The sequence below is a fragment of the Meles meles genome, chromosome 3, assembly GCF_922984935.1.
Source record: "Meles meles chromosome 3, mMelMel3.1 paternal haplotype, whole genome shotgun sequence".
Lineage (NCBI taxonomy): Eukaryota > Metazoa > Chordata > Mammalia > Carnivora > Mustelidae > Meles > Meles meles.
This window is the reverse complement of record NC_060068.1, coordinates 138,392,090-138,536,268: the sequence shown is the minus strand read 5'-3', so window position 1 is coordinate 138,536,268 and position 144,179 is coordinate 138,392,090. Positions and strand designations below refer to the sequence as shown.

Sequence of the window (144,179 nt, the reverse complement as noted above, 5' to 3'; positions counted from 1 at the left end):
CTTCTTCATTCCCTGGGTCCTCCTAGGCACCTCACTCATCAGAATGTTTCAGCCTAAGCAACATTCCAAAAGTCAGCCTCTCCAGAGTGAAGGAGGGAGGCCCTGGCTGCCCCCTTCACCGCAGGCATCACACTCGCTCCCCGAGGCTGTAGGGCTGCATTCTTCCTGAACGGCACACAGCTCTCCCCTCCTGCCCCACAGGAGCACCCCTGGCTGAACCACGCTTGGCCCTCCCACCTCTTGGCTGTCCCAGTGGGATTCTCAGGGTTGCTGTTATTCCTTCTATCTGGAACTTAGAAGTAAAATCCTCTCCACCCTAAAAACCTAGGATTCTGGGAACAGAAAGCAGTGCCACGGAATCATTAAAAACATGGGCTCATGTCTGTGTTTCCTGCAGTTGCTGTAACAATGTACCATGAATTGGGGTGGGGGGGCGGGGAGGCAGTGGGTAAGCAACAGCAGTTCTCGGTCTCCCGGGCCTGGAAGCCAGAATCCCAAATCAAGGTGTTGCCGGACCTGTTCTTGCAGCTTCTGGCGGTTTGCTGGCCATCTTCGGTGTTCCTGGGCTTGTAGAAGCATCACCTCAGTCTCTGGGTTTCTCTTCACATGATGTCCTCTCCCTGCGTGCACGTCTGTGTCCAGATTTCCCTTTTACGAAGACACCCATCATACTGGATCACGGTTCTCTCTATCCAGTACGACCTCGTTTTAATTCAAAGAATGACATCAGCAATGACCCTGTCTGCAGGTAAGGTCACATTTTAAGGCACCGTGGCTAGGACTTAAATGTACATTTGGGGGGACACCATTCAATCCCTAATGGCCTGGCTCGCACACCTGGTTTGTCTCACCGTTCTCTCACCTGCCAGCTAGGAGATCCAGAGCAAGTCGGAACACTTGGAACCTCACTTTCCCCAGCACAGAGGATTAATTAAGGAACACACAGACAGTCACAAAACAGCAGTCACGGGGCATCTGGGTGGCTCAGCGGGTTAAGCCTCTGCCTTCGGCTCAGGTCATGATCTCGGGGTCCTGGGATCGAGCCCCGCATTGGGCTCTCTGCTCAGCAGGAAGCCTGCTTCCCCTTCTCTCTCTGCCTGACTCTCTGCCTCCTTGTGATCTCTCTCTCTCTCTCTCTCTGTCAAATAAATAAATAAAATCTTAAAAAAATAAAAAAATAAAAACAGCAGTCACTATCCCAAACTGGCAAATCGGGGTGGGAGGGGAGGGGAGGGGGTGCAAGCCCAGCCAGAGCCCCAGCTCCACTGCCTGCTAGTTCTGTGGTTGCGGGGGTTTTAACCTAGCTGAGTGTGTGTGTGTGTGTGTGTGTGTGTGTGTGTGTGTGTGTGCGTGTGCGCACGCACGTGCATGTGTGTTATCAGATTTGCTCCTTTTTCTTATTTTATTTTTTCAGTGTTCCAAGATTAACCTAGCATTAACAACAGATTTCACTTGTTCTCATTGCAAAAATGGGGTCACGGTGATATGAATTCCACAGAGGACAACAGGAGACATTTCCTGAGAAAAGCACTTTGCATACGATCAGGTGGGGCCCCTGGTCCTGGCGGCAGCTACGGACAGTGCTGTAGGAGCAACACAGTGAAGGGTGAGTCTGCACCATCAGGAGGGCCAAGCCACTTGCGGGCAATGATGAAGGACAAATGTGCAACTGCCAATCAGCAGCCCCCAAGGCTTGCAAGCAGCAGGAAGCCGAGTGCTCCGTGGGCTTTGGGCCCAGGAACTCTGGCAGAGACACGCTGTGGCAGAGGTGAATTCACCCCCGATCCTGAGGGCTAGAAGTGGGACCCCAATGGTCACCGCCTCTGAGGCTGGGGAAAGAGGAGTGAGCAGCCGGTGCTCAGCCCACCTCCCTGCCTGCCACAGAGCTCAGCAGCCTCGGGCTGGCCTATCAGCCAGTGAAGGCAAAAGAGGGGCTGGGGAGAGGTCAAGAGGCAAACAGACCCAGGTTAGAATCCTGCCATTGCCATTGCTGACTATGTGACCTTGGAAGAGTTTCCTCCCTCTCCAAGCCTCCGCTTCTCAGCTGCAAAATATGGAGGACTGCAGTACCTGCCTCATTCATGGAGTGTTATTAAGGCCCGCAGAAAGTACATTTTTTTGTTGTTTATTTCAAATTTTTATTTACATTCTAACTAGTTAACATACAGTGCCATATTGGTTTCTGGAGTAGAACTCAGTGACTCATTACTTACATACACACCCAGTGCCCATCACAATAAGTACCCTCATTAGTACCCATCTCCCATCTCACCCATCCCCCACCCACATCCTTCCATCTTAAAAGTCTCTTATGATTTGCTTCCCTCTTTCTTTCCTTCCCATGTGTTGATCTGTTTTGTTTCTTAAATTCCACATGAGCGATATCATAGGGAATTTGTCTTTCTCTGACTGATTTACTTGGCTTCCAGCCTAGTTCCATCCATGTGATTGCAAATGGCAAGTGTGCATTCTTTTTGACGGCTAAGTAATATTCCTGTGTGTGTGTGTGTGTGTGTGTGTGTGTGTGTGTGTGTGTGTATACACGCACCACATCTTCTTTATCCATTCATCTGTTGAAGGACTCTTTCCATAGTTTGGCTGTTATAGATAATGCTGCTGTAAAGATTAGGTTGCATGTACCCCTTTGAATCCATATTTTTGTGTCATTTGGTAAATGCCTAGTGGTACAATTGCTGGGTGGTAAGATAGTTCTGTTTTTAACTCTAAGGAAACTCCATACTGTCTTCCAGAATGAAAGTACTTTTTTTAAAGAAATGAAAAGAGAAAGGGGTGCCTGGGTGGCTCAGTCAGTTAAGCATCTACCTTCGGCTGAGGTCATGATCTCAGGATCCTGGGATTGAGCCCCACATCGGGCTCCCTGCTCAGTAGGGAGTCTGCTTCTCCCTCTGCCCTTTCCCCCCTGCTCCTGTTCTCTCTATCTCTCAAATAAATATATAAAATCTTAAAAAAAAAAAAGAAGAAATGAAAAGAGAAAGAAAAGAAAAAGTTCCAAAAGTAGAAAGAGCTCTGGTCCAAGAATTATGACTCTGCCACCAACTTCCTATGTGATTTTGGACAAGTCACCCAACCCCTCTGGGCCTCGATCTTCTGTAAAGTGGAAGGGTGTGCCTGAATGGCTTTATAGGCCAGACATCACATCTGTTATGGGAGACTGACTTGGTCATGGCAGAAGCGTGTCAGAGACCCAGAGGAGGGAGGGCCCCAAGAAGGCAAAGGCAGTGGGGGGTGGGGCGTGGGGGAGCAGCAGTTCTAAGGGTCAGGGATAGCCAGGCTCCACCTAGCACTCCCCTGGCCATGGACTTCATGGATGTAGGTAGGGCCTTTCCCCTGCCTTCCCACCTGCTTCATCTTAGTCCACTCTGCTCCATCCAGAATGACCTCTTTCTGCTTCTCAGACACCTAAGGCAGTCCCCACCTCACAGACTTTGCACATACAGCTGCTCTGTCTGCACACGTGCTATGTGAACATATGTGTGCTTACACACACACCACTCTCTCTGCCTTTGGCAGTCCCACTCCCTGTGGGAAAAAGCTGCCAACAGCTGCCTGCAGGGAAAATCCCCCAGAAGACAGTCAGCCCCTGCCCTCGTTCCAACGTTGCCACACCAAGGAAACTGTCACTGACAGCTGCTGACAGCGGATGGGGATAGCTATGGGGAGGCAGAGAAGGATGCCACAGCTTCCTGGAGGGCCAATCCCAGCCATGTGGGAATAAACCCTGTATCACCCAGGATGAGTCAAATGTGGTGCCCGGGCTGGGGCAGGACTTCATGCTTTGGAAAACCCATTAGGAACCTGGACTTCAGAGAAAGTCAGGTGAGAGTTCAAGTCCAAACCCAGCTAGTAACTTAGAGTTTAGAGCTGGGGCTCTGGGGTCAGATGCAACAAACATTCACTGAGAGCCTCACGTAAACCGGGAGTCTTTCAGACTCTCGGGACCCAGCAGGGAAAAATCAACAGACCTGGGATTACTGCCTTCCTGAAACTGACCTTCTAGCAAGAGATGATAGACAATAAATATAATAAGAATATGGCATGTTTCAAAATTGAAACAGTGATTGGGGAAAAGATGCAGAGCAAACTAAGGGAAAGCTAAGAACATGGGCAGCAGAGGGAGGCTGGCCAGGGGAGGCCTCACAGAGCAGGAGGACTTGAAAGAAGCTTTGAGGGAGGTGATGAAGTCATCCAAAGAAGAATCTGGGTCACAGGAAAGAGCAGATGAAAGATCTAAGGGGTTGCCCAAGTTGAAATCCTGGCATCACCACCTACCAGCTATGTGGCCTTAGGAAGTTACTGAATCTTTCTGAACCAAGCTTTTCTCATCTACCAAGAGGGGATACTGCCAGTACCCACACCAAAGGTTAAAAATTAAAAGTAAACAAGGGCCAGAATGGGAGGATCTCAGTGAACTCCATCTCCCTCTAAACAATGAAAAGGTGGGTTCAACAACTAAAATCAACCAGAAGTTTAGAACTTGGCAGTTAACCAAAGCCACAAAACTATCTGAAAATCATCTATCCAAGAGAAACAACTGACCATCAGCAAGAGAGCAAAGCCTGTGACATTTTAACTATCCCCAATCCCTCCTTCCCCAGAGCAGTGTCCGGGTAGCCAAGAGCCAGCAGCATGGCGGACAACTAAGAAATTTGTGTTGGGGGCTCCATTAAAAACACAGCATATCATAAATAAAATCTTTTAAAAAAAAAGGGTGGGGGGAGCCTGGGTGGCTCAGTGGGTTAAAGCCTCTGCCTTCGGCTCAGGTCATGATCCCAGGGTTCTGGGATCAAGCCCCGCATCAGGTTCTCTGCTCTGCAGACAGCCTGCTTCCTCCTCTCTCTCTCTGCCTGCCTCTCTGCCTACTTGTGATCTCTGTCTGTCAAATAAATAAATAAAATCTTTAAAAGAAAAAACACAGCATATCAAAATGTATAGCGTGCAGCAAAAGCAGTGGTTAACAGGAAATGCAAAGATGTAAATGTCTATGTTGAAAAAGAAGATCCCAAATCCATGCCCTAAATTTCCACCTAAAGTAGAAAGAGAGCAAACCAAACCCAAAGCAAGTGGAAAGATGGAAAACATAAAGATCAGAGCTGAAATAAATCAAATAGAGAATAGAAAAACAAGGTAAAATTAACGGAAACAAAGTTGGCAAATCTTTGGATAGACTGGCTAAGAAGAAAAAGAGAAGAGACTCAAATTATTTAAATCAAGAATGAAAGAGATGGTATTACTAACAACTTCATAGAAATAAGGAAATACTCTGAAACTTATGTGCTAACTTTAATGCAATGGACAAATTCCTAGAAAGATAAAAATTGTTTAAACTGACCAAAAAGACAGATAATCTGAATAGAACCATAATAAGCAAAGAGATTGACTTAGTTTTTGAACTTTCAACAACAACAACAAAGCCAAGATACGGAGCACATGTGTGGCTCAGTCAGTTAGCGTCTGACTCTTGGCTTGACTCAGGTCATGATCTCAAGGTCATGAAATAGAGCCCCATGTTGGGCTCCATGCTCAGCAAAGAGTATGCTTCTCTCCTTCACTCTCTGCTCTTCCCCTGACTCATCTCTCTCTAAATTTAAATTTTTTTAAATTTAAAAATAAAATTTATAAAAAGCCAGGACACAGCTTGACTGGTGAATTCTAAAAAACAATTAAAGAATTAATTAATACCAATTCTGCACAATTTTCCAAAAACAGAAAGGGAAAGCATACCTCCTAACTCATTTTACAAGGCCCCTGAGGTCAAATCAGGCAAAGACATCATAAGAAAACTAGAGGCTAGAATCCCTTACGAATGTAGATGTTAAAATCCTCAGCAAAATACCAGCAAACTGAATCCAGTGGCATATAAAAAAAGTAGTATTCACCGTAACCAAGTGGGATTTATCTCCAGAATAATCCAAGGTTAGTTTAGCATCTGAAAGTCAATCAATGTAACACACCATATAAATAGAATAAAGGCTCAACATTACTCATCATCAGGGAAATGCAAATCAAAACCACTGTGAGATGTCACCGTACACCGGTTTGGATGGCTCTTACTAAAAAAAAAAAAAAAAAAGTTAACAAACATTGGTGAGGATGTGGAGAAATCAGAACCCTTGTGCACTGCCGGCAGGAAGGTAAAATGTGGTAACCACTCTGGAAAAGAGTACGGATTTTTCTAAAAAATTTAAAAAGAGAACTACCATACAATCCAGCAATCCCACTTCTGGATATAAATATCCAAAGGAAATGGAAACAGGATCTCAAAAGGTCCCTGCGCTCCCACGTTCAGTGCCCCAGTACCCACTATAACCACCACATGACAGCCACCTCAGTGTCCATCAACACATGAATACATAAAAGGGAATGGTATACACACAACAGAGTATTATTCAGCCATGAGAAATACGGAAATCTTACTATTTACAACAGCTTGGAGAGACCCTGATGGCATTATGCTAAGTGAAAGAAGTCGGAGAAAGACAAATACTGTATCGTAACACTTGTAAGTCGGATCTTAAAAAGCTGAAACAGAATAGAATGAAGGATACCAGGGGCTGGGAATGGGCAAATTGGAGAGACAGGCCAACGTACACAAACTTGCAGTTAAAAGAGTCCGCTCTGGGGATCCAATGTAGAGCATGGTGACTGTACTTAATATTGTATTATACACTTCAAAGTTGCTAGGAGACTAGATCTTAAAAGTCTACCATGAAAAGGAAATAATGTGACATGATACAGGTATTAGCTGAAGCTACTGGGATAATCATATTGTCATATATAAATATATCAAACCAACACCTTAAACTTACACAATATTTTATGCCCATTGTATCTCCATTAAAAAAAAGAAAAAACACCTGATACAATATATTTCCCCAATATTTCTAATACACTCAGTTCTGGAAGTGCCCGCAGAAGGGCTGAAAAATCACAAGGACAATGGACACTGTTTAAATCAGAGCAGGGCTTGTCCCGGTTCTGTCACTAACCAGCCCTGGAGCCCTGGGAAAGTGACCTCTGAGTTCTAAAGCACCCTCCAACCGCAATGTTCAAAGACTAAGTAGAACTATAAATCAGATCATGTCATCCAGCTGGTTGCTCTGGCCTTTAGGTCCTCAATTATTTGGCTTCTGCCTCTCTCAGCCTCATCTTGACCACTGTCCTCTGTGACTTTCTGCTGTTCCTTCAATAGACCAAGCCAGTTCCTCCCTCAGAGTCTCTGCATTCACAGCTCTCTCTGCCTGGAGGATGGGCCCCCAGCCCTTACCACAGCTGGCCCCCTCTCATAATCTAGGTCTCCCCTCTCAATCACCTTCTCAGAACTCACCCCCCACTCACCCAAACAAAACAGGACCCCATAGTATTCTTGCCACTTACCAGTCTCTGAAATCCGATTTTTGTTGTTGTTGTTGGTTTTTTTTTTTTTTTGGCTTTCTACAAAATTTCTCTACTAAAACACAGATTCAATGAGAGCATGGACGTTCTCATACAGTGCCTGACACTCACAGATTTTCAGTAATTATTTGAATGAATTTTCAGTAATTATTTGAATGAATGTTCTTAACTGAGCAGGAACCTTAATCACTAAGGAAGACCTCATTTGTCTAATGAATGTATTGACATTAAGCAGGAAGCTGAATCCTGAGGTCACAGGCTGGGTAAGACTTGATCAGGAAGAAGGTGGGAAGGTCACCCTAGCATCCAGGTCTCAGGAAGTAGCAGAAATCATGTTGCTACAAGGGCAAAGAGATGGTAAGGTCCAGTCCCAGACTCTGTCCCTTATCCCAGCAACACACACTCCAACACATTCATGTTTGCTCTAAACTATGCCTCCCCCCCAAAAAAAGCTTAGCTGCTGAGCTCCCCAAATTACACCATAAGATCCCAGAGAGGGGGGAAGATCATTCTTTATAATTACTGAGTAGGAGCTTCCATGCGGCACCCTGCTGAGAGCAGGGAAGCAAGACGGATCCAAACAGACGGCTTATTAAATTAGCCACTGCATCAACTCAATGAGCACTTCCAAATGGCTTTATTTCTTTTCCCTCGTTTTTTTTCCTACCCATGGGTTTTTCACATTTGCTTTCTTCTGTCCACTGTTTAGGATTCCCCCTAGGTGTTCAGATCACTGCTTTCCTCCTGCCAGCTGCTATCTTTTATTATTTACCTCCCTAAACTGTCCATACACTTTCAGGGGTGGGGGGAGGTATAGCAAGAGTCATGTAGCAGACTGGACCAGCTTTTGACGTCAGAAGACCCACATTAAGTCTTGGTTCTTTTGTGTGGTCCTGGGCAAGCTATGAATGTCTCTGAGCTGTGCTTTCCTCGTGGGCAGGGTAGGGGGGATGGCACAACTACCTTGCCACCCAGGATGGGGCACAACTTAGAGGGAAGGACATAATTCAGCCTGTTTTCCAAGCTGCCAAAAAGGGAAACAATTGCAATCTGTCTGGACCATGTCAGCCCTTCATCTGGGACACGAAATGATCTGAACAAGTGCTAAAACAAGTTCCTCTGCCTCCAGAGTGCTCTGGAGAAATGCTCTCCAGAAGACCTCTTCATTTATGTGGATGGGCATCCACTTTGTAAACAGATTGGTGGAAAAATGCACTGGTCTACCTACCAGTCATCCCCACTTCTTTATGAGTCTGGTTAAAGGTATCATTTTCCTAGATGAGCCCCGCCTGAACGAGGGAATGACCCTTCTGTTAGAGCAGGTAGAAAGAAAAGGAAGGAAAAGCAGGTAGGAAGGAAAGGTTAGAACTTGGGAATACTACCAAAGGGGTGCTCTCTGCCCCCCCTGGAAGCTATTTGTGTGACCTTAGAGTAAACTCCAGGCCTCAGATTCCTCATCTATAAAATGAGGGTAACAGTATCCACCTCAGTGAATTATTCTTAGAATTCAGTGAGGTGGGGGCGCCTGGGTGGCTCAGTGGGTTAAAGCCTCTGCCTTCAGCTCAGGTCATGATCTCAGGGTCCTGGGATCGAGACCCTCATCGGGCTCTCTGCTCAGCGGAGAGCCTGTTTCCCCCTCTCTCTCTCTGCCTGCCTCTCTGCCTACTTGTGACCTCTGTCAAATAAACAAATAAAATATATAAAAAAAAGAATTCAGTGAGGTGAAGTGTAGAGCACTTAGTATGAGCCTAGCACAGGAAAAAACAATGAAACTTAGCTAATGCAACCATTACTTATTTTTACACCGACCCCAACCACCACCATCACCAGCTGCCAATAATCAGCACAGGGCCCTCCTAACCTTGTCTAGAAACATTTCCATCTTTCAAAGCTTCTTTTATATCATTTATCTATTGCTGTTTAACAAACCACTTTAGTGGCCTAAAGCAACAATAGTTATTAATTTTGTTCATGAATCCATAATTTCAACAGGACCCAGGGGAACGGCTCACCCTACTTCACGGGGCATCATCTGGAACAGCTCCGGTGGGGACTGAAGGACTTAATTTCAAGATGACTCACTCCCACCAGAACCGGCCTGTGGCAGGGAGCTCAGCCAGGGCTGTGGGGCTCCGTTTGTCTCGGTGAGATGAATTGATGAATTGGCTGCCTGGCAGCATGGTGACCAGGTCACAAGAATGAGCATCCCGAGAGACACAACGGCATGGCATTTTTATGACCGAGCCCCAGAGATCACATAGCATCACGACCTCTGTGGTTGGTCCAGGCAGTCACAAAGACCCACTCAGGTTCAAGGCGAGGGGATATGGACTCTACCCCCTGATGTGAGATTATTAAGATTCAGAAAATCGTATGGGATAGAAAGATCACTGCAGCTTTCTTTGAAAAATACAATCTACCACAGCTCCCAGGGGCCACTTCTGCAGAGTCTTCCCTCACTCTCCACCTCAACCCGACATATCCCCTCCCTTCATGTCCAGTATTCTTGCGGGGGCATTCGCAGTACCCTGAACTCTCCCCCCCAGCCTTGTTTTCTTTTTTTTTTTTTTTTTAAGATTTTATTTATTCATTTGACAGACAGGGACCACAAGTAGGCAGAGAGGCAGGCAGAGAGAGAGAAAGGGAAGCAGACTCCCTGCTGAGCAGAGAGCCCGATGTGGGGCTCGATCCCAGGACCCTGAGATCATGACCTGAGCTGAAGGCAGAGGCTTTAACCCACTGAGCCAACCAGGTGCACCCATCCTTGTTTTCTTAATATGGAAAATAAATGGCACAGAGATGGCGGTACAAAGGAGAATTCTGATGCCTCACAGTTTGGCTTTGCTGTTACTATTTGGTCACCAAACAAGTCTGAAATATAACCTCATTCATTTGGAACATCTTGAACCCTCAATTTCTTCATCTATAAAACGTAGTAATAATAATTCCACCTCAATGAACTTTCTGAGATTAAACAAGTCAAACTTCATGAGGCACTTACATATGAGTAAGCCTGGCTTCTAATAGACACATTCGCTATTATTCGGATGACACAAAGTTGGAATTTGCCACAGTTCATACAGAAAGGGGATTTATCTTAACCTAAAACCACCCTTGTTTTATAACCAGTGAAAGAGAGACTATCAAAGGTAGAGTAGAAAAGGAAAGATATTTTAAATATTTACAGTGCAACAGTCTTCAGCCTTTCACATGGAGGTGATGGGGTTTGTATGGCACCTTCAAAGTGGAATCAGTCTGGACGGGGTGTGGGGACAGGGTTCCCACGGATGGCGGAGGAGGCATGAGGGAGTCTAGAGAAATGGGCCAGTCTGAAGGGCATGGAGGAGGATCCTCACAGGGCAGGGAGAGCTCTGCTAAGCCCAGCAGGACCGCACAGGGAGACAGATGACGTTCCAGCCATCTCTAGCTCTTAAAGTCTCTACTCCTCCATTAGCAGAGGTTCCTTTGATTACCAGGAACGAAGTCTGAGTTTCGCTGTCTGAAATCACGGCAGGAACAGAATGGAAAGTTACGGGAATATTAAGAAGGGCAGGAGGCAGTCTGGCTCCAGGGGCCTGGGCAACAGGGAGGGGGCGGTGAGGGCTTCTTACCTGAGTGCGGCTCCAGGGACCGGCAGATCAGGGATCTTCCCCTTCCAAACTTTGGACTCTCGGTGCTCTGCCCTGGATTAATCAACTCCAGCCAGGGGAACGGGTCCCACGGCCTGGGAGTGGCTGCTGTTGGCGCCTCTACGGGAAGGTACAGCTGTGTCAAGTCCAGAGCTAATCACCTATCGATCTATTCAATTCCCCCTGGGGCCCCACCTGACCTCAGCGGAGACCTGATCCACAAAGCCTTGTGAATGCGGAGCCTTAGCAGCTTTAGCATTTGAATAGAAAACGTAGACGCAAAAAGCTGCGTGAACAACTTGGGGTGTTCTACGAGCACAGCTACAGAAAGGCCCTCACCAGCTTCTTTCTCCCCCTCCATTGTCACCAAAACCACCCTGCCCTGGGGGGGAGAGGAATTCACCCACCAAAATACATTTTTTATTCATCTATCAAAGATGTGTGTCTGGTGCTGCAGATAACAGAATAGACACGGTTTCATGTCAGACAATAAAATTGGTGGTTAAGGCCCCAACGGGAAATGACAAAGACTAGTTCAAATTTTTTTTACCTCTTCTGTACTGTGTCACTTTGGCCCTGCCTCCTCAAGCTGCAGTGAAATTCAGCTAATAATTGAGCCCACCTTATAGATAATGACAGGTAATCGCAAGGCTCACACAAGAGCCCTCTTATATAGAGCCCGCACAAAGTGCCTTATGCCCAGCGAGCCCACTGTCTACGTGACGCTTACTATAACAAAAAAGGACTCCCTGTCACTTTCACCTGCTACTGCCAGTGTCCCTGTGATCCAGGACCATAAACATCAGAATCATCTGGGAAAACCTGTTGACAACGCAGCTCCTGGTCTTACCCCCAGATCATCTGATTCAGAAGATCCAGAGAAAGGGCTGAAATCTACATTTTGAGCTGGTCCTCATAATCTAGGTGATTTTGATGCACAATTAGTATAACCAGTGCTCTATACTAGAAAATGCTCTTCCTTCGATGCAAGGAAATTGGCAACTATGAAAAGAGAATGATTCAACTTGAGCTCTCACGGTGAGAGTTATTGGGCATATTAGTCTTACAGTGTGCCAAGCAGATTACCACTAACTTAGCGGCTTCAAACAACGAAAATGTATTCTCTCACAGTTTCCGCAGGTGAAATGTCGGGGCACATCATGCCTGAGCTCTGCGCTCATGTTTCACTGGACTGAGACTGACGAGTTGGCTGGGCTGCCCTCCTTTCCATAGCTCTGGCTCCTCTTTCAGGCTCACAGGGTTGGAGGGGAGAAAAAGCAGTTTCTTGCAGCTGTAGGACAAAGGTCCTCATTTCTTGCTGCTATTGGCCAGGGATCACTCTCCCCTCCTAGAGGCAGTCCCCTGTCCCCACCATGTGGCCCCCTCCATCTCTGAAGCCAGCGATGGGAGCTTCTTCTTCACATTCAGTCTTCCTCGTGCTTTGAGTATCTTACTCCATCTCTGACTTCTGGACCTGGATTTAAAGGTCTTGTGTGGTTAATGAGACCCATTCTTTTGATTAGCTCAAAGTCAACTGATAGGTAACCTTAACCACATCTGCAAAGTCCCTTTGCAAGATTACATAACATAATCATGAGTGGGATAGCCAGTCACAGTCACAGATCATCCACACTCAAGACACAAGTGTAGTGTCAAGGGGGGTCATTTTAGCATTCTTCCCCCCACACTGGGACCATAATCCAAGACTCTGACAAAACACAACTTCATCAGTCATGCTGATGTCACCAACCCTTCAGATTACAGCAATAGTTTCCTAACTCCTCTCCCTAAACCAGGTGTGTCCCTCTAAACCAAATAATGTAGGAAAAGCTCATCAGTGTAAGATGTGTTTATAACTGTGAATTCCAGGGCTTCTAAGCATGTAGGTTGTAGATTCCTAGGGAATCTACAGTGAACAGACACTTCTGTTGGCGAATCTGTGTGAAAAAATCGGCGGTCCACTTTTACTCGCCAAAGAGAGCCTGAGTGCAGCAAATACACCTAAGCGGGATCTTACACGGACCATCCCAGCCAAGCACTTGCAAAGTCAAGCCCTCAAACAGAATCAGTAGGAGGGACAAAGGAATTCAACCCACTTCACCCTGGCCCTCTATGTACATTATGCCATTAAGAATCAAATGCCTGGGTGGCTCAGTGGGTTAAGCCTCTGCCTTCAGCTCAGGTTGTGATCCCGGGGTCCTGGGATCGAGCCCCACATCAGGCTCTCTGCTCCGCAGGGAGTCTGCTTCCCTCTCTGCCTACTTGTGATCTCTGTCAAATAAATAAAATCTTAAAAAAAGAAAAAAAAAGAATCAAAGCGACCTTATGAAATATTCTTATTACCATTTTATAGATAACAAAACTGAAATTTTGGTTATGTAACATGCTCAAGAAAAACACAAGTAGCGAGAGGTAGCATGGATTCAAACCTAGGTAACGTAATTTCAATTTTATACCACATGGTCTATCCACAGACCCAGTATCAATAAATGCTGGGGGGTGCCTGGGTGGCTCAGTGATTTAAGCATCTGACTCTTGATTGCAGCTTGGTCACGATGTCAGGGTTGTGAGATTAAGCCCCACATCAGACACTAGGCATGAAGCCTGCTTAAGATTCTCTCTCTCCCTCTGTCCCTCCCCCACCCCCCCCCCCCACACACACACACTTGTTCTCTCTTTCTCTAAGAAAAAAAACAAATATATAAAATAAATGTTGATTCTTTCCCTGTGACTTCGGCCATACAGCGTATTTTAAAAAAAGAAAAAAAACTCAGCCAGCAAAACAGGGCAGTATCCCTCATGCAGTCTTAAGAAATAATAAAGTGCTATATTTTGTTCTTGCCCTAAGTAAAACTAAATCTCTCCAACAGTGTCAGATGTATTACTAATTACACAATTACATTATGCAGTCATGCTGGTAATAAAATTCTTGGAGTGCTTTCAGCAAATTCAAGTTTGGGGAAAATAATGGCTTGCTTTAAAATTATTTACTAAATTAAGCAATTCTTTACTCAACATTGTTTTTAATAATTCAAGTACAGGATGTTTTATTATGAACATTTCCCAAAAACAAGTTAAAAAAAAAAATCTTATTAGCATGCATGTGGTTGCTCCAGTAAAGTACTTTTTAAGAAATATTTAATATTTCTGCTTGGCCGGGGAGTGGAGAGTTTTTCACCCCGTTCATGATTCTTTCAAATGGGATTCAGTCGCCTCTCCTTCCTGCCCCTAAAACTGGCAGAGCCCAGGGGCAAAGGCCACAGTTTCATTTACTTCCCTCAGCATGTGAACACAGATGTTTGCAAATCTTGGGAGGAAGGGGGGAAATTGCCATGGTAGAATTTTTACCCCTTTCCAAAGATAACTGTAACATTCCTCATCCCACACTCTGTTTTGCAATATGACTTTGGCACCCCCTCAACAAGAAATAGAACCTACTTGATCTCCTAGACTAGAAGAATATGGCAGAAGTGAAGTGGGCCCAATTCTAAGCTGGCCTGGCAGCTTCTGCTTCCTTCCTCTTGAAACACCCACTCTTGAGATGATCCCTCCCAGAACCTCACCACCATGCTGTGAGACATCCAAGGCCCACGGAGAGACCAGGTACAGAACAGCCAGCCCAGACCATCAGCCATGTGAGGAGTCCTCTTGGTTCTCCAGTCCACTCAAGCCTTCTGATGCCTACAGCCCCAGCCACCACCTGACCACAACTATAGGAGCAGCCCCATGTAAGAAAGACCCAGTTGAGCCCCTTCAACAAAAACATGAGAGAGGATCAGTTTCTGTTTTAAGCCACTGAACTTTGGGGAGGATTTTTTATGCAGCAATAGATAACCAGATACCCTCTTGCCGAATTCATCCTATGTATAAACCAAGACAAGGCTTGGCCAACTGAGTGAGTGACTATGTCCCCATGAAGGAACAATTAGAAGTTTGTTTCTGTTCTTTGGGCATCTGATTTCCCATCAATGAAAAGGAAACACAGAGGTAGGACTAGGTCAAGGGCCATAACCTAGAAGTCATCATGGGTAATCACTGGCAAGAGACAACACTTCTAAAAATCTGGGGAAACTACACACTTACATGTAATGAGGTCACACTGGCTAACTAAAAACCAAGCTTCCTTGTTTGGGGCTGTAATTACATGTCAACACTGTTTCATTCTGCTAGTAAGAAGCTGGTTAGCACTCATAGATGGCTTTGATAGCTAAAAATGAAATAAAGAGTTAAATGTTGCTGAATTCATTTACTCTGTTCAGCACAAAATATTTATTTTTTTGTTTGTTTTATAATTGAGCTACCAGGGCGCCTGGGTGGCTCAGTGGGTTAAAGCCTCTGCCTTCAGCTCAGGTCATGATCTCAGGGTCCTGGGATCGAGCCCCACATCAGGCTCTCTGCTCAGCGGAGAGCCTGCTTCCCCCCCCCCACCCCCCACCCCGGCTCTCTCAGCCTGCCTCTCTGCCTACTTGTGATCTCTGTCTGTCAAATAAATAAAATACTAAAAAAAAAAAAATGTGAGCTACCTGGGGTGCCTGGGTAGCTCATCAGTTAAGCATCCAAGTCTTTATTTCAACTCAGGTCATGATCTCAGGATTATGAGATCAAGCCCTGCGTTGGGCTCCATGCTGCATGCGAAACCTGCTTAGGATTCTCTCTCTCCCTCTCCCTCTGCCCTTGCCCCTGCTTGACCTCTTTCTCTCTCTTTCTTAAAAAAAAAAAAAAAAAAAAAAAAAATATATATATATATATATATATATATATAAAATAATATTAATAAAATGTGAGCTTCCTGGCTGAGAAAGGAGTCTTCAAGGATGAAAAAAACAATGACTAAGCACTGTGACCAGTAATGATGCTAATAGCTATCATGCATTGACCATTTACCATGGACCAGTCCACAAACAATACAAGTGTTACAAGTATTAGTTCATCGATCCATCAAATAACCCATGAAGTCAGTACTATTACCATCCCCCTTTGAGAGAGGAAAAAACTGAGACAAGAGAGAGCAACTATGTGTGTAAAGATAAACAATTAGTAAATGGCAGTGCCAGGATGCAAATCCATCAAATTTCAAAGTCTATACTGGCTCCCAAAAAATACATATTTGTGTCAACTCAATTAAAAATTCCCAAAGACTATTCCTTTCACCTCCCTTTCTCTTAGACCATCCATGTCAAGAGGACAGTTGGTGTTTGCATACGTGTGCAGGTCTTTGCCGTGGCATAAAAATGGGACTGACTAGCATTTCATGGGACTGGTTGACATCACCCAGGACTGAGTTGTCTCATACTGCTTGGGGGAGGGGGTGGAAGGGTGCAAATTGGTACCAAGCCTTTGGAGACTTGTGTCAACATTTAATAATGCTGGAGATGTGACTATACCATGTCCCAGAAATCCTGTTCCTAGGCATATGCCCCAGAAAAATTCACACATGTGTAACAAGGTATTTACATGGAGGTTCATCACAGAGTGTTGGTTATAGCAAAAACACAGAAGCAGCTTAAACATCCATCAACAAGAAAATGAAAAAGTAGAATGCATATTATTGTCATTCAAGGGATGACTATACAGCATTTAAAGTGAATCAACTAGAACTACACATTTCAATATGTATAAACATCAAAACAATATGAAAGGGAAAAGGCACACTGCAGAATGACACATATTATATGATCTATTTTTTTTTATTTTTTTATAAACATATAATGTATTATTAGCCCCGGGGAGTATAGGTCTGTGAATCGCCAGGTTTATTTTTTATTTTTTTATAAACATATAATGTATTATTAGCCTATATGGTCTATTTCTATAAAGTTCATCAACAAGTAAACCTTTACATATTGCTTGTACATACATACCTATATACATAGAATACAAAAAGCATTATGAGAATATTAAACTGTAGTCATGATCATGGTTGCTCTGGGAATGGAAGATAAGGGGGAAAGGACAACATAAGAAGCTTACAGTTTATTTGAAATATTTTATTTCCAAAACTTGGTGGTAAATATATGGATGCTCATTATATTGTCAGTTCATTTTGGATGCTTGAAAGATTTTACAATTTTTTTAATTGAGCAGAAACCCAACTTCCACACCATACCCAGCCTTTTGGCCTTGAGAATCCTCTACTTAGTCATTTCTCCACTGCCCCCACCCTCAAGCCCCTAATCTGCGTCCCTTCCTTTCTTTCAGTCAAAAGATGTTATTTCTTTAGAGTTTAAAATGTAAACTCAGGGAAAGATAATTATCATATGGTTTCACTCATATGTGGAATATAAGAAATTGTGCAGAGGATCATAGGGGAAGGGAAGAAAAACTGAATGGGAAGAAATCAAAGAGGGAGACAAACCATGAGAGCCTCTTGACTCTAGGAAACAAACTGAGGGTTGTGGAAGGGGAAGGGGAGGGGTGAGTTAGGGTAACTGGGGGATGGGCATTAAGGAGGGCATGTGAAGTGATGGGCACTGGGTGTTATACGCAACTGATGAATTACTGAATACTACATCTAAAATAATGATGTACTATACATTGGCTAATTGAATTTAATTTTTTAAAAAACAAAAACTTTAAAAAAGAAAATAAAATGCAAACAATACAGAGATGGTCTGCATTTTATTTTTTTTTTTAAAGATTTTATTTATTTATTTGACAGACAGAGATTACAAGCAGGCAGAGAGGCAGGCAGAGAGAGAGGAGGAAGCAGGCTCCCTGATGAGCAGAGAGCCTGATGCGGGGCTCGATCCCAGGATCCTGGGATCATGACCTGAGCTGAAGGCAGAGGCTTTAACCCACTGAGCCACACAGGCGCCCCTGGTCTGCATTTTAAAAGGAACCTGAAATAGAAAGGGTTTTCGAGACCTAAAGAAGTAACCTTATAATGGGAATGAAATGATTCTCCTTGAAATGATATTCAATCATTCTGCAAATACTTACTGAGTACCTACTAAGTGCCAGGAAATCAGTGGCTGCCACATTGTGCACCTCCAAGAGAAGGTAGTGCATCTGAAGTAGTGTTCTGCAGGCCATCAAGTTCTGGGGGACACCGCAGTGACAAGGCATAAAAGGGCTATGCTCACATAGGGTGACCAATCCCATGCTTGCCACACCAGTATTATCGTTAATCACCCACTCTACAAAGAAAGGATCTGCCCTCTAAGGAAGGACTTGACTTGACCAGGCAAACAGCTCTGGCAAACATCCCCCAGGCTGGGGAAATGGGGAAACAAAGGCAAGAGAAATGCCCAGTAGGCTGCAGCCTTACTCCAGCTCTGCCGTCCACACACTGAGTGAGCTTGGACAATCATTTCCCCCTCTCTGGGCCTCCACTTGATCACTAGGTTCGAAGAGAACAGTGTTCTGGCTTTTATCAATAACAAATATCACCAACAGGGGGTTTTACAATCCTGAGTTACATACACAACATAACCAGACTGTCACTAGGTAGCCTGCCTGAACAGAGGCCCTAGAAAGCAATAGAACAGGTCATGGTCATCTGTAACTTATGTGTCCTCCATCAGTTCCCCCATTTTCCTGGGCACCGTACCCTGGTTTTCCTGCTGGAAACCATATTCTCCACCACTCTCTGCCAATAGGCTTTGGAGAGAGTTCCACCCCTAACTCCACATGTAGATCATAGCACCCATACCCCAAACCAATGAGACCATCTTATTTCCCCTCCACACAGTTATGGGTTCCAAGCAGAGCGAAGGAAAGAAACTACCTTTTGCTGGGAATGCTGACAGATATGTGCCCTTCCCTGCTGGGTATAAACCTAAGAATATGATAGGTCTTAATTTTCTGCTCTCATCTTGGAGCCTGAATGTGAGCTTATGCAACAGAAATTGGAGCCAAGAGATGCAAAATAATAATAATAATAATAATAAATTGGTTCCCAATGACATTATTTAAGCCCCAGTATCAGACTGTCCCTGAAGTCATCTCTATTCCTGAACTTTAAATGTCCTAAGCCTCTAAATTTTTTTTAGTTACTTGAGATGAGTTTTCTGTCACTTACAATGCAAAGAATCCTGAATGACACACTGTCCCACAGAGGAAGTTCACCAAGCCTCCCTTTGATTACCTTCAGCTGCAGGCACCATTCTACCTTTCTCCCAAGCTTATTTTTTCCAAGCCACTCCAAGGGAAACATCAAGGGACAGCTGAGAGAAGAGAGGAAATGACAGATGTGAAGAGTGGGACCATCCACAGCTGCAGGGCTGGCTGACATTTATGGGAAGTGTTAAATCACTAGGGTCTTCCAGGTTGTTTAATATCATATATTGATTTGCTTTTGTTTCCCTGAAGGGAAGAAGGGTTTGACTAACAGCCAGTGTTCCCATGAGAGCAAGTGCCAGAAGGGTTTTACTGAACACAGAAGAATGGAAAGTCAGAAAAGAAAAGAAAAAGGGAAGAATGATGGGCTGTGAAATTGGAAAATAATATGTACTTCACTAGGGCTGACATGGCCCTGAACAAGCAGGTAAGGAAGGTGGAATTTATCTTGGACATCTTGCCATTTCCTCTAATAGCATCTGTAACCTCTTTCCTACCTCACTGCTCGTCTCCCCACAGGGGCGCCATCTTGATTCTTCTGAAAAACAAGGCTCATTAGAGTTGTTCCTAAGTATTTTTCATTCAGCCCTTGGTCCATTCACATCCTCTCATCTATCTAATAAGGATTTGTGAGGTGTCCATCATATGCCAGAATAATCTTTTTATTGTTACTGTTGTTCTTCCTTTTAGAACACAATTTGAATTCATAATCAAATTTGTAAGTATGATTTAAATTGCTAATCCCTTCTGTTTCTGAGAGCATCTGGTCTTCACAGCGTCCCCAGGTGGTAAGCACAAAAGAGACTGTTCTGCCAGACATCAAGGGAGAACCAGGCTGTCTGCTGTGTCTGCACACCTAGTCCAGTGCCCAGCACAGACCAGGGACCCAGTCAGCAGTTCACAAATGAATCACAGTTAACATCCTTTTCACAGAATAGGAAACAGAAAAATTCAAAGAAGAGACACACCAGCCCAAGTGAAAGCCAAGTGGATTGGAACCCTGGATTTTTAACACTCCCTTAAACCCAGTACTATATACTCCTCTTTCCCATCTCTTCCTACCAGCACTCCATTGCACGGTAGCCTGCCCGGCTGAAAGTTTTGCAGACTCAGAAGTTTGACCACCCAGACCCATCTCTAGTCTTCTCTCTTTCTTCCACCCCAGCTGCAGAGGAGGTAGCATGCCACACAGAAGACATGCACAATGTCCTCCGCCAAACATACACCTGATGGACACCACACCATAGAGCAAAATGAAAGGGGCTGACAAAGGAGACTTCCTCATACATCCACTGCCTGGGTTTCTTTTGAGCCACTCAGATCTAATTTTCTGGATGCTATCAAGGTCATCGTCATCATCACTGATGCTTTCTGAGCATTGATTCTGCACCAAGCCCTGTCCTGACCCATCTCATATGTATGACCTCCTTTCATAGACTATGTTAAAGTGATGAATAAGAATGAATTATCCCCTTTTAGCCAATGAGAGAAGCAAGGCTCAGAGATAGCTCAGAGTTGCTTATTGGCAGACAACAGGTATAAATTCAAGTCTCTCTTATGCTCCCTCCCACCACCAAGACCTGAATTAATCAATAGGCAATAAAACAAACAAACAAAAGACATTGGATTGTCCAGCACAGGCAGCCCTTCACTTCTCTCCTGCTTCATTCATTTTGCTCTGCAACAAACTTGCTGTGTGACTTTGGGCAAGTCATTTAGTCTCTCTGGGCTTGGATCTCTACATCTGTACAAGTGAGGAGTTGAACTAGAGCTATCTGGTCTCAAAGTGTCCTTCCAGCTCTGACATGTTCAGATTCCTTTCTCCCTTTTCAAATGCCACCTCTAGCTTTTGGGACTGAAGAATGCCTTGGTAAAAATGAAAAATACCTAGCATTGCTTCTTTGCGGGAATCCTTAAATGAGATTGAAGCATGTTGTTGTAGGAAATCACAAAATCCTAGAGAGTCAAGAGAACATTCTAGTTATAAATTAATTATAAAAATCTAATAGCTATCATTCGTGGGGACATTTTGCTGAGTATTCTATATATTCCACTGAGCTCTTGAACAACTCTGTAAGATCTGTGCTCATATTATCCATGTTGTACAGAGGAAGAAATGGAGACACAGAGTGGTTAAGTAACCTGCTTGAAGTTACACAGCTATCAAGTATTGGAATTCAACTGGGCCTTACTCCAAAGCATCTCTCAGAAATCTCAGATATCATCTACTCCACGCAGCAGAAATTGTCTTTGAAAATCCCAATTAACAGGCTCTCCCTGAAGACAAGCAAGAGTGAGAAATCTCTTAGAAGTAGAGATCACAGGCTAACAAAAGTGGGACCTGTAGCCTTAGGTCCCACTTAAAGATAGGAGAGGTATGTGTGACTCTGTCTGAAGTGGTCCACCAAAAACAAAGGAAGTCTGCATTCCTCTTGGTGTTGTATCCTCTTATAGCAAAAACGGTGCTAAAAAACAAAACAAAACAAAAATGAAAAACAGGAACACCTGGGTGGCACAGTCAGTTGAACATCTGACTCTTGGTTTCAGCTCAGGTCATGATCTCAGTGTAGTGAACTCAAGCCCCAAGTCAGGATCCTTGCTTGGTGCAGAGTCCGCTTAGAGTTTCTCTCTCTCCCTCTGCGCCCCCTCCCTCTCTCAAATAAATAAATAAATGCCTTAAAAAAGATTATTTGAGAGATGGAGAGAGAGAGAGAGAGCACAAACAGGGGGCAGGGGCAGAGGGAGAGGGAGGAACAGACTTCCCGCTGAGCAGGGAGCCTGACTCGGGGCTTGATCCCAGAACCCTGAGACCAGGACCTGAGCCAAAGGCAGACGTGCTCCATCCATGGAGCACATGATATCTGAGGTTCTTCTGTTCTGACAGTTCATCATTTCTCTTCTTTTGCATCCATGATATTAGGAGTGCATTCAGTCAAGCTTTCTAAAAATCTTCTGACAAAGTATTCCAAGTAGAAACAAATGGAATAAAGATATATAGAAATGCATAATGAAGGAGTCACTGGTTTTAGTCTTACCAAGTCAGCCCTATAAAACCAGTTAAATTATATTTCCCATCTTTGGTTGCCTTGAGATTACCTGCCATATTTCTCAATAAACCTCCCTTTTGAGTTAATTGCTGTTGCTTGCAACCAAATTAACTCTGCTTCTACCAAGGACTTAAAATAGTCACCACTTACTGAGTACTTATGGGTACCAGCATTGTGCTCAGAGCTCGATCTAATTATCTTTAGTCTCCATTGTTATCCTAGGAAATAGGTATTATTACCCCCATTCCACACGTGGTGAAATTGAGATTCAGAGAGAATTTGGTTCATTTTTACCTAACCACAAAGCCTGTGTTTCTAACTGTACATTTGTTAAACAGCTTCCAAATTATATCCTGGTAATTTTCACCTTTAAGAGATGTAAGACCAGGGGCGCTTGGGTGGCTCAGTGGGTTAAAGCCTCTGCCTTCGGCTCAGGTCATGATCCCAGGGTCCTGGAATCGAGCCCCGCATCGGGCTCTCTGCTCCACAGGGAACCTGCTTCCTCTTCTCTCTCTGCCTGCCTCTCTGCCTAGTTGTGATTTCTCTCTGTCAAATAAATAAAATATTAAAAAAAGAGAGAGATGTAAGACCAACTGGTCCTGCAAAACATGCCATGTTTATTCTGCAACCTCATATGCCTCTTGGGCACAGCACCATATACTCCTGAGGATGCACAGATACCAGCTGGAAATACAGAAAATCAAATAGGTCGATCACAATTATTCATGAAGGGCTATTCTGACATATTTTCAGACAGCATTTGGGATAGTGTTCTGGAACAGCCAGCTCCCCCCAGGCTGTTGACTGGGGCACCTACTCCATCTCCGCAGCCCACGCCTGGCTGTGGCAATGAGACTGCACTCACTGCAGAGCAATCTCCTGGCTTTGAGTCCTCCACTCCTGCCTTCTTTCTTGGAAAGCTATCGATCTTCCAAAAAGGCAACCAAAAGTATTTCATATGCTTATTTATTTGGGGACAACTTCTGAGTAATAGTAATATTTAATTCCTTCTTCCATTTTTAAATCAAGAGTTTGATTTTAAGACACCAAATTGGCAAGTTGAGCAATAATAATGGGCCCAAGAGTGAAGAAATAGTATGCTATTAAGAGGTGCCTTCAAATTAATCTGAGGATATTTCCAACATGGAAATGCACCTCTTAACACCCTTATCTTTTTGGACCCATGCACCTGGCTGTGGAACAGATTTACAGTTGCAAATTTTAAGCTCTAACAGAGTAATATTTCTGCTTCAACCAAGCTTCAAGCTATTCTTTAAAAGAAGAAAAGAAAGAAAAAGAAAAGAAAAGACTTTGTTGTATTTGGCATTGAGATCTGTTCAGGGCAAAGAAATGGCATTTGCAGGGATGGAGGAAGAAAAAATATTTAAAGACCAGCGCAAGAACCTGGAAGTTTTTCATTCGTGGGACTTCAGCAGGCCCAGTGGGAAGAAAGACTTTTCTATTTCTGCAAATCTAGTCTGTTCTTATTGCTTTGTTTGGTAGAGCTGAGTTTAGGCTTGACCAAAAATGTCTGCAAGTTCTCTCCAGGTGAGAGGAGGGATTCATAATAAGACCTACAAGAATAATTACAGCTGTTTATTAAAGATGTGCCATATGCTGGGCACTGTGTTAAACTTTCTTTGTATTATTTCATTTAGCTTTAATCTCCCCAGCAACCCAGGAGGGAAGTCCTATTATGACTGTTTTACAAATGATGAAAATGAGAGACTGATAGACTCAGAAAGTTGCTCAAAGTCACATAGGTAGTAAGTGGCAGAGCTGGGTCATTCTGAGCTCAGAGGTTGGCCCACCAGCAGCTTTGTCACGCTGCCACTGTGGGAAAGGCCCCAGGTCCCCAAAGCTACAATCCTGACCAAGGTCACCTTTTCCAGCACTAGAAAGGTGGCCTTCCAACAACCCAAAAACACATAATCAAGTCAAAACATGGGTAGAAGACATGAACAGACCCTTCTCCAAAGAAGACATACAAATCGTTAACAGACACATGAAAAAATGTTCAACATCATTAGCCATCAGGGAAATTCAAATCAAAACCACATTGAGATACCACCTTATACCAGTTAGAATGGCCAAAATTAACAAGGCAGGAAACAACAAATGTTGGAGAGGATGTAGAGAAAGGGGAACCCTCCTACACTGTTGGTGGGAATGCAAGTTGGTGCAGCCACTTTGGAAAACAGTGTGGAGGTCCCTCAAAAAGTTAAAAATAGAGCTACCCTATGACCCAGTCTTTGCCCTACTGGTTATTTACCCCAAAGCTACAGACATAGTGAAAAGAAGGGGCACATGCACTCCAACTTTCTTAGCAGCAATGTCCACAATAGCCAAACTGTGGAAGGAGCCAAGATACCTTTCAACAGATGAAGGGATAAAGAAGATGTGGTCCATATATTCAATGGAATATTACTCAGCCATCAGAAAGGATGAATATCCACCATTTGCACTGACATGGATGGAACTGGACGGGATTATGCTAAGTGAAATAAGTCAAGCAGAGAAAGCAGTTATCATATGGTTTCAATTATATGTGGAACATAAGGAATAGCATGGAGGACATTAGGAGAAGGAAGGGGAAAACGAAGTGGGGCGGAATCAGAGGAGATGAACCATGAGGACTATGAACTTCAAGAAACAAACTGAGGGCTTCAGAAGGGAGGGGAAGGTGGGATGGGTTAGCCTGGTGATGGGTATTAAGGAAGGCATGTACTGCAAAAAGCACTGGGTGTTGTATGCAAACAATGAATCATGAAACACTACATAGAAAGAAAGAGAGAGAAAGAGAGAAAGAAAGAGGAAGAGAAGGGAAGGGAAGAGGAAAGGAAAGGAGACAAATGTGACCCTGGGTTCCAGGGTGAGGCACATCTGTTCTATAGTATTCTCTATTCTTCCAAGGACACCACACTTGGGGTCTTTTGCAGCTCCAAGAGACCTGAAAGATAATCAACTCTCTTTCCCCACTTCTTTCTACCATGAGGTCACTGAGGTTCAGAAAGACAAAAATAACCTGTCCAAGGTCAGAAGCAAAAGCAGTTTCTCCAGAATCATCCTTTCCTCACTTCCATACCTCTGCTGCCTAGTCCAACCCCCTTTTACCACCTGGGACTACCTATCACAGCTCATCTATATCCCATGGTACTTCTTTTACACCCATTCCCTCAGCAAAACTCATCTGCCAGCATCCCAACACCACAGATTTCTGCTAGTTGACCCCTGTTATGTTGAGAAACTAAAAGACTCTTAGACTTTCAGAATAGGAAAGTCTCAAACATATAATCTTATCCATCCCCCTCCCCATTTTAAAGATGGGAAACAGTATCCCAGAGAAGAAAAGGGACTGATAGTGACCATGAACTTCAAGGGCCATGCAGGATTGGAGTACAGGAAGAAAGGCTATCGGGACCTCTCATATTAATTTTTGTATTGAAATTGAGAAAGAAATTAAGTTTTACTACTACATAATATGCAGGCCAGCATTGCTTCCCTTGGTCTGAGGTGAGGACTCCAATGGGTTCTGAAAGTAGTTACACAGCTCAGAGGAGTCAAAGTGGGTCTTCTCTTGTTTGCTTAGGTTTAGAGTGTTACAGTGTACTGAAATTTAGATGTTCCACCATGTTACTAAGGTTGTTAACTGATAAAAGAAATAAAAATAAGACTGCTGAATTGTGCAATGTTTGTACTCCTCTATACTGAGGTAGGAAGTAATCATGAAAATCTTTAGGACTCCACTGAGATTAGCTGATTATTTTACAGGAAAATACTGAATAGTTGTTGAAATTAAAGTTAAACAAAAAAAAAAAAAAAAAAAGAAGAAGAAGAAGAAGAAAAAGGAGGAGGAGGAGGAGGAAGAGGAGGAGGAAAGGAAAGGAAAAGGAAATTTAAATTAAGCTACTTATTTTTATTTAGTTTAAAAAAATAACTTTTGCTATGGCGAAAGCATTTTGAAAACAGATGTTGGAAATGTTGCCTCATTTCATATTGCCTCAATTGTGTCCTGAATAAAAACTTTGTTTCTTAACCTGTTTAAAGGTCCTCCAAATGCGTAATTTCAGTGGTTTTAATCCAGTTTTTTAAAAGTAAATCAATTGGGGCACCTGGGTGGCTCAGTGGGTTAAGCCTCTGCCTTCAGCTCAGGTCATGATCTCAGGGTCCTGGGATCGAGCCCCACATCGGGCTCTCTGCTCAGCGGGGAGCCTGCTTCCTCCTCTCTCTCTGCCTGCTTCTCTGCTTACTTGTGATCTCTCTCTGTCAAATAAATAAATCTTTAAAAAAAATAAAAATAAAAGTAAATCAATTAACTGACATCTAAGAAGTTAGAAATTCACTAGCTAAATTTCAGCCAAAACCTTTAAGTAAAGTAGTGGATAGAATTTTGGAATGAACATCATGATTTACAAAGTACATCCAATTATACCCTTTGTTGAATCAACATATCTCTGTGCAGTATATTTTTTATTTTGAGTGTAAAAATTGAGTGTCAAAATGAAATTAATTTGGATAAGAATTCATAAGCATCAAAGTTTTAAATCAAGATTTTTTTTAAAAGCATACTGTAGCATAGTTCAACCACAATGATCTCCCTAAAATATTAACAATAACTATTTTACATGCTATATTAATATTTAACTGAGAGAAAGAAGATTTTGCTTTTATTTTAAAATGTCACTTCCATTCTCATGCTTTAAAATTTTCTATTTGCTTCACATTTTATAATGTACCAAAAATCTTGTATACTAGTAGTTGAGTATAGTTTTAGAATAAATGTGTATACATTTGAGGTGGGAGAACAACAATATGAAACTGGTCCAGAAAGTTTGGGAGCTTCTGGTCTAAAGGCTCACAGCTGGGGATATGGAAACCCAAGGCCCAAAAGTGCTCCTGGCCTCCGGTCATCTTTGCCAGAGTCCCTGCACTTCTGCTTCAGATGCCAAGTTCCTGCCATGGCAGCAGGCAGATAAGAATAACTCAGCCATTTGAGTTCCCAAATCCAGAGAAAACCCCAAGGGTCGTCCTCCAGCCCTATCTCAAGCCTAACAGGCTACCAGCTCACAGAAAAGCCTCACAGAATTTAAAATTTTGTGCTGAGCTGGTATCCAGTCATGTTAATCCCCTCCATAAAAAAATCTTCAGAATTTCCTTTCTGCCCAAACTTTATAGCCCATGCACATTTCACCATTTTCCACTACTTTTCTCTTACCACATATGGAATAATTCTTACAAGAGGAAACTGGTTAAAGACTTTAAGGGTACATCAGACCAGTGGAAGTATAGGCAGCCATTAAAACAATGAGGAATGTCTATATCATCAATAATCTATACCATCAATAATTATTTATATGATGAATTATGTCCATGATATATTATGGAGCAAAAAATCATATGTACAGAATATGTACAAAATATATGTGCAGAATAGCTCTCCTCAAAACACGTGCACACACACACACACTTCTAAGTTCTAAGTTCTATAGTTATCTCTGAGTGATGGGTTAAGGGAGGATTTGTTTTACCTATTGCTCGTCTGTTTTGTTTTGTTTTTGTTACAAACTTACATCACTGTGTGTTTAAAAAAAAAAAAAAAGGCTCTATTAGCTGCACTGATCCAAACAGACATTGCCACTAAGCAGTTCCTAGTAAGGGTTTTACTTGCAACAGTAAGAATGACAACTACCACCTCTTACCATAGGATGGCGGTTTTGTTTTAAAAGCCCTTTTTAGTCCATTATCTCCATCAATCTTTACAACACAGTGATATTCCCAAAGCAGTATCTGAAATTATCTCTTTCCTACTCAAACCCTTTCTTAGTCTTTCTACTATTCCAGAGAAAAAAATCCAATTTTTATGACATTCAGATGTTTTATAATCTGGCCTTATCCTACCACTTGAGTTTTATTTCCTTCTGCTTCTCACCACCATATATATTCCAGCCACCCAGGTTCTGAATTCATCATATACTTTCCTAATTCTTTTTATGCTTTTCTGTCTAAAATATCTTTTCTATGTTATGCTTTATAAATTCTCATCAGTTCTTTAAAACTCAGTGTTTCTCTATTGATAAATAATTATTAAGGCATCTATTGACTCTATGCTTTCTATTGACTCTATGCTTTCCCGAGGGAACAGCAAATCCTTCAAGTACAAGGGTCCTGTTTATTCAATTCTGAATTCCTAACAACAAGCATAATTTCTGGCACATAGGGGGAACTCAATAACTAGGAGCTGCCCTGAGGAAAAGAAAAGTGACCCTGCACAAAAAAAAAAAAAAAATGTAGGAAAAAATTTAGATTAAAGTAGTTTTCCCAAAAGATCTGGCCAGGCTTGATAAGGGAAATCTTAGTGTGTGATTCTACAATAAATGCCATGACAGACCCAAGCTGGGGAAAAAAAAAATCTGGCAGGTGCTGTTTGAGCCATTCCATCCAATCAGGACACTTAAAGGTCTCAACTTCTCAGGGAATCTCTGCCCTCTAATTACAAATCAGAAATTGGATCCATTCCATGAAGTTTGGGGAAGCTAAACACTTTGTGGGAGCTTTCCATGGTGCTGAAGTTGTTCAACTGTCATCCACTCATTTCCCTTAACTCCTTTAATAAGGAATTATTGGTGTCCTTCTGTTAAAGGATAGTTCCAGGCTCTAGATTAGAAGTGTAGTGGGTGGGGGCGATTGGGCGGCTCAGTGGGTTAAAGCCTCTGTCTTCAGCTCAGGTCATGATCCCAGGGTCCTGAGATTAAGCACAGGGTCCTGGAATCGAGCCCCGCATTGGTTTCTCTGCTCAGCAGGGAGCCTGCTTCCCCATCTCTCTCTCTCCGCCTGCCTCTCTGCCTACTTGTGATCTGTCTGTCAAATAAATAAATAAAATCTTTTAAAAAAAGTGTAGTGGGTGGTCAGTAAGATAAATAATAGGTCTGCATTCCTGGAACTTACATTTGAGTTGTAGACAAAAATACTAAACACAGAAAGAAAAAATATATATACCCAATTCTGGTAAAAGCAATGCAGAGAATTAGAATGAGATGACATGATAGATAAGAAGTGGCAACTCTAGACTGTATGGTCAGGAAAGCCTCTCTAAGAAAGTAATATTCACAATGGCGTCTGGAGACAAAGATACTGCCAGGCAAAGTAAAATCATTCCAGGAAAACACCTTAGAGGAGAATGAGTTTAGTAAGTTCAAAGAACAGAAACAAATCCTGTGTAGTTGCAGCTTGGTGAGTGAGGGAAATAAGACTTAGGAGAAAAGAAGAGACATAAGCAAATAGGGCTTTTTATGGTAGGGCAGGAGAGTTCATTATTTCCAAATGTGATTAGATAAGCTTGCTAATGAAGACTTCCCAGACAGAGTTTACAGATAAATTAAGGGCTTCCATCTTCTTCTGGACTAATCTTGAAACTTAATCCTTAGGACAAGCCAATCTTGTGATTTCTCTAGTTATGGTTTTGATCCCTAAGATCAGACTATCTAAAACTGAATTTAGCAATCAAGCCAGAACTAATATGGAGTACACAGAAATGACAGCATAGATAGTTTGTAAGTCTATGAGAGACAAATATAAAACCCAGGGGTGTCCAGTGGAAATTTGATCATCAGAGCACTACAGTGTAAGCTTAATAGAGGCAGAGACTTCTTTCTTATTTATTACTAGATCACCAATGCCTTAATGGTGCCTGACGATATTAGATGTTCAATAGATACCTATTGAATAAACAAGTGAAAAAAAATGTCCAGAGTATGTAGTAGCCATGTAAGTGTAATTCACACATCTTCAACTACCAGGAGCATAATTCAACAAAGGCTCCTGCTGGTTAAGTCACCAAGATTCACATGAACTCCTCTGAACCAATGGCTGAGTGTGTCAGGGATTTTATGGATGCCCATTCCTGGAGACACAGGACTGCATATCAGTCTATGGTGATTTTATAAGTCCTTCTTTCCTTCTCTCCTTCATTAGGAATCAGATTTGTGTTGCAGTCTCATAGCTCCCCCAGACTCTCCTGCCTCCCTCCACATTTTTTCTCCAAGTTGTTTTCCCTAATGAAATCCTTGGACATTTAATCCCATCTTGGCTTCTATTTCTTGGAAAACCTAGACTAATGCAAAAGATTTAGGGTACTGCCAACTGAGTGAGATATAATAGAATCTCTTGCTCCTGCGGGATTATCTACTTATGTACTTCCTTTCAAGGCAGTAATTTAGCAAACTTGGAGCCAAAGGGGAAGACAGGAAAACAGCTGCTCCTAAGTGGAAAAGGAAATTAAGAGTAAGAAGTGAAGGAAGATTCTGAAAAACCTTCCATCTATTTCCTCCTATTGCTTACTGTTTGAGAGCTACTTTATATCCCTAGTTTAAGACCTTGGTAAATTCTATTTTTAATGTCTTTAAAAATTAGTTCTCAATAGCTATAATTTCCAAAACTCAAAGCTTTTGAACAGGAAACATTTTCTAATCTAGTCTCTTGAATTGTAATTGGTTGATAAAGGAACTAGTGATTGTGGATTATAAAATATTTGTGCTAAAAGATATGCACATCTTTTATACATCTTTGAATAAAATTTATTCTCCCAACAGCCATATAAATGAAGTGGCACAAGGAATATTATCCTCACTCCACAAGTGACATTTAAGAATGTAAAATAATTTTTTATTTTATTTTAATTTTATTTTATTTTAATTTTTATTTTAATTTATTTTAATTTTAATGAGAATATTATCCTCACTCCACAAGTGACATTTAAGAATGTAAAATAATTTCTTGTAATCTATAGAATATAGAGTATCCAGACCTAGTTTGGAGCTCATGGCTCTTTCTCCAAATCATACAGTCATACTTGCCATAGCTAGTTCATGGTGTAAACCTTTCTTTTTCTTTCTTTCTTTCTTTCCTTCCTTCCTTGGCTTTTTGTCCATTTGTTTTCTTCCTAGCAACCATTCTACTCTCTACTTTATTCTGATAGAAACACCTCTCCTCCTTTTTCAGATCATGTGTTAATCATAGGACTAATTCCACCACAGCTCTAAAAGTGAATGTATAACCCATGATAGGACAATCATAATACTGAATCCCTCTGGATAGGCACAGTCACTGAAAGACACCAGAAATCCTTGCTGATCACAACATGTGAGCACTGGGTGTCACATGCAACTAAGGAATCATTGAACATTACACCAAAAACTAACGATGTACTATATGCTGGCTAATTGAATAAGAAAAAAGAAAGAAATCCTTGCTGAATCCAGTGGCTGAAAAGGTATTTTCACCTGGGTTCCTAAGCTGGCAGACTGTAAACCATATTACCATGACAAGGAAAAATCCCTGCCTAGGTGAAGCAACACAGTAAAAATCAGGGCTGAGAGGTAGAAAAACAAATTTCCAGTGATGGCATTTGAGCACCTAGATCCAGCTATGCCTAAAGCCATGTACTCTAGACTTTACAGTTGTGATAGTCAATAATTGCCCTTTTAAAGATTTAATAGCTTGGGCTGTTCTCCAGTCTATTGTCAAAAGTTTGACAAATTAGAGCAATATTATATAAGTTGTGATAGGAGCAAAGTCACCTCAGAAAGGAAAAAAATAGTAACAGTAAATAATTTCCATGATTTAGTTCTACAATATCTTGTGGCTTCATGCAAACTAACACCCTCACTGTTCATTTTTATTTCCCATTGCTATCAGCGAGCAGAGAATAGAACTAAAATATAAAAATTTCAAAAGCATTTTTTCTTGAACTTCAAAATATCATTTGAGTAATTCTCCCTGGACACATTAACATCTGCACCAGAAAGAATAAAATACAGTGTCTTTAATTCTGTGAGCTCTAGATTTGGGGAGGAAGGGATAGAGATGAAAAGTGGACATAAATGTATCTCTCTATAAGGTTCTCAGAGGAAAAAGAAGACTTTAAATCACTACTGGATAATGTTAGAATGTACAAGTAAAGTCTCCCTCAACACTTTCTATCTCCTTTCCTCTGTTTTTCTTCATAGCACTTATATAATAGACACACAATATATATTTTTTTAAGATTTTATTTATTTGACAGAGAGAGATCACAAGTAGGCAGAGAGGTAGGCAGAGAGAGAGGAAGGGAAGCAGGCTCCCTGCTGAGCAGAGAGCCCGATGCGGGGCTCGATCCCAGGACCCTGGGATCATGACCTGAGCCGAAGGCAGAGGCATAAACCCACTGAGCCACCCAGGCACCCCTTGACACACAATATATTTATTTAATTATTGTCTACCTCCTCAACCAAGAATGTGGACTCCATATGGGCAATGACTATGCCTGTTTTCTTCATTGCTTTATCCCTAGCTCCTAGAACAATGCTGTTCCATAGTGAGTACTAACAGGTAATAGCTGAATATTTGTTGGGAAGTATTGTATTTCTACAACTCTTACTTTAAATTATGTATTATAATACCAATTATAGCAATACCAATTGATGAGTATGTCCAACTATTTAAGTAAAGAGTTCTACATTCATATAAAAACCAGAAATGTATGTCATAAGCCACATCTCTGAATCATGACAGTATCACTCTGCAGCCAAAACAACTCAAAAGAGGCAAAGAAGCTGTAGAACTGTCCTATTATATTACACCAGCCAGCCACATCTGGTTGTGGCTATTGAGTGCTTGATATACACTGAGCCTAAAATGAGATGTGCTGTAAGTAAAAAACCAACAACTACCAAAAAAAAAACCTACACGTGGGAATTTAAACCCTGAGTACAAAAAAAAAAAAAAAAGTAAAATATTTCATTAATAATTTTCACTTTAATCACATGTTGACATATATATTTTATTTTATATATTTGGTTAAATAAAATGTATTTTAAATTAATTTCTCCTGTTTTCTTTTCCTTTCTTTAATGTGGCTATCAGAAAATTGAAAATGTGTGTCTCATACCTCTGGCTTTTTGCTGTATACCAGAAAGCTGAAAGCCTGTGGCTTGAATTTGTGTCCTACATCCTACTTGTGTTGGACAGATACCCTATGGGGTGAGAGCTCTGGAAACTGAAGCCTGGAAAGTTGAATGGTGGACACTGTCATCCTTTTTTGTCTCTGGCTTGACCATTCCAGGAATTGCTAAAAGCCACTGTTAAAATAAAAACTTTCTCTTGGCTACATTCTTTTTTTCTTGAGCCAACTGTTTAACATCTTCACAAGGTGATGCATTTTTTATGCCAAGGATTTCCTGGAGTGGAATTCCCGACAAAGCCAATGTCACGGAGGGTAACCACAAAGTGCCCTGGGTACATGACAGTTGGTTTTGTTGTTGTTGTTTTTTTTTTTTTTTTTTTTTGGTGCAAAATGTAGTTTATTAAAGCACGGGGACAGGACCGGTGGGCAGGAAGAGCTGCTGCCCCGGGTTGTGAGGAATGGCAGATTATGTATCCTGCGGTTGGGGGAAGGTGAGGGGAAGGGAGGTTTCAAAGGAGTTTTCATATGCTAAAGGAGGCCTACAAGGTGCTGGGAGTATCCTGGAGGTCTCCCGGCTTGATCAGTGTTGTCTTTTGGCAAGCCATTAACATCAAGATAGTTGGGTACATGACAGTTTTGACTCTTTCATTTTGATGTCACTGAGTTTGATATCTCTCTGTGAAAAATCTCCCACATCAAATTAGCAACACTGAAAAAAAAATTGGCTTCTCTCATCCTTAATCCTTTGCTAAAATGCAGTTTGTAATGTCCTCTCTTCTTGGGAGTCCTGTTTCATTCCTCATGGATTTCAAATGTTTTCTCATCTAGCCATATTAACAAGGAGCCTTTAATGGTTGCTCAGCTACTCTTGGTGTCTTTTTGTTTCATCTCTCATCACCCAGAGGGGGATTAAATTTGGGTTCTCATCGCCCTTCTCTCCAACTCAGCAACACTCCCAGAGACAAAGCCTTCTAGTTCTCTATTTCTATCCTGGTTCTCAGGAGACAACAGTTGGAATGATAAAATGAATCCACCTAAGCCCCCCAGGAATACTATCTATATTGTTCAGCTCATTTCTCAAAACCAAAAGAAGCCCAGAGGAACAGCTCTGATTTCTCACAATCCAAGGTTTAGATGCCACCCTTGACCCCTTCCCTGCTTTCTCAGCCCACGTCCACTGGCAGGACTTGTTTATAATAGGACTAGGAGGCAGAGAGATCAGGTAGTATAGTCTCCAAACCAAGCACTTCAGAATCACGGGGGATCTTGTTAAAAACACAAATCAGCCTACAGTTGGAGAATCAGAGGAAAGTATAACTAAGTGTCATCTGCAAAGGAAGTCATAGGGAGAAAATTAGGGGAAAAGCAGACAAAAGGGCAGGTGTGAGCCTTCCCAGTGTGTGGTATTACCATAACATAGGAACTGGAGCCACGGTTCCATACCACTTTGTAAATTTTCCTACCTCAAATGTTTTTCTTTAGAACACATTGCCCATTACACAACACTCATGAGCATATTGTCTCCCAATGTGTCTTTACCAAAGACAGCTGAAGCTTTGTGCCAATGTTTGTGGAAAACACATAAGAACAGGCTATGGCTATAGATAAGGAGCTTTGGGTGCTTGTTAAAAAGAAAGAAGGAAAATAATAAAGGGGAATAATAAGGACCAAACCAAGAATCACAATCTTGGGCACAAAGACACTTGGGGACAGCAGCCAAGATGAAAAATCATAAATATACATATGAATCCAAAGTGAGGAAATAAGAGAAAATAAAAAAGAAACAAGCTTTAGGGAAGAGGATAAAGACACATAGTAAAGGAAAAGAGAAAGGATGTTCTTGTAAGAAACTGATCTGTACTTCAGAGTCTAGAGTGGGAATAGTAGCTATGGCTGAGAACTTAAGAGTCATAAGCCCATTTCATTTGGAGGCACTGGTGCTCCTGTGGAGAGGTTCACTTGGACTTAAGGGAAGACAACTACCATACCTCCTACAGGGTTGTCCCTCTCAACACCTAATGCAAGAATGTTTAGCTTGAGGACCATTCGGGTTTTCCAAAGAAATTTACCAACAGAAAATATATATATATATATATATATATATATATATAGAGAGAGAGAGAGAGAGAGAGAGAGAGAGAGAGAGAGAGAAGAGACATGCTATAAGGAGTTGGCTCATATATGGTTATAGAAACTGAAATGTCCCAAGATCTTCAGGGAGTGGGCAAGCTAGAAACCCAGGGGAACTGATGGTTTAAGTTCCAGTTTGAAGTCCAACAGTCTCAAGAACCAGGAAGCGCTGATGTTTCATTTCAAGTCTGAAGGCAGGATAAAACTTTCTGTCCTGGCCCAAGGCAGTCGGGTAAGAGGAGGGCCAGACTTTTGTTCTATTCAGGCCTTGAACTGATTGGATGAGATCCACTCCCAGTTCAGTATTAATCTCATTTGGAAACACTCCCAAACACCTTCAAAGATGCACCCAGAATGTTTGACAAATGCCTGGGCATCCCACAGCCCAGCCAAGTTGACCCATAAAATTAACCATTACCAGGATTCTCCTAACCAGTTACAAACACACCTGATAACCACTCTAGAGCAGCTCAAACTATAGGCCCCGGGAATTAACTTTGAAACAGTAGCATCATCAGCTTTTATTGGGCAGAAGCTTTCACTGGGCAGGAGGTTTTTGTTTTGTTTTGTTTTTAGAAATACATCGCATGAGTTAAACAAGAGGATTTGAACACCTCACTTAAGTAAATCACGCCTCAATAAACAAAGACGTGGAAGGAGGACACTGTTGCTGCCACACTATCTACAGTGAAACCTTCTGGCATTTCCACAGCTGTTAGAACTACTGCAGTCTACGGACAAATGCCTAGCTGTAGAGTCTGGAGTCCTGAGCTGAAGAACCACTATTAGAGAGGAGGGATTGCCCAAGGTCACCCCCAGTTTTGATCATTCACTAGAATGCAGGACTTTGCACATAACTATGACTTATTACAGTGTAAGTTATCATAGGATACAAAGCAAAATGAGCAAAGGGAAATGGTAAATCGGGCAAAGTCTAGAGGAAATTAGGAGCAGGTTTCCAATAGCCCCCTCCCAATGGAGTCACATAGGATTGTGCTTACTTCCTCCAGCATCAAATTATGATGGGCCTGAAGCGCTGTCTACCAGGAAGCTCACTAGAGACTCAACACCCCAGGTGTTTGCTGGGGATGCGCACATAGACACCCTCTGCCTTGCACATTCTAAAGTTCCAGACTCCCAGAAGGTAAGCAGGTGTGCAACATAAACCACATCATTTGTACAAACAGGTTAGGTGCAGTAAGAGAATCATTTAAGGAATTATGGGAACCTCTCAAAATCCAGCTTTTCAGACACCAGTCCCAGGTCAATTGTGTAAGCAGGGCTCTCTGAGGACTAGCATTCTTTATTAACCTTTTCCTGCACAGACAGTGAAGAATTCCTGTATCCACCCACCAGGAACATGATGAGAATAAGAATAGAGAAAATGTAGTCACTTCAGAAAGGGATACAGGAAAAATGAAACAGTCACAAAAGATTGGACAAAGAACTGGACTTACTTCTGCTACAGTGTAAGAAGCTTGGAGATCCAGTGCCTCTCCCCACAGAAGTCTGCAGAGGGCTGGCGGGGTAACAATTATTTCAGTGGTTACACAGGGAGATGACAGAACTTCTCAGAGAATGTGGCTACTCTGCTGGAACACATGGACAGAGAACACAAGGTCCTCACTGAGTGACTTAGCATATCCAGAGGTCCTATTCACCCCAGTGACCTGCTCCAGCAAAAACGCCAGGTCTGAGTGTTCACTTAGACTACGTGCAGCACGTTGAGCAGAAGTGAGCCTCCCAGCAGGGGTAAGGGAGACAGGCAGTTTACAGGGTTGTAGCAAGGAGAAGGAACGCAATTATCAAATACTAGCAATTGAATGAACTGATCTTCAGAATGTTACTATTTAATTATTTATTGCATACAAGTTCTATGGATGTTAAATAAGGTAGACTTGGCTATTGCTAGAGTTTCTTTGCTTTTAATAAATACTCTCTTTTTATCATTCAGAAAATAAACTGTAAAACTCACCTTTAATTCAAAGAACATTGCAAATACATTTTTGTTTTGTTTAGTCATGAGGTTAGAACTGCAAATATGTATCATGTTAGAAGAAAACTGACCTTAAATCAACGAAATATGAGGGCACTCTGATCAGAGAGCTTGTGGCAGGGGGTTGGTTGGACGCTTGGCTCTCTGGTAGTATATCACAGCTGTTGCTTTAGAATTGGGGTTTAAAGTATTTAAAAGGTGATTGCTTTTATTTCTTAAAGTGACTGCCTGAAAATTCTTGGTACCATCTGAGAATAATCGCAAGGACAAAGTAAAATCTAAATGCAGAAATGCCTTGGGTGGTGCTGATAGCCCTCCATTTCAGAATGAAGAGATTTTCTGTGCCTATGCCCAAGTGGTTTTTGCATTTTAGCTAAAGGGACAGTCCCTTTAACCATGTAAATATCTTTCATAATCCAAAAAGGACTTCAGATACCAACCCCAAGGGAAGATTGAAGAACAAGATGTGCCCATCTGTTAGCTTAATAGCGAAGTCTTGGAGCCTGGGAGGCCATAAACAGCGTCTTCCAAAGAGTATTTTACTTTTTCTCTCTGATTCTATTACAGTGATAATCATCTATTAAGAATTTGTTTCTTCAAAGTCTAAAAAGTTGAAATCTAAAGTTAAGGGGAGCCACCATCTTTGTTAGTTTAGACAGGGTCTGGGGAATTGCAAAGAAGAAATGAAATTTCTGCCTTCGTCTATGAATGATAGAAGAGTCTGTCCAGAGATATAATCATCCAATAACGAGTGCTGTGTCCCACACTCCTGGGAAAGATCCTCTAAAAGCTTTCATCATTGCAAGCATCTTGTGTCTTCCTCCATCTTCCTTATCATGAACAAGTGGTAGAAATAGCTGTATTGGGTATTTACCTTTGGGGAGAAATCTTGTTATGTTAAAATGCACTTGATGATTCTATCTATCATAAATCTGAGTGTAGAAACACAAAACACAGAGGAAGGAAACTAGATTGTGTTCCTGCTGAAAAGCAGTGGGTGGGTGCAGAGATGCTGATCATGTTATCTTCATCCTTCAGCTTGGCTGGGGGATGACAGTTTTTCCCATCACCCTCTTGGTTCCCAAACTGTATTAGACATCTTCCTGGCTGTCTGTAATTTCTCCCCCGCACCAGATTTCTGTTCTGCATTAGAGACAAAATGGAGCAAGCCTAACACACTCTCACACTTTAGAATGATTATGGCCAGAAACCTATTTGATTTCTTATGAAAAAAATTTCAGGGTCAAAGTTAGGGTACAATGCTGCTTGTCCAGGTGGGTTCCCCCACACCCCACGGTTCTTGGCAGGTGCTCCAAAGGGGGTGAAGGGAAAACTGGCATGGTAGAGCTGGCCATCAGCCCTACTTTAATCAGGGCAACTCTACCCTTATCCATATGTGTGTGCCTGCGTGTGTGTGTGCATATGTAAATGTGTGTGTACATACGTATTCCTCATATGATTGATTTTTTCAAAGACTGTTGTTAAAAAATACTCTAAAAGTTCATAAACCATTTATGAAGACGATGAAGTAGTGGACTAGGAATCAAATGATGAATTTCCTAGGTGGCCTCAAACAGGTAACTTCACCTCTCTAAACCTGTTTACCCTGGTCAGCTAAATAAAAGGGGTAGCCTTTCTGATGTCCAAGGTTCCGTCTAGCTTGGGAAGTTTATGCTGCTTTGATGAAGGAGGGAGCACTCAGAGGGAAGGAGTCAAACTGTCACCAGTATAGAGAACTCTCCTCGGAAATAAGAGCAGCCATCAACACCTGCAGAAAAAGTGAATTGCCTTTTCCTATATTATATCAAATGTAATACTTGTAAGCTGAAATGCTTCTCCAAGTCAGGTCTGAATCCCCAGACACTTTCTGAGACAGTTGAAGAGCTAGAGAAAACAGTAGTCCGTCCCTTGCATTAAATGTAATGGTTTTTCTTCCCTGAAGACTCTTTGCTTCACTTCCGTGCCCCTCCCCAATATTGCTAGGCCCAGCACTAGTGCACCTTTGTGCAAAAAAGTCCCAAATCATCCTGGAACATTTCATAGAGACTATGAGCTGACATGTGGGATTGATTGGCAGTCAACCCACTGGAAAGAACCAGCCTATCTGGAAATCATGAATGAAGCCAAGGTATCTTCAACCCATCATCCACATGTTCCAGAACTTATCCTCTCAAATATTTCAAGCACATATGACAATTGTGTGAGATGCTATGCTAGAGGCCGAGGCTACAGACATGAGGAGCCCCTAACCTACAGGGAGGCAGAGAGCATGCACTCATGTATAGTGCTGAGAATTCTGATTGTTGAGGGCAGGGATGTCTTGGACATCACTTTCCACTTAGGAGCTAGCAAAATGTCTGGTAAATAAATAGTAGGTACTCAATAAAGACTTCTAGAATGTAAAGTAAACCCATGGGAATGTAGAAGGGAGAGAAGATAGTTTTGGCTGGGTTGCGGGTAGAAGAGAAAGCAGTTGGAACTATACTACTTATTCATCCGAAGACATATTAAATGCCTGGTGTGACTTGTTACTGTTCTAAGTAGTTACTCGTTTTATCAAAATGTTAGAAATTTTTGCCAAAGGAATAAATCTCTAATATTGAAACACAACTGAATGGGGTGTCTGCGAATTGAATTCTTTAGTGTGTAGGAAAGAAAAAGGAATACTAAAATGATTAGCCGCAGTTCTAATGTTTACCCCATGGATGTGCCCCTTTTCCACATTGCCCTCAGCTCTACCTTCCAGAAATATGCAATAAACGATTGATAATCTAATCCCTCAAACACACTAGTTTAGTTGAGAGGTGCCAAAACACTTGAATTTCAAAAAATATGATTAGTACAACCTTCCTCTCCAGTTATAACTAATAGTGTTGGGGTTAGGATCTCCAGATAAAATACTGGACATCCAGTTAAATTATAATCTCAAACAAATAATGAATACTTTTTCAGTATGAGTATGTCCTAAATACTGCATGGGACACACATAACCTCATACATCAGTTAAATCGGGTAACCCCAGTTGGAGGAAGAATAATTAAGGTAAACAGTAGAGAGCTGTGTCCCTAATAAAAGTTACCACTAATCCTAAAGTTCATGTGTTAACATTGTTCCACACATTCTCATATAGTCCCATTTTCTTGGTGCTCCATTCGTCCTACAATTATTTCCCCCTCTTCTGGATATTCTTGTGAAATCCTTGACCAAAATGGACTGAATCCAGACAGGATATTCCAAGGGAGAAAGCTCAGTAGAATTTGATTGACAAAGACAGCCTGTTCCACCCAGCCTAAAGCCTGATTCATGATAGTAATTGTAGACTCTTTCACAGTATCTGCAAAGCCTCCCAGCATCCCCTTAACCACCCCTTAGGCCTTGGACCCCTACAAGCCATGCTTTTACAACATGACTCTGTCCCCAGGTCACAGTTCCTTGGCCCTTTTCTTTTGGAAATGAAATAGAGAGATTCTAGTTTAGACAACTCTCTTGAATAGAGGAGATACAAATTCAGGAGCTATGGGCACCTGGGTGGCTCAGTGGATTAATGCCTCTGTCTTCGGCTCAGGTCATGATCTCAGGGTCCTGGGATTGAGTCCCGCATCAGGCTCTCTGCTCAGCCAGGAGCCTGCTTCCTCCTCTCTCTCTGCCTCTCTGCCTACTTGTGATTTCTCTCTGTCAAATAAATAAATAAAATCTTAAAAAAAAAAAATTCAGGAGCTATGACTAGGCAATAAACAGGCACTCCTGTGGTCCAAGAAAAAGAGGAACCTGCTCTTCTGTGTTAATAAAAAAAATTATAGATAAGAGAGACAACAAGAAAGCAAAGTAAGCCCAAAGACCAAAAGTCTGTCTTCATTCTCAGCCCTTCCTAGGGTCCAGCTACATCACTCCCTATGGTTTCCATGAAAATAACCCACAGCTTTACAGTAGGTTCCCCCTTTTACTTGATGTAGTTCAAGTTCTATTACTGACAGAACGTTAGCTAAAAACTCCAATTAATTCATTTTTTAACCTATCTCTTTTCACAAAGGATTTCAGGCACCCATGAATAAAGAATGGTTGGTCCTTGTGTTAACTTTAGCCATTCGGACAGGTGTGAGGTGCTATCTCATTGCAGTTTTGATCTGTACTTCCCTGATGACCAGTGCTGTTGAGTATCTTTTTATGTGACTGTTGGCCACCCATATGTCTTGAAAAAATGTCTATTCATGTTTTCTGCCCCTCTTCAAGTTGGATTTTTTGTTTTCTATATGTTGAGTTTTATAAGTTCTTTATGCATTTTGGATACTAATGCTTTATCAGATATGTCATTTGCAAAAATCAATAATATAAGAAACAACAGGTGTTGGTGAGGCGTGGAGAAAGGGAAACCCTCTCACACTGCTGGTGGAATGCAAACTGGCGCAGCCACTCTGAAAAACAGCATGGAGCTTCCTCAAAAGGGGAGATTGAGCCTTGCATTGGGCTCCCTGCTCAGTGGGGAGTCTGCTTCTCTCCTTCTTCATCTCCCTCTGCCCCTTCCCCACCTGCATCCACACACTCCCTCTCTCTCTCTCTCAAAATAAATAAATAAAATCTTAAAAAAAAAATAGAACTACCCTACAATTCATCAATTGCACTAGTAGGTATCTACCCAAAAACACAGAGGTACTGATTCAAAGGATACATGCACCCTGATGTCTATAGTATTATAGACATCTATAGCATCTATAGCATTATCTACAACAGCCCAAATTCTGGAAACAACCTGTACCCATCGACTGACGAATGGATAAAGAAGATGTGATATATATATTCACAGATGCACACACACATGCACACACACAACGGAATATTACTCAGCCACAAAAAAGTATGAAATTTTTCATTTGCAATGATGTGGATAGAGCTAGAGAGTATAATATTATGTGAAATAGGTCAGTCAGAGAAAGACAATACCATATGATTTCATCCTACGTGGAATTTAAGAAACAAAACAAATGAGCAAGGGGTAGGAAGAGAGAGAGCGAGGCAAACCAAGAAACTACCTCTTAACTATAGAGAAGAAACTGACGGTTACCAGAGGGGTGATGGGTAGGGGGAAGGTGAAATAGGTGATGGGGATGAAGGTGGGCACTTGTGATGAGCACCGGATGTTGTATGGAGGTGCTGAATCACTACTTTGTGTACCTGAAGCTAATATTACAATGTATGTTCACTAACTGAAATTTAAATAAAAACTTGAGAAAAAATAGATGGCCAGATCGATAGACAGTAGACACACTGAGTTCTTCCTGAGAGGCAGTCTCTGACCGGCAAAGCAGCTAAACCACCCACCCTTTGCTACTAACCCATCTGTTAATTTTAAATTCTATCAGTGGAGCACCTACTCAGTTTCAGGGTCTATTTTGGGTGCTGGGATTCAGTAGTCAGTAATATGGCCAAAAATCTGGCCTCCTAGAGCTATATGTGGGCACGCTCACACACGCATGCACAACACACACACACACACACACACACACACACAGTGGTAATAATCCAGACTCAGAGGATATGGGGGAGAAAGGAAAGTTCAAAGCCGAGATGCATTTCAGAGGAAGAAATGGAAGAAATTGACCCATGGAATATATGAAATGAAGAAATAGAGAGGAAAGAATGATTCTCATGTCTAGGAGAATGGAGATGCCACTTTAAACAGCAACAGCTAGAAATTCAGACTAATCTTCTGTTATGCTCCATGTACAACACAACTGTTTCTATCACTACCTCCAAATTGCCAGCCTTCCTCCACCTCTCAAGAGAGCCATGTTCTTCCCAGATATCAAAAAGGTAATTCAAAAGATACCTCCCAGATCTAATTAGAAAATCAGAAAGAAGAAGAGGTTTACAGGGTTAAAAACCAATAGAATGGGCTATTAAAAAAAGGAAAATATATGGAGTTCATAGAAAAAGATAAATATCTCAGCATAAACATCCCAAAAGTAAATAGCCAGTTGGTAATTAAAAGTCTCTTGATCCCCGTAAACACCATGAAATACATACATATATATGATATATACATACAGTTATTTTTCACCTATGAGACTGGCAAAGTTGTAAAAAAGCTCTTCAAAGAGAGCAGTTTGGCAATATATTAAAACATTAAATACGATCACTCTGTGACCCAAAAGTTCCACTTAGAATTATTCCTCAGGAAATAGGACAGTGGCACTTACTTATAACTACAATATATTCATTGTAGCACAGAAAAAAATTGGCAACTGTTCAATATATAAATTAGAGATTGATTAAACAAACAAGGTATGTATCTATGCAATAAAATGCCATCCAAAGTAATGGGGATAAATTTATATCCATTTACTACTATGGAAAAGATTTCTATAACTTGCTATATGAAACAAAGCAATTACAAAATGTTATCAAAATTGTGGCCCCACTTTTCTCATTTTTGACAAGTCTCTATTTATATGCATCTATATGACTAGGAGAAAAAACCTATAAGGATGTTCGCCATATTATCAACAATACTGTTCTCTGGATTATTAGATTATAATTGACATTTACTTTCCTTTTAAAAAATGTATTTCCATTTTTTGATCTTTTTCCAAGAGAAACTTTTTTAGCAGAAAAAAAATAGCTATCAAAAATCATCACTATATAAAGAGCTCATTCAATAATAAGAAAACACCATAACTTCAATAGAAATAATTGGCCAAAGGATGTTAGTAAGCAATTTATAAGAGAAGTTTAAACACCATACAAACATATGGAAAAATATTCAGCTTTACAAGTAATCAAAGAGATGAAAATTAAAATATTTATACCTTTCAAGTTAGCAGTTCTGTTTTTTTAAAATTCAGAATACGAAGTAGGCAAGAGGTATTGAAACAAACATGATCAAACACTGTTAACAGACATGTAAAGTGGTGCCACCCTTTTGGAAAGCAATTTTGCAATGTTTTTCAAAAATCTCTAATTCTTTAATTTATTCATATCTTTGATACAATATTTCTACTTTGGGTAGCACTTTAAACAAACAAATCTAAGTGCAAGCATATAGGTAGAGAGATAAATCCCCAAACAAAATGTTTACTAAACCACATTTATTATAAATAGAAATTTCATTTTATTTTTTAAATATTATTTATTTATTTATGTATTTGGCAGAGAGAGAGAGAGCACAAGTAGGCAGAGCGGCAGGCAGAGGGAGAGGGAGAAGCAGGCTCTCTGCTGAGCAGGGAGCCTGATGTGGACTGGATCCCAGAACCCTGGGATCATGACCTGAGCTGAAGGCAGCTCCCAACTGACTGAGCCACCCAGGTGCCCCTATAAATAGAAATTTGGTCTTAGACTATCATATTAGATATAAGGAGTTATATACAAACTATATGTATACATGTAAAAACTATATAAAAGAAAATAAAGAACAAACAAAATTAGAAAAATCATCTGGAGGTAGTAAGACTAACTTTTTTCTTATACTTTTCTGTATTTTCTATGTTAAACCATGAACACAAATTCTTCCTATAGCTGAATTCCACCACCACCACCACCACCCCAGTTTTCTTCTCTAGGTTTGGTAGAGTTTCTACTCAGCACTTAAATATTGTTTTCCATATATAGTCATGCCCATTTTGCCATGTTGTTCTCTTATCAAAAACCTTCTTTTGTTCCTCACTGGAAGGATATCAAGCTCAAATGGCACGTAGCATGACTCCCAAAGACTCAATAAGCCACACTCAACCCTCCGACCTGTCTCATTTCTTACTCCTCTCCTAAATGGTGCCCACACACTCGTTTCTGATCATTGGTCCAGGCTGTCTTCCCACCTGAATGGCTTCTCACCCATCATCCCTGCCTCTTTTAAGAGCTAGCAGTCCTTGATTGGCTTAGACAAGTCCCACTCCTTTGGAAAGCTTGCCTTGATTGCTCTTGCTGTCCTGATCTTATTCTTCTTTCAGTCTATACTGCTTATACTCACTTTGGCCTTTACCTTGCCGTACTCTCTAGCTAATTGGGACAGCATTTTTTCACATAGGCTGTTTATTGTCTGGAAGAGCCCACATACTGACACCTACTGAAAATTTCTGAATCCTTGCTAAAATAAATCAGAAACTGAAGCCAAAGGAAAGTGGTCATGCAGTGCAACAGCTTCCAGATGACCCCCAAGTCCCCTAACGGGGCACCCATGTCTTTCTCCACCAAAGACAGAATCTTCCCCTATCTGCAAAATCTATTTTAGCTGTATTAGAGTTTTCTTGTAACAGTCTCACATCACCATTCAGGAAGAATTTACTCAAATAACCTGTGCTTGGGAGGGAATGCTTCTAGATATTAGGTGCGCTGGGTCTTTGAAACAATTTCAGCATCAGTGGGCCATATCTTCACCTACGAGGGAGAAGTAGAGTCTGTGCCCAAGTGTTCCTGAGGAGCACCCCAGCCACTAGGTAATTCACAAGCACAGGACTACCCCCCCCCCCACTGAGACTGTAAAGGTAAGGGAATGAGAACTGATGCTAATTGATCACTTGTCATAATCGTCGGGATCATTATCATACAAAGACCCACCAGTTTTGAGACTTTCATGGGGTCCAAGAGCATGACATACATTATCCAGTCCTCCCAACAATGCTGTGAAGTGGGTACAACATCTCCATTTCTTCAGGTTGAGACATGGGATCTCAAGGTCAGTACCTTACCCAACATTCCATACAGCAAAAGTAGCAGGACCAGACACAGAACCTCTGCCTTCAAAGCCTATGATCTTTCTGCCATCCCACAGACCTCTTTGTAAATCCTTCATCTCCACTCCAATGTGTTTGAGACCCATCTTAATCAAGAAGTCCTTCCATATGTCTAACCTAATTCCTTCATGCTGCAGCTTCAGATCATTTCCTCCTCCTCCTCTTGGAAGAATTGGTCCTGGGCTTTGAAATACTTGCTCTTCTGCAAAGATTGTTAAATTACCCCTTGACCACTTGTGTAGTTTGAATCATTCTAGAACATCCCAGGCCTGATTTTGGGGGGCCATTAATCACTTCCATCCTCTTATCCCAAACACACTCTCGATCTCTGCAGCCCTCTGACATGTACTCTCCATTTTGAAATGTACTTAAGAATTCCCCGGATAATTTTTGCGGCGGGGAGGGCAGGGATGTGTGATGATTGGGGGTGGGGAACCTTTCCAACTGTTCAAATAGAATGCCTTGTTTCTGAAGTAAGAGAGCTCAGAGGAAAGCTCAGACAGCTGGGACCAGGGAAATAATGTATAGAACGAGAAAACAGATGAGTTCCAATGAAGATGAATCAGAAACACGGGATTAAATTTCCCTGAGGCCTTCATTCTTACAGGAAATGTGCTGGATAAAAGATATTTGGATGATTTATCACATGCAAAATGTTTTCTTCCTTTTTTTTTTTTTTTTTTAAAGATTTTATTTATTTATTTGACAGATAGAGATCACAAGTAGGGAGAGAGGCAGGCAGAGAGAGAGAGAGAGGAGGAAGCAGGCTCCCTGCCAAGCAGAGAGCCTGATGCGGGACTCGATCCCAGGACCCCGAGATCATGACCTGAGCTGAAGGCAGCAGCTTAAACCACTGAGCCACCCAGGCGCCCCTGTTTTCTTCCTTTTAAGAAAATAGGCAAGATGCGGAGTACCTTCCCAGTCCACTCAGTGTCAGAATTAGATCCAATCAAAGCCAGCACTGCCCCCTGAGTCAGAGGCAGGTCAAGCCTGAGTGTCTAGCTGAGTCTCCCTGGAGCCAGCATGTTCCAGCAAAGTGCCTCCCATAACACCAGGCTGGGCATCAGGAGCCCTGAGATCCAGCCCTGGCTCTACCATGGACAATCTTGACAAGTCCCCTCATCTCCCTGGACCTCAATTTCCCCAAATTTAGATCCAACAGCTTCAGATTATATAACCTCAAGAATCCTTTTCAGGTCTGATGTTTCATAATTCTCCACTGAATATGAGCAGTTTGCCATACCAAACACTGATCCTACAAGATGCCGGGTAAGGGGACAGTTCAGTTGCCCCAGAGTTTGGAAAATGCTGCATATGTGAAACCCCCTCTTCAAGCTTCAGTCAGCTTAATCCAACATTTCCCTCATCTGACACGACAGAACTCTGCTCTGGGTACTACCATGGACTCCAGGAGTTGTGTTTTGGGAAACAGTGAATGAAAAATTCTCTACTTCCTTCTCACTGGTGAGGCATTACCATAACACATCCCTCTCCTGCCCAGTCACGTCTGGGTTGGAAGAGCACTGCCTGGTTGCTGGAGGCTCTGGGCACTCCAGGCCTTGAACGGAGCGTGTCGGACAGAACACAGCCCCAGGCTATCCATGTGTTTGCAAACAGAACCAGGGTGAAGACGGCAGGATAATGAATTAGCTGTATATGGGTACTCTTGTGCCCTGGGTAGGCAACAAAATGCTTCCCGGTCCCGGACCAACACCACCAGCAGAGGGCCTCACTGCACACTCCTTCCTCCCACCTCCCCCGCCATCCCCGCAAACTCTCCCCACCTCCTCCACCCAGCCTTGGGTATTTCAGGATAAAAAGATCAGGGAAGCCATCAGAAGAATGACTCCTTCCTTGGTTTCTATTTTGAAAAAGCCGAGCCTCGCTGGGGCGTGTATGAGTCTGCCAAGTCTCCCATAACAAAATAACACAGACTGAATAGACTGAATGGCTTAAAAAACAAAATTTACTTTCTCACGGTTCTGGAGGCTCTGAATTCAAGTCTGACTGGTGAGACCTCACCTCTGGGCTTGCCAGCAGCCATCTTCTCGCCGTGTCCTCCCATGATCTCTTCTCTGGGCACACATCTCTGGCATTTCTGAGGACACCGGCCCCATCAGAGTAAGACCCCACCCTTATGATCTCATTTAACCTCAATGACCTCCTTAAAGGCCCCACCCCCAAATACAGTCACACTCGCGGGAGGGGGGTCCAACCAGCATGTTTATGGGGGCACACAATTAAGTCCATAACAGGAGAATTCCTCTGGATTGTTACAGAGTTGAGGGAGAGGAGTGAGCTTAGAATTTAAGGGCGCCTGAGTGGCTCAGTGGGTTAAGCCGCTGCCTTCGGCTCAGGTCATGATCTCAGGGTCCTGGGATCGAGTCCCACATCGGGCTCTCTGCTCAGCGGGGAGCCTGCTTCCCTCTCTCTCTCTCTGCCTGCTTCTCTGCTGCTTGTGATCTCTCTCTGTCAAATAAATAAATAAAAAAAATCTTAAAAAAAAAAAAAAAGAATTTAATAAGCGGGTGGGGGGGAGGGGGCGAGCAATAGTAAAGTTCTCCAGGGCTGAGTGGATGAAGGACAGCTGTCCACGGGGTCTCCAGCCTCTTGCTGGGGAATCGAAGGCGGTGCCTTGGAGGAAAGCAGACGGACACATCTTAAGAGGTTTTGTGCTGTCACTCGGTCGGACTTCCACAGACCAGCTTGGTACAGAAGGCGCAGAGCCATCAGCCTGATGGTCGCATAAACTTGAACAAGGAGGGTATCTGCTGTGACTGTGTAGACGCACGTTTTGAGCCACCCAGCAAGTGCACAAGACCTCAAACATTTCTCCATTCTCAGGGACAAGAAAAAGCCCCAGGGATGACTGAAATTGAATTCCCCAACACCCAGATAAATGAAATCTTGCAGCAGATTCAACTTCTTTTAGAGAAATAAAATAACTATGGCATGCACCTGTGTTTGGAGTCAATTTCCCACCTGACACTCTGATGTTACTAGCTACGGGCAGGTATACAGTCGTGCAGAGCAAGGCCACGAAGGGCCAGTATAGGCCTTGGTGATAAAGATTCAGGGGTTTCCCAGCAGCGAAACTCATTATACAGGGTTTGTATTGAAAAGCAATGTAGTTGGTCCTGACCCTTCCAGCCAGCCAGCCCCCAGGAATTTACCCTGGTTGCCTCTTTCCTTGCCTTGGTATGTTAGTTTCTAGCAATAACAAATTACCATAGACTTGGTGGCTGAAAAGAACAAAAATGTATTCTTTCTGTGGTACATATACACGATGGAGTATTATGCCTCCATCAGAAAGGATGAATACCCAACTTTTGTAGCAACATGGATGGGACTGGAAGAGATTATGCTGAGCGAAATAAGTCAAGCAGAGAGAGTCAAGTATCATATGGTCTCACTTATTTGTGGAGCATAACAAAGAACACGGAGGACATGGGGAGATGGAGAGGAGAAGGGAGTTGAGGGAAACTGGAAGGGGAGATGAACCATGAGAGACTATGGACTCTGAAAAACAACCTGAGGGTTTTGAAGGGGCGGGGGGTGGGAGGTTGGGCAACCAGGTGGTGGGTAATAGGGAGGGCACGTATTGCATGGAGCACTGGGTATGGTGCAAAAGCAATGAATACTGTTACGCTGAAAATAAATAAATTTTAAAAAATGTATTCTTTCACAACTCTGGAGGTCAGAAATCCAAAGTCAAGGGTTGACAGAGCCACACGCCCTCCAGAGGCTCTAGGGGAAGAGCCCTAGGAGGAAGCTCTAGGAGAAGACCTGTTCTTTGTCCTTCCAGCTTATGGGGGCTGCCAGCTCTCCTACTTGAGGCCTCCATCTCCACATCACCGCCTTCTCTTCTGTGTGTCTGTTTCAAAACTTCCTCTGTCTCTCTCCTATAATCTTAAAAGGACACATGTGATTGCATTAGGAGCCCCTGGCTAATCCAACATAAATGCCTCCTCTCAATATTCCAAACCTCCTCACGGTGTTTGCAAAATAAAGTCCATGCGTGGGTCCCAAAGATTTGACATGGGTATCTTTGGGAGGCATTTCAGTCTAGCACAGATGGGTCAAGGTCTTGGGAAGCTGGGGCCAGGGTGAGCCATCCCACCCCCAGCCAGGCTCACCGCCATAGCTCCCAGTTCAAGGCCTGGCACAGAGTGGGCCTTTGATATTTCTCAAATAAAGATTTTGTTGGATAAAAACATATAGGTTAAGTAAAACCATGGGCTAGGTTCACTCTTGAGAAGACTTACCCAGTAGAACCTAAATTTTTGTATTTTTATTGACTAAGCTCACACACAAACACCAAAGGAGGGGGTATGCATGGAAGGGTAGAACCAGAACTAGAACTTCCAGCTTTTTAAATTGCTAAGTGAGGAGTGTGAAAGAGAATGCCATTTACTTTCATTATCATTTCATAAAAGAAAGAACATTTTAACACCAAAAGGAAGGTCATTGCCTCAGAAGAAAGGAGAGTCCTTAAATTAAATAAATGTAGCCTCATTAAAAATTCAGTTCACAGTCTTTTTTTTCTCTCTTTCAGTTTGTCACAGACAAATGAAAATTCCGTCGTAGACTGATACACTTTGCAAATGGGACATTTAGAAGCAACTGCAGAAAACAATTTTGGAGAAGGGAAAAAGCCACCTAATTCTAAGAATGAAGGAATGAGCCTCTGTTGTTCAGAGAACCTCCCCTCTCCCCAGAATGCCCCAGACTGTAACCTTTTTCCGCCATGAAGCAGAGGCTGAGCTGCCAGGACCCACTGAGAGTATACACGGGACCTCCCCTGGGGGCTGCCACCTGTGACATTAGACTGCTCATATCAGACAGACTGGACCCCTCCCTCCAGCCTCTGTCCTTCAGGCTGCTTCTCTTGCATGATCTGCGGCTTCTGCCTCTCGCAAGGTCTGTGCATTCCACAAGGCCCACAGCACTGCAATGATGTCCCAAAGACCTCTGCCACATCAGCACCTGTCACCCGTCCTCTGCCAGCCTCCCAGAGGTAAGTCTGCAATGTGGTGCATATACACGGGCTCCGGTGCCCATGTGTGCCCCTTTCAGGAGCCTCTCCCCTCACTGTGGGCACCAGCCCAGAGCAAGGGCAGCAGGACCCACTTCCTAGGGACCTACTGTGTGCCTGTTCCCCATTGCTCGGCCCAAGCAAGGCGAGCTCCTGATGCTACTTCAGGAAAAGCCATCAAGGGAGGAGGCATGGTCCACTGGGTGCTTCATGACCAGGAGGACTTCACTGCTGGGCTTTACGAAGCTTTCAGGAAACCTACAGAAAGAAGCTGCTGGGTCCCAAAAGCCAGGCCTGGTGAAGCTCCTGAAGCCAGCCCAAACGTCCCCTTCTGTCCCTGGGAAGAACTTAGGACTTGGTATATTGCTAATTGGCCTGGAATTTGCACCTCAGTCTGGAAGACAAAAAAGACCAAATATTTGAAAAACAAGCTGGAGGAGAGGCTGGAAGGATGGGGACGTGGGAGGTGCTGTTCCATAGGTCAGAATTTCAGTTCTGTGAGATGAGCAGCTCAGAGACCAGCAGACAGTTGACAATGCTGTGTGTTCACTTAAACGTTGGTTGAGAGTAGATCTCATGGTATCTGTTCATACCACAATGAAAATTTTAAATTAATAAAAATGCATATATATCTTTATGAAGATTTTATTTACTTATTTAAGATGTTATTTATTTATTTGACAGAAAGATCACAAGTAGGCAGAGAGCAGGCAGAGAGGGAGAGAGAGGGAAGTAGGCTCCCCGCTGAGCAGAGAGCTGGATGTGGGGCTCGATCCCAAGACCCTGAGATCATGACCTAGGCTGAAGGCAGAGGCTTAACCCACTGAGCCACCCAGGCACCCCAAAGATTTTATTTATTTGGAGAGACAGAGCATGAGCAGGGGGAGGAGCAAAGGGGGAAAGAGAATTTCAGGCAGACTCCCCACTGAGCACAGAGCTGCATACAGGGCTTGATCTCAGAACCCTGAGATTATGACCTAAGCCAAAATCAAGAGTCAGGTACTTGAACAACTGAGCCACTCAGGTCGCAATATATACATTTTTAAAGCTACACCATCTGACCCAGTAATTCTGAGAAAACTTCAGAGAGCCATCTGCCTTTTGGGCATAAGAATGTTCACTCTGGTTACATACAGTAGGAAATAGCTAAATGGTGGGATCTCTTGCATCTAATAAAGACTATCTTGTAAAAGAATTCATACTGACATTAAGAAAACAGTCCAGTGTAATAAGCTGAGATAGTCACTAGTGTTTGTTGTCACTGGGTAGAAGAATTGCCGAGAACAGGGGCTGTTGTAGTTTCCTCCCCCACACAAGTCAAGGCTGTGCTCACCGACCTCAGGGGAGATTTGTGTTGCGAGGCAACCTCCTTCCTGGGTTTTGGTCCTAAATTCTCAATTCACTGGGGCAATTTTCAGGGGAAAGGGAGAAGCTATTGGTGGGGAGGGAAAGACTTGAGAGAAAAGGGAGAGGCGTGAAGAAAGTCTGTGGGAACTGTTTGCCCCCCTCCCTTCCTTGTCTCCATCCCCTGACGGTACCTCAGGCAGATGGTGATCCTCAGGGGAACAGTGGCGGCATACCCCAGAGGGTTCGACCCGAGTTCCAGCCCCTGCCCAGCCCCATCCTGACAAAGACCACTTTGCCAAACACAGCACAGAAACTGCAGCCGGCCTGCCATCAAGGGACCCTGCAGGAGCAGCAGTGAGGCCACATCATGGCATGTGCAAAGGCCCTGAGGCCAGGCTGTTACTATTTCCAGGCCAGTTCCAGTGAGACCCAAGGGGTGATATGGACAGCCCACCAGTGAGGCAGAGGGGACACACAGAGTGAGGAAATATTTGGTTTTTAGAACTAGTCTGCCCTTTCTTCCGTGCCAGATTTATGGAATAAAATCCATACTGACTGAAGGAACGATATGAAAGAAAGAAGTCACAAATGGTGTGGTTTGTGTCATCCCATAAGGAATGCAAATGTCATGACTCTCATTTTCCAGGTCAGGAAACTGAGGCACAAAGGAACAAAGTAGCTCCCTGAAGGCCGTGCCACTAACAAGGAACAGAATGAGGTTTTGAATCCAGATCATGCAGGTTCAGAGTGTCCCTCGTCATCCACAGTCCCCACCGTCCACACTGCACGGTATGAGTGCACCTCTGAAGAGAAGACACCCAGAAGCTTGTGTACTAAAAGTTTCATAGCATAACCTCGGGAGTCATCATTTTTCTCTGCATCCTTGTCCATATTTTCTGGAATGAACATTCATTTCTCATTAGAAAAAATTAAATTATATTTAAAACAGAACCGAAAGGCCTCTGTGTTTCCTGAGGTCCCGAGAAGCTTCCAAAGCTCAGAAGGGCTCCCAAGGGACAGCAAGTCCTCCTGCAGCATAGCCCTCTAGGGGCTCAGGACCCTGCTTCCCTCCCTAGCAGGACTGAGGTCAGCTGCCTCCTTGGGGCCTAGGGGAGGGAGCCACATAGGCATGGAGCTTAGCTGAGTCGCCTTCCCCCCACAATCAGAGTCCAAATAATGGCCGCAAAGGGCAGCTCCTCAATGTTGTGTTTTCCCCTGCCATCCCCTAAGACCCAATGCCCTGAATCTGGTGACTCCATGGGTGGGCAGCCTTCTGGGGTCTGTCAAGCTGCAGAAGAGTCAAGGTTGAAGGACATCCCGGTCTGTGCTCTGATGTCAGGTCTCAGCCAAGGAGAACCCCCTACCCTCTCCCCCTGAGTCCAGATGAGAACTGGTGAAGGACGCTCAGATACCACTGTATGAGGACAATTTATTGAGAGCTCCCTCAAGAGGGGAGTGCAGAAATTCCTCTTATGGTCAGAAACAGGTATAGGCAGCACCCAGCGATTTCCATCATCCCTGAGGCCCAGGTCAGCCTCAAGTCAGAGATGCCCTGGTAGCTCTTGACTGCCCAACCACTTGCCTTCTGTGGGCTCTATCCTCTGTTTTCTATTCCTAGTGGGCCATTCTCAGTTGCCCCAGCTGGAATATCTTTCCAGCTTATTCCAAAATATTCTCTTTCCTCTTCTCAATGCATAGTCTGCTTTGAGCACTCCATTCCACAAGTTTCAAGAGCACAGAAAGTCCTTTCCTGCCTCAGGACCTTTGCACTTGCTATACCCTCTGCCTGGGGTAGATATAGCACTCTTCATAGCACAGGCTGGGCCTTTGGGTCTCAGCATGGAGTCACTACCTCTGGAGCCTTCTGACCACTCTAAGGAGGGAGCCAGATCTCCAGCACAGCATTCCCAGGCCAAAGGTCACAAATCCACAAAATCAGAATGAAACTCATGCCGTGTAGGTGGGGGAATAGCTATGACACTGGCTTCGGGGCTGGATGACTCTATCAGACCGGAAAGTGGGTGCCCCATCCAAAGGGAGCAGCCGCCGTGCAGCCCCAGTTGGCGTGCTGCCCTGTAGGAATAGAGCTTGTGCTACTGAACTTCCAGTTCTCCAAGAAAAGCCAGAAAACTGAATTTCCATCCAAACTCTTTAGATTGTTTATATCAATGTCCACAAACTGCCGTAGGAAGAAACAGAGAGCCCAGGTCTCTCCTCTGCGTCCCTGTGGTCGAGCTCCATCCAGCCTGGACTCCTCTCCTGGGCTCATGCCTCCTGCCCAGCGCCGTGGTGCCAACCCCACAGCCAAGAACAGGCCTTCCCTTCCTCATGCCTGTCCTCAGCTCCACGCTGCACCCCTAGGATGTGCCTAGTGTCCTGGCTCCGGCCTTGCTGACCCTGCTGCCCGGAGGGCAATGCTGGCATCCCCACCTCTGACCCCACAGAAGGAAAGGGTCTGGGTCCCGGCAGAGATTTTCAAAGGCCACCACCACCCCCGTGTGAGTGCCCAGCAGCCTCTGTTGCCACATCCCCGGGGAACACAGACAAATGCCACCCCCGCCCCTAGAGTCGGCGAGCTATTTCCCACCACATCCTGTCCTCCCACCCACAATCTGCAAACCAGCCTGTGTGCCTCCATTTCATTAATTGCAGGCTGACGGATGGCGCCGCACTGCGTTCCGGCTCCGGGGTAGCAGCAAACAGAACCCACACCAGTACCTCAGACCCAAGTGGGCTGGGAGTGGCGGGGGTGGGGAGGGGAGAGCTGATCCCTGTTTCAATTCCACAAACCTCCTCTTCTGGGGCTGATCCCAGCATTTTCCCCAGCCCTGGAGCTCAGTTCTAAACTCTCCCGGAAAGGACTTGCAGCCAGAAAAAGGCTGTCACCAATCTGCGGACCTCGTCAGGCCCTTCTTCCACTACCCCACAGAGAGCTGGCGGAGAGTCCAGCTGCGGAGGAGACGGCAGGGAGACAGCGTGACCTTCTCCAGCTGGGCAGTCAAGTGAGGAGCTGCCCTATCCGGGATGCCGGCTTCCAGGATGAAATCGATGTGCAAAGCGGGAGTTTGTTCGTTAATCAACAGCTGGCAGCAAACACAGCAGCACTGACTGAGCAGGGCCCAGGGCCAGCTGCTCTGTAAGTATTAGCTCACTTAATCCTCACAGCAGCTTGAGGAGCTCAGCACGACCCCTTCCTTTTCCCCGACAAGGAAACTGAGGCACACGGCCACTGAGTAAATTTTCCAAAGTCGCATGGCTGAGAAGCAGCAGCTTTGGTGTTGACGTCCAGCCAAGGAGACCCCAAAGTCTGAAATGCCACGCTGTGCTTGCCAAGAATCTGCGGTGCTTGTCGCTGATGGACACCTGATCCCATAGAAACGCCATTGTTAAGTGAAACAGAGGGACGTAGAACACATAGAATGCAATAGAATGCATAGAACATGTAGAACACAATCCCTTTGGGAATAAAAAACACATATGAACATGGGGCTGCTGAAACCAGGACGGGAATAGCCCCGTCACAATGACAGGGTGGTGACGGCTGGCGGAAACCTCCACGGAAGCCAGGCGACTGCACTCACTGCCCAGGTGGCTGCTCTCAGCAAGTCACCTGTCCCCACAAAGACTCCATTTCCTCACCTGGAAAGGAGAAGCTGTGCCTGCCTGACATCACCGGGTATGAATCAAACACAGATCACCTAGCGTATGGTTCCACTTACATGAAATGTCGGGGAAAGGCAGAACTGTACAGATGGCAGAGAGATTAGGGGTTGCCTGGGGCTGGAGATTAACTGTAAATGGGCCTGAGGGATTGTACTGGGGTGATGGAAATATTAGAAAATGGACCGTACCGATCGTTGCACAACCCCAAATTTAGTCAAAATCTTTGCATTAAAATGATTCATTACTCATTAAAACAAGGGAATTTTATGGTATATAAATTAAACCTCAATAAAGTTCTAAAAAACTTGGGTAGAACTGCTGGTACCTAGAGGTGGTTATTGCCATTATCATTGTTAATGGGATTGATGACAGGCTTATGAAGAGGTGTTTCCAGTGAATTAAAATGGTTTCGTTTCTCTGTGTTTTTCACATTTGTACAATAAATACATATTTCTTGCATAATAAAAAGAGAAAGGGAAAAACACACTGCCATTAAATATCATTGATGAAAAGAATGCTATTATCATGGGGATGATTTTAATTTTTTACCTTTGGCTTCTTTTCTATTTTGCAAGAATGAATACATACCGCTTGGCTAAAACAGGAGATGGTTGTTTTCGTATAGAGCTTATTTTATATTCAACCTTGTGATAAACACCACAAAGCATGCATGGGAACATAAGACGTTGGCCCCCAGGGTCTTTCCATCTGGAGTGGAGGCAGGACAGATAAAGGACCAATCTGGAAAGCTGAAGAACAAGGAGACAGTCTGTGCTAAGAAAGCGAATGTTTGCCCCAGCAGGGCTAGAGGACCCAAGGTTATGGAATGCCTGCAGGCTGAACGACCAGGTAGAGAGCTTAAGAAGTCCTTAAATCGAAGAGGAAGAATGGCCCTTTCCTCCATAAATATTAATTGGGTACTGACTCCGTACCAGACCATGCTAGGAGCTGGGGACACATGGCGACAGGACTACCAGGGTCCCTGCCACGCTGGCCTGGCGCTGAGCGCAGCACCCAACGACCCTGTGCTCCCCGCATAGACTCCCTGCTGCCAGGGGGCCTCATCCACAGCTGTTCAAGGGCAAGAGTTAGGGCAGGCCCCAAATTGTGAGAGGACCTGGATCCTCGCCTCAGCCCTGCCACGGATCCCCAAGAATGAATCCCTCTCTTCCAGGCCTCAGTCTAGCCACCCACATAAATGAGATAGCAGTGGTTTCGGGGTTATAGAGATGAGATGATAATGTTCTGTGCACAGCTCTACAGCTACAAGCGTCCAGGTTCAAGCGCCGAAGCCTCTCGGAGCTCCAGTCTCCTCTTCTGAACAAGCGGGTGGAATGACAGCACATAGGAGAGGGTTTGGGGTAATGCACCTGAGGACCCCAGGACCGCAAGCATGTACTTGGCACATGTACGCAGCGTCTGCGGATCCTGGCTGCCCGCCTCCCAGCGGGCGACCGACTGTGCTGGGAGATTCCCATACCCTGGGGCGTCCCAGTCCTGGAGATGAGAACGAAGTAACCAACAGAACCAGCTCCGCAACTGTAAATCCCACAGCCTGGGACGCGGGAAGGTGGGAAGGAAGCGGCGGGCAAGGTCGGTGGAGGAAAAGATCCCAGCCCGCCCGCCCCTTCACCGCATACTCAGTGCAGCACTGCCACCTGTTGGCAGGAATGGAGGATTGCAGGAACAGACGGCTTTAATGTGGTGGATCTTGAACCCCAGCTGGCAAATACGGAGTGGGAGCCTTAGAGATGGGCCTGGGGGGCGTGGGGCTGATTTCACTGGAAACGTTTGGGTGGAAGGGATTTGAGCTCTGGATCTGTGAGACCTGAATCCAAGTCCTAGCTTTGAGACTTCCAAGAAACTGTGTAATCTCCCCTGGCCTCAGTTTTCCCATCTATGTGATAGGAATAACGTCTCCTTCCAGGGTGATAATGCAGGTAAAGGAACTGACATGGTGAGAACTCCATAAAGGTCATTCTTCCCTCTGGACCTCGGCTCCCACTACACCACACCTCTGGGGCTATAAGAGGAAGGGCAGTACAGGGTCCTAGAGTCCTGGTGTGTATCATCATTCCTGAGTGCTGGCCAAAAATACTGATGCCCAGCGCAGGGGTTCATAGTCTGCCAGAAGGCTGTCTCCTCCAGCTGCCCTTGGCCTTCATTTCCTCACCTATGAAATGTGGCCTAGAGTCCTGCCTGCAACACCTCCTGGGGGAGGAGGGGCGTGCTTTGAAAACGTATGCCAATGCTGGCATGAGAAGCAGGCGCGGTCAGAATGGCAGGGGACTTTCCGCTTTGTAGGTTCTGTCCTGGAAAATGAAAGGCCTGTGCATGGATTGAGCCATGAAGTCAGGATGGGGATGGAGACAGGTGACAGGGGAAGAGGAAGAGCATGGGGGTCTCCCTCAGGTCCCTCCTTCCATGAATGTTCAGGATGCCAGGGCCCTGGGTGTGCAGGACAGATGAGCCTAACACTCAACCAGAGCGGGAGCTCGTCACCTGGAGCTGTGTGACCCATCTCACCAAGAGAAAGGGACAGAGAGAATCCAAGCTTTGGGACCCACAGCAGCCACCACATGAGGCTGGTCCTTTCTGAGAAGCCAGTGGGCAGAGGGGAAGAATCCTGGCTATGCCTAGGTCAGCAGTTCCTCCATTTCCCTGAGGCTCCCCCAGGCCACCCTCCTCTCCCTTTCCAGGGATGGGTATCCTGGCTAGACTCATAGCCACCCTGCACCCAGGGACAGGTGGGATTTCCATTCACAAACAGTAAAATCAAGATCCATAGAGAAGGGAGCCCCCTGCCCAGCATCTAGTGAATCCTCAGCCTAAGTTTCACTAAATCCTCACGACAAGTACAGAGTAGTGTCGGGGAGGAAAACCTCTCCCTTACTCCCTTCTAGGTGCGCTGGCTAGTCTAATAATTACATTGACATAAGATGGATTAACCAGAGAAAAATGAATTAATTTCATAGGAACAGGAGACCCCTTGAAAATATGAGACTCAAAGTGACCAAAGCAGACAGCTCTTATACTTTTTAGACAAAGAAACAATAAATTTGTGAAGAATTGGTAAGACTTGGGGTGCCTGGGTGGCTCAATAGGTTAACCGTCCAACTCTTGGTTTAGGCTCAGACCATGATGTCAGGGTCATGATATCGAGTCCTGCCTCGGTCTTCTGACTCAACCAGGAGTCTCCGTGGGATTCTCTGCCTCTCCCTCTCCCTCTGCCCCTTCCCCCCAACTAATAAATAAATAAAATCTTAAAAGAAAAAGAATTGGTAAGACAAAGAGTGTTGGGGTTAAGGTAGTGTATCAGTGAGGAATTAACAAATTTGTTTATACAGCCTTCTCATCTCTGAATTCCCTGTCTCTGGAGGTAAAGATATCTCTCCTCCTCCTGGTATAGGGAGAGCAGCTTTGTTCTTTTTTTTTTTTAATTTATATTTTTTAAATTTTGTTTATTTATTTGACAGACAGAGATCACAAGTAGGCAGAGAGGCAGGCAGAGAGAGAGGAGGAAGCAGGCTCCCTGCTGAGCAGCGAGCCCGATGCGGGGCTCGATCCCAGGACCCCAGGATCATGACCTGAGCCGAAGGCAGAGGCTTTAACCCACTGAGCCACCCAGGCACCCCGGGAGAGCACTTTTATCTGGGAGATTTATTTCCTGCTTTCTGGGGAACAGAAGATGGTCAGAGTATTCTTCTTGTACTGGCTGTTTCTCAAATAATTTTAATTCAAGATAATCCATATGCCAAAGGGGCATATGTGGGGGTGGATTATTCTGTTCCCTTCAGTAGGCAGGGCAAGAATTCGTGTTTCCCTGACACAGAGGAGTAATCCAGATCAGAGATGACATGGAAGTTACTCAAGAACACACAGCAGAGCTGAGCCTCAGACCAGGCTCTCGGTACCACCCAGTGACACCCCTATACTCCCCCTGCAAGGAAGACTGGGCCACGTGACCCACATGGCCCCCTCCAGCTCTGCTTTTTTTTTTTTTTTTAAAGATTGTATTTCTTTATTTATTTGACAGGGAGAGACGCAGCAAGAGAGGGAACATAGGTAGGGCGAGTGGGAGAGGGAGAAGCAGGCTACCCACCGAGCAGGGGGCCCAATGCGGGGCTTGATCCCAGGACTCCAGGATCATGACCTGAGCCACCCAGGCACCCCCAGCTCTGCCTTTTATGACTCCACGGCTCCACCCTATTCTTTCACGTTTATTGCCCTCTGGTTCCCAGCAACTTGGGCTAGGAGGGCCTCCTCTCTGTCTCCCAAATAAACCTTGAGAGTTGCCACTGGTTTCCTGTCTCCAACCTCTCTCTGCTATCCAATCTCACAGCCATTTGTGCGTCTTGGTGAAAGTTCTCCTGTCCTTCAAAGCCCAGCAGGTCTCGCCGGGTCCAGGAAGCCTTCTGTAACCCTGCCGTGAGAAGGAGCATCTGGGTGTGGAGCAGGGCAGTGGGGTCAGAAACACCGGCCATTTACTGTGCATGTGTATGGTGTACAGGTACACACACCCTCTCATTTATCCTGAGCTTCCCTATGGGGCAGGAGGCCATGGTGTGGCCCATCCTACAGATTTGCCAAGTCTCAGATTGCTGGACAAAATCCACGAAAGGGGACCTGAAAGGCTCTCATGCTGAAGAGAAAGGCCTCAGGGGAAGTATTAAATATTAAAACCCATTGCGAGGAGGGGGAGTGATAAGGAAGCTGGTTTCAGAGCAACATAAAAAGGAACGGGGAAGCAAGCAGGGACCCAAAACCCATGAATCCCAGACCAAGAACATCATAGAGTGGTTGTTTTGCTTGTGACCCAGCAGCTGATTAAAGAAACACAGCACGTCAACAAGCCTTGCCTCCTGTAATCCAATAATCCCATTGACAGACGGTACCACCATTCTGTGGGGAAGGAACCAGAGGCCCTAAATCCTAACAAAGCCCACACAGTCCACAGTGGGGCAGGGACCGAAAGCAAGGTGGACTCCAGAATCCGTGTGCCTTCTAACCCACAACTGATAAATGACTGACCACGTTCCTTAGAAACACCGACATCAGAGTCTCCCTCGGCTCCCAGTCTGGCCCTGCGTGCTGGCACCTGACCTCCGCGATTTGGGACACCAGCCACCTGTCTTGCTCTGTCCTCCACTGACTCTGATGTTTCAGGACCTGTTTCTATGCAACTTTACTTGTGAACTTTCAGTCTCTTTGCCTTTCAAGAGTTCCACAAGAACATGAAACTGATCCTAGAGTGGCTCCCTCTTCGCCAGACTCAGAACAGGTGCCAGAACAAGGGGCTGGATGCACAGAGAGCAGAGCGGGAAGACAAGGGCTCGGAGAAGGGAGTGAAGGACCGTGGGTTCCACCACCAATGCTGGGGTACAGTGAGAACACAACAACCACAGCTGCCACCCCCTGGAGTCCCAGAAACAGACGCTTCCTCCCTCACAAGTTTGCAGAGGGCTAGCCACGGAGAGGGAGAGCACAGGAGGGTACCGGCCGGCACAGCACAGCACAGCGGACTCACCACTCTCCGCAGCCAGAGAGGGGTGGAGGGGGTCATGGCCCCTGTCGGGGACTAATCTGCTGCTGCCCGCTCTCAGCCACAAGCTTCACCTGTCACCTCTTGTCACCGTTCTAGGCCTAGCTCTGGGTGGACCTTCCCTGGGTCACATTCCCAGCACGCCACCAGCCCCCCCCCCCAGCAGAAAGCGAGATGTCCCCCCACTGCAGGCACACCACCCACCGCCCCATTTCCCTCCCTTTGTCCACTTGATCCATCCACACAGACCCCAAGTCAAAGCAGGTTCAGATTCCTGCAGGGAGCCTGCCACGGCCCAGCCCCTTGGAGATGCTAGAAACATTTTCTAAAAGGATAAGTGAGTGAGTCAAGTGAGTGAGGTCAAGCAAGGACCTGGGGCAAAGAGAGCCAGCTGCCCCCTGCTCCTGACCCTGGAGAGGCAGCTGCTCAGTGACAGGGCATCCTGCAGTCCTGGGGGGAAGGAGAAGATGGGTCATTTGGGTCTGTCTTGTCTACCTGATAAACCATTGCTGGCAAGGCCACCAAATGCAAGTGAAGGGCAGGAAGCACTGTGACAAGCCACGGGAAGCACTGAAAACGTGAGTGACTGGTCAGTGGTGACACAGTTATCCAGTGGGTCGGGCAGCATCTCACAAAGAAGGGTCCATGGAAGCCTGATTTGAGAGGTGAATGGTGAGAATAAAATCCATGGTCAGATTTGTCTAGTGAATACAACACATTCCTCCCCTTCTTCTAGACCCATGGTGTACCCCAGTATGTCAAGGCTCTGAGAAGTCATGCTGTACAGACAACTGTCTAACCTAGTGCTTCCCACACTTACCTTTTTTTTTTCTTCAGTAAATCTTATTTAAAATCCCAACAAATTAACATTCCATAAGGTGCACTTAGAAAATGCATGGATGCTGGTCATAAAAATGTTCTGGCTCAAGGAAATCATTTTAGGGGGTCTGGGAGGGTTTCCTTCCTTCTTCCTCAGCTCTCCTTCTTCCAAGAAATACCTGGATTTTACAGATTCACAGCCTTAAGGTCACAGAACAAAATTCCAGTGGTGGATAGTTAGGCACTGGCCAGCCGAGTGGGACGGGAAGGAATCTGCCACAGAACCTCCTTTGCCCTCTGTCTCTGACCATAGACATGACCTCCAGCAAATGACAACCTCCCTGTGCCCAGGTTCCTGTTCTGGATGCAGCCATGAGGGCCATATGAGTTGCTGGATCTTGAGGGCTTAGAATTGTGCCTGGTAGATTCACAGAATCCACACAGCCTTCTTTATCACAAGGGCTCTTGTTATCTGAAGCAACATGAATTTAGGGATTCCCTTTTCCTCTCCCGTGGCAAGCTAGACAGATTGTAACCTAGTATAATAGCCCCTTATGCAACATAATCACAGAGCCATAGACACGAAAGGACAAGAGAGACAAGAGGTACTAAGAAAGTTTAGAGAGGAAAGGATCTGTGTGTGCTGCGGGGTCAGTCGGGAGGACGGCTTCCCGGAGGAGGAAACAGTGAGTGGGGCTTTGCCTGAGCAGGGGACAGCTGGGACAGTGCCAGTGAGGGTAGAACATCAGGGGGATGCAGACCTGGAAGTGCCAGTGAGCACAGTCAGGGCCTCATTAACTCAGCTTCAGGTGGGCAAGGAGTCTGCTCACTGGCTGGAGACCAGCCAACCACTGGGAGCTGGCTGTTCTGTGGACGTCTGCTGAGGAATAGAGTCATCTTCAGATCCTGGAGGGAACTAGAAGTGACAGATGGTCTGTTGAGCAGAATGGAGCGTTTGCTTCCCCAGCTTGAACATGTGCTTCTCAGGCAGGTCTGCGGGCCCCCTCCCCCCTCCCCAAAGTCTCCTCCAGGCTTGCTTGGGAATCAGTTCTTGAAAGAAGCAGAGGCTCACTGAAGTGTAAGGGTGGATGGGGGGAGATTCAGTGGTGTCTTGGGGAAGACAAGGGCAAGGAGGTCAGCTCAACCTTGAGACAAAGAGGGGTGGGGGGAGGAGCAAGATGGCAGAGAAGTAAGAGACCAAAATATCATCAGGTCCCAGGAATTCAACTAGACAGTTATCAGACCATTCTAAACACCTATAAACTCAACAGGAGATCAAAGAGAAGAGGAGGAGCAACTCTAGGAACAGAAAATCTACCACTTTCCAGAAGGTAGGATGTGTGGAGAAGTGAATCCAAAGTGACGGGAAGAAAGACTGTGGGGGAGGGGCCGGCTCCCAGCAAGCGGTGGAGCAGCAGAGCACAAAATTCGAACTTTCAGAAGTCTGCTCCACTGAGGACATCACTCCAGAGGCTAATCAGGGGGTGGGGTCCCTGTGGGGACAGTGTGGTCTCGGGACCCATGGGGACACATAAAGACCAGGAGTGTCTGAGTGTAGCAGAGCTCCCAGGTTTCAGAGTGGGGAAGCCAGTTGCGGAGATGGAGCCAAGGAGTGAGCTCTCAGCTCAGCGTTACCTTAAACTGTGATCCAAGGCACAGTCGGGCCACTGCTCTTCAAGAGGGACACCACAAGCGGCAGATCTGGGGAGACTCACCTTCCTCCCCCAGTGGGAGTGTGCTGCAGGAATTGGCTGGGGCTGGAGACTCCAAACGGGGCCATGCACCAGACACAGAAATGCTCGGTCACAGGCCAGGTGAGCTCGGAGCACGGCTAGAGACCAGGGAGATGGGAGGGACTGACCACTTTTCTCCGAGGGTACACTGAGGAGTGGGTCTGGGCGGGAGATTAGGAGGCCGCCATTTTCAGTCCCGTCCTCCAGAGCTCTATGGAAAGCATTCAGGGAACAAAAGCTCCTGAGAGAGAACCTGAGCAGATTACTTAGCCTCACCTCTGGCAAGGGTCATGCAATTCCACCTCAGGCAAGGATATTTGAGAATCACGGCAACAGGCCCCTCTGGCAGAAGATCAGCAAGGATATCCAATCAAGACCAGGTTCACCGATCAATGAGAACTGTGGAACTCCAGAGCTAGTAGAAAGCAACACATAGAATTCATGCTTTTTTTTCCCATGATCCTTTAGTCTTTCAAAGTTACATTTAAAATTTTTTTTCTTATTCTATTTTAAAAATTTTTTCCTCTTTCCTCTTTTAACATTTAACTATTTTATCTTATCAATACCTTTTAAAAAATCTTTCAAGATTTTCATTGTTATAGTCATATTTTATCCTTTCATTGTATTTAATCTTATTTTTTTGTATACATGTAGGGTTTTTTTTTTCTTCAAAATTTTGGGACACATTTTCTTTCTTTTTTTTTTATTTGTTTATTTTCAGCATAACAGTGTTCATTGTTTTGGCATCACACCCAGTGCTCCATGCAATACGTGCCCTCCCTATTACCCACCACCTGGTTCCTCAACCTCCCACACCCCCGCCCCTTCAAAACCCTCAGGTTGTTTTTCAGAGTCCATAGTCTCTCATGGTTCATCTCCCCTTCCAGTTTCCCTCAACTCCCTCTCCTCTCCATATCCCCATGTCCTCCGTGTTCTTTGTTATGCTCCACAAATAAGTGAAACCATATGATACTTGACTCTCTCTGCTTGACTTATTTCACTCAGCATAATCTCTTCCAGTCCCGTCCATGTTGCTACAAAAGTTGGGTATTCATCCTTTCTGATGGAGGCATAATACTCCATTGTGTATATGTACCACATCTTCCTTATCCATTCATCCATTGAAGGGCATCTTGGTTCTTTCCACACCGTGGCCATTGCTGCAATAAACATTGGGGTACAGATGGCCCTTCTTTTCACTACATCTGTATCTTTGGGATAAATACCCAGCAGTGCAATTGCAGGGTCATAGGGAAGCTCTATTCTTAATTTCTTGAGGAATCCCCACACTGTTCTCCAAAGTGGCTGCACCAACTTGCATTCCCACCAACAGTGTAAGAGGGTTCCCCTTTCTCCACATCCTCTCCAACACACGTTGTTTCCTGTCTTCTAATTTTGGCCATTCTAACTGGTGTCAGGTGGTATCTCAATGTGGTTTTAACTTGAATCTCCCTGATGGCTAGTGATGATGAACATTTTTTCATGTGTCTGATAGCCATTTGTATGTCTTCATTGGAGAAGTGTCTGTTCATATCTTCTGCCCATTTTTTGATATGATTATCTGTTTTGTGTGTGTTGAGTTTGAGGAGTTCTTTATAGATCCTGGATATCAACCTTTTGTCTGTACTGTCATTTGCAAATATCTTCTCCCATTCCGTGGGTTGCCTCTTTGTTTTGTTGACTGTTTCCTTTGCTGTGCAGAAGCTTTTGATCTTGATGAAGTCCCAAAAGTTCATTTTCACTTTTGTTTCCTTGGCCTTTGGAAACATATCTTGAAAGAAGTTGCTGTGGCTGATATCGAAGAGGTTACTGCCTATGTTCTCCTCTAGGATTCTGATGGATTCCTGTCTCATGTTGAGGTCTTTTATCCATTTCGAGTTTATCTTTGTGTACGGTGTAAGAGAATGGTCGAGTTTCATTCTTTTACATATTGCTGTCCAGTTTTCCCAGCACCATTTATTGAAGAGACTGTCTTCTTTCCATTGTATATTTTTTCCTGTATTGTCGAAGATTATTTGACCATAGAGTTGAGGGTCCATATCTGGGCTCTCCACTCTGGGACACATTTTCTTTTAATAGACCAAATATACCCTAAATCTAACACATGGCTTTGTTCTAGTCTCCAGCCTGATCACATTCTTTCCTCCTTTTTTTTCTTTTTTCAAACAACTTCTTATCTTATCAATTCCTTTTTTAGAATCTTTTTAAATTTTCATCTTTACAGTCATATTTCATCTCTTTATGGTGTTTACACTCATTTTTATACATATATAAGTTTCTCTTTCTTTAAAATTTTGGGAGGTAGTTTCTTCTAACAAACACCTAAATACACCTAAAAGCAAATATGTGACTCTGTTCTATTCACCAGTCTAATATATATACATTTTTTTTCTTTTTTCCTCCTTCTTCTCCCCCTGGTTTCAGGTGTCTTCTGATTTGGTTAGTGTATATTTTTTTGGGTCATTGCTACCCTTTTAGTATTTTGTTCTCTCATTCATCTATTCTTATCTGGATAAATGACAAGGGGGAAAATGCACTACAAAAAAAAAAAAAAGAACAAGAGGCAGTACCAACGGCTAGGGACCTAATCAATATGGACATTAGTCATGTGTCAGAAGTAGAATTCAGAATTATGATTATCAAGGTGCCAGCTGGGCTCAAAAAAAGCATGGGAGATATTAGATAATACCTTTCTGGGGAAATTAAAGAACTAAAATCTAACCAAGTTGAAATTTTAAAAAGCTATTAATGAGGTGCAATAAAAAATGAAGGCTCTTACTGCTAGGATGAATGAGTCAGAAGAGAGAATTAGTGATATAGAAGACCAAATGATGGAGAATAAAGAAGCTGCGCAAAACAAAGACAAACAACTACTGGACCACAAGGGGAGAATTTGAGAGATAAGATGAAAAAATATTGGAATAATTGGGATCCTAGAAAGAGAAGAAAAAGAGAGGGTCAGCAGGTATATTGGAGCAAATTATAACAGAGAATTTCCCTAATTTGGGGAAAGGAAACAAGCATCAAAGTCCAGGATGCCCAGGGGCGCCTGGGTGGCTCAGTGGGTTAAAGCCTCTGCCTTCAGCTCACGTCATGATCTCAGGGTCCTGGGATCGAGCCCCGCATCGGGTGCTCTGCTCAGCAGAGAGCCTGTTTCCCCCTCTCTCTCTGCCTGCCTCTCTGCCTACTTGTGATCTCTGTCAAATGAACAAATAAAATATTTTTTTTAAAAATCCAGGAGCCCCCCCCCCCCAAAAAAAATCCAGGAGGCCCAAAGTATTCCACTCAAAATCAATAAAAATAGGTGCACACACCATCACTTAATAGTAAAACTTACAAGTCTCAATGACAAAGAGAAAATCCTGAAAGCAGCTAGAGATAAAAGGTTTGTAACATACAATGGTAGAAATATTAGATTGGTAGCACACCTATCCACAGAGACCTAGCAACGCAGAAATGACTGGCATAATATATTCAGAGCACTAAAAGAGAAAAATGTGCAGCCAAGAATACTATTCCAGCTAGGCTCTCATTGGAAATAGAAGAAGAGATAAAAAGCTTCCAGGACAGGGGTGCCTGGGTGGCTCAGTGGTTAAGCATCTGCCTTTAGTTCAGGTCATGATCCCAGGGTCCTGGGATAGAGCCCCACATCAGACTCCCTGCTTGGCAGGAAGCCTGCTTCTCCCTCTCTCACTCCACTTCCTTGTGTTCCTATTCTCACAGCCTCTTTCTCAGTCAAATAAATAAGTAAAATCTTAAAAAGAAAAAATAAAAGCTTCCAGGACAAACAAAAATCAAACAAATTTGCAAACACCAAACCAGCCCTACAGCAAATATTGAAAGGGGTCCTGTAAGCAAATAGAGAGCCTAAAAGTAACAGACCAGAAAGAAACAGAGACAATATAGTAACAGTCAACTTACAGGCAATACAATGGCACTAAATTCATATCATGCAATAGTTACCCTGAATGTAAATGGGCTAAATGCCCCAATCAAAAGACACGGTATCAAAATGGATTAAAAAAATAATAAGACCCATTAATATGCTGTCTACAAGAAACTCAATTTAGACATGATGACACCTCCAGATTTAAAGTGAGGGGGTGGTTAAAAAAAATTACTATGGGGGCGCCTGGGTGGCTCAGTGGGTTAAGCTGCTGCCTTCAGCTCAGGTCATGATCTCAGGGTCCTGGGATTGAGTCCCACATCGGGCTCTCTGCTCAGTGGAGAGCCTGCTTCCCTTCCTCTCTCTCTGCCTGCCTCTCTTGTGATTTCTCTCTGTCAAATAAATAAATAAAATCTTTAAAAAAAATTACTATGGTAATGGACATCAAAAGAAAGCTGGGGTGACAATCCTTATGTAAGATAAATTAGATGTTAAGTCAAAGACTATAATAAGAGATAAGGAAGGACACTATACATACTTAAATTGTCTGTCCAACAAGAAGATCTAACAATTTTAAATATCTATGCCCCTAACGTGGGAGCAGCCAATCATATAAACCAATTAATAACAAAATCAAAGAAACACATCAACAATAATACAATAATAGGAGGAGACTTTAACACTCCCTTCACTGAAATGGACACATCATCTAACCAAAAGATCAACAAGGAAATAAAGGCTGTAAATGACACACTAGACCAGAGGGACATGACAGATATATTTAGAACATTCCATCCCAAAGCAACAGAATACACCTTCTTCTCTAGTGCACATGGAACATTCTTCAGAATAGATCACATCCTGGGTCACAAATCAGGTCTCAACCAGTACCAAAAGATTGGGATCATTCCCCGCATATTTTTTGGATCACAATGCTTTGAGACTAGAACTCAATCACAAGAGGAAAGTTGGAAAGAATTCAAATACATGGAGGCTAAAGAGCAACCTACTAAAGAATGAATAGGTCAACCAGGAAATTAAAGAAGAATTTTTAAAAATTCATGGAAACAAATGAAAATGAAAACACAACTGTTCAAAATCTGTGGGATACAGCAAAGGTGGTCCTAAGAGAAAGTATATAGTGATACAGTCCTTTCTTGAGAAACAAGAAAGGTCTCAAGTACACAACTTAACCCTACACCTAAAGGAGCTGGAGAAAGAACAGCAAAGAAAGCCTAAACCCGGCAGGAGAAGAGAAATAATAAAGATCAGAGCAGAAATCAATAAAATAGAAACCAAAAGAACAGTAGAACAAATCAATGAAACTAGGAGCTGGTTCTTTGAAAGAATTAATAAGATTGATAAATCCCTGGCCAGACTTATCAAAAAGAAAAAAGAAAGGACCCAAATAAATAAAATAATGAATGAAAGAGAAGAGATCACAACCAACATCCAAGAAATACAAACAATTATAAGAACATATTATGAGCAATTATACGCCAGCAAATTAGGCAATCTGGAAGAAATGGATGCATTCCTAGAGACATATAAACTACCAAAACTGAACGAGGAAGAAATAGAAAACCTGAACAGACGCATAACCAGAAAGGAGATTGAAGCAGTCATCAAAATCTCCCAGGGCCAGATGGCTTCCCGGGGAATGCTATCAAACATTTAAAGAAGAATTAATACCTATTCTCCTGAAACTGTTTTGAAACATAGAAATGGAATAAAAACTTCCAAACTCATTTTATGAGGCCAGCATTACCTTGATCCCAAAACCAGACAAAGACCCTATCAAAAAGGAGAATTACAGACCAATACCCTTGATGAACACGGATGCGAAAATTCTCACCAAAATACTAGCCAACAGTACATTAAAAGTATTATTCACCATGACCAAGTGGGATTTATTCCTGGGTTGCAAGGTTGGTTCAACATCCTCAAATCAATCAATGTGATACAATACACTAATCAAAGAAAGAACAAGAACCATATGATACTCTCAATAGATGCTGAAAAAGCATTTGACAAAGTATAACATCCTTTCCTGATCAACACTCTTCACAGTGTAGGCATAGAGGGTACAGTCCTCAATATCATCAAAGCCATCTGTGGAAAAACCCACAGCAAATATCATTCTCCATGGGGAAAAACTGAGAACTTTTCCCTCTAAGGTCAGGAACTGGCAGGGCTGTCCACTATCACCACTGCTATTCAACATAGTACTAAAAGTCCTAGCCCCAGCAATCAGACAACAAAAAGAAATTAAAGTCATGTGAATTGGCAAAGAAAGTAAAACTCTCACTCTTTGCAGATGATATAATACTTCCTGTGGAAAACCCAAAGACTCTACTCCAAAACTGCAAGAACTCATACAGGAATCTAGTAAAGTGTTGGGATATAAAATGAATGCACAGAAATCAGTTGCATTTCTATACATTAACAGCAAGACAGAAGAAAGAGAAATTAAGGAGTCAATCCGATTTACAATTGTGCCCAAAACTATAAGATATCTAGGAATAAATCTAAACAAAGAGTCAAAGAATCTGTATTCAGAAAAGTATAAAATACTCATGAAAGAAATTGAGGAGGACACAAAGAAATGGAAAAACATTCCATGCTCATGGATTGGAAGAACAAATACTGTGAAAATGTCTATGCTACCTAAAGCAATCTTTAATTGCCTTAAACACATTTAAGGCAATCCTTATCAAAATACCATCAATTTTTTTCAAAGAAATGGAACAAATAATCCTAACATTTATATGGAACCAGAAAAGACCTTGAATAGCCAAAGGAATATTGAAAAAGAAAGCCAAAGTTGGTGGCATCACAATTCCAGACTTCAAGCCCTATTACAAAGCTGTCATCATCAAGACAGTATGGTACTGGCACAAAAACAGACACATAGATCAATGGAAGAGAATAGAGAGCCCACAAATGGACCCTCAACTCTATGGTCAACTAATCTTTGACAAAGCAGGAAAGAATGTCCAATGGAAAAAAGACAGTCTTTTCAACAAACGGTGTTGGGGAAATTGGACAGCCACACACAGAAGAATGAAACTGGACCATTCCCTTATACCACACACAAAAATAGACTCAAAATGGATGAAATACCTCAATGTGAGACAGGAATCCATCCAAATCCTTGAGGAGAACACAGGCAGCAACCTCTTTGACCTCAGCCGCAGCAACTTTTTCCTAGAGGCATCGTCAAAGGCAAGGGAAGCAAGGCCAAAAATGAACTACTGGGACTTCATCAAGATCAAAAGCTTTTGCACAGCAAAGGAAACAGCTAACAAAACCAAAAGACAACTGACAGAATGAGAGAAGATATTTGCAAATGACATATCAGATAAAGGGCTAGTATCTAAAATCTATAAAGCACTCATCAAGCTCAACACCAAAAGAACAAATAATCCAGTCAAGAAATGGGCAGAGGACATGGACAGACATTTCTGCAAAGAAGACATCCAGATGGCCAACAGATACATGAAAAAGTGCTCCACATCACTCGGCATCAGGGAAATACAAATCAAAACCACAATGAGATATCACCTCATACCAGTCAGAATGGCTAAAATTAACCAGTCAGGAAATGACAGATGTTGGTGAGGATGTGGAGAAAGGGGAACCCTCCTACACTATTGGTGGGAATGCGAGCTGGGGCAGCCACTCTGGAAAACAGTATGGAGGTTCCTCAAAAAGTTGAAAATAGAGCTACCCTATGACCCAGCAACCACACTACTGGGTATTTACTCTAAAGATACAAATGTAGTGATCTGAAGGGGCACATGTACCCGAATGTTTATAGCACCAATGTCCACAATAGCCGAACTATGGACAGAACCTGGATGTCCATCAACAGATGAATGGATAGAGAAGATGTGGTATATATATATATACAATGCAATACTATGCAGCCATCAAAAGAAACAAAATCTTGCCATTTGTAATGACATGGATGGAACTAGAGGGTATCATGCTGAGCAAAATAAGTCAATTAGAGAAAGACAATTATCATATGATCTCTCTGATATGAGGAATTTGAGAGGTGGGCAGGGTGGTTGTGGGGGGTAGGGAGGGAAAAAATGAAACAAGATGGGATCAGGAGGAGACAAAACATAAGAGACTCTTAATCTCACAAAACAAACTGAGGGTTCCTGGGGGGAGGGGGATATGGAGAGGGTGGTTGAGTTATGAACATTGGGGAGGGTATGTGCTATGGTGAGTGCTGTGAAGTGTGTAAGCCTGATGATTCACAGACCTGTGCCCCTGGGGCAAATAATACATTATATGTTAATTTTTTAAAAAACTGGCATAACACCTGGCCCCAGGGCAGGGGTACTATCTCTGTCTCTCTGACTTTTTCTCTTTCATTATCTCTGACTCTCTAAACATCTCTCTCTCTCTCTCTGATCTCCATCCCACTCTCTCCCTCTGTGTCTGTGTGTCTCTCTGTCTTTATACCGCCTCTGGCTCTTTCCATCTCTGGTGTGTGGGTGCGTGTGTCGGTCTCTTTGTCCTTTATTCCAATCTCTTTCACTCTCCGAGTATCTCTCCCTCCCTCTCATGGGGCAGTCTCCCACACCTGGCCCATTTCTCTCTGTAGGTCATCCTTCTCTGCCAGCTCCCCAGCACACATGGCACATAGATTGCCATCCCAACTCTGGAATTGACTTGACCTCTTAGCCCCAGTGCTTAATAGCATCAGGGAACCTCAGCAACAAGTTTCTTTCAAGAGAAAGTCAACGGTGCCAACTCAGAAGATGGACGACCGCTCCTGGTCCCATCAGCTCTGACCAGGGAGAGTCATGTGACACCACTCCAATGACTTCATCTAAGAAGGGCTCTGGGTTGGGCATTCACGTGGCAGTGTAGCTCTGAGAGCAGGACAGAGCCGCATGGGAGAAGGGCATCTCCGCCACCTCTCATGGAGTAGCTTGAGACCATAGAAGGATGCTTCCATCTCTGGGTCTCAAACACCCGATTTATGAGAGGAGGAGTTGGATGAGGTATTCTGTGAAGAACACATCTATCCCCAAACCCCACCCTGCCCCAAATCCCATGGTGCTCTATTTACAAAACAGCCATGGAGACTGGGAATAAGAGAGATGAACATGGGAAGGAACAATGGAGCAGAATATTGAGAAAGGAAAAAACTATATCCTTTCAGAAACAGTTGGTGGAAGAGCCTCCGGGAAAGGGGGTGAGAGTGGGGGGCTTGGATTCCAGCACAACAGAGGGGGACCAGTGGTTCCTGAAGCTTGCAGAGGCTGCCATGGAGGCAGATGCCCAGGCCCATCTCATATGATCTGATGCAGCAGCTCACCCCAGGGGACTCTGACACTCGTGATCTCAGAATCACCACCTGGAAATGCTGAGCAGGTGTTTTCAAAGAGCTGCCTTAGGAGGAACAGAGCTTTCTAAGAAAGGCAGTGACCCCACATTTTGGGACAGCTCGGGGAAGGCCAGCCAAGCTGCTCTGAATGACCCCAACCTTCCCTCTTCACCTCCCGTTTCTCCAACCCTCCGCAATCCAAACAGAATCCTGACTGCCCCGGGAACTCAAGAGCCAGGCAAGGAAGGGTCGCTGCCTCTTTGGGATGCTCCTCTAGGCCTCAGTCACTTCCACTAGAGGCCGTGGATCTGACGTCCAAACAAGGCAAGCGAAGGAGAGGCAAACAGGTCCTCCTCTGCCTCCCCCATTACATCTCCTGGGCATTTAAAGACTGGATTCTGGGTCAGCAGGAGTGCCTCCAAGATACTCTCTGAGACTTGTACTCACTCATCTTCCAGAAATGAGTGGGATCTGGGCAAGAGGAAGGAGTTCATCTCCAGATTCTGCCAAGAGACCCCAGATTCTGATGCCAGAAGATTAGAAGAATGGCTACCTCAGGTCCTCACCAGGCCAGACCGGAAGATTAAGTATTACCTCTGTACCCACATATTTCCATTTTCTCCATTTTCTCCAGCTCTCCCTGCATCTCCCTCAGCCTGCAGGCTGACTGGTTCCAATCGACGCGTGGGAACCTGTGTGGCTTGAGGAGGACCCAGACCCATCTAGAAATGCAATACTTTAACAGAGGCCTCAAGATTTCACAATGTACCGGCACACCACCTACCCGTTTCATCTTCTCAACCATCTTGGGGGGGGGGGGGCAGGGCGGGGAGCTGATTAGTTGTGTATCAGATGGGGAAACTGAGGTGCAGAAGGCTGGGCTGGAGGAGAATGCATGTCCCCATTCCCTCAGGAGAGCCCTGGCTCAGGGAGGTGGAGGTACCCACGTAGCCGGGGCTGGAGCTCGGACCAGGAGAGGGTGGCGCATCGTGACAGCAGGTGGACAGGGCAGTGCACTTATTAAGCAGATGGCTCCGTCTCAGGAGGAAGGGGAGACGTGACCAGCTGGGACGGACATCTTGGCGAGAGGGGAGCAGCTGGGCAGAGGGGAGGCCAGGAAATTTGGGTGTCACAAGATCTGGAACCTATGTGTGTGGCCTGGAGTGGGTCCCTGCCTCTTCCCAGGCCTTAATTTCCCCTTCTGTACTTTGGTGGGGTCAGACTCATGGTCTCTAATGTCCCATCGTACTCTGCCATGTGGGGCTCCAGCCCCACCGGCTGCCTCCTTGAGTGTGTCCACCACTCGCGGCAGAGGGTCAACGCAGCCCAGAGACCAGAGCAATTCCTTGGACTTTCAGGTCAGCTCTGGCTCTGCCCCACTCCGCCCTCAGCCCCCACAGAGACCAGAAGTTTCCCAGAAGCCTCAAAAATTACCTGCTGCCCAGGGCGGATCGCAACCCTGCAAAAAGCTGCAGTGGTAAGAACTGACCAGAAGATGGAGCCAAATGCTCTGGAAACCGAAACGGTTCTATTGCCTGAGTTTTTATTTCTGGGGTTACAGGTGTAGAAGCTAAACCAGAGAGGCGGTAAGCAACGTGCTCAAGGTCTCCCACCTGCTCCGCGTCAAGGCTGGGAACCAATCCCTGTCTCCTGCTGCCAGGGCCAGCAAGGATCCTTCTACCCCACTCTCCTCCCTGCTTATGCCTCAGGATTCTGGTCAATCAAGCCGAGTTCAGGCTAAGACACTCCTCCGTGTTAGGCTGATGGGGCTGCAGAGCACCCTGCGGGGGATGCAGGGAGACTTTAAGTGGAGGAGGTCGGCCTTTCCTGTGTTTCATCTGTGGATAGTCACGATTGTCAAAGGCTTGCATGTGAACCCCTCCTCCCGCCCCACCCACCCCACAGCTATGTTGATTCTGGTCAAGATTCTTAAATTCTCTAGAACTGGGTCCTCGTCAGGAATTTAGAATGATGATGCGGCAGACCTATTTGGTTGTTTGGAGGATTACATTAAATCATTGAGAAGAGCACCGAGCACCATGACTCTGGTATGATAGGGGCTAAATAAATATTAGGATTTTATTGCTGTAAGGGCATTTACGGTAAAAAATGATCTAAATGAAATGACAATGAACACGAAAGGCTTTCCCGGTCTAAGTGGACAATTTCATTCTGTGACATTCCTCCTTCGCTGCCCTTCCTCCCACCTCTCCTGGGCTCCAGATCTGGCTCCCCTATGGGCCAGTTCCTGCAGTCAATTGACACATTTCTTCTTTTTCATGTTGATCCCTTTCTTGTTCTGTGTGACAGGAGGAGACAAGTCAGACTGGCCAAGGAGATGACACGGAAGGGAAGTATCAGGGGCTGTGTGGCTGGAACATGTGGGAACTCCCAGGCAGGTCATGGGGGTCCCAGCCTTGGCCTTAGATCCTGCTTCTTTCACACCTTGAATTTCTCCAGAATCCCTAATCCCTGTTTCCATTTCCCTCTCCACTCCAGGTGAAACACCCTCGGCCCTCCATGCCTGTGACTCTGTCTTGCAGATTCTTCAGGACTCAAATAGAGAGCTATCCATCTCCTCACAGCCCATGTTAATCCCTGCCTTCTCATGAAGGATTCTTCTTTAATTTTATTTTGTTTATTTATCTAGAGAGAGAGAGACCATGAGTTGGGGGCAGGGACAGAGGGAGAGGGTAAAGCAGACTCCCCACTGAACAGGAGCCAACATGGGGCTCGATCCCAGGACCCCAAGATCATGACCCCAGCCGAAGGCAGCCGCTTAATTGACTGAGCCACCCAGGTGCCCCCTCATGCAAGATTCTATGGCTTCTGCTTCACAGAGAGACCTGAAGCTTCCTTCTGGAAGTAGAGGGGGCACTTTCTTTCCTTGTCTCCTTAATAATGTCTGGGGCTCAAGGTCTGCAACTCGGGCTACTTAGGTCAGTAGAGCGAGCACTATGCTAGGAGTCCAGAGCCCCTGTCTGAGGTCTGGCCCTGCTCTGACACCTCTCTGACATTGGGCACCCTCTCTGGCACTCTGAGGTGACATCAATCCTCAGCCAGAACCTCCCCAGTGGGTTCATTTCTGCCCTGGGATTTATCAGCCCTGAGGACCAACTCTGCTCTCTCTGACTCTCGGTGTGACTTCTGGCAAGTCCCTTCCAGTTTCTCTGGTGCTTTGGGTGCCTGAGTCTAAGATGACAGTCCGGTTGGTGTCTCTTACAGGCATTTTGTGTGGGGTCCTCATCACTGTTGCTGCCATCACACTCACTGCCTTTGTCCTTCTGCCATGGAGACACGACCTCAATCTGGAGGTCCTGCAGCTGAGCCAGGTGTCCCACAGTGTCTGCAGCCCTCATTGTCCTCAGAGGAGGATGCCCTCATCCCCCTCCTCCAGACCCTGGAGGGTCTTGGGTATGAAATATACGTGGATGCCAAACAAGATGAGTCAAGTAGGGTGCTGGGAAGCCATAACAGGAAACAAATTCAACCCAGTGCAGCAAAGACCAGCAAAGAGGACATTGCAATGGGGAGACGTAGATTTTTGTCCAAATTCTGACACTAGCTTCTAAAAGTCTCTGACCTTAAACTATAAACAGTTGCTATTGGATTCGTTCAGGCAAGCATGGTAAGGGGAAAGGGAAAGATCCCCAGGCACTGAGAGGCTACAAGGGGAAGGGAGAGAGGAAGCAGAGAAATGATGGTTTAGCATTTTTTCCTGCTTTATGACTTTTCCAAGAGGTGCCCGAGGCAGAAGGCAGCTACATCAATTTACCTCTTCTTCACCAACTTCAAAAAGAAATTCATTTCAGAAGGTCAGTTTCAGGGGAAAAGGAGGATATTGAATGGGGATGCTGCTGCTCAGACGCAGGATTTAGACACCAAACTTGGACAAATGTCTTTGCTTCCTTGACCAGCTAAAGTGAGGCTGGAGTGGAATCAGGACAGAGTTGCTCTGTCCAGGGACAGGAACAATGTCCTCATAATCACCGTCCCCCTGTGAAGCCCACAGTCCCTTTCCCCAGGCCTCTCAGCCCACTCAGTCAGTATATAGGTGGGTTTTGAATCCAGGCACCCTGGATGGTGATTGGTCCATTCACACAGCACTAAAGTCACTCCATAGTTGGTCAACAGCTTCCTCCCGGGGTCCTCTTATCCCTGAGCAGAGCCAGCCTCTCCTCATCCCAAGATCTGACATGCTAGGAGCAGCTTAAATCTAGAAGCATAGTCCCCCCAGAGACAGTCTCCCGCACAGTCTGGTGGCTGTGCCCTGGGCAAGCTCTTTTCCGAATGGCACTGACCCAGTGAGGGTACCCAGGCCTCACCATCCTGTTCCACCTTCCACTGCTGCCCCTCACATGGCTTGCTCTACAGAGTCCCCTTCTCCTTCTGCTGCCCCTTTGTCAACATCTTTGCCAACCCTGGAGGGGATGGTGGAGAGAAACCGGGCTCATAGGGAGGCTAGCTTGCTTGTGTGACCTGAAAGTGTCCAGGTCTGCTTCTCCCCATGTCCTCTCCCTTTCCTCCTTCCTGCACACGCAGTGTGTTCAGCTTTCTCAAGGCACGTTCGCATGCATTCTTCTACTTAAACCCTGCTGCCATCCTCAGAACTAGGTGGGGAAGAGGTTATGGAACTATTGTGCAGGGAAGGAAACCGAGATCCAGAGAGGGAAAAGGCATCTCTACAAAGATGTGAGGAAGTCGGTGCCATGGTGGGGGTAGGCTCCCAGATTGCTTCCTCCCAGTCCAGGGTCCTTCCCCAACAAGTAGGGCCTGACTATCCATGAAGGAACTATCCCAGCTCCCCCATCACACTGGCCCGTGGCCCTCTACATGAGCACTTCCCCAGGAAAGACCTGGAGCCTCTACTAGGCATTGCAGAGGTTGGGGCCAGCCTTTGGGGCTCACGTGGGCTGTGGGAAGGGACGCATGGTGGCTGGTGTGCGTAATAACAACGGCGTGTCCCCGTATGAGATACGTACCTACGGCATCGGTGCTTTCCAACGTCCACATTCCCAGCACATAAGCTCCCCAGGGGCCACCTCTGCCCACAGCTGGTGTGGCCTCGCCCCAGTCCTGCTGGTCTGCGCCTCCAGGTTTTCTGAGAGATAAAGACTAGTCAGTCTCCATAAAGACTAGTCAGACCTCTGGCAACTCTGGGAAGTTTCCTGCCGAGCTAGCCCCTTTTCCTGTCACATACCCAGTCATGGCCTCCCTAACCAAGTGATTTGGATACAGAGAAAAAAATCGCAAGAAAGCAGGACGCTGGGAACTCACATTTTGACACAGAAGCCATCTTGACGGAGATCTCTTGCTTCGCTCACGCTAACCTGAGAACAAACAGAGTAACAACAGCCAGCCTCTTCCCAGCAGGTAGCAGTTTACAGAGGGTGACGAGAGACATCATCTTCTAGGATGAGCACATCAGCCCTGAAAGGTCAGCACTCTTAGCCCCCTGGACAGATGAGGAAACAGAGGCCCGGGGAAGTGAGAGCGATGTCCCAAGAATGCACAGAGGGTCCATGCTCGCAGGCATGGAGTTCGCTTTGCCTCAACCCTCAGACCACTCCTGACTAAAGAAGGAAATGGGGTCAGGTGAAGACCCAGGATGCATGCAGAAGAGGGACCCTTTGACAATCCATAGGCCTTCCTTGAGGCCCACAGCACCGGCTCTGGGGACCCACAGCCCTCGACACCTGTAGCAGAGCAGGGACGCCCACCGCTGGGGCCCACCCCTCCGTGCTTCATGCCCCCAGCCAGGCCCAGGGCCTACGAGAGCCAGGCTGCTCCATGAGCCTGAAGTGACCCTTCTCAGCCTTGGCCTTGTGATTCTCTCCTAAGAACACGAACTGTGCTCCCCCTGCTGCCTCCCACCCCCCAAAACCGGCCAGAGTAGCAAAGAGGAGGTAGGATGGGAACGAGCCAGGCTTTGAGATTGGGATCTCAGAATGGGAAGACTGGAAGGGGTTGTTGTGCAGATGTGAAAATTGTGCCTCCCCCGCCAGGAGGAATGGGGGTAGGGAGGGGACAAGGACTTGCTCAGAATCCACTGGGGGGTTAGAGGCAGAGCTGGGCAGCAGCCAGGTCCTGGAACTGGCCAGGCCCTTGCTCAGCACCCCTGCCCCGCCAACCCAACCGCAGGAATTGCTTTCACAGCCCTTGACTTGCCCAACGACGCCCCCCCCCCCCGCCCCCAGGGAGTCTGCTCTCTGATTTGAAAGCCACTCCTGGGGCGCCTGGGTGACTCAGTGGGTTAAGCCTCTGCCTTCGGCTCAGGTCATGGTCTCAGGTCCTGATATTGAGTCCCACATCGGGCTGTCTGCTCAGCAGGGAACCTGTTTCCTCTCTCCCTCTGCCTGTCTCTCTACCTACTTGTGATCTCTGTCTGTCAAATAAATAAAATATTTAAAAAAAAAAAAAAAAAGAAAGAAAGAAAGCCACTCCAGGATTTGGAAGGAGGCATCCACCCCAGCAAGAAGGGGAAATGAGTTTCTCGAAGGCCAGCCAACTGAGAATCATAGGTGCTCTCTGCCAATACGACCCAGACACACAGACCCTCAGCATGGCAGAATTATCAAGTCCACCTGCCCGTCGAAGGCTAGAGGAATTGCACTCTCTCTGCAAGGCCCTGGGGCATGGTCCAGTGACTGGAATTTATACCGAGGCGACTTCCAGCTCCACATAGCAGAACTTTCTTATACTTGGATCTATTCTAAAATGGAATAGGTTGTCTCCTGAGGTGGCGAGCTCCCCAACACTAGAAGCAACCAACTTTCCTGGGATATTATAGAACAGAGTTCCTCAAAGTGTAGCTCCCCTGCATCAGCATGAATGACCTGGGGAGGGGGGATTCTTCAAGGGGCAGATTCCACTCAAGCCTCACTGAATTAAACTCTGAGTGTGGGCCCAGGAATCTACCATTTTAATAAGCTCCCAGGGATTCTGATATAGGATTCTGACTCACAAATGAGAATACTAGATGGGATTCATTCCCTTTCATCTCTGAAATCCCCTGATTCTACCAATCCATTCCATATACCCTCTTCCCTAGGTAACAGTGTTGTACAAGGGGCATCCTAAAGAAATGACTTTTAAGGGGCGCCTGGGTGGCTCAGTGGGTTAAGCCTCTGCCTTCAGCTCAGGTCATGATCTCAGGGTCCTGGGATCGAGCCCCGTATCGGGCTCTCTGCTTGGCAGGGAGCCTGCTTCCTCCCCTCTCTGGCTGCTGCTCTGCCTACTTGTAATCTCTCTCTCTCTCTGTAAAAAAGAAAAAAAAATTAAAAAAAAAAGAAAAAGAAAAGAAATGACTTTTAAGTTACAAAGGCAGAAACCCGTGATGGAAGACAGTTGACAGGAGCTATCTGGGGGCAGGCCGACCACCAAGATAGCTGTTAATCCTCCCTTGCTCCTCTACCCAGTGCTGACCTGATGTGACAGCCAAATATCATAGATGCCTGGCTATTTAAGACTCAATGATCCCATCCAATTTCATCTCCACTACCTTGCATCCAAGGCTCAAATCCCATAGTCATGCAGGAACCAAGGAAGAGAACATAGAAAGATGTCCACTTCATGTTCTGGAACTGGAGGGCAAACTTCTCTGTCTATGTTGGGCTATCAGAGCCTTTCTGGGTCCCTCCCCATGGGTTTATACTCCCCATATCTTCCTGTTTTCAGCCCTGAAGTGGACAGACGGGTTGTCTAAATGTCCTCAGGCATCACAGATCATGACAAATGTTTCCAGCCAGTCCTCAGGCATCACAGATCATGACAAATGTTTCCAGCCAAAGCCTGGGGCTCAATCCTAGCACTCCCTTTGCCCCTGGTCTCCCTGCTAACTGCAGGGCACACCCTCCATAAATCGGATGCACTACACCCTCCCCTCAGACTCGTAATGCAACTTCTAGGAAATTATCACTTACATGTTCAAAGATGTAAAATAGTATCAACTGTGTAAAATAGTATCAACTCTAGCATTATCAAAGTAATAAAGCTCACAGAATAATATTATTAACACATGCATAGTACTTACTTGTTTCACTTCTTAAATGCTATTCCTGTATTTATTTAATCTTCACAATGGCCTATGAGCCAGGTATGATGATTGTCCCCAGTTTAGAACTTTATACATTGCCTTTCAATAATTGACAAATAATTAGAAACACCCCGAGTGTCTAATAACTGGGGATTAGTCAAATAAATTATGGAGCTTCCCTAAAATGAAATATTATGGAGCTATTATAAATAAGGTTAAAAAATATTTAGTAAGCCAGAAACATGCTCATAAAGTTAGTTAATATTAAAGGCACAAACAATAAACTATATTCCATACAATTGAATTTTGGGTGAATGAGCACATGCAAGAAAAAGTCTTATGGGGAGGTCCTTGGCAGGGAAGGCTTTCTGGAAAAGCTTGGTATTGAGCAGTTTCAGAAAGCTATGGAAGGGGGACGGGGCAGGGATTGTTCTCCCCACAGGAGCTGGGTGGGATATCACCGATCACGATGCCCGGGTAATGTCAGGAGGCCCGGAGTGGACGCTGAACTTGAGATGCTCAGCACTGGCCCAGAGGCTAGAGATTTACCACTGGCTTCTGACTCTGAAACTAATTAGAGGGTAAGCATCACCAAGTCTTATCTCCTCTCTGGGCCTCAGTTTCCCCATTTCTACAAAGGTGATCATCACACCTTCCCTGACTTCTCCCAGAAGCTAGGTTGCAGATGCAAAGCTCTAGTGAGGGCTTGAGCTGTGGAATTCCTGATGGGACTGGGGAGCAAAGCTGTGGCTTTTTCTACTGAGCACTTGCTGAGTCCTTATTATGGGCTCGAGACTGTGCTAAATCTTATAAGCAAGTTCAGGGCCAGCTTTGGGGGCAGGCCACCAAGGCAGTCACATAAGTCCCACACTCAGAAGGGGTTACATCTGGGGGTTGAGTGCTCTGTGGTCACCATCTTGAAATGTTCAATAATTTTATCTTGAATTTAGCTTTAGTAACTAAAGGCTGATAGGATAGTGAGATGTGTACTGGGGGCTTGGAGCCTCGGTTTACACACAGCCCAGGGCACTTAAGTCTCTGGGTGGGACCCTAGGCACCAGCGAGGGTCTGCACTCACCCAGAAAGGACTCCTGTGCCTGAGGAAACATGCCATTTACTAGCAAATCACCACCACCACAACAAGCCAAGGGAGGGACTGTGGAAGAAGAGGGAAAGCTTTATTCTTGCCTTTTGAACAAGAAGCCCTGCATTTTCATTTTGCAAATCAAGTAGCCAGCCCTGGGTAAACCCAAAACATCCCTAACAAGGAATGTGCTGATTTTACAGGCAAGAAGTTGGGCTTAGAAGGTACATCACCCAAGACAGCTGGAAACAGCTTAGGCAGAATTTGAACCCAGAACGATTTGACCCAAGTCTGTGGCCTCAACACTGTACTACAGGGGGTCAGGGGACGCACAAGCAGGGCATCCCTCCAGGGCAGCATCCCCTGATGCTCTCCAGCCCCGATAGAGGCCATCACAACTCACACTGGTGTCAGCCTCTGCCCTGGATGGAGAAGGCAGAGCCTAGCAAGAACCTGCCAGGGCATTAGGAAAGCACTCACACCTCTGAGTCTCTTTTCTATCAGCTGGGAGCTGCCTGCGTGACCCAGTAGGATGAGGCTTTCATCTGACTGTGTGAGAGCCCATTCTCTCCAGGAACCTGAGCAGGCTCCAGAGAAGACCCATAAGGAGCACGTTTCGGCAGAGCCACCTACAAGCTGATTGACTCTGGACACTCCTCTTGACTCCCTCAGACCTTAAATGTCCCATCTAAAAATGGGAGTGAAAGTACTTACATAGAAGTTCTTCACACACAGAAGGTGGCTCAGTTCTCAGCAGCCACCATCTGACTTTGCCTGCATTGATTGGCAAGGACTGGTCAGAAGTTGGCTACTTTTACTGTGTAGATGACTTGTCCATGCAAGAGCAGACATCTTACAGGCACTGGTCACTGGAAGCGTGAGCAATCTTGCCTTGGTGGGGGAGTATCAAGAAAAAACCCTAAGAGAAACCAGTATGCAGAGGAATATTGCTGGGCCTCCAGATGCTCCAGATGTTCAGGATCCAGACCCCTTCCTACCATGCTCCAAAGTAACTCTCTAAGAGGAGCTCATTAGTCACAAAGTGCTCAGGGGTGTGTTGGGGAAATGAAGCCCAACCTGTAGGTTTGACTCCAGGATGAAGGAAATGAGCAGAATCTAGTGGGTTCAAACTGGTAGGGTGGCTAGGACGAAGCTGGTCATGGGTTTACCTCACCCCACAACATCATTCCACTCCTGCTCTCAGGTCTCACACTCCCAAACCAGACACTTAGGATTCTGTGACTAGGACACGTGACCATGGTGGGGACAGCCCTGGGAGGTGCCAGGGGAAGGGTACTGGTAGACAGGGAGCAGATGCCAGACTGATACTGCGTTCCACAGCAATCCGGGCTCTGGGGGCTGGATACGATACATGACACTACTTACTTTACACTATCTTTTAAGATCCTAGGCCTTATGGGGGCCTCTTCTCCTTAAAGTGCTATCACATATATTATCTTAACACGTATACAAGATGCCACGAGGCAAACACAGGCAGATGTTATTATTCCCGTTTTATGGGTGAGGAAACAGAGACCCAAAGAAATGCCAAAGGACTAAGACAAAGAAGCCCAGTTTCTCTGCTCTCAGCCTCCACGAGGCTCACCATGAAGACAGAAACAAATCTGGCTTGGAACGCCTGAGTTGGTTGAGAATCCAAGTCCTGGTTTTGGCTAGGGTTGTGATCTCAGGGTCGTGAGATCAATCCCCGTTATACATGGCGTCTTCTCCCTCTCCCTCTGCCCCTCCCTCTAGCCCCCTACCTGCCCCGCCACCCCCTGTCTAGGATGAAAGGAAGGAAAGAACGAAGGGAGGAGGGAGGAAGGAAAGGAGGGAGGAAGGAAGGGGAGGAGGGAGGGAAGAAAATAGATATTCTGGTTTGCAGAATATGAAGCAGCTTTTGGAGCCTGACATCTTAGAGTCATAGTCATCGAACTAACATGTATGGAGTGATTACCGTGGCCAGACTCGGTGCCCAGCACATGTGTACACTACTTTATCCAACTGTGAGGCAGCTGCCATCCCCATTGCACAGATCATGAAACCAACGTACAGAGAGGTTGACCAACTCTCCACGTCCTCCAGCCGGGAAAAGGTGGAGAAGGGATATGAACTGAGACTGTCTAGCTTCACCTTTGCTCATAAACATTTTGCTGCTCTGCCTTCTGGGGGGGGGGGGGGGGGAATGAGCAGGGAAAGAATGACAAGCTGAGGGGATTGTAAACGGCCACTGGCAATTGAGGGGTCCACCAACACTAGGTGGCGATGTTCCCTCATCCCAATTCCATTTGAGCAGGCCTCCCTTTAAGCCATGCAAACAAACCCTGAAGATATAGGAGAACCAAGAACCACCTCAGAGGTCTCCTCCTCTGATCCTGAAGACTTAGGAAATGCAGAAGCAAAAAACCTCCAAACCTCAGCAGTATTTATCCGCGATTGCTCGTTGCCACTGTGTATTCTCTCTCCACTCACTTGGGATCTTGGTATTTCTCTTCCACTTTGGCCTTTAGCCTAACACCTGCTACCAAAGTGCCTGCTTACGGAGAGGAGCCTGACAGAGCCACATTTGCCACCATTCTGGCTTCCAACTGTCGGTGATAGGGACTTTCACATAAGAGGCCCCTTAATTTGTTAAATCCGGATTTGTTAAATCCAGAGGGTGGACACATTTTTGGAATCTTTGGCTCCCCTGGCTCAAAGCTCTCTCCTTCCTTCCCCCCACCAAAATTTATCTATTTATTTGAGGTGGGGGTGGGGGGTAGAAGGGGCAGTGGGAGAAGGGAGGGAGAATCCTAGCAAACTCCATGCTGAGCACAGAACCTGAAGCAGGGCTGGATCCCAGGACCCTGAGATCACAACCTGAGGTGAAACCAAGAGTCAGATGCTTAACTGACTAAGCCACCCAGGAACCCCTCCATTTTTAATTGTAATAGTTATTGAGATAATTGAAGATTTACATGCAATTATAACAGAGAGATCCTGTATATCGTTTACCCAATTTCCCCCAAAGGTAACATCTTGCAAAACTAAAATTTTACAACCAGGATATTGACAATGATACAACCCACCTATCTCATTCAGATTCCTCCATTTTTCTTGTACCCGTGTGTGTCTGTGTGTACATTTAAAATTCTGTACACTTTATCACATGAGTAGGTCTGTGTGTCCACCACAGTTAAGGTCTCCATCACAAGGATCCCCCCTATTGCCCTTTGAAAGCCACACTTACCTATCTCCTCCCACGTCCCCATTCCTGACCCCTGCCAACTGTTAACTGGTCTCCATTTCTATAAATTTGTCATTTCAATTTATATGAATGGAATATACAGTATGTAACATTTGGGGATTTTTTTTATTCAGTGTAATTCCTTTGAGATTCATCCAAGTTCCTGCATGGATCAATAGTTTATTCCTTTTAATTTCTGAGTAGTTATCCAGGTGTGGATGTACCACTGTCTGTTTAAGCATTCACCTACTGAAGGGTATCTGCTTAGTTTCCAGTTTGGGGCTGTTACAAATGAGGCTGCTATGAACATTTGTGTACTCCTCTCTCTTTTTTGATCGCTAATTGATACAGATGCTCTTACTTCTTTGTTCCCGCTGTCGCAAACATGACTTGTCACCACACCATCCTTTCTATGCCAACTTCTAGTGGCTTCGGATAATGCGCCCAGATGCTCCCCTATAGGTATTTATCACTAGACAGGAACCACGCCTTTCCCCTTGAAAAAATAAAACAGAACAAACGTGAGTTTGGGAGCCAGACAACTTGGGCTCACACTGCAGGAGCTCTGTCATTTAGAGTTGTGAAATGCGGGGGAAATCACTGAACCCTCTGAGACTGTTTCATAACCATTGTAACAAAGTAGCTTAATAGTTGTTACAGTGGCAGTGTGATGTCATAGTTGAAAACAGAACACTGGTAACAAGCTGCCTGGGTTTGCATCCTTACTCTACTATTTGACGGTGTGTCAGGCAAGTTATTTAACCTCTGTGCCTCGGATTTCTCTTCTGTAAATGGGCATGCTACTAGTGCCTATCTCACGGAGCTATCGTGAGGATTAAATTAGTCCACGTAAAATGATCAGAGCAGTGTCTGGCTAGTAAGCATTAAGCACATAGTGCCATGTGCACTATGTGCACTCTTCTAAGCACTTCGTACAGATCATTTTATTTAATCCTATCAGTGACTTTATAATACAAGTGCTGTTTCAAGATCGATTTCACAGATGACAAAACTGCAATTTAAGGGATTAAGTCACCTGCTCATGATCGCAAGGCTGGAATAGGAGGGAGCTGAGGTCCATTTTTGAGCCTGTCTTTGCGCCTAACTTCTACACCATCCTGCAGGCCCACACAATAAGGTGCCGTTGCCCTGCCCCACACAGTTGTGAGGATTACAAAGAAAAGTGTGTTCTGTGGTACCTGGTACTCAAGCTGCTCTACACAGGTCAGTTTCCTCTTTTTAGCTACTGGTAGTTGAACAATAGGTCATCATTCTGTGTTTGATGTAAATGGCAAAAACTGGTCTCTTAAGACACAAGCCACCAAAAGTAGTGATTTGAGAGTTTTGACGGATGCATCTGGCAAACACTTGTTAAGCTGAACTGACCCAGCAATGACAATGAGATCTGAGACACGTCCATCCAACCCAGCCACAATTCATCCAACAGAGCATCTGCCCCACTTCCTTTCTTGGAGAGCTCTGCGGCTTATGGCAGAGATTGCTCAGCGGCACCAATGTGAGGCTTACAGGACAAATGGGTTCAGAGAATATTTCAATTGTTTAAAAATTTCCGAAAGAGTTGATTGGGCTTCTGCTAAGCTTTGTTGTATTTTGTTCACAGCAATAAAATCACTTTCTGTTGCATTGTGAAAAAAAAGTTGATTGGGGAACTGATGTTAGACATGAAGGAACTTTGGGGTTTGGCCACATGATGTAATCACAAGCAAGGATGTCGTAACATAGGCTGCAAGTAAAACGGGGAAATGAGTGCATGGTGCTTGTAGAATATCAGGGTGCATCTGGAAAGTGATACTATTGGGCGAGGTTTCAGAATTCTCCTCCTATATCAGCCAGAGAGCTTGATGACACATTAATTAAGGTTTGTTATTTTTAGAACTTCCTCATTTCTCAAATGCTTCATTTTAGTCTTATATGAAAATGAACATCACATTATATTGGTAAGGAGTAAAAGATTTCAATCTCTGACATTTGTGAAATATCATGCTTATTGAGGGACCCCTGTTAGTACAGTTTTAATCTGGGTTTTTCCAATTGGAAGAATATTCCCACCTTTAAAATTCAGAATGCATCTAGGAAAAAAGAGGTCTATTTTTCAAATGATGACATCAACAGCTACTTATAAACACCTCTCCTTTAAGTAGGTCTTTTAGATAAAACAAGTAAGAAAGAGAGGGTCCTCACTCGGGGTAGGACTGACAAGGGCTTGTTTCCTAATTATAGGCCTAGAAAATCCACATTCGTGCATCACACTGATTTCAGATTCCTATGAATGCCAGCCACATGGATTACAGATTCACGTTTCACAAACCTGTCAGTTTAGGTGTCTATGCCTTAAAAAAGAAACTATCAAAAGCAAGTAAGATAAATATAGCTTGTCCTTAACACATCCGCAAGGCATTATATAAAGAAAAAACAAGAATTAGTTTGTAGATGTTTCTATTTCTTTTACACCAAATTAATAAAGTCTCTTTTAATCACAGCCTTTAAAGATCCCAGTAGATCCCAACAGTAGGAAGAGAAGCATCTTACCCCAGTAATAACTGAACATTTTACCAATAAGGTGTTAAGTGAATTGCGAAACGGGGGTGTTGTAGCACACATTGGGACATAGCAGTAAAAGATAAGAGAAAATTTAAAAGAAATAGCACCAAAAGACGAGGTATCATCAAGAAACTACATTTTGTATCCACCCCAAACAGAACGAAGCATGCACCATCCAAAAATCATTGCCATAATCCAGTAAATTCCAAAGCATCCCCTGAGTTTACCTTTCCACCTGCCAAAGAATTTTTATGCTCTTATTCTTCTCTCTACTCATTCAAGGAACTTTCATTCTTTTAAATTATATTTAGGTGAAAGGTAGGCAATTGTTATTTGGAATTAATTGGTCCTTTCATCATTGTTTCACTGATGGTCTCCTAAATCCTTAAAAGGACATTTGGGTTCATGGGGGAAGCTGGGATAAGTAAGAAAAAAGAAACAGTGATTCACATCTGCCTTTTGCAAGATCTAACCTAAAACTGGTCATATTCAGGGCTACCATCTGGATAGGTGCACAAAAAGAGTCACTGTTCTATCCCCATATCTATATCCCTCTCCTTGAAAGAAAAACCTTAGCTATGTTTCTAGATTGAAAAGTAAAAACTGCAAGCCACAACTGTACAAGCATCTGAACAGGTGGTCAGCAGTGTGAGCAGCTTTGAAACCAGATTCAGACACAGCAACTGGGCTTGAGGCAACAAATCAGGACTGGGGACACCAGCTTTAGTAACCACAGACAACTGTTTTTTTCTGAAATTTCAGAATTACTTACTTTGGGAAGGGTGAGATTTATCTTAAAATGTTCCAAAAGTTTTTGGATCATATCAGAACAGAATATAAGCAGAGTAACATTTTAGTGCTGATGGGTCATCTTTTTAGCCCAAATCTATTTATTTCCTCCTTGCCTACAAACTGCCCCCTACCCCCAAATAAGGCAATTACATAGAAATAGTGTTGAGATCAGTCAGTGTTGGAGACTTGTTTTGCTATTTCTGTGCTCTAAAAAAATATTGGGGCTTATGTTTGGAAAAGTAAGTGAAAGGATCAATTAACATAATTATTACATTTTATTTAAAGGTTTTAGAAGATGAGCAGTAGAGCTCACAATAGTTACCTCCAACCATAAAGTTGGGAGAATTTTTTAAAAAGAGTGGATACCAAATAACTTTTAGGAAGATAACACCTTAGTGGCCTCTTACATTGTTGAAGAGAGCAAAAGAAAGCTTAAGATTTAAAGGATAAAAGTTATATTTATAAACATGCTAAGAAATACATTAATACAAAACAAGAAAGAATAAGGAGAAACATATTGTGTCTTATAGGTTAAATCCTGTTCTAAATTATTTCTATGGGACTCTATAATCCCCTTCAACAACAGTCAAATAACAAAAACCACATTACTAAAAGAGCTTCAATACTCCTTTGGAGCTGGCTATTACAGAATTTACCCTGCACATAAGGTATGCATGAAACACCCTGGAGAGACTCAGAATACCCGCAAACATGAAATGGTTCTCTAAGTTGCACTTGTTTGTTTGGAACCCAATTGAGTGGGTTCAACTACAACTTGAAGCTTGTCACCTTAGGACAGGAGAACAATTTGAAGCCAAAGGGCACTTTGCTTTAGTTAATTCATGTGGCTTCGCGTATACTTCAGACGTTTCTCCTCCATGCCATAATAACTACTAGAATTAAAGAGCACATGAAACTTTCTAACCAAGTCCAAAGAATTTAGGTAATCATTACAATTTCTATATACTGTTTTCTTAAAGCCACAGATTTTATGACAGAAAGGAGAAAGGTAATGGCATCAAGAGATCAAGCAAAGGAATTCTAGAATACTAAATTAAGTTGTTTCTCTCTTGCTTCACAACCAGTTCTATCAGTGGGCTGCTAAATCACACAGAACCATAACAAAATTGTTAGTTTTTTGCATCATGTCCAAGAAAGACCAATATTTTTGCCCAAGTACCCCATTAACCTTTATCTAGAGCTATTATTCTTGAACTTCCCATAAAAGTTTCTTCTCAAATAATTTAATAATTCTAACAACTTGGAAGGGCAGTGTGAAGACCTGAATATTTTAGCCAAGCAGTGAAAGCAACAAACCTCCTTTAAACCTGCTCTCCTGCCCAAATTTTATACACTAAAATAATCCTTTCTCCTTCACTTCTTCAGGGGTACCCAAAAGAGAGTGACATTTCTTGGCTGTCACAAGTTTTGGGTTGAATTTTCTCTGTTCTTCAATGTTCTGACAAAGGCCCTGGGCCTGCAGCTCATTCCACTGGTAATTCAGTTTTGTTCTCAATGAGAGAGATCTCCAGTACAGGTAAGAGCAGCTGAAAGGCGTCCTGAATATAGGAGGCACTGTTTGAGGCCTGTCAAGATTGAAAGGAAGAAAATATCACAGTCACTTAAAAGAGAAAATATACTAAAAAGACAACAAAAAACCAGATTAGTTTGTACAATCTAACTGAATCTGTAACCTGGCAAACAAAAGCACAAACTCAAGTTAGTTAAAGTTAGAGAGGAAAGAATGATCTAGCTCTTAAGATATGACAGTACCGGGGCACCTGGGTGGCTCAGTGGGTTAAAGCCTCTGCCTTCGGCTCAGGTCATGATCCCAGGGTCCTGGGATTGAGCCCCACATTGGGCTCTCTGCTCTGCAGGGAGCCTGCTTTCTCCTCTCTCTCTCTCTGCCTGCCTCTCTGCCCACTTGTGATCTCTGTCTGTCAAATAAATAAATAAAATCTTAAAAAAAAAAAAAAAAAGATATGACAGTACCCATCACTGGGCCATTAAGGAGGGCAAGTATTCCATGTAGCACTGGGTGTTATACGCAAACAATGAATCATGGAACACTATATCAAAAACTAATGATGTACTGTATGGTGACTAACGTAACACAATTAAAAAAAAAAAAAGGTAAAGAAAAAAAAAAAGATATGACAGTACCAAAAAAGAATATCAGCATTTTTGTCCAATTTGCCCATTTGAAATGGTAGCTGTTCTTTGACATCCTGCTCGAATTTGGCATTTGAAGCTTATTTATTCCTTTACTAAATGGGTAGGTTCTGTCACAACCTTTTAGTCAATTACTCAAAGGACTTTAGAAGGCTATGACTCTTACATGAACAGGATTTTCAGTCCACTATGACAGCTCTTCTTCCATGGACTCAATAAAATTACTGAATACAAGACAGAGACTACAAATACGAACAAGGAAAACTGCTTTCAGGTGATAAGTATAGACAAATTTCTATGTGTTATAACAGACATATTTATGAGAGGCATCATGGAATCACCATGTTCAGAGTTTTCCAGACTTCATTAATATCTAACAAGTTCTAATCTTCCAGGAGAATAATAGAGAGCTCATTACATTAAGATAAAAATGTGCAATTAAAAGGACAAGAGTGTTAAACAGCTTAACAATAACCCACAACCTTCGGCTATGGACATTGGGGAGGGGAGGCGAACCATAAGAGACTATGGACTCTGAAAAACAACCTGAGGGTTTTGAAGGGTCAGGGGTGGGAGGTTGGGGGAACAGGTGGTGGGTGATGGGGAGGGCACGTTTTGCATGGAGCACTGGGTGTTGTGCAAAAAGAATGAATACTGTTACGCTGAAAAAAAAAAATAAATAAAAAGGGAAAAAAAAAAAAAAAAAAGACAAGAGTGGGGGCGCCTGGGTGGCTCAGTGGGTTAAGCCGCTGCCTTCGGCTCAGGTCATGATCCCAGGGTCCTGGGATCGAGTCCCGCATCGGGCTCTCTGCTCAGCAGGGAGCCTGCTTCCCTCTCTCTCTGCCTGCCTCTCTATCTACTTGTGATCTCTCTCTGTCAAATAAATTTAAAAAAAAAAAAAAAACAACTTTAAAAGGACAAGAGTGTTTCAGATATGTAATCAAGAACAACCAATCCAAATAGCAATAAGGAAAACCTATTAAGTGACTCTACCTTTTTTGGATTTATCAATAGCATGTACTCCTATTTAAACTTTAATGTGATATTTACTGCCAAATTTTCCAACCAAAAGAGGTCTCAGAGATCATCTGGTTAGATCTCTTATATTGCATATAAAGATAATGAGATTGTCAAGAGGTAAATGTGTGGTCCAGGGTCAAATCAGGGGAGGCCCAGGACAGGACTAGACTCCTGGTTTGCAAACTTCTCACCTACACTACTCTGCCACCTACTAATTCACAAATTTTCAAAAACACTATGTTAATTATCAGAATAATTATCCTGATATTCAAGGGAAACTGTGCATTTAAGGAATTAAAGGCATTTCCTTGGTGATAATTTTAAAAGAATTTAAAACTAAAGAAGTAATAGTCCAATGTAAAAAACTTTTTTCAATTCCTATTTAAAACCTAACCAATTATCTCCCCTGACTTACATAAATATATTTTAAACAGAGTATCAAACATCTAAATTGTTTGCACAACTGACAAGACAGAGTTTTTAAAATTTGGAATACAGAAAGGGTCGCACAAGGAAATATAATCCATCATGTGATCCTCTTACATCCCCCTTTGCCAAGGACTTAACCCACCCCCTTCCTTAGATCTAATGGACTGATGAGGATTCTGTAAACACAGGCACCTTTGACAAAACAAAGCAAATTTCTTAGCAAGGAATGTTTTGTCTTGTTTTGTAACAAGTCTCCCCTGTACAAACTTTTTAGTCCTTTCAGAAGCAGTGTTTGCCTGTTTGTAATTTTCAGCCCTTCAAGTTTACCCCTGATCTCCAGAAGGTGTTTCATGACTAAGGATCATCCATCAGCAGCCAGTGGATAGTACTGACTACCGACAGCCTACTGCTAGTTTGTGCTTTACGCAGCAGCTTCATCATTACGCTTTGTAATAATCAACACGGAATTTGCGTCAACTACACGCCATTTGGGTCATAACTGCATCAGTATGGCTAAATTACCAATCTGCTAAAAAAAAAAAAAAGCCAAAAACTAAAGACTGAAAAAGAGCTCATTAATAATACATAATATCCTAAAAGTTAGACTTAAAATTAACTACTTACCTCTAGAAATACTGCAGTGATGAGGGGATTAAGGATGTCTGCCTTTTCTTTGACCTAGAATAGAAGACACACTGTTAAGTGAGCACCAGTAGGCAGAGTGTGATCCCACTTGGAAACACACACACACACACACACACACACACACACACCCCTGCATACATAATTTAAGCACAGAAAAAGTCTGGACTGAGAAAGAGCAAAACATCATCTCTGGAATTGCTTTAAATTTCCTTCTTTTTATCTTCCTGTGCTGTCCAATTGACCGTGTATTCCTTTGTAGTTTTTTTATTGACTTTAGAAAGTATCTTCATTTTGGAAGAGGGGGTAGAAATGATACATATGATCAGAAACTTTAGAACAATTTTAAAACAGAATATGCAGATATGGAACATGTGCTCAAAATACTCCATGGTTTTTAAGATGGTCTGTTTGAAAAACAGGGAAATACATCATGGAAACTTATTACTCATGTGTTAGCACTTTATAGCTCAATTGCAGGTTTAAAGTATCTTTATGAAACATGAAAAGATTTGGCCTCAGATGATTAACTTTAAGAATCCCAGAAGCTCTTTTAAAGACAATATTAAGGGGAAAAGAGACATCCCAGGACTATCCCTTAAAGGAATAATCTAAACTCATAAAGAAAAATTAATTTGGACTACATTCTTAAATGAGTTGAAAGGCCCAGAATCTGCTGCCACACTGGCATTTACATATTTATCACAAAGTGATTTTTTTAAAAATTGAGGTATAACTGATATACAACACCATAGTAGTTTCAGGTGTACAAGATTTGGTATCTATGTAAATCTAAAATGATCACCACAATAAGTCTAGTTAACATGTGTCACCATACATAGCTACAAAGTATTTTTCTTGTGATGAGAAGTTTCAAGATCTATTCTCTGAGCAACATTTGAATATGCAATACAGAATTATTAACTATAATCACTATGCTGTACATTATACCCCATAACTTATTTGTAACTGCAAGTTTAGACCTTTAAATCCCCCTCACCTATTTAGGCCACCCTTTACTCCCCTACTGCTGGCAACCACCAATCTGTCTTTGTATCTATGAATCTGGTTTACCACAAAATGATTTTTATCTGCTCATTTAAAATGCTCTGCTTGTACCCTAATTTGTGGTTACTGATTTCTGATCATGTTCTATAGTTTACACACCTTCAGTAAATTTTTACAATTCCTTTAAAAAGAAAGAAAAAAAAAGTTAGCTGTTTTAATTACAACTCTATTCCTGGTTGGCAAATGCAAAGTATAAGGATCGTCATAGTCTAAGTAAGGGGCTGCTCCTTAAAACTAGAGCCAAATGGGGGCACCTGGGTGGCTCAGTGGGTTAAGCCTCTGCCTTCAGCTCAGGTCATGATCTTAGGGTCGTGGGACTGAGTGCCGCATTGAGCCCCGCATCAGGCTTTCTGCTCAGCGGGGAGCCTGCTTCCCACCCCCCACCCCGCTTGCTGCTCTTAGCCTCCTTGTGATCTCTCTCCGTGCCAAATAAATAAATAAAATATTAAAAAAAAAAAAAAAACTAGAGCCAAAGGTTGGGGTTTTTATTTTATCAAGGTCTACATTTCCAGTACAGGAATCAAAGAGTAGCACAAAATATACTGCCAAACGTTGGGGGTTTTATTTTATCAAGGCCTACATTTCCAGTACAGGAATCAAAGAGCAGCACAAAATATACTGCAAATTTCATAAAAGGAGAAAACAAAAATAAGTTGCAAAAATCAGCTAAACAAAGACAAGGTGATCCTAAAATTCACATGAAAATGCATGGGCCCCCAAAAGATAAAAGATCTTGAAAAAGATCTGGAAAAGGTTGGAAGATTTATAATCTTGACTTCAAAACTTACTACAAAGCTACAGTAATCAAGACAAAATGGTACTGCCATATGGATACACACACATAAAACCAGTAAAACAGAAATGAGAGTCCAGAAATAAACCTGTATATCTATGATAAATTGTTTTTGACAAAAGGGCCAAGACAATTCAATATGGAAATGCTTTTCACCAAATAGTGCTGAGACGACTAGAAATCCACATGCAAAAGAATGGAAGTGCACCCCCACCTCGTACCCCATATAAAAAATTAATTCAAAATGGATTATAGACATACGAGTAAGAGCTACAATAAACTCTCAGAAGAAAACACAGGAGTAAATCTTCATGATCTTGAGTTAGGCAAAAATTCTTTAGATACAATAACCAAAGTACTGAACAGTGATAAAAGACAACAATGACAAACTAGATAAATATTAAAAACTTTTGTGCAAAGACACTACCAAGAAAGAAAAAAAAACCCAAAACAACCCATGGCCTGGGAGAAAATACGTGTATATCATGTATCTGATAATGAACCTATGCCCAGAATATATAAAGCATTTTTACAACTCAACAATAGTAAGTAATAAAAAGACAAATAATTAAAATAATAAATGACAGAAAGATAAATAATGAAATAAATAACCCAATTTATAAAATAACTTTTAAAAAACCCAATTTGAAATACATTTCTCTAAAGAAGACATACAAATGGCCAACAAGTACATGAAAAGAAGTTCAACATCATTAGCCATCAGGGAAATGCAAATAAAAGCTGCACTGAGATAACCACTTCATACCTACTAGGATGGCTAAAATTTAAAAACAAAATAAAACAAAAACAAAAAACAATGGACAACAGCAAGTGTTGACGAGGATGTGGAGAAATTAGAACTTTCATACATTAGATATTTCATACATATGACCCAGCAATTCCACTCCTACCTATCCAAGAGGAATGAAAGCACACATGCATGTCTGTAGCAACATTACTCATATAGCTGAAAAATGGAAACAATCTAAATGTCTATGAATTGATGAACAGAAAAATGTGGTATATGTCCATAAAAGTTTATTTGGTTATAAAAATAAGTACTGATACATGCTACAATGCGGATGAACCTCAAAAACGTTAGGCTAACTGAAAGAAATCTGCCACAAAATACCACACGTTGTATGATACCATATATATGAAATGTCCAGAACAGGCAAATCTATAGATGGAAAGCAGATCAGTGTTGTTTAGCACTAGTAAAGTGTGAAGGGGAAGGGAATGGGAGCAACTGCTAATGGTATAAGGTATTCTAGGGGATGATGAAAACCGTCTAAAATTAGATTATGGTCACAGCTGCACAACTCTGTAAATATACTAAAAACCACTGAATGGTACAATTGAAATGGGAACATTTTATGGTATGAAAATTTTGTATTAGTAGAGCTGTTTTTAAAAAGCCCACAGAGGGGCGCCTGGGTGGCTCAGTGGATTAAGCCGCTGCCTTCGGCTCAGGTCATGATCTCAGGGTTCTGGGATCGAGCCCTGCATCGGGCTCTCTGCTCCTCAGGGAGCCTGCTTCCTCCTCTCTCTCTGCCTGCCTCTCTGCCTACTTGTGATCTCTCTCTCTATCAAATAAATAAATAAAATCTTAAAAAAAAAAATAAATAAATAAAAATAAAAAAATAAAAATAAAAAAGCCCACAGAACAAACATTAGCCCAATAAAAGGCAAGAATTCTTACCCCAGCAGTTGTTAGGCAGGTAGTAAACTCTTTGGACAGAGAAGACAACTCTTTACACAACACAACTGTCATCCTAGGAAAGAAGTAAGCAAAGTCAGGAAGGCTCCTCTTTTTTTTTTCTTTCTCTCTCTCTTTTTAAAATAAGCATATTTAATATATTAACAACTATAAGAAAACAAATCACTCCTGGTAGTAAATGTCAAAGAAGAAAGCTTTTTTTAAAGGAAGTAAATATGCCTTCATCAGCTACCTAATGTATCTGGGGACCCATTTGAGCAGGCATTCATGCTACAGGAAGAGGAGTCTTAGTCCTTGGAAAATCTTTTTTTCTGCAAAATCCTCTAGAAAGTACTAGATTTTCAAGTTAAGTGAAAGGAAATAATGAACATACATTTTAAGGAGATAAGATAGTACTTAAAAGATCTTATATTCCATTCACAAATGTAGTTAAAATAAATATGCACGCATTCATTCAAGAAATATTTACTGGAAGTCTTCTATATACCAACTAAGCTTTGGGGATTTATCAGTAAACAAGCAAAGGCCCAGTTTCCATGGATTCTTTTCTTTTTTTTTTTTTAAGATTTTATTTATTTGACAGACAGAGATCACAAGTAGGCAGAGAGGCAGACAGAGAGAGAGGGAGGAAGCAGGCTCCTCACTGAGCAGAGAGCCCGACTCGAGGCTCAATCCCAGGAGATCATGACCTGAGCCGAATGCAGAGCCCCCAGGTGCCCCTCCATGGATTCTAACTTCTTTGATGATTAATGGGGAAACTATACAGATGTGTGTTTATACACACATACACCTACTGTACACATACATATATATATATATGTGTGTGTGTGTGTGTGTACATATAACACAGATATACAGGTGGACAAGTAGAAATAGCCACTTTTCCAAAGAACAGGCCACCATGAAGTTGTGAGTCCCTCATCCTAAGTATGTTGAAGACAAAAACCAGCCGTCTGTTGTGGGATATTAGAGAACAGTGAAACACAGGTCTGGAAAACACCAAGGGTCTCTCCCAATCCTAACACACTAAACATTCTCACAATTTTTTTTTCCAATGAAAATTCTCATTATTTAATTAGATTTATTTAGAAAACAGCAGATCTATTTTTTTTCTCTTGTGACTATCTATTTTCTATTATTTTTGAAATTTTTATTCAAAATCAGCAATATGGTGGGAAGGGGGGCTTAGGGACTTAGCCTGGCCTGGGATTAAATCCCTGTCTGCAGAAATTGGGCAGGTTATTTCATTTTTCTTGAGTGTGTTTCCTTATTTTCTTTAAAGCAGGACTAATCACTTACCTTTAGAATTACTGTAAAAATTAGAAATGATACACCTAAGTCCCTTAGCATGGTGCCTAGCACATAATTAGCACTCAATAATAAATATAACCATTATTAAGAATTGAGGTTCTTAGAACTATTCTCTGTTTTGGGGCACCTGGGGGCTCGGTCTGTTAAGCCTCTGCCTTTGGCTCAGGTCATGATCCCAGGGTCCTGGGATCATGCCCCATGTCAGACTCTCTACTAAGCAGGGAGCCTGCTTCTCCCTCTCCCTCTGCCTCATGCTCCCCGTTTGTGCACTAGCTGTCTCTCCCTCTGTCAAATAAATAAATAAAATCTTAAAAAAAATTTTAAAAGAACTACTGTTTTTATTTATGTAAAATTTTATTTTTATTAAAACCAATATCTGAGAACTAGTTTTCAGATTATCAACAATAAAAAATAATTACTAAAACAACCAGTTAATAAAAACATTTATAATGCAGACTTACGAGTCCATGGAAAGAAACAACCCCTTCGGCTACTTAATAACTAAACCCCAAAATGAAAAAATCTCTTCCTGATAATAGCATCTTGTTGAGAGGAAAGTTTCTTAAAACTTTGGAAGGAAGCTGAGAAAACTCTGAGCAATTTGCACCCTTTATAGGAATACCCTTTATACTTACTGGGAAAGAGCTCTGCTCCTTTCTATGGCGGTCACTTCCTGCTTCTGGCCATGCAGAACCAGAGCTGCTGTTTTGTGAAACAGTTCAATTGAGCAGGCAGTCAGTTCTGCTAGGCTCCGGATTGCAAATGCATGGATTTCCTGAACAGAAAAACAAAACAAGGCATTGGGTTTTGTTTTGTTTTGTTTTTAGCCCAGAGGAAATGCTGTCAGCTTGCTTCTCTCATACTGGAGGATTCCGTATCTTGAAAGCAGCAGAGACCAATGGCTGCCCTTCAGTAAACCTCCTCTTCTACCAGAGCAGGGATGTCATTTTACAAGCTGGACTCATAACAACAAAAACAGAAGCTCCCCTGAAGTCAGGTGTGACCACGTGACTAAGTTTTGGCCAAAAGATTTAGTTAAAAGGAGCGTATAGCAGATTCTGGGAACTTTCCTCATAATACATAAAACACACACAAACCCTTAGTCTCTTTTTCTTCACTCCTTCTTTCATCCTACAGTCTGGAACAAGGTTGCTACAATCTTGGATTACAAGGTTGAAATGATGAGTAGTGATGCAACAAAACAGAAGGTGCCTACGTCCCTGATCGTGATACCAACATCTCCACACCATTTAAAAAAAAAAAAAAAAAAGGTTTAGTTGCTTTGGTACCTCTATTGAATTTTTATTGATTTGGTCAGTTTTTTCTGTTTCCAACTGTTTCTCTCCTTCTTCCTTCTCTTCTAATGGCTTGGCCAGAGATGTATTGATCCATTCGTAGGCAGTATTTCTTGCCTAAATAAGAAAAAGATTACTGCCCATCAACAATTCAATTCAGCTCACCGAAAGGTGACTATATACATTGTGCACCTACCAGAAATATGTCAGCATCATGTAAGTCAGCACTATTGTTCTCACCCAAACATACGTTTATCATACACCTATCTACTTACCTTAGTACTTCTCTTGACAACACCTAACACTACTGTCCACTCATTCCTTCTTGAAATTCTCTGATCCTTTGGCCTTCTTGAAAACTGAGGTATAACTTACATAAAGTGCACAAATCTTCAGAGCACAATTCAAGAAATGTTCACATGCGTATATGCCTTTGTAACTGCAACCTAGATCAAGATCTGGAATATTCCGATCACCCTAGCATTTAGAAGGTCCTCTCATGCCCCTTCCAAGTCAATACTGCTTAAACCAGGGGCACCTGGGTGAGTCAGTGGGTCAAGCCTCTGCCTTCAGCTCAAGTCATGATCTCAGGGTCCTGGGATCGAGCCCCATGTCGGGCTCTCTGCTTCGCGGGGAGTCAGCTTCCCCTTCTCTCTGCCTGCCTCTCTGCCTGCTTGTGATCTATCTCTCTGTGTCAAATAAATAAATAAAATCTTTAAAAAAAAAATACTGCTCAAACTGAGTCACTGTTCCCCTTGCCCAAAGGTAATGGTTCTTCTGTCTCACTATAAATTAATTTCACCTGTCTTTAAAATGCATACAAATGAGACCTTAAATCCTTTCTAATTTGTGTTTGGCTTCTTATACATAACATACTGTCTGTTAGGCTTATCCATGCTATTGCAAGTATCAGTTGCTGATTCTTACTTCTTGCTGTGTGGTAGTTCATTTTATACATATACCATAATTTGCCATTCTTCTGATGATGGGCCTTTGAGTTGTTTCCAGTTTTCTTTGACTCTTCTAATACCACCATCTTCCAGTTCTGCCTCCACCCTTACAAGCATTCCTCCTTAGGCTCTTGTATGCACTGATCCTTCTTTTTTAGCCCCTTAAACACAGCATCACCTGGAGTTCTGGCCTAGCCCTCTACCTGTCTCACCCTATTCCTCTTCCCTCAACCCATCCTGATTCTATAATTTTAAGTATTCTCTACCTGCTGCAAACTCCTAAATCCTTATTTCCAGCACTGACCTCTTCTGAAACAACATATTCCAACTGTTTGCTGGACATATATATTAGGATATATTATATGCTGATCATTCCTCTTCCCTTCAATGGCTCCCCATCAACCAGATCATATTCTTACATATGACTAAAGAAGTACCCATGACCTAGACCCTACCTACTTCTCCAGCTTCATCTCTGACCACTTTCCATTTTAAGATCTGGTAATAATGACCTATAATGTGCCCATTCTTCGTTCATGCTATTCCCTTAGGTTAGAATGCCCTTCCTCACCTTTTTCTTTTCTCTAAATAAAGGCAGCTCTTAGTTTTCTTTCAGTCCTCCAACGAGACATTGTTCTTTCCAGGTAACTTCCAAAACCTTCCAGGAGACTGGGCACCTAAACAACCCTGTTCTATGTCCATAGTTCTCTGAACACCCCTTCAACTTAGTACTTTCCAAAAGACACTGAAATTAAATGTGCGTATCTCCTACATAAACAACATGACTATAGGATAGTTACAGACTGTCTTAATTCAATTTACACACCCAGTGCCTGCACACTACAGAGGATACCTACTGTTTTTACCTAGCCAGCACTCATATCTCCTTTCTTTTGGTAGGAGGTTCCAGATTTTTCTCAGTTCATTTGGTTTGGGTAGGATTGCTTCCACCCTCTGGCTCTAAGGGTTGGCAAATAATTCAGGTTTAGTTACCAAGAATATTAACCCCTGTTCATACAGTGATTACTTCATGGATGGAAAAGTGACCCCAACTGAGGTCAATGAGCATCAGTTTCAAGACATCTGATAAAATTACTGGGGAAGGGAAGCCCCCCTTCTGTTGGAGTTACTCAATGGAAAAAAGTCACCCTGAAGTTACCAGTGGTTATGCTACCAGCATGTGGAAAAGATTCTCTAAGAATAAAGCCAAAACAGAAGAAAGCAGAGTCAAGAGATTAGTGTGGGGATTGGTGTAGAGTTCCTGGGTAGAGAGCCATGCCTGAAGTCAGTCTTGCCCCCTTGATTTTCTAGTTTCTTGAGCCAATGAATGCCCCTTTCTTCTTAAGCCAGTCTGACTACAGTTTCTGTCATTTGCAACTGAGTGTGTCCTGGCTTCTAAGAAAAGGTTTATTGTCATTAAATGAAGGCATCCACTTGAGGAACTTTATACAGATAGAACACACTCAGAGCTGTAACTAGGCAATTAGGAATCCAAAGAAGACTGTAAGAGTCATTCCAGCTGAGAAATGAGAATCACAGGTTTTATTACACATACAGCACTGAGGTTGAGCCTTTAAAATCAACAGATGGGGCTACACCCAAGGCTAAATCATGAATGACCTAGAGCAGAACCCATGTACCCAGACATTCATTGAAAGGTTCTTTCTCCTATGACACAGGAACTCCATAAAAACCCTCAAGAACAATCTGGCTCTGATCTATAAGTTCCCTATGCATTAACCTCTCAAATTAAAAAAATAATAACTACATAAAAGATTGGAAACAAGAAAACTCAAAGTGTGCTGAGAAAACTGTGAAGCAACTAGTAAGACCAGCACAGATGGGGCCTTTATTAATTAGTTCATCCATTATAAATATTTACTACACACTGTTCTAGGTGCTGGGAATACAATGGCGACTAATATAAACCATGGTCCTGTTCTTCTCTACTCTAGTGCAGAAAGACAATTAACAAACAAACAAACAAATTAGCAAAGAAAATAAAATTGAGAGATGGACTGGAAGAGAAGGCAGACTTGGCTTGGGTGGTCAGGAGGGTCTTGAGGAGTGAAATTTGAGCCAAAATCTGAAGTTTAAAAGGAGTCAGCCATGCAAATATTTAGACAATGAGAGCTATAAGCAGAGGAAAATCAGGTGGGTGTACTGAAGGAACAGAAGGAAGACCAATATGGGAGAAGCATGGTAGAAGATGAGGTTGGAGTGGTAAGATTTTGAGAGAAGAGCAACAGTGAGAGATGAAGCTGGAAAGAATCCTAACAGATGACTAACAGTCTAAATAGTATGTGAAATGATCTGCAATTCCTTTGAAGAGATAAAATGAGAGAAAAACCAGGGATTGATTTATCTCAGATTAAAAGAAGAAAAATTAAGAGATAAGGCCACACAAAAGAAAACTGGTATCATAAATGTAGTACACTTGAAGGAGATGTTTAAGTAGGCATACCACATACTCAGAATGACTGCTCTTGAAGTCATTATGAACTACTGTGCCAAATCAAGGTAATTTATCATACCTTTCGAAAATCAGCAATGTTACCCAGGCCTCACACCCAGAATTCAGTCTGGACCTTCCCACTGGAAAGGCCTGGAGACTTAGGAATTAATAGGCACCTTGGAGCTTAGCTTCTTCAACCACTTATTTTTTTATCAGTTGGAAAAAAAAAAAATGAGGCTTAGAAAAGAAATGGGATTTGCCCACATCACAAGTATCAGAATAAGAATCAGAACTGTGTTCTCAGACCCCTGCTTCATTGCTTTTCCCCTTTATGACACAGTCTCCCATATAAACCCTTGGGGAAAATCAGGCCCTGATCTTTAACTATTCTACCTCTTATGACTCGACACCCAAAATGTAAACAATGTAAAGACTGCTTCCAGAGAATGACTAGTAGTACCAAACAGCTAAGGGGTTCCATACTTTTTAAAAATAACTTATTATTATGATCTCCTTGAGTACACAAATTATGTTTTTTAATTACTATTTCCCTAGCACCTAGCAAAATAAAGTTACTTGACATACGTGTATTTATCAAATACTTGACTGTATAATACACGAGGCTAGCTTCTATACGTAGGACCATTAATGGTGAGCATTTACAATGAGTCAGGGACTCCATAAGTTTTCTGTGTATTAACACATTCATTCTCCACAAGAACTCTATATCATCCCTTTCTCATAAAGAGGATAAACAACTTACTCAACACCACAAAGTAAGAAATAGTACATTTGGGATTTTAAGGACCAATAAAGCAAAGATCTAGCCTTGAAGAAATTTAAGATTTAGGATGGGAGATGGGGCACCCAGGTGGCTCAGTCAGTTAAGCATTCGACTCGATTTCGGCTCGGGTCATATTCTTTCTCTCTATCCCTCAAATAAATAAGAGTCTTTAAAAAAAAAAAAAGATTTAGGATGGGAGGTAAGGTATACACATTTTAAAAAACAAATAAAAACAACTTATGACACATTTATAAAAATACATATGCATAAGGTTAAGAGAATAAAGCAAAGTGTTAAAGAACATACATAGCGTGTTAACTTTTGTATAAGAAAATATATCTGCTTATCTTTAAAATACATCTACTTATCTAAAAAAAAAGAAACACAAGAAGGACATGCCAAAAAGCAAGAAAGTTTAATATCTAAAAGGGAAAATGGAATGGATGGGAATAATACAGTTTTGACTTTCGGAAACATAATACTCTATATATTCAAAAATTAACATGGGGATAGCAAATAAATCATATATTCTTTCCATAGGTTGTTTTTTATAGTAGAATGGGCAAAGCAATGAAGCTATTTCAGATGCATTACGGAACTGAGAAAATAAGGACATGCGCTAATGTTGGGAGATGGGGTTCTTTCTGTGGAAGAAGAGACACAAATGTGTCATGAGAAAAGGCAAGGCAGGAAGAACCCTGCTGGGATGGACTGAAATTGGGAGTTGCCAGGATGAACTCATCATCTCTAACATATGTATGTACATGTACAAATACAGGGGTGTGTGTACCTGAGTTCATTTCCTAGCTCTGCCCACAAGGCCTAGAAGCAAAGACACCACAGCAGTGAAGAAAGCACACCCACTACCCACATCTTAGCCCGTACTATTAAAAAGGAACTATGGCTCCTTGAAGAAATGGCTGATTCCAGGGATAGCATGTGGAAGGTACAAAGTGAGTCCAGGATATCTTGTTATGACAGAAAACAAGGAAATACTCCACACAATGATAAGTGCATGTCACACAGGAGTCCGTCTGAAGGACAATCTGAATACCAAACTAACTAAAACATCAATAAATCACAAACCAAAGGAAAAAAACAGAAACCTGTGAGATCATATTAAATAACAGATAATAAATAAAGAAATAAGAGAAGGGAGAGCTCATAACTATAGTAGAATGCCAAAGCCAACTGATAAATGTGGAGCAAATGCTGGGGTTAGAGCACATCATCATTCTGCAACCATCACAGTAAACACTGATGCAGCAAGAATCATGCATAGATGCTAACTCTAGGAGGGAAACTATGAAAATCAGGGTATTTGTTGGTCTTAAAATGTCTCCCACAGAAAGTTTATTAGTTCCACAGGGGAAAAATTGTAACAATACAGTGAGAAATCAGGCAACACATCACAATAAGGGGAAGATGGACATCATGTGCTATAGGTGTGATAGCCTGGGAAGGATACTATGTCGCTTATGAAGTGTCTTGCTTGGGAAGACATAACCTGACTTTAGTCATGAGAAAACACCAGACAAACCCCAAATGAGGAATACTCTGTTTTTATATAGGGGGAAAGGAGTTTCTATTTCTCATCATAAAAGACAAGGAAAGATAAGGAACTCCAGATTAAAAGAGAATAAAAGTACTTGACAACTAAACACAATTCATGATTATGTGCTAGCTCCAATGTTAGAGGAAAAAATTTGATACAAAAGACATTGTTGGGACAACTGCCAAAACCAGAATGTGGACAAGTGGACAAGAGATTAAATAAAAATATGGTATCAGGGACGCCTGGGTGGCTCAGTCCATTAAGCTTCTGTCTACGGTTCAGGTCATAATCTCTGGGTCCTGGGATCGAGCCCTGAGTCAGGCTCCCTACTCAGTGGGGAGTCTGCTTCTCCCTTTCCCTCTGGCCCTTTCCCTGCTCATACTCTTGCTCTCTTGCTTTCTCTCTAATAAATCTGTAAAAAAAAAAAAAAATATATGGTGTCAATGTTAAGTTTACAGCAGGTGAGAACTACTGTGGTGACATAAGGAAATATCTTCTTAGCAGGTACATATTAAAATATTTACGAGTAAAGGGCTATCACGTTTACAATTAATTCCCCAAAACAGTCCCAAAAATAACAACATGAATGAGTGCATGTGTACGTGTGTGGTGCTGTACAGGGGAGAAAGGGAAGACGGGGAAAGTGGGGGAAGGGATAGGAGATGTAATGAGAGAACAAATGTTCCAACACAAATGATTAAATGTATGGAGTTAACTGTTAACAAAGGGTGTATCTGCATAAAGATATTGAATTTTATTTGCTTTATTTGTGCAACTTTTCTCTAAATTTGATATTATTTCCAACTCAAAAAACACTACGATGATACAAGCTAGAAGTGCTGAGGTTCACGTGCTACCGGTGAGACAAGGAAGATGAATTACCTGCGGGTGACCTGAAAATTTTCCTGGGGAAGGTAGCATTTTCACTGGGCATGACAGAGTGGGCTAGCAAATCAAACATCATATTCCTTGCCCTGCGGTATGCAAGTGACTATAATGGCTATCCTGGCAAGGCAGCAATGTGTGCCTGCCATTAACTGGTCCAGAGATGTTTCCAGAGGTTGGGAGAGGATGGTGAAGAGGCAACAAGCAGCTCAAGACCCAGTGGATAGTGTCCCATGAGCTGACACTGGCATATACACTAGGTGAGTATTGCTCTGAAAACAGACCCTCCCTACTTTGACTAAAGCCCTTCCATGGTCCAAATGTGTGAAGATAGCTCAAACATCACCATCAAAGACCAAGGCCTAGGCCAAGGGACTCTCATTTGCACAAGCTGAAAGGTCACTGTGCTCTGGGAAATGATAACCTCCATCCAGTCCATAAGGGCTGGGGCCACATTCCATCATCTTTGAATCACACAGAGCCCTGAGAAGAGGGAGACCTCAATTGAGGCGAGCCCACTGGTCTCACAAAGGCTGCCAACACTGTGGCCTAATATGAGCTTTCAGATAAGCAGCATTCCAAATGAAAACAGGTGAGAGTGGCAGAAGTGTGGGGCAGGCAGGGCAGATGTGAGATCTTCATGCTAGCCTGTGAGAGCAGGAGGCAGGTAGAAGGTATGGAACTCAGAATATACCCCCAGTTTGTTGATACCCTTGCCAGGAAGTTAGAATCTTATATTCTTTATCTACTAAATCAACACAAGTCAAAAAAAAAAAAAAAAAGAAAATCACCAAGTAATAACTTACCCTGGCAAGTTTCTCAGGTTTGGAGGAGACATTCAGCTGGGAAAATAGATCTGTTATCTCTTTGGTAAAGTCTTCATCCCCTAAAAAAAAAAAAACAAACAAACAGGGGCACCTGGGTGGCTCAGTCGGTTTATCATCTGCCTTGGGTGCGGGTCATGGTTCCAGGGTCCTGGGATCAAGCCCCATATCTGCTCCCTACTCATTGGGGAGCCTGCTTCTCTCTCTCCCTCTGCCTCTTCCCCCAGCTTATGCGCACTTGCTCACGCACTCGCTCTCTCTCGCAAATATATAAATAAAATCTTTAAACAAAGAAAAAAAAAACCAGAAACAAAAACAAAAACAAAACAAAACCCAAGTCCCATTTAAGACACTGCAGAAAGACTGATAGGGATGGGGGTGGTGGGCGGTAAGGAAGAAGAAGAGAGGCATGGCAGGAGCAGCAGCACTAATAACAGCAATTTAAATGAGCATGGTGCGTTAGTGCTTACAGAGTACTTCTATATATGCCAATGAATTCTTTCAATAGGCTTGCAAAAAAGTATCATTATCCCATTTTAGACATAAACTAGGGCTCGAAGGGGTTATTTCCACAAAATTGCACAGCAAAGATTAGGGATCAAACCTTGGCCTTCCCACTCCAGTCCAAATCCTGTGCTCTTATATTATATTCCAGATGTAGGAATGAGAACTGGTGAAGGCTTAGTATTAAGCAGGTACTATGTCCGTTCTTCCAAGAAAGTGGAATTTAAGTCAGGATATAAAAAGTGAGTATAGGGGCGCCTCGGTGGCTCAGTGGGTTAAGGCCTCTGCCTTCGGCTCGGGTCGTGATCCTAGGGTCCTGGGATCGAGCCCCGCATCGAGACCCACTTCGGGCTCCCTGCTTGGCAGGGGGCCTGCTTCCCACCCTTGCTCTGCCTGCCCCTCTGCCTACTTGGGATCTCTGTCTATCAAATAGATAGATAGGGGCGCCTGGGTGGCTCAGTGGGTTAAAGCCTCTGCCTTCAGCTCAGGTCATGATCCCAGGGTCCTGGGATCAAGCCCCACATCGGGCTCTCTGCTCAGCAGGGAGCCTGCTTCCCTTCCTCTCTCTCTGCCTGCCTCTCTGCCTACCTGTGATCTCTGTCAAATAAATAAATAAAATCTTTTTAAAAAAATAGATAAATTCTTTAAACAAAAGAAAAAAGAAAAAAAGAAACTTTCCCTCCTTAAAAAAAAAAAAAAGTGAGTATAACTTAGCCAGGAGAAAAAGAGTCTCAGACAGTGAAAACAAGTAAAACATACCGAAGTGAAAGAAAGTATGGCAACAAGTTCAATATGTTTAGAAGTGTCTTAATGTAAGGGAGAGAAGAGAGGTAAGAACATAGCTAGAACATTAAGTAGGATCCAGATAAAAGATGGCCTTAAAAACCAATGGTGAGGAATCCAAGCTTTTTATTAAGGGAGTGAGGAGGCACTGAATGATTTTAAAGAGAGACAGGTATGTCCAATTGAAATTTTAGAAAGATCCACTCTGGCTCCTGGGTGGAGGATGAACTGAAATGGGAACAAGAAGGGGAGCAGGGAAGCTGAGGATCCAGGCAGGAGATAATGATGGATAAGAAAAAAGGAAGAGAAAAAGAGATTCCACAATGTTGGAAGGATGGTAAGAAAGCTGTTGGTTAAGAAGCCTAAGAGATGATGAGAAACATATAAGGCTTATATTTGAGAAACATACAGACAAATAGGTGAGTCAATATAAAAAAAAAAAAAAACACATCCAAACAAATGGCAAGAAATGCGGTTTTCCTTTCTACTCATCTAAATCTTACTTAATTTCCTTACACCAAAGCTTCTCTTAACTGTACAATGTAGGGAGAACTCTTGTATATAGAAATCTTCTAGCACTTATAATCCATACAAGTATTTCTTTATCACTGGTTTACCAGGGCAAATGATTACTTCATACCCGTTTTCTCCCCAAAACCCTTAGGAAAAAAATTCCATCTTTGTTCTTCCCTCTCCATTTGCTATCCCTTTTCCCTTCTCTCTTGGTGTTCAAGACAGAATTCAAATGGTTTGGTGATCCTCATTATAAAAGAGTTGGGAAAAGTTGGTCTTCTAAATACTATAACTGTAACCTATATCACTCCTCTTAGCAACTCCTAATCAAATTCTACTGCCTAAAAATCTAAAATCTAACAGGCATTTTGTTTTCCTAGCAAAGCTTCTAAATTATTTGAAGCAAGAGAGTATCTGAATCTATACTGGGATGCATGTACCCAAGGGGTTCACAAAATAATCCAATAAAGTACTGGGGGAAAAACAGAACACTTTATTTGTAGACATTTGTCTCCTCCTTTAAAAATTTCTATTTTAGGGTATACTTTAGAACATAAGTAATATATTATTATAGCAGTACATATATATAATTTATAAACATCAAATGTACATACATTAAATCTAAGTACTCAAAAACTTTTACTGCTAAGGTTGAACAAAAAATGTTTGGAGAGCCTGTCATGTACTCCCCACAGACCTAAGTATAAAAAGTAGTTGCTGCGTTAAGATAAAAGTGTGAGGATGAGGGATGCCTGGGTGACTCAGTTGGTTAAATGTCTGTCTTCGACTCAGGTCATGATCCCAGGGTTCTGGGATCAAGTCCAGCATCTGGCTCCCTGCTCAGCAGGGAGTCTACTTCTCCCTCTGCTGCCACTCCCCCTGCTTATGCTTGTGTGCTCTCTCTCTCTCTCTCTCTGCCCCTCATTCTGAAAAATAAATAAATAAAATCTTTTTTAAAAAGTGAGGGGGAAAAAGTGTGAGGATGGAAAGGAGGCATGGCTAATGCTTTGGTGGGAATTAGAAGAGGCTGGAGTCTCCACCTTCTACGGTTTCCTCTCTCTTTGATACCACAGCCATTTTTTTTTTTTTTTACACATTTTCATTGAGATGTAATACCAAGGTCAGTGTTGCATTTTCGCCCAAAATCCCTGGGGAAAACTGTTGCGGAGGGAGTGTGCAGCACTGTAGTGCTCTCTTTTCAGAGCCCTCTATCTCTGGCAAACAGGTAGGGGAGAAAAATGTCAGAGACACAAATCCTTCTTTTCAGAAACGCCTTAGAGTCCTCAGAATGGTACTTAAAGATCAGGATTTCCAATTACTATGCAAAGCCAGATGTTGACTAAATTGAACAAATACTGTTAATGGTATTATGTACAAATAAATTAAGTTTATAAATAAGTGGGGACTGCCACACTTGGGTTTAGTTAGGAACAATGGAGCAACTTAAGTAAATAAAAATTAATTTATGGATTTCCTGCTAAGCACAGATCTTTATTTACATATGCCACCTTGATAATGAAAACAGCAGCCACCATCTGTTAAGTGCCTGCCATGTGTCAGACCTTAAATATTTTATTTAGTCCTTACACCAACCTGAGAGGGATTAGCATCTTCTTCTTACAGATGAGAAAACATAATTTCAGTGTTAAGTAATTGTCCAAGGTCACATGACTTAGGAAACAGTAGATCTTGATTTTGAACCCAGGTCTAACTCCAAAACCCATCCTTTCATCCACCATGCTATACTGTCTATTCAGTACTTCAGGTAAGCTTAAAAACTTTTATTCAAGAGCCATTTTATATCAGGACCAGTATCTTTACATAGAATATATAGCAAGGTGTTATATAACCAGCCAACGTGACCTCTTAGAATGCAGTACAAAACAGATGGGAACAAAAAAGAGGAAAGTATCTCTTAGTATAAAATCCATACATTCTACTTCACTTCCTTCTCTCAAAGAAAGGCCTTAAGACTCTCAGTCAGAGGGTCCTTTTAATATAAAACTTGAGTAAGACTAGGTTAACTGGTTTTCCACCCAAAGCTGATTAAAGATAGAAAATGAGATTCAGAGGGTATTAGAAGCAAGCTCACTGAAATGAGGAGAATTAAAAGATGGACAGATAAATGCACAAAACATAAAGATGCACAATTCTGAAAAATAACTGAAACATCTCTAAAAGCATAGCAGTTTAGAATAATTTAATATAGCAGCTCTCAAAAACACTTTGATCTCAGGACCCCTTTACATTCTTAAAACTTTTTGAGAACCCCCAAGAATCTTTTTTAATATAAGTTACATATCTGTCAACACTTATCATATTAAAAATTAAAACTGAAATGTTTGAATTCCTTAAATACACTTGACATAATTTTTAAGAAAAACAACTATATTTTCTAGAAAAGAAAAATTTTAGTGAGATGAATGCCACTGTTTTATATCTTTGCAAATCTCTTTAACGCCTAGCTTAGAGACAGCTGGATTCTTTTATCTGCTTTTACCTTCACTCTGTTGTGGTATGTTGTTTTAAGTACATGAAGAATTCAAGCTCATATAGTTGGAAAGAGGAGAACAACTTTAATTGCCTTTGCAGATAATTGTGGATATTCTTTAATACCACACCAAAACTCAACAAATAGTCTTAAAGGCTAGTTATAATGTAGAGCCTGAAATCGCATAATGAAATTTTGAATTCAGTTACATTAAATTAAAATCTACTGGTCTATTTTTTGCCCAGACATGACTTTGCAACACCACTCATTAGTCATCTGGAAAATACTGGTTCTCTGAATTATGCAAATCTTCTAAATGCCAATACATTTAAATACACCTAAGAGATCAAATTTGTTACTATGACCACCAATTTCATCAAAAAAATCTGTAAGCACTAGGAAGCTGTCAAGCTCACCACAGCAACAAACGTAAGTTTTCCAAAATTCTAACTTTAGGTTAATTTAAATTTTACTATTCACAAATATTTTTCCTTCAAGTGAAGGCTCATTTCATTCATTTTCAAGAAAATGTTTACCAAATAGCCTGCTCTGAAGAGTCTGTGTGACTGCAATCTTTTTAAATAAAAATAGTGTCCCATGAAAAAACAGGTACTTGCGCTTACAACTCAACAGTGCTTTTCTTTGAGACAACTTCAGTATGCATCACACAAATATGAAAAATAAGTGTACTCAAGGGTCAAGACTCAGTGAGATAAATCACTGTTACTATTTTATGAGGACAAACTTAAACGAAACTGGCACTTTAAAAATACTTTATGTATTTACTATGAATGCAGGGGAGTGAAAATACAGTATTAGCACAATTTGGTATCATTGTCTTATCTGTGTTAAAACACCAGTAATTCTACTCACCACTGCTTTTCCACCATCAGTGTGAATGTCAAAATAACACATTTTTTAAAAAGAAAAAGACATTTAAAAAAAAAAAAAGAAAAAGACATTTTGGTATTATGATGCAAAGAGTTTTGACTCATGGATTCCCTGCAAAGATCCTGGGAACCCAAGAATTTGCAGACCACACTTTTCAAACCACTAACTTAATCTACCATATGGGTGATTGACTCATACGTCTTGATGGACCCTGAAAGAATTTTTCTAGTCATTTTTAATGTTGGGTTTTGGGTTTTTTTTTAACTCTTAATGTTTGTAACTGATCATTTCATCAAAAAAAAAAAAAAAAAAACTGTACTCCCTAGATTCGACTAAAAAAACAGTGTGTAATACATATTAGAAATATTTCCAGCTAAACTTTAAAATAAAACAACTCTCAAAACCTTAAGATTCAGTTGACTAGAAATTATGCCTTATGTAAATGACCTTGTTTCCTGATAATTTTGCAAAAATGAGTAGTTACTAACATTTTTCGGAGTATGCAGATACTAAGAATATGGCATTAAAAAACTTTGGAAAATAAAAAGACAAATCATCACCCACATTTTGGATAACTGCCACCCTGCATGCCTGAATTCAAGATGAGGACCGGGATCATTGGAGTCAGAGAGGCAGAGGAGCAGTATCTAGGGTATAAAAGCTCACAGGGATGACCAGCCAGACTGAGGCAGGAATCTAACAAGGGTGATTCTCTAAGCAAAAACAGCAGGCAGTTTTGTGAGTTGCAAGATGAGACTTGGAGAAGTCACAGTTTGGGGGGCAGAAGGGAGGAGTGGGGCAAAGATATGCACTTAAGGCCAACTGCTCAAACAAATACCTAGTCAGGGGCAAGACAGCAAAAATATAAAATCAGACTAGTTAATTAAAGAGAAAACAATTAGTTTCAAGGGCAATACACTGCATATAAACATTTAACATCCTTTCCACTCAAATACTGGATTTTCATATTACCTTTTTTCTCTTCTTCCTCTTCCTCACAGAACTCTGCTAGGCAAAATGCTTCCTTGAGTTGCTCCAATTCAAGTTTTAGAGTCTCTAATTCTTCTCCACTTAGAGAATTAAGAATAGATTTCACCTGAATGGATATAAAATAATAAAATTTGTGAGAGTACAAAAGAAAAAAACATTTTCAAATGGAGAAGAGGTTACAGACTAAATTAAAATAAAAATTATGAGCTCACCAGTCAATACAAACTATTCCTTAAGAATCTTAATACAAGAAGTTAGTCATTATACTAAGATAGGGAGAATTTATACTTAAAAAAAAAAAAATTAAAAACCAGAAACAGGGCGCCTGGGTGGCTCAGTGGGTTAAAGCCTCTGCCTTCGGCTCAGGTCATAATCTCAGGGTCCTGGGATCGAGCCCCGAATCGGGCTCTTTGCTCGGCAGGGAGCCTGCTTCCCTTCCTCTCTCTCTGCCTGCCTCTCTGCCTACTTGTGATCTCTGTCTGTCAAATAAATAAATAAAACCTTTAAAAAAAATAATGAATAAATAAAAATAAAAATAAAAACCAGAAACATCCAGGAATTATTTGTGCTTAACAATGGCTAAGAAATTAGGGGGAAGTTAAACAGTCTTGAATCAATTAAAAACTAACAGGTAATTGTATCCAAATTGGCAGCTTAAGCCAGAGAGACTACCAAAAAAAAAAAAAAAAAAAAGACAAAGGGAAAACATAGATGTGCTATTAAGATCTCTTGGTTCCTCTATCCTTTTCTATTTAAATTAAAAGAAATAACACCTGACTCATTCTATTTCTAGAAATTAGTTCAAACATTTGTTTGTCGTGGTGTAGTATTTTCCAAGAGTCTCAAGCCTCCATGTGAAATACATTTCATCTTCCAACTGTACAAACAGAGGAAACTATGCAGCACTCCTTTGTTTGGAGACCATCCAACTGAAATTGTTGATTTGGAATTACCTTTATTTCACTTTCTCGGGAAAGCATCTCCAGAGCTTCCAGATGCGAAAGGCCTTGAAATTCATCAAAGAGGAGCCCATAATGAGTTTTCTTGTCCGTTTCCAAGGCAACATCATTGGAGGTCCATAGCTCTTCTTTCTCCTTTGCCTCTCGTAAAACCTGAAAAAAAGGTGGAGGCTTACCCTGCAGCAAGTAATGGGAGCTCAAGGGTGAGTTCTGAGAGCTGAGGGAAGCAAAGCTGAGATGGTAACAGGACAGAGCAGTGCCCTTTCATTCCTGGCATGGCAATTCAAATCTGATAGGCTAAGGAACTGCTGGGAATAAATGGTCACACATAATTCAATCTTGGACAGAATAAATAACACCCAAGGAACCAGATGGAAAGTGCTTTAAACATTAATGTACTCAACAACTCTCAAAGGGCTTGTTGCCTTCTACTGTACTGATAGGAGCCTCTTACAGAAAAGAAAGAGGAGGAAAAAAAGAACTGGGCATTTTTCTAAACACTAAAGCTCTCATCAGCCACACTCCCACCCCAAAAAAGCCTTAATAAAAATATCATTGAAAATTTTTCAAAAGGCATTATTAACAAGGTCTTCTATAGGCAAAAATACAGATCAAAACAGAAACATGAAGTAAATGGGTAAAGACAAACAGTACCTGAGACAATGTAGAATTCCGATTCATCAGACCCTTGGTTCTTTTAAATCCAGGATCCCCTTCTGCTATTACATCCATTGTCTTTTTCCCAATGAATTCTAAGGCATCCAAACCCCCACTGATCACGCTCTTCCCCTAGGAAACAAATGCAATAATTACATTCAGTAATTAAATTCATTACAGTAATACTGAAAAAAGACATATGCATGTTTTGATTATATAAAATAGTGGCTAACAACACCAAGCAATGGCAAGAATGTGGAGCAATTAAAACAATCACCCACTGCTTGTAGGACTATAAACAGGTTCAAACACTCCGGAGAACTGTATGTCAGTATCTACTACCACTAACCATATGAATATCCTTATGACCCAGCAGCTCTATACATGGTTGCATACTCAACAGAAATGTGTACAGAGGCTCATTAAAAGATACACAAAATGTTCATGGCAGTCCTAGTTGTAAAAGCTAAAAACTGGAAACAACCCCAGTACTCACCATCCATGGAATAAATAAATGTTACATAGTCATATATGGAATATGGCAAAGAAAATGGAATATACCGCACAGACTACATGATATAGAAATCATACAAACATAATGTTGAGTAAAAGAAGCCAAACACAAGGTACCTTACTGTATGATTCCATTTATGTCAAGTTTAAAAGTAGGCAAAATTAATCTATGATGGTAGAAGTCAGGATTGTGGTTATTTTGAGCCTAAAGGAAGAAGCGGATGGCTGGAAGAGGGTACAGGTGGAAAACCTATGATATACCATCATGTTGGAATTTTAGTCTTGAGTGTGTTCACGTTGTAAAAATTCAAACTGAATACTTATGACTTCACTTTTCTGTATATATGTTTTACTTCAAGAGGTTAAAATTAAGAAGTACTAGTTACCTATTCTCATTAAGACAGACATTATGTTTCCTATAAAATCCTTTAAAAATGTTTCTAATCATCTATAGTTATGCAATTATGGGGAAAAATATTTGTAAAGTAGGGACCTTTTCTAGGCCACCAAACTCAGAATTCATATTCCATAAATTATTATGTACATTGCCTCTCTGTTACTCTTCATCTTCTGTTCTCTACTTCTTTAAAGAAAGTTTTCAAGGAGCTCTCACTCTTCCCCTAAGGTCAAAGTGATCTATCTTCAGCAATCTGGACTCCCATAATAGTAATCAGTCCTCATGGCTTTTCAAGAAAAAAAGGAAGAGATAAAACAAAAAACACTATATTCACAGAGGGGTACAGTCCACCGTGCATTTTACTCACTGTGGTCTGAACAGCAGTAGAGATGGTTGAGAATACACCAAATGGCCCAGTCAATGGGAAGGAGTTTGCATTCTCTTTGGCGTTTGTCTCTCCTACAGGAGGAAAGGGATGTGTAAACATGAAGGAACGATCCATAAATAGTATTGCTTTATCAGCATCTATGTGAAATTTTAAAAACTAGACCCTACTTCCTATACACAGGGTAACCTTAGCCCTTTTTGTTTTATTATTTTAAACTATTTATCCAAAACATAGCTTTTTTCATTTTCATTTCAGAAATGAAATCCAGTTGTTTGAACAAACTACTGATATATGTAACAATACATTTTATACTGTATGTTTCCATGTATGTGATCTTCTGCACAAAGTCAAATTTAGGCAGAAAATAGATTAACAGTTGCCAAAAACTGAAAGTAAGTGATGAGAGTGACCTCAAAGGGGCATGAAGAGTCTTTCGGGGGGTGATGAAAATATCCTTATATTTTGATTATCAATACACATATAGGAAATATTCTATACTGTATAATCACAATGGACTGTGATTATATTGCGTAAACAAGACTGTATGTTCGTTGAAACACATGAACTGTATACCTAAAAAGAATAAGCGTTACTGTATATAAATTATACATTTGCATATTAATTACATTCAATTAGACATACAAATTATAAAATCAATAAATCTGACTTTTTAAAGTATGGCCTATTTAAAATTTTATCCCAGAAAATTATGCTTATTGGAGAAAATAATGAGACGATCAAAGAGAAACAAGAGTAAGAGACAATAAAGCCCCTGAGTGATGAAGAAAGCAAAATCAGGGCCTGAAAAGCTTCCTGTTTTCTGGTCCCAGGCCACCTTGATTCCTGGTTATAATTCTGTCTTCTGTGGCTTAAGTAAGAGCACACTGATCAAAGCAGGTATCTAAAATTAAATTTTGGGATGCCTTGTGGCTCAGTGGGTTAAGCCTCTGCTTTCGGCTCAAGTTATGATCTCAGGGTCCTGAGATCAAGTCCCATGTCAGGCTCTCTGCTCAGCGGGGAGCCTGCTCCCCCCCCCGCCCCGCTCTGCCTACCTCTTGGCCTACTTGTCATCTTTCTCACTCCCTGTCAAATAAATAAATACATACATAAGAAAAAAAATTAAATTAAATTAAATTTCACCTTATAAAAATCCAAACACACACACACACACAAAAATGGCGAAAACTAAACATGTTAGAATATTTTTTCGTGTCACAATGGAGTCAAACTCAGTTAATTTTTTTTTTTTTAAAGATTTTATTTATTTATTTGACAGAGAGAGATCACAAGTAGACAGAGAGGCAGGCAGAGAGAGAGAGAGGGAAGCAGGTTCCCTGCTGAGCAGAGAGCCCGATGCAGGACTCGATCCCAGGACCCTGAGATCATGACCCGAGCCGAAGGCAGCGACTAAACCCACTGAGCCACCCAGGCGCCCCAAACTCAGTTAATTCTTCTTGGGTTCTTACGCATTTGTGCCAAACACAACACTAGGAAATTGTTACATTCTACATTCATGGCCTTATTTAATGTTTGCAACAGTATTTTGACATAGATCATCCCACTTCATAGATGACTAAAGTGGCTAAAGGACACAGACCTCTGTTAGTCAAAGATTCCAAATTCCTTTCTTACCAGTCCCATGATGCCCTGAGTATCAGATACTCATTAAATATATACTGAAAAATGAGCTAAACTGTTCCATTGTGACCCAAAATTTTAGATCTTAATGTTTCCACATACTGACCTGCTGCATACTGGACTTCGGTTGAAATTTCACTGGGACTAGGAATTCCAAGAGAAGTCTCTGCCTTCTCAATAACGTTTGAAATACCTTGTCCTAATGAGAAAAATGGTTACATTTTTACATTTGAATATTACTATTAGCCACCAAAACTGAAGAAACAAACCAAAACAACCCTATAGATTTTTTAAATCACTATGGTCACAGACATGTTATTCTGACCATACATACCTAATGTTTGGGAGTGTCATCTTACCAAAAAATAAAACAAACAAAAAACCCCAACAAACTTGCTTTACCACCAAACAGTAGTTTTATATTAACAATTTCTCATTAATGAGAAACTCTAATAAGAAATACTAATGAGAAAATGCTGCAAACTCCAGGTATACTATAAATCAGTCCATCATTCCTAATGAATTCTCAAACTATAAAGCCCTTAAGTAAACATGGAAGAAGAATTATTAACGAAGTCATTTTTAACACAGACAGATGTGTAGCAACATCCACACAAAAATTAATAAAATGACAAATGATCTTACCTACTGTAGCTACTGTAGCTGAGGCTGAAGAAAGTAAGGACTTGCCCCAGCTGCCCCAATATCCCCATCCAGTCTGAGGTACATCTTTGGAAACAGTCTCCTATTCTTCCCCGTAGGTAGAAAAACAAAGGCAACAGAAAAGGGGAAAAGTAGAGAGTAAGAGAGTGTACAGACAAGGTATCTTAATTATTAGCCCCAAGTACAGGTGAAGAAATAGATATCATTAAGCTAAAGAATTGTATTGCTTGACTGACAGATGTTATGTCACCTGCATTTAAGCACCATATAGCAAAGGCAACTACTCATAAAGTCGTTTATAAAACTGAGAAAAATTTTTACGGCTTTTAAAGAAAACAAATAGATACAATCTTAAATTGGTTCTGGTTCCAAATGCCTTTTAACCCTAACTTTTAATCCCAGTGTTTTAAGAGATACTCTACTTTGCCCACAGCCTGTGATGCCTCAACAGGGAGAACTTCTGAAGTCTCAAGGTCACTGGAAGGTTTGGACTCTGGTCTTTTCCGAGTGATAGCTACAGGTTCTGATTTATTCTCTGGCTTGGCACTTTGGTCAACAGACTCAGAATTCTTGGCTGGCTCACAGTTCCCATCTTCAAGGGTGGAGGCTGCTTCAGTTATCACTGGAGTCTCAGTATCATCTTTCTCTGACATGATTAGATCATTGCCTGTAAAATAAAAGTCAAAGAAAAAAATTAATCTTATAGGCTTTTATAGGTTATTTGTTTAAGCTTTTTGAGATTATCCTAGAGTCACATGCAGGTGTAAGATATACAGACAGATCTGTATATCTTCCACCCAGTTTCCTCCGATGGCAATGACTTTGTAACCACCGTGTAATATGACAACCAGGAAATTGATACAACCCATTAACTTCTTCAGATTTCATTAGTTTTACAGGCGCTCAGGTGTGGGTATTTAGCTCTATGAAATTTTATCATACATATAGATTTGTGTGACCATCACCACACTCAGGAGACAGAAGAGTTCAATCACAAGGAACCCTTGTGTTGTCCTTTTTCAGCCATATCTCCCCACCCAGCTCCCACTACCACCACACAGCAACCACTGATCTGTTCTCCATCTCCATACAAGATGTTATATAAATGGATTCATACAGTATGTAACCTTTTGAGATCAACTGTTTTCACTCAGCATAAGTCCCTCAAGATTCATCCAAGTTGTTTTATCAATAGTTTCTTCCTTTTTTTGCTGAGCAGTAGCCCTTGGTATGGATATATTTGTTTTACCACTTACACACTGAAGGAAATCTGGGCTGTTCCCAGTTTGGAACTATTACAAATAAAATGGCTATGAACATTAATGTACGGGTTTTTGTTGGAACATAAGCTTTCATTTCTCTCAAATAAATGACCAAGAATGTAGCTTCTGGATCATGTTAAGTACTTACTCAGTTTTTTAAGAACTGCTACTCTTTCCATTTTATATTACCATCAGTGAAGTATGAGTGATCAAGTTTCTCATCATTCTCACCACCATTTGGTGGGGTTGTTTTGTTTCCTCTTTTGAGCCATTCTGTAATAATCTCGCTGTGGCTTTAAACTGTATTTTTATAATGGCTGATGATATATAACATCTCATGTGCTTGCCACCTGTATATCCCTTTCAGTGAAATACCTATTTGTATCTTTTGCTCATTTTCTTTGTTGTTTTTTGTTTTGAGAGCTCTTTATATATTCTAGAATCAAGTCCTTTGTCAGATATATGGTTTGCAAATACTTTATCCCAGCCTATAGCTCATCTTTTCATCTTCTTAACAAAGCAAAAGTTTTTCATTTCAATGAGGTCCAATTTATCAATTTTTCCTTTTATTGACTGTTATTAAAAAAATCTTAGTCATTATTTTTATCTCAATTTATAAATTAAATTTTAAAATTTAAGCCATCATATAGAATCTAAATCAAACCAGCTTTTGAGTAGCAATTCTAACCAATTCAGTCCCTTCCATAAGTACAGCTCTTTAGCAATTAAAGCCAAGACATCACTGGTGTTTTTACAAGAAGCAGATGCTGGTTTCTAAGATAACCAAGCAGAGGAGAAATAAAGATAACCAAAGGAGAAATAAATGCATATATACCAAAGACTCAGGTATACATAAGCATGTATTTTATCCCAATATTTACCAAGTGCAGTATTAGACCCAATCCAAGCCATCAAAAGTTTCCAGTGTACAGAAGAGAAAGACATATTAAGAACTAAGGCAGCTCAAAAAAAAAAAAAAAAAAAAGGAACTAAGGCAGCTCAACAGGTGCATTGAGGTAGCTCAGTCAGTTAAGCATCTGACTCTTGATGTCCACGCAGGTCATGATCTCAGGGTTGTAAGAGCAAGCCCCATGTCAGATTCCATGCTGGTATGGAACCTGCTTAGGATTCTCTCTCTCCCACCCCTGCCTCTGCCTCTCCCCCTCCTTCTCTCCCTTTCAAAACAAAACAAAAACAAAAACAAAAGGCACCTTAGAAACAGCATTATAAGTGAGGTATATATAAAATGCTAAAAGAACAGAGAAGTCTGCTGGAATCAGAGAATATGATTCATGCACAAAGTATCTGAAATAGCACAAAATAATGGCCATAAACTGAGAATGTGACTGCTAAATCCAGCCTTTAAATGTTATTTGGCCTGCGCAGTATTCAAACTTTTATATTATTTGCTAACATTTAAAAATCAGACTTCAGGGGCGACTGGATGGCTCAGTCGGTTGAGCAACTGCCTTCAGCTCAGGTCATGATCTCAGGGTCTTGAAATCAAGCGCCGCATCTGGCTCCCTGCTCCGTGGGAAGTCGGCTTCTCCTTCTTCCTCTACCCCTCTCTCCACTCATGCTTTCTCTCTCTATCTCTCTCTCAAATAAATAAAATCCTAAAAATTTTTTTTTTAAAAAATCAGACTTCATACATAAATACAGATTTTCAACTTCTCTAGTAAAGGTGAAATATCTGGTAACACTGGGCCCACTTTTAAAATGGTAATAATCAGCTCAAACCAAAGAGTGGCTGGGCCTTTTTAGACACGATAATGTTCTCTAGTTCTCTGTAATCTCCACCTAAACCTACTTGGCTCATTTGTTACCTGATTAGCCCAAGTATACATGTGAGTTTGCAACACCTGCCTTAAAGGGCACTTGGGATTTTGGCAGGTGAAGGTGCCAATGAGAAAATTCTAAAGTGTGGAAACGACACATGGGAAGAAGTGTGAATGGAAAGGACGGACATAGAATATCGACAAATAGCAGTAGTTAATATAGCAGGGAGAATGATGAAAAGCCATAAGCCTAGAAAGATAGATTTACACAGTACCACGGAGCCTAGATCATATGGGTATATGACATACATACATTATTACCAAAACACACAGAAAAAAAATTCAGATGAAACTACCCACACACATACACACCAACTCTGAAATATTCATTCATTAACAAACATTTTTTCAATACCTACTATGTACCAAGTTTTGAAGATTAAAAATAAATTTATCACAATTTCTGCCCCATTTACTCCAAGAACCTAAGAGAAAAGACTACACAGTTCTTGCGTAAAGTTCAATGTTTTGTGTGGCTAAATAAATATGTACTTTTTTTTACACTATCATCTCACTTTCCTTATATGTTCTTCCCAAATTACAACACATAATAATATATATTTTATAAGTAGTATACTATATACAGCAGTCCCCCTTATCTAAGGTTTCAGGTACCTGTGGTCAACCAGTCTGGAAACAAATGATCCTCTTTCTGAGGTGTTGTCAGAAGGTCAAAAGCAGCCTAATGCTACATCACAGTGTCTGTATCATTCACCTCACCTCACCTCATCTCACCACATAGGCATTTTATCACCTCACATCTTGGAACATATCACCTGTAAATAAGGGGCAACTACTATATAATATATATAATATACATATTCCATAAATAATTCATATGATTTTATAAACGACTGGAAGGACATATTCCAAAATATTAAACACTGAGTCTATTCCTTCTTTTGTGCACTAAAGATTTAATGAGCATCTAGAATGCGCTAGATATTTGGCTAGGTGGAAAGGTGGTGGCTGTTCGTATTATCATTACCGTCACTTTCATTATTATAATGGCTGTGCTATCCCTGTTCTCAACGGATTCGTAATCTAACAGGAAAAGCAACAACAACAACAAAAAAGGAATAAATTTCAGGTATACGGAATCGCAGTATTTAAGGTTTCTCTAAGTTTTCCAAGTAGCCTGTAGTGAAGTGTGTTATTTTTATAATTGGAGTGGAAAGACTCCAGGAACTGACACAAGTAAAATTAAACGACTGAGTCCTGTTTCTTAAAAATAAAAATGCACACATTTATATGTGCATATACCTTCCCCCATTTTCCTTGGGAACTTCCAGCCACACAGTTACCAAAATGCAGGGGGTTTAGTTTAGCAGCTAAGAACACGGGCTCCGGAATTGGACTTTCTTCCAACTTTCCTGACGGCCGTAACTGCGAGGAAGTCGGTTCACCTAGCTGCTTCTCCACTTCAACTGTAACAGGGGGGGCTAGCACGCCCGCCTGGTAGGGTTCCTACAAGGATTCCACCACCTGAGGGACGCGAGGGGCTTGGAACCGAGGCTGCCACACAGCCTCACAGAGGTAACAGGGGCTTTAGGACGGAGGAGGTGGTCGTGTCATTACTGTCGTTACTGATATGGCTGTCTCTAGGCGGACAAACAGGCGCTCTCACTTCTTTCCACATACAAGACCAGGTCTCAAACGAGATATCAGAGGTCAGGAAGAGCTCCCAACTTCTCCGACGCTGACAACTGGAGTTCCTCACACAAACGTAGCGCTTCAATAACCAAAGCGCTTTACAGCCTCCACGTCCAGTCGGGAGGTGTCGGCCGCCCAGCCCCAGATCGCCTCCTCCCCCTCCCCAGCCTCCTGGACCCGCCGACCCCGAGTCCCGAGCCCCCGCACCCCACCAGTCTCCTCCCAGGAAGCCCCGCACCTAGCCCACCGCCACCCTCACCGCAGCCACAGTCGCCGAGAAGCCGCTTCTACTCCCCCGGAAGTACTCCTTCTGTGCAAGGCGGTCCCGCCTACTCGAGCGCACTTCCGGGTCAAGCCCCCTCTAGGGCTAGAAGGAACTGAGCTGCGGGTCTGGTAAGTGAGGTTTCTTTTGGGGTCGTGCGAGAAGGTACTCGGGGTGCCAGGACGTGGGTTTGAGCCGATGGGTCGGGGGCCAACATGAAGAGAACTAGGATACCCCCGGTCCTTTTTGAAGGCCAGGTTTGAGCTGCAGTTCACCCATCGTTGGTTTCCTGAGCATCGGCTACTTGCTAGGCATTCCCCTGGGGGCCCAGGACACACCGGCTTACAAGCCGCCCCTGGCCCTGCTCCTAGGTAGTTGACATTCTGGGTAGAGGCAGACTGTAAACAAGTCAACAAGCAAACACTATTATCTGAAATAGTAGCTGGTGGGGAGGGGGCGGGGAAGGCCTGAGTGGCTCAGTCGGTTAAGCCTGTGCCTTGGGCTCAGGTCATGATCCCAGTGTGTGGGGATGCAGCCCCACGTCGGGCTCCCTGCACAGCGGGGAGCCTGCTTCTCCCTCTCTCTCTCTGCCCCTCCCCCCTGCTAGTGCTCGCTCATTCTCGCGCTCTTTCTGACAAATAAAATCTTTTTTAAAAAACAAAAAGAATAAACAAAATATCAGTGGGGGGAGGAGATGTTAGTGAGTACTTTAAAGAAAATTAAACAGCATAAAGTAATGGATGAAAGTGAGGGACTAATCCTTAGGAAAATCTTGAGGAGAGCGTTCCAGGCAGAAGGAATAACCAGGCCTTAACAGTGGTAAGAAACTTAGCAAGGTCAAGGGAAAGAAAAAAGGCCACTATTACTGGTGGAAAAAGAGGAAGGAGGATGAGGCCAGAGGCTTAAATGGACCAAATCTTACAGTGTCTATGAGCAGGACAAGGAGCTGGACTTCTATTTGGAGAACAATGGGAAACCATTGAAGGTTTCTATGGGGAAGAGTGGTGTGCTCTTATTTATGATTTTAAGATTAAAACTCACCATCAGAAAGATGCATCTCTTAAGTTGTCTTTGAGCACTGAGAATGCACGAAACCCAGACTGAAAGCCAGAGACATTAGAGATAACTTCACTGTACAGATGTGAAAAACTAGGTCCCAGAGAAGTGAAGGGATTTGGTCTTTTTTTTCTTTTAAAGATTTTATTTATTTATTTGACAGACAGCGGGAGAAGAAATACAACCAGGAAGTGTGGGAGAAGGAGAAGCAGGCTTCCCGCCCAGCAAGCAGCTCGATTACAGGACCCCAGGACCACCACCCGAGCAGAAGGCAGATGCCCAACGACTGAGCCACACAGGTGCCCCAGGGATTTGGTATTTTAAGAACCCAGGTATGCCAACTCCATCTGTTGCCTTCAGGATTATCTTCTCAATGTTCATATGTAATAATTGTCACTTCCTAAAACCCTTCAGATAGTTTGCTTTTCATGCTGCTTCTCCACGCTTAAGGGCATCACTGTCATCTGGTAGCTTGTTAAAAATGCCTATTCCAAAAAAAAAAAAATATTTATATTTGTATAAATATAAAATAGGTAGTTTCCTCTGGTATTCTGTGTTAATGGAAATTGCATAGAATTTGGGGCTTAAATATGGAATCTCTGATAAGTCACTTAACTGTGTTTTATATTTAAAATGCTGTTGATAATAATTATAGCAGCAGTTTTCAAACATTTTGGTCTCAGGATCTCATTACCCTTTTGAAACGTACTGAGAACACCAGGAAGTTAGTGCATGTGACTTATATCTATCAGCGTTTACCATTTTAGGTATCAAAACAACTTTCAAAAATTTATGTATGATAATAAATTTATTACGTGTTAACATGGGTAGCATTTCTATGAAGAATATTTTCCAAAACAAAAAAATCATTGAGAATGGCATTGTTTGGGGCACATATGTGGCTCAGTCAGTTAAGGTTCTGACTCTTGATTTCAGCTCAGATCATGATCTCAGCCCACATCAGGCTCGGTGCTGGGCATGGAGTCTGCTTAAGATTCTCTCCATTTCCTTCTGCCCTTCCCCAACCACCCCCTGTAACTTTTTCTTTTTCTCTTTCTCTCCCCATCCCCCTCTCCCTCTCCAAAAAATAAAAAAGATAAAGAATGACATTTTTATAAGTCTTTTTAATATCTGGTTTAATAGAAGATAGCTAGATTCTCATATCTACTACGTTCATTCTCTTGTGATAGCACTCATCACATAGCATCTGGAAGATTGCACCACATTGTGTGAGGATGAGAGTGTAAAGGAAAATAAGATTCTGGTATTATTATGAAAATCATTTTGAAAAAGTCTCAAAGACCCCAGGGGCCTCTCTACCACAGAATCACTGGATTGCAATATTGTTATGACAATTGAAGGAAATACGGGCTTGATTTGTAAGTCATTATAACTATATGCACATTAAAAAGCCAATGCCCAGGCCTTGCCCTTAGAGATGCCACATCAGTAAACCTTCCTGGGACCAAGAAATATTCATCTTTAACAAGCACCACAGTTTAATTTGATATGTTTTCAAAAATTAGATTTGAGAAAGCCAGGTAAAGGTCATATTCACTCTAGAATGTTTTCCCCACTAAAATTTTATACATAAAAGCTATATCTCCATATCTTCAAAAGTTTCCATTAACACTTTCCAGAGACTGAGACTCTGGAAAGTCAGCAAGAAGTTTGTGGCAAGTACCTTTCTAATGGCCAGGTTGATGAGCATCTGAATTCAGATCATCTAATCCAGTCCTATGCCAAAAACTGAGAAAGTTTTTAGACTCTGATCTGTAAGCTTACAGTCTTTTGGGCAAATAGATAACTAATAGTAGAGAGAAACCGGTAAGTCTTATGATTGAGTACTCTCATTGTGCTAGGCAACTAACAGAGCAAAAGGAATTCATCCAAAATGAAGAGGATAAAGGTTGAGAGGGCTTCTTGAATAAAGTGAAAATTGAGTTCAATACTCAAATTCCTGTGGAATTTCCACAGGAAGATTTGTGGGGAGGAGCAGGAAGTTTCTAACAAAAGGGACAATTAGAGCCAGAACTTTAAAGTAAAAAGTCATTTGGAGACATTACAGTAAAACAAGTGTAATTAAGGTTTTGAGCCATGACAGAAAACTGGGAAGATTGTAAGATTTAAGCAAAGAAGGGAATGATAACGATAATCGGCCTCTAGATGAAGAAACGGATCATAACTAATTGGAGACAGGTATAACTGAAGACCAAACTTCCAGATCCATTCATTCCTTCAATTCAACAAGCAATTATTCTGCACACAGACACCACTGGGCTTTCTCCGGCTATTTCTGTTCTACCACTTGAATCTTCCTGGAAATTACGATGCCTGATCAAAATTTGAAGCTTATCTCTTGGGCAGTGGAAAATCAATAGATCTTTAAATCATAATGACTTTCTTGGATTTGTGTTTAGGACCAGTTCTTAGAGGAGTGGTGTTGGGGTATAGTGGGAGTTAGTGAGACCCATTTAGAAATTAGAATAGTGTGTGGTGCCCAGGTAAGGTAAAAGGACTGTGACTAGAGTGGGGACACAGTATGATTTAATTGAAAAGCATCTAGGAAGTAGAATAATAATAACAATAGCATGTATTTATAATATACCCACATTAGTTCATCTAATGCTCGTAACTATCCTATGAGGTCATTACTATTAATAACCTTATTCAGTAGATGTGAAAACTAAGGCCTCACAGCCCACGGCTTCATCCAGGAATAGGATCAGGCACTTCACTCCGTGCTCCTGACCAAGAAGCCTTGATGATCTTGTAACTTTGATCTTGCAAAACTAAGGAACTATATTGTGTGGCTATCATCCAAGATATGTATAAACTAGACAAATAGATCTGAAGGTGAGAATGATAAGTTCTGTTTTAGTTATACTGAGTTTAATTTTTTAGATTACAGGGGGAAAAAAGTGGGTAAGGAGATCATAAATCTAGACCCATTACATCCTGAATCAAGTAGGTATTTTTATCATTTGCATCCTGTAGCTTCAGTAAATGCTTATGGCAAAAGGGTATAAGTCACAGTTATAGGAAATGATCCTGAGTTTAAAACAAAGCTCCAGTAAATACAGAAAAAGGTGTTTTTCAGAAAATATGTTGAAGTTTGAGCTCAGCGCCCAAATGCCAGATACGAAGTGTGTGATGGTTCTAAGATACTACTGGGAGCATAAGGGCTATTTTAATTAGGAACTTTTCAGAAAATGATCCTCAAAATGGTGATGTCTTTTGGGTATTACTAACCTTTTTATGGTTCAGATCTCTATAATAATGCTTGAGTATAACCAGAAGAGTTTTATGTTTGTTCTTTGCAAAGAATGGAAGAGTAGTAACAATCTGCTCTTCATTTGCTTTTTCTCCCCCTTGCCAACTCGGAGTGCCACTTTGGTCCATTTGTGTGCCAGCCATGGGGGATCTTCTCCATTTTCCAAGTATAACAGTACAGGCAGAGAAAAGTAGATGAGCTGTAAATACAACCTAGAACACATTTAATTATGGGTAATAAAGCATTAATATCCCAGTATACTTGAAACCAGTACCATCTGGGTATCCATGTTTTTCCCTGCTTTGTATTATCCCAGAACTATTTCTGCAAACAGCAGTTTCCTCAGCCAACTTAACATTGAGCCATGAGCACGGAAATCAGCTACATTACTTCCGTATTTACTTCTGTTGAGAATTGGAGCCGAATGGAAATATTTCTTCTCTCTAAAGTTGGCAGGAACAGCAACAAGGCAATCTGTTAGGGATGACAGCTTAGGGGCTTTTCTTTGTTCTTTGTTTCATTCTTTATTTTTCTTATGATACAGCCAATATTTAGAATGGTTCTATCGGGTAAAATCATCTACATTTCTGATTATTCATGATCCTAGAAGAGCTTGTGTTTTATTGTACCTAAAAGATGAAAAAGAAGTTGGATTAAATTTGAATATCAATTTTCTGTTATTCTTATTAATGCTGAAGAAAGGTAATAAAACAGTCTACCAAGTACCTTCACCCACAAGTTTAGCATAGCCCTTTTTAACTGTTTATAAGGTGGCGCTTTGATTTTCCTTTTATTATTCTTTTTTAAGATTTTATTTATTTATTTGACAGATAGAGATCACAAATAGGCAGAGACACAGGCAGAGAGAGAGAGAGGAGGGAGCAGGCTCCCCGCTGAGCAGAGAGCCCGATGCGGGACTTGATCCCAGGACCCTGAGATCATGACCTGAGCCAGAGGCAGAGGCTTAACCCACCGAGCCACCCAGGCGCCCTGAACTCTTTTCTTTTAGCCTCAGATGTCAGCTGCAGCATTAAGAAATAGCTGTTTCAGTTGGTAGAGCTCACAGCTGTTGATCTCAGGGTCGTGAGTTCAAGCTCCACATTGAACATGGAGCCTACTTAAAAAAAAAAAAATTAGGAGGCATGATACTATTATGGAAAGCCCCAAAACTAGTGTGTAAATTCCTGAGGTATGAAACAGTATCCTAATACCCTGGGCATCCCTTGCAACACCCATTACTTCATCTTCAGCATGATGGGCTCCTGATTTAGCTGAGCTGTTTGGAAATTATTACACCAGCCTGAACAGAATGGATATAGTCAATATAATTTTTGTTGAAAGTAGCAAACTGATTCTGACACAAGGAAATTTAGGAAGAATAAATTTAGGAAGAATAGGAAGACCTATTCTGATTCCAAGGGTGGTTTGTTCCTTCACTCTGTTTTCTGTCACTTTGTCACCTTCTCGGACCCATACCTTCACCACTGTTTTCTCTCCCAGTTGCTTACCAGCCTCTTACTTGCAATTGGATTGTGTTTCAGGAGCTCAGACTAGAAGTCTTTGGTGTTCGGGATGCCCATGGTATGAGTACAAAGTGCCCAGGCTGAACCTTCCTTTTATTGACTGGAGGATTATATAGGACCTGTTGTCTTTCTGACATAAAATCAGTGTACCAGGCTACTTGTGCCACCTTTGGCCTAAGAGCAGTTTAAAAGTGTTCATAGTATTTTTCTAAACCCTATCTTGTAGGTTCCTTTGAACTTCTAGTAGGGGCAAATGGTTGTGTCTCTACAGAATAGGAACCGCAAATCTTAACCCCTTGGGTAGTTTGTGCACCGCACTTTGGTGCTTAAGGAAGAGAGGAAGTGGAAATCCATGATGAGGATTGCCTGGTAGTCACAGCCACAATCAGTCACTTTTGCAAACCTAATTTTTCTCCTACCTAACCATTTTTCCATTTCCTTTCTTGTTTGTACATTGTCATAATTTTTGTGGTTTTAATTGTTAATGAAATTGTATAAAGATGTTTATTTCTTTAAAAAAAAGAAAAAGTCGTATTGGAGGGAGAAAGTAGAATTCTGTGAAGAGCCAGAGCAGCACTTTAGTGAGTCTCTTTCTCCTCCCCTCTGCTCCCCTCCCACCCCCTCCTTCCCCTTTCTATTCCCCTCTCTTCTTTTCACCCTCTCTCTCCCTTCTGCATCCCTGTGGTCCTGTGTGTCTGCTTCTCTTTATAAGTGGCCCAAACCTGACTGCCTCAGCTCCTTCTCTTTCTCAAATGGCCCTAAACCCACTGTGTCGCAAATCCAAATTCCAATATCAAAGCTTCTGATTAGTTTAGTTGGCAAAAGGTTGACTTCCTCCTGGGCCCCAGAACATAGAGATAGATCTCAAAAAAGGGAAAGGTAAGTTAGGGACATCACAACAAAGATTATTTACCATGAACTCAGAATTCACACAAACAATGTAATGTATCATGGTTGGACTCCCTACTTCAGTTTACAGTGCCTATTTGATCCATATTATTACTTATTTGCAATGAGCAAAAGAAAAATGTGAAATTTAAGATTACAGATTGAAATTAATAATTTCTCCCCTCAAAGATTTTTAAATGGTTGCATAGTATTCTGAGTAGAGGTGTTCTGTTTATCTTAAATAATTGTTTTATTGTCAGATGTAGATTTTTAGACTGTCTAAAAGGACAATCAACAATGGTAAGTAGAGGTTATTCAGTGATTACTACTGCCAGACCCTGTGTTTTATACAGTTTCCTTCAAACCTCAAAACAGTCCTATAGAACAGGCACTATTGGGGCACCTGGGTGGCTCAGTGGGTTAAAGCCTCTGCCTTCGGCTCAGGTCATGATCTCAGGGTCCTGGGATTGAGCCCCGCATCGGGCTCTCTGCTCAACAGGGAGCCTGCTTCTCTCTCTCTCTCTGCCTGCCTCTCTGCCTACTTGTGATCTCTCTCTCTGTGTCAAATAAACAAATAAAGTCTTTAAAAAAAAAAAAAAGAACAGGCACTATTATTTTCCCTATTTTAAAGATGAGGGGACTGACGCACAGGAAGATTAAGTCATTTACAAAAGCTGCAAGGCTGATTAAAGTCCATCAGGATTCAAATCCAGGAAGTCTGGCTCTAAGGATTGGCCCTTGAACTTCTCTGCTACCCTGCCTTTCTCAGAGGCCTCCTATTCCCCTGATCCAGAGTAATCTAAGTCCAGAATGGAATGTGAATGACGGTTCTCTCTTCTTGGAAGTGTTCAGACAGTCTGCAGTGCTTTTGGAGAGGAAATAAGGAAGTATAGATAGTCATAGTCTCTGGGTGCCAATCCATGGACCCTCGGCCTCAGAACCATCCAAGGAGCTAATTAACACCATAAATTCCGAAGTCCAAGTCCAGAGATTCTTATTCACTAGGCTAGTGTGGATCACAGGAATGTATATTTTTAACAAGCTCCCTGGATATTAGTAGTCAACCTGGGCTTGGTAATCATTTATCCCCACTATTATCTTCTAGGACAAGATGGTAAATGAAGATTTGGGGAGTTGGAGTTGACTCAAGGACTGCCTTTAGGCATTATGCCTCTAAAGTTCTCCGGAGATCGTTAGCATTGGCTGTCCCAATATAATAAGCACTAGTAAATGCATGTCAGTTTGAATAATTACAATCCCTACTGCATAACATTCTTCACTTTACAAAGCTATATCGCATGCTTTATCAGATTTAAACTAATTTCCATGAGTAAATATTTATTGAACATGTGCTAGTTTTGAAGTACAGCAACAAAAAATATAGTCCCTATACTTTAGGAACTCCTAGGTGAGATGGGGTGGACCTCCGAGCAGTACGGAGCAGCACATCCCGGAGCCGGTGAGTAGTGTAATGGTGACAGCTACCGGAAGTGTGGGGAAAAGCCAGCCAGCATCCAGGTATCCTCTGGACCACATGGGAGGGAGAGCCAGGACTTGAGAGGAGACTCAGGGAAGCTGCACGAAGGAATTCCACACAGCGGCAACATTGCCAGGACCCCACTTGCCCCACAGTCCTCTCATATGGAGGCTGTTTATTCTTCCAAAGCTCCTGCATCTCAGCAGGGAGAGAGAGTCCATTTTTTTCTATTTCCAGTGTCTTCTCCTCTAGCTGCCTTGATCTTGGTGGATGTTCCCATTCCGACTCTTGAGCCTCCACATTCTTTGACCTCTTCTTGTTGCATAACTATATCTCCTTCACTCACTTCTGCCTCCCACTCCACTTCTGAAGTCCACCTCCAGATGCTCTGTTGGCCCAGACTGCTCCCCTCCAGATCAGGAATCAGACCCAGCGCTCTGGCCACCCCTTCTCATTACCAGACTTGTAGCTCTTTTTTCCTGAACACCTCCTAACCAGTGATCCCTCTGCTTTTTCCTCTGTCCTCTTACTAGGACACTTCTCTTCCATTCTTGATTCCTATTTATCCCTCAAGTACTATTGCAACCTCACTTTCTCAAGGCGGCTGTCTGTGACACAGGCTGCTCCCGATATTTGGCACTACCATAGCCTCCTGTAGTTTACTTCGGGCAGCAGTTACCATATTTTGCATGTGTTTTTAGTTAGTGTCTCTGTCCTCTGCCAGACTTAGCTCCATGAAGGCAGAGACAGTGTCCTCATACAATAGGTTGGCAGATACAAAGTGCTCGGTATAGTATAAATGAAAATGTATAACTGCTAGTCTAAAATTGTTGTTCTGGGGCTCCTGGGTGGCTCAGTTGTTTAAGCGTCCAAGTCTTTTTTTTTTTTTTTTTTTTTTTTAGATTTTATTTATTTATTTGACAGAGATCACAAGTAAGCAGAGAGGCAGGCAGAGAGAGGAAGGGAAGCAGGCTCCCCGCTGAGCAGAGAGCCTGATGCGGGTCTTGATGTGGCGCTTGATCCCAGGACCCTAGGATCACAACCTGAGCCGAAGGCAGAGGCTTTAACCCACTGAGCCACCCAGGCGCCCCAAGCGTCCAAGTCTTGATTTCGGCTCAGGTAATAATCTCAGGGTCATAAGATTGAGCCCTGCTTGGGGCTTCCAGCTGAGTGTGGAGCCTGCTTGAGATTCTCTCTCCCTCTCCCTCTGCGCCTTCCCTGCTCACGTGTGCACTCCCTCTCTGAAACAAAATGAAATGAATTGAATTGAATTGAAATAATAAAACTGTGGTTTTGAATAGGTAGGGAAGAAGAGGATGATGGTTGGTTAAGAAATGAGGTAGTATTAGAATAAAGTAGAGTTGTGGGTGGTTTATTTGTTTTGTTTTCCTGACAGAGAGGAGGCCCCCAGCTCAGAGCCTTTAGCAGACAGCAGTTAATGACATTGCTTTGTTTTCATCATATTTCTGTGTATGGTTACTTATATTTACAGATGTAATATAGACTTCCCTTTTGAAATAGATGTATGAAAGTAAAATAATGAGTTGACTTAATAAAAAGCAAAAAAAAAAAAATCATGCCAATAGAAGAAATGAGTGAAACTGGGAAAATGCTGGCTTGGATACAGCTACAGGAACTCATTATTGAAATTCTAGGGAAGACCTAGAGCACTTTTCAGCACAGTCATTTCCTCTCACACTTGGGAAGCAGTAGTCTAGAATAAAGGACAAAAGTTTTGTCCACCAATTGTATATATTGTACTGAAAAAGAACTTAGGCGCTTCACGTGTCAAGCTCCAAGCATGGTGCCTGGCTTACGGCAGTCATTTACTAAGTGTTCTTTCCATTGTTTCCACTCGCCACTCTCGCCCAATAAAGGCCAGGCTTGCCTACTAACATACAGTATAATTAAAAGGAGCAAGTCACTGTAAAGTGAATGAGTTAGATCATTTCTGAAATCCCCTCCAATGTCCAAGTTCTTTGTTTCCTGTAGTGTCATTTTAGTTGGGTTTGGGGAGGAAATAGAAATAAACACATGGGGGCACCTGGGTGGCTCAGTGGGTTAAGCCGCTGCCTTGGGCTCAGGTCATGATCTTGGGGTCCCAGGATCGAGTCCTGCATCAGGCTCTCTGCTCAGCAGGGAGCCTGCTTCCCTCTCTCTCTCTCTCTCTCTCTGCCTGCCTCTCTATCTACTTGTGATCTCTCTCTGTCAAATAAATAAATAAAATCTTTAAAAAAATAATAAAAGAAAAAAATAAACACATGTGTTCAATCAACTATGTATAACAAAGTCTGAAGTCCTTTGTTTTATACTAAATAGTCCACTCTTATATTTTAAAGATATAGCGAGATAAAGAAGATTATTATTATCATTCAACCATCCTTTCAAGGGCTAATGAAAATTTAATGACATTTACCTCTTACTGTGATTCAGACTTTGAAGGATTTAATGGCTAAATACAATGATCCACTGCTTTTTATGTTCTGTGATCAAGCAGCCTTCATGTAAGTACAAAGGCGAGTCATTTCCAAAACTAATTATTTTGGGCCATTATAGGAAATAAAGCTAGTCATTTCATCCTATCTTTTACAGAAATAGAAGTTGAAATTTTTCTTTGAGAGTCACTGATTTAAAAGAGGAATCAAATTACCAGGAAGATGATCATAATCACATAAACTCTTACGATGGGATATTTTGTTCTTTGTTCGTGGTATTTTATCTGTCTGGCACTCTTTCCCTGTGGTTTATATTTGCATTTCTACCAACTAGACAGGAGATGTCAGTTCCTCCCTGAGCTGATTTTGCAGACTTTGAGCTAAAATTTGATATTCTCACAAACTTAAAAATACTGTACTTTGTTTCTTGATACTGAAGAAACTATTAAAGGAAAATGCTTTTGTCCAACAGCCTTCCCCAAGAGGGGGGGGTCTAAAGCCTCAGAAGTCAATAACTGTTTATGTGTATATAGTAGTGCAGTTTTCTTTCTGATAATAAAACAAGCAGAAAACTACCTTAAGTATCCCTGCATTATTTAAAGCTAATATATTATGTACTTGGATTGCTCAAATTTTGAGCTCCATGGTGATGATCATGATATATCAGTTGATTTACATTATTGATATAATAACAGATGGTAATGGTTCAGGTTGAAATAAAAGATCGTTAAGCTAAATATTTTAGCCTTCATTGAATCCCTGTTGCATAAGATTTGTCAGAGTAAAATAGAATCATAGTCTTTCAGAACTAGAAGAGTCTTTAGAGAGGTCTCATCTAGTCTCTTATTTGACAGATGAGAAAAGAGCCAAGGGAGAATGCTACTTGCCAAGGTCTTAAAACTTGTTAGTAGCACAGCTGGGAGAATCTAGGTCTGTCTGCCATTTCCTAATTCAGTGCTCTTTCTACTTTCTCTGTGTGAGATTTTTAGGTGGAGTTCTATCTCTTTTGCTCCCTGATGTCAGCACCAATTATTCTAATCAATTTCACATCTATTCATTTCTAGAACATAAGAGTTTCACCCCATTATGAGTCTTTGTTGGTTAAACTTTATATCTGGCTTTCTTTTAGGTTGGTCTCCAGTCACATCTTTTAATCTTGAAGATTTCAAAATACGCCTGAATCTCCCACTTTTTTGGAAAACTCCCAGTATCAAGCAATAAATTACCCACCGTGCTCCTGTTATAGAATATAAGCTTTTGAGTTCTCCTAACCTAAACAAAACTTCCTCCCGTTTTTCCATGAAGCCACATTGTTATCTGTTCACTTTAGTGTTGAGTGTTACTGTGCCAGCAGCTTTTGTTTTGGAAGATGTAGGCTTCAACCAAGTAGCCCCCCTGGGAACAAATCATAGTTCCTTCAATTCATCATTTCCTACAAGCTTTGAGCTCTCAGCAGGTTCCCACTCAGGGGACGATGTCATCATAGCCAAAGAGGGAACTAGTGTTTCACTCGAGTGTCTTCTCACAGTCAGCCACTATGAAGATGTCCATTGGTACAACTCAAAAGGACAGCAGCTGGATGGCAGAGGCAGAGGTAACTATACCAGGGTATAATTAATCAAGGTTACTCATTTTCTATTACTTCTATCTCCTTGGTTTGATGGCATATGCAACAAAGAATCTCAATGATGAGGTGCCGGGGGATGGTTGAAACTTTTGAAAAGCCTGAAATGTTATAACTATGAGAAAAAGCAAAATAATTATAATTACTTAACCAGAAGAAGAAAGAAAAAGAATAGGTATAAATTTAAAAGGTGTTCACATGATGACAGGGAGCTCTTGTCTCTCCTGCTGGTGAGCTGGTTTCCTTCTTCATTGAAGGTAGACTCCATCAGGACCGCTGCAGACAGCTGTGCAGGCTGTGCACTGCACAACCCCATTCACCTAGACTATATTGTGAATAATACAGTGTGATGGTCCTTTGTGAATACAGGAGGAAGGGTTGTGGCTAGACTTAAGTAAATTTCTCATAAATTTTAAAATTTTGTTTGGAAACGAGTCACTAAAAATTTTAGAGGAAATCCAGGATGGTATGTTTTGTTTTGTTTTGTTTTGTTTTGTTTTTCCCCAGGATGGTTTTTAAAAGATTGTATCTCTGTGCGTAAAACTTTAAGTCCATCTGAAAATTAGAAGGGCACTGAGAAGGAGCTCTATAAACCCTTCCAGCACAATTTTTTTCAATGCTATACCTTAATTAACTTGAAAACAGGAGAGCTTCTCTTGTACCTTTGCCTCTCAGGCTTAAAAATCACCCAAACATAATAATGCACCAGGGTCTCCTTTTTGACAGGCCTTTATTTGATTTTGCTGTTTGTGAATCTGTGAACACATCCTAATCAGAACATTATTTCCATAACTAATATTCTGCTAGAAATTTTTGAAGACTACTTGTATTAAAGTACCTCAAAAAGAAATCACCGTGAAAAATCAATGGGATAAAGATTAAATTCTGGGATACTCCTAAGCTACACTTTCAGAAAAGGCCCTTCTTGCCCTTTTTGCTAGAAAGATAGTCTAACCTCTTGGAATACAAAGCATATTTGGTTATTCATATTAGAATGGAAAACAGAAAAGGAGACAGATGGTGTTTTCTTCTAAAGTATATGCTAAGCGTTTTAACTTTGTATAATCTGAGTTAACTGGCCACCAGGGGTTTGAAGAATTTAAGTTGTTAGAACAGAATATTTTTAATCAGCTTCTTAAGAATATGGATCTTTTGAGTCAGAATCTCTAGAGTAGTGCCCAGAATATATATTTTGAATGTGACTTGGGGTTTCACATTTGGACTCAATGATCTCGACTCTTACTTCCTTTGGGCTCTAGGATCCTGATCAAACACATCTGAGATTTGAATTATTCAGTCGGTGTGATCATTACAGACTGACCACATCAACAAAGCATTGGTTAGGATGAGATCAACCAAGTAGAATGGCAGTTTCATCTTCCTTTTTGCCTTTAATTTGAAAACCACTAACATCTATCATTGATGCTTTCAGTAGCAGCTCTGGAAAACTGCATTAAATTTTATGAATCTCCAGTGAGAGGAGTTTAAAGAGCCTGTCAGTCTAGTATAAGGTTCATAAATCTTGAGCTATTAGCAGCAAGTAAGCTAGAGAGTTTACATTGCGGTGGTAATACAATGGTTGATGAATGGAGTGTATGTACTTCATCATACCTTGGATTCATAGGAAAGCCTTTCCATAGCCCCAAATTCATAGAACAGAAGCTTGTGGAATAATGAATATATTCCATAACTATATATTTTCCTCTTTGTTTTTATATTAGTGAAGAGATGGCTCTTAAATATAACTATAGAATTTAGATAAACTTTGATGACAACAAAAATGGACATAATCCAGAATGCTTACTAATGGGTGTACCATTAAAATAATCCAGAACCATAGAATCTCAGGGATGAAAGAAATCTTGAAGATCTCTTAACTTCAAGTTCTTAAGATTAGGCACTGAGGTGGTGCTTAACAAGCAGTCCCCCAGCCTCCTCCAGGACAACACCTCTAGTCATTGGGACTCTGCCTGTACCCCAGTTTAGCCTGTCCATCCCATCTTTGAATGACTTTTGTAGTTCAAGTACAGGATATACTGAGAATTGACCACAAACAGAATTGCGTGGGCAGAGCCAAGTTACTAAAGGGTGTTGAATCAAGGTGGGTGGTCCATAGGCTTTGCTTTTCATACTCTTAGATACTTCTGTGTACATGCTCCCTGAGTGCAGGTACCTTTGTATAAAGAAGACAGGCAGCATGTCTTAGTTTTAAAACAGTACCCAAAGATCCTTTAGGCATCTTAAGGGCAACTTTATTCTCTTTGCCAAGCAGCTTGTTTGCCCTGACTTGTGACACATACCTTTTGGCTTGTGCTTTAGTTACTCTTGCCAGAAAATCAATGTAACATCAACAAACCTTTTCTAACAAAACAAATTAAATGTGCAACCCATGCCAGATGAACCAGTTAGTAGTTGAACTAAATTCAACTAAATTGGTAGGGTTGTTTGTTTTGTTTCGTTTTGTTTTGTTTTTTAAATTTTTGTCTCTTGTTATCAAAAGTAAGCAAATGTTAAATAAGAAAACATAAATCATTCAACCTATTACCCCAGAAAAAACCGTTGTTTGGTATTTCTGAGGCATTTCCTTCGAGGATATGAAAATGTATAGGTTAGAGATGTAGTGTACACACACACACACACACACACACACACACACACACACACACACTTTTTTTTTTTTTTTTTTTAAGATTCGTCACTTAGCATCATAGAGACATACCTATCTCCCTGAAAGGCTTGTTATGTCTAGCTGTGAAATGTAGCTATGGTTCATGTCAGAGAGGAAGATTTCCTTTTAATGTCCAGACTGTTTAAATTCCTACTCTGGACATAGAAGTCTGCCCTTTCTTCCATGATGCAAACAAGTAGAAGAACCTAGGAGATGAGTTGAAGTAAAGTACTCTCATGAAGAGGTGGCAAATTTATGGTAAGGCTTATTCAGTAATAATATTCTTTATGCTGTAATTTTTACTTCTGTTGCGTTATCAGGTGGAAAATGGTTGGTTTCTGATAACTTCCTGAATATCACCAGCGTAGTCTTTGATGACCGAGGGCTCTATACATGTTTCGTCACATCTCCAATTCGTGCCTCCTACTCTGTCACCCTGCGCGTTATCTTCACCTCGGGAGACATGAGTGTCTACTACATGATTGTGTGCCTGATTGCCTTTACCATCACCCTTATCTTGAATGTCACACGGCTCTGCATGATGAGCAGCCATCTTCGTAAGACCGAGAAGGCTATCAATGAATTCTTCAGGACTGAAGGGGCTGAGAAGCTTCAGAAGGCTTTCGAGATCGCAAAGCGCATCCCCATCATCACCTCAGCCAAGACTCTGGAGCTCGCCAAAGTCACACAGTTTAAGACCATGGAGTTTGCCCGTTATATTGAAGAACTGGCAAGAAGCGTCCCTCTTCCACCCCTTATCCTAAACTGTCGGGCCTTTGTTGAGGAGATGTTTGAGGCTGTGCGAATGGATGACCCTGATGACATGGGAGAAAGAATTAAAGAGAGACCTGCCTTGAATGCTCAAGCTGGCATCTATGTCATTAACCCGGAGATGGGCCGGAGTAATTCACCAGGAGGAGATTCGGATGATGGCTCTCTGAATGAACAAGGCCAGGAGATAGCAGTTCAGGTTTCTGTCCACCTTCAGTCAGAAACCAAAAGTATTGATACAGATTCTCAAGACAGCAACCATTTCAGCCCACCTGATGACATAGGATCTGCTGAATCAAACTCTTATTCCAAAGATGGGGCATACGAAGGCCATCAGTTGTGAGCCCTGCCAGTACCTACAAAAACAGCTCTCACAAAAGGAATCTGTTTCGTGCAGGAAATAACATCTTTACCAAAAGATAACTGGGGTTTCCCCCTCATTAATATTAAGCACATCAGAATGTGAATTATTGCCAAAATCTTTGTAAAAATTCAGTGTTTTTCATATCTGATATTTCTCGATCATTTTCCTCGAGCTTGATTAAGTGACATTAAATGACATATGATTTAAAGAAGCTTGAGAGAGAAACATAATGAACAAAGTACCACACTAACAGTTCCATGGCTTCTCTTCTGGTCATGGTTCTTCCAGTGGTTAGGGCTGCCACTTACCTGGAAGCCTCAGTTTTCCCACCAGTAAGATAAGGGATTTGCATTAGATGGTAAGTCATTTCTAGCCCTGGCACTTCTTAACCTGTCCCCATTAAACCGCCAGAATCATCAGCACTTCTTGAAGTAAACCCTTTCTTAGACTTTAAGTCCCTTCTTATGGAAAGGATCAAGCTGAGACTTTATTTCGTGATTTAGGTTCCCACACCAATGCCATAGTGCATAGAGGTATGGGTGGTTTTCAGATGTTTTGCCGTGTGGAGTGTGCAATCATGTGCTCGGGTGGGTCTCTTTAGTGTAGCCAGTGTCTGTGTTGTTACACAGTTATCAGGGAGCCAACTGCTCATTAATAAACTACTTTCCATGAGTAAATTGGTCTTTCGGGGGGATATATCATGTCTTTTTAACTTACTGAAGTACCATTTAGTTCATTGAACTGGCAGTGATTTCCCAACTGATCTCCAAAAGTGAGCAGTTTGTTCTTACGGAATAATGTCTTCAGTGCTTCTAGAATAAGAAACAATGTCAAATCATCTATCTATCTCTGGCAAATCATGGATTTTTGACATTTCTGTTAATAGAATTTCTCAGGCTTTCCCTTTCTGAAAGTACTGGACTCTGTAAGAGGGTTCTGTGTTTGGGATCCCATTCCAGGGGGAAAACTCAGAGCTGGGTTCATCTTTAGATTTCTGTCAACACTCTTGGCCTCCTTGATCGTTAATATGGTGCTAAAGGCTGCATGCCTCATTAACAGGTTTATTTTGTTTATATTTTGTTCTTAAGGTTTTTATTTCTGTGTACTTCAGATATAGAATTCTGAGCTAGGGCTGCTTTTGTGGTCTTTCTTAGAAGCACTAACCTGAACTGAGATTAGATAACGGTGTGGGGTATATATGAATATATTAAATATGTAGGCATAGATACAGGTACCAGTACATAGGTTTATATTCACACACAAATGTTCTAGATATAAAGAGGGAGAAAAATTATGGATGATGCCACCTGATTCAACTATGTATAATGAACACTTGAGACAGTATTTCTTGCCTGGCTGAGGCCTGATATATAATAGAATTGTGAATATTCTTCAGAATAATTTCTCCAGCTACAGGAAGCTTGGTGTCATATTGTTTTTCAGAAGCTGGCAGTGGGGCTCCATTTGGTGCTTGATGTTTCTTCATTTGGCTTCTGATTATTGAAGCCTTACTTGAACCAGAGGTACCCAAGGGAAATGCTCAGAAGTGGTTTTATGAGGATTATAATTTAAGGTTTCAAATGGAGGAAGGCAAGGAAATAGAGAACGTAACCAGGTAGAGCTCACACCTCCCTTTGTCCAGGCTTATCGCAAGTAATACATCTCTTCTGGAGAGCATGAATGAATCAGTGTGCAGTTTTATCAGATGGCATTATGGATAAAGATGATAATGCTGCCTTTTCTGTCTCTCAGGCTGTTTCCATGGAAACCTCCAGAGCCAAACAAAAGCTACCAATCATTTAACCAAAGCTTGCCTTGGCTCATAGACCTGCGTGTCTTTAAGGAATAATATATTCATACGGTTAGCTATGAGAGCAAGGGCTCTTCGCCATACCCTAGATTACAGACACTTTTTCCCTTCCCAGGCTGTTTCTCTTAAAAAATTTAAAATGCTAAAAATCTCTTGTCTGAGGTCTGTTCCCTGACCATCCCTCAGATCTTTAGATAGTAGTTCCAACCCTGTCCCAGTGTAGTGAGTTCGGGGTCATTTCTTGGAATGCAGCTTCTCACATTAAAGAAAATGGGTTTATCCCACATTCTCACAACGGACATGAGTGTTTGGAACCTTAGGTAAACATATTTAAAGGTCAGAGTCCTTGGAAATGGGACCGGAAAAATAGAAGAACTAATGAAAAAAATCTAAGCTTGCATGATAACTGTGTAATTATAGGCTACTCCAGTGTGTCCTGGTTGAATTACTTCAGAAACATAATGGTAACTTAATTTGGAGGCCAAAAGAACTGGGTTATTTTGAATTTTCCAGTTTATGGTGCCCCCGATAAAGAATTACAGTAGTCAAATTTAATTGGAGATGGTGTTACTTTCTGAAACTAGTTTCCAAGAGGAAGAAAACCACACATTATTATTTTCTGTATCTAATCAAATACTTTTCATATGTAATTAATAGTTTCATGTTATAGTTTTTATAAAATCCTTAACCTTTTGAACTTAACCTACAGTGTAAAAGTCTTTTGACAATAACTGTGGTGTAATTAATCTTCTGTTTCACTGGATTTTATAGTTAGTAAAAATGCCTTTACTCAGCAAATGTGTTTCAATAGTCCTGTCATCTCATTTATAAATTTTGTATTGTAACTTAATGAGCCTTATTGTCCTTATGAAATGAAACGGTGGCTTTGTGAAATAAATTTACCAAAAATAGATATGTAAACATTTTTATAGATTCCTTGCCAGCTGAAACCAGGACAGGCATCTTTTGAGCTGATACCTAACTTGAGTTTTAGGTGGTTTGATAAGCCTATCCTCAAAGTCGCATCTGTTCTGATAGTTAAATTCTTGATCCAGGACCAGTGAGCATTTGTGTTTCTCCCAACTACCCTGGTATAAATACCTTAGGAGTTGCTGATCTGGAACAGCACGTAACATGCATTTTGAAGTCAAAGCACGCTGCTTTCTGTTTGGTCCTCCAGCCTCGTAAACCCCTTGGTGCATTCCTCTCCACACCCTGCATGTAGTTTTACCCTAGATCAGACTCTGTCTCCTGGGTCCCAGAATAGCATAGGAGCATGACATGCTTGCTTGTTTTCCAGAGCACAGCCAGTCATGGGTGCTAGCCCTGTCTCCACACACCAGCACTTACAGCACAAGTATATGGTATCTCCTGAGTCACCAGTAAGAGAACACAACCTTGTCTTATCTCGCCCAGGAATTTTGAAAATGCTCAGCTTTATACATAAACTCCTAGGTTCTCAACACATTTCATAAAAGTGAGGGTTATTTGGTATGGTTCAGGTGACATTTAAATGCTCACCATTCTAATGAACACTTTTATTATGATTTTGTCCTTTCTTTTAAAAAAAGTCATGCTTGAATATATTTATCAAATGTTCAGTGGACTATTATTTCATTTGTCTGAAATCTTCTACTGAGTATATATTCATTTTTATGTGTGATGGAATTTTATGTTAATGATTTCAAACAGGAGTAAATTTGAATTCAACTTGGATTCTTCCATGGCTGTGCATTTTTATTTTATAGATATTTAGTGAGCATCCGTATGTTTTTGATGCTATGGGCTGTACTGAGATGGATGTCTTGCCCACAGTTACCATGAGGAGGCAGTTAGCAGGCCCAAGTGCATCAGGTTTTCACTTCTGAGGTAGAGCATTCCTGGCAAAGGCCTAAAGAGGATTTAGCACATGTTTTGGAAAACACAATTAGTATATAAAGTCTGATGAGATTTGGCATGTAGGAGGGGTACCTGTGGTATGAGCAAAGGCCGGCAGTGCCGTGGGAGTGAAGGGCGATGATGGAAAAGCACAGGAACTCAGGAGACAGGCAAAGGGAACAGGTAATGCTACGACTCATCACCTAAAAGCCACAGATCTTTCATTCTTAGAATGAAAACCTAGTTTCTTCGTCCCTATGGCAAAAGATCACTGGACTTGGAAGTCCCAATTTCACCACTAGCCATGTATAAATGTGACTTGGCCTCTTTGGACTTGAGAATGGAGGTGATGATACCTACCTCACAAAATTAACATGGGCGCTCAATAAAGCAACACATCAGCAAACACTGCTAGCTGTAACATGCCAATAGAAGGTAAAGGGTCAATAATCGTGCATTCAGAGCATCAGCTTTGTTAGCAGCCATGACTGGTTGTGTTTGGAGTCAACTAAAACTTCTTCCAGTCTCTCTCAGTTATAGTTGCATTTGGCCACATGCCACAGAAAACCAGTTGTGGTGGCTTACCTAAATAAGACATTTATTTTTCTCAAATAACAAGAAGTCCAGAGGAAGGCAGTCCCAGGCTGGTGCAGGGCTCAAGTCCAGCATTAAGGATTCAAGCTGCTTCTAGATTCCTCTCCACCCTTAGGATGTGGCTTTCATCCACATGGTCACAAAATGTCCTAAATTGGGTTCCTCCAGGAGTGCCTGTGACAAGGATTCATCTGTAAGTAGTTGATTTGGAAGGTGATCCCAAGATAGAGCAGGGAAGTGAAACAGAAAAGAAAACAAAATCCAGGGTGTGTTAATGACTGGGTTACTGTTTTGGGCCACTGCTATTCATTCAGTCCCATTGGGGACCTCAGGGAGCTCTGTCTGCTCCCAGTATATGTAGCTCATGCCTCAAAGATCTCACCTGAAGGCCAAAGAGCTCAGATATTTATGCACCAACTCCCGTCTGTCATTGAGGGCTGCTCCCAGGTTCACTAACTCTGGCACTTTCAAACTGCCACACATAGGCTAGCATGATCCTATAACCA

At 42.4% G+C, this 144,179-nt stretch overlaps 2 protein-coding genes across 7 annotated transcripts; one reads left to right on the top strand and one right to left on the bottom strand.

Annotated features, from left to right (window-relative positions):
• Window positions 1-87,265: 87,265 nt before the first annotated feature.
• Window positions 87,266-123,435, bottom strand: FAM114A2 (family with sequence similarity 114 member A2). 4 transcript variants are annotated; one of them, XM_045999195.1, is made up of 14 exons: window positions 123,309-123,435; window positions 118,719-118,963; window positions 118,279-118,378; window positions 117,740-117,832; window positions 115,975-116,066; window positions 114,695-114,829; window positions 114,035-114,193; window positions 113,064-113,187; window positions 106,892-106,971; window positions 99,451-99,573; window positions 98,797-98,936; window positions 96,833-96,905; window positions 93,252-93,305; window positions 87,266-90,592 (listed from the first exon to the last, which is right to left on the bottom strand). In XM_045999195.1, the coding sequence occupies exons 2-14, from the start codon at window positions 118,947-118,949 to the stop codon at window positions 90,491-90,493; spliced, it is 1,506 nt and encodes a 501-aa protein (XP_045855151.1). In that variant the 5' UTR covers window positions 118,950-118,963; window positions 123,309-123,435; the 3' UTR covers window positions 87,266-90,490. The 4 variants fall into 4 exon arrangements, with proteins under 4 accessions (XP_045855151.1, XP_045855153.1, XP_045855154.1 ...); XM_045999197.1 differs by having other exon boundaries at window positions 123,257-123,332; XM_045999198.1 differs by having other exon boundaries at window positions 123,288-123,326.
• MFAP3 (microfibril associated protein 3) lies at window positions 123,383-142,917 on the top strand. 3 transcript variants are annotated; one of them, XM_045999200.1, is made up of 3 exons: window positions 123,383-123,442; window positions 135,094-135,558; window positions 138,577-142,917. In XM_045999200.1, the coding sequence occupies exons 2-3, from the start codon at window positions 135,264-135,266 to the stop codon at window positions 139,368-139,370; spliced, it is 1,089 nt and encodes a 362-aa protein (XP_045855156.1). In that variant the 5' UTR covers window positions 123,383-123,442; window positions 135,094-135,263; the 3' UTR covers window positions 139,371-142,917. The 3 variants fall into 3 exon arrangements, with proteins under 3 accessions (XP_045855156.1, XP_045855158.1, XP_045855157.1); XM_045999202.1 differs by lacking the exon at window positions 123,383-123,442 and adding an exon at window positions 124,531-124,699 and having other exon boundaries at window positions 135,493-135,558; XM_045999201.1 differs by lacking the exon at window positions 123,383-123,442 and adding an exon at window positions 124,563-124,699.
• Window positions 142,918-144,179: the final 1,262 nt, after the last annotated feature.

Coding starts and splice junctions, on each gene's coding strand:
- FAM114A2 (XM_045999195.1), bottom strand. CDS start 118,949: ATGTCAGAGAAAGATGATACTGAGACTCCAGTGATAACTGAAGCAGCC. Junction 106,972..113,063: donor AGAGGAAGAAGAGAAAAAAG/GTAATATGAAAA, acceptor TTTTTTTTTTAG/GGGATGAAGACTTTACCAAA. Junction 99,574..106,891: donor AACCTGAGAAACTTGCCAGG/GTAAGTTATTAC, acceptor TTTCTTATTTAG/GCAAGAAATACTGCCTACGA.
- MFAP3 (XM_045999200.1), top strand. CDS start 135,264: ATGAAGCCACATTGTTATCTGTTCACTTTAGTGTTGAGTGTTACTGTG. Junction 135,559..138,576: donor GCTGGATGGCAGAGGCAGAG/GTAACTATACCA, acceptor TTGCGTTATCAG/GTGGAAAATGGTTGGTTTCT.